Source organism: Oncorhynchus masou, chromosome 32 (genome assembly GCF_036934945.1).
Source record: "Oncorhynchus masou masou isolate Uvic2021 chromosome 32, UVic_Omas_1.1, whole genome shotgun sequence".
Taxonomy (NCBI): Eukaryota; Metazoa; Chordata; class Actinopteri; order Salmoniformes; family Salmonidae; genus Oncorhynchus; species Oncorhynchus masou.
The window spans coordinates 63,328,544-63,472,722 of record NC_088243.1 but is presented as its reverse complement, the minus strand read 5'-3'; the positions used below and the strand labels follow the sequence as shown (position 1 = coordinate 63,472,722).

The window sequence follows — 144,179 nt, the reverse complement described above, 5'->3', positions numbered from 1 at the left end:
CATTGAAATCAATGGCATTAGAGTCATTGGTGATGCCTTTCCCATTTACACTGAACAAAAATATAAATGCAACATGTAAACTGTTAGTCCCATGTTTCATGAGCTGAAATAAAATGTAACAGACATTTTCCATATGCGTAAAAATGTTATTTCTCTCAAATGTTGTACACAAATGTGTTTACACCCATGTTTGTGAGAATGACTCCTTTGCCAAGACAATCCATCCACCTGACAAGTGTGGCAAATCAAGGAGCTGATTAAATAGAATGATCATTACACAAGTGCACCTTGTGCTGGGGACAATAAAAGGCCATTCTAAAATGTGCCGTTTTGTCACACAACACAATGCAACAGATGTGTCAGGGATTTCCTCCTCTTCTTCTGAAGAGGAGAGGCGAAAAAGATCAGAGGACCAATATGCGGCGTGGTAAGTGTCCATGGTTCTTTTTAATACGTAAAGGTACACATGAACAACTGACTACAAAAACAAGAAATGTGAAAAACCCCAAACAGTCCTATCTGGTACAGACACAGAGACAGGAACAATCACCCACAAACACACAGTGAAACCCAGGCTACCTAAGTATGATTCTCAATCAGAGACAACTAATGACACCTGCCTCTGATTGAGAACCATACTAGGCCGAAACATAGAAATACCCAAATCATAGAAAAACAAACATAGACTGCCCACCCCAACTCACGCCCTGACCATACTAAGTAAAGACAAAACAAAGGAAATAAAGGTCAGAACGTGACAAGATGTCTCAAGTTTTGAGGGAGCGTGCAATTGGTATGCTGCCTGCAGGAATGTCCACCAGAGCTGTTGCCAGAGAATTTATGTTCATTTCTCTACCAAAAGCCGCCTCCAACGTCGTTTTAGGCAGTTTGGCAGTTTGTTCAACCGGCCTCACAACCAGAGACCCTGTGTACTGTATGGAGTCGTGTGAGCGAGCGGTTTTCTCATGTCAACGTTGTGAACATTGTGCCCCATGGTGACAGTGGGGTTATGGTATGGGCAGGCATGGACAATGAACACAAATTCATTTTAGCGATGGTAATTTAAATGCACAGGGATACAGTGACGAGATCCTGAGGCCCATTATCGGGCCATTCATCCACCACTATTACCTCATGCTTCCGCATGATAATGCACGGCCCCATGTCGCAAGGATCTGAACACAATTTCAGGAAGCTGAAAATGTCCTTGTTCTTCCATGGCCTGCATATTCACCAGACATGTCAGCCATTGAGCATGTTTGGGATGTTCTGGATTGACTTGTACGAGAGAGTGTTCCAGTTCCCGACAAAATCCAGCAACTTCGCACAACAATTATATTTAAAAAAAAATCTCAGTCTAACAAAAAAAAATATAACTTGACTTTAAAATGAAATCATGTATCAAGCATCTTATCAACCCTCAAACTCATACTAAGAAAACACCTACAAATTGAGCATTAGTAATTCAACTTTTTATGAGGTTAGTTCATACATGAATCTGTATGTAATTTAATTTCCAGCTAGTCATTTGTTTTTGCACCATTGTCAGAAAATTCTTCATGACTGCAAATCTGTTTGATCCGAATAGTATCCATATTGGAAATGATTTGCTCTGATCTACTAACACAGAACATGAGTTCCCTTGGAAACCATATTATGAAATGTCCAACATTCTGACAAGGAGTACAACATGACATCACAGCAAAGCCCAAGCATGATTGGAGGGCAATTTGACTGAATTCTGGAATATGACATACATCATGACATCATAGCATAACCAGTGTTGAGGAGCAGGAATGTGAGCAACTAACGGTAAATTAAAACGATAGCACTTCCAAAACTACGTCAAACATTCTATATCTATCATGAAAGCATATTCTGTGACAGTCAACTCCATTATAATGGAGATCGGAGGTGACCAATGTGGTTAAATGGTGTTCAAGGTCATATAGGAAAATTGTGGACTATCAGTTAGCTCCAACACACACACCATTGTACAGCATAGTACAGCCCCCTGCCTCCAAAACCCTATCTCCTAGCTCATGCTCCCATTCACAATTCCTCTCTCACCTGGGTCTCCTCTCATTGTTTCTGGGTCACACTGGAAAACATCTAGCCACAGAGTTATTCTTTCCCCTTAACCTTGCCACAACCAATTTATCCCCCTCATTCATAGAGTCATTATAGGATTTGATGATCCTCTGTGTGTGGTGTCCGCAGATGCAGATGTAGGATCTTAATTTAAGCCGTATTGTCGCAGCAAAATAATTCTGCTGCAACAGGATTTAACATTTTTGTCCATAATGCTGCTTGTGAGGTGCTTAAGCTGGTTAAAATGTAGGGTTGAAAAATGTATGGAAAGTTCCCAGAATTTTGCCACCCTAGCTGTATGAAAAGTGAAATATTGTTAATATATCTGTTTGTTAGTGCGGGTTTTCAGTTAGTTTTTGTAAATCATGAAGCTCATCGGCATTTCATGCGGTGCAGAAAAATTCTCAGCAACCAAAGACTGATCAAGTTAAGATCCCACAAATCTGTATGCATAGGCTGACATTGAAGAGACTTTCTCCATTATCGCCTTTTTTATTTGGTCATGCACCAGTGTTGTTAATGATGGGGAAAGGAAATAGCATGGCTAGTAATGTGAAATAATGCTCTGGGAGAAGTAAGTCATTAAGATGAACTGTGTGAAGTCACCCAATAGAGTTTCGCTGCCTGTGGACATTGCTAAACACACATGTGATTGCATGACTGTATGTCCTTACAGTAAAGGGAGGCATGTGGTCTTAACACATTATTTCTAGGTCCTTTTTAAACCCTTGGCAACTAGGCTTGTGCCAACTAATGGATTCTGTGCTGTGGTATCACCATACTTTGCAACGATTTGAACAACATTAACAGCATAATAAAACCTTAGCTGAATTCAGCTACATTAGCCATATCAGCTAATTGAATTGTCACTTTCACATACGAAAGTCTTGCCCATCGGTGATAAATCACCAAGGTGATACAAATAAATCACTGATTACAGATGGCCAACATCCCTTTGCGTTGTTTTACGATACAAGCACAAATTCACAAGACAATGTTCCCTCGATCCAAATTGTTTTCTTTTGAACCGAATGGCAGTAAACGGAAAGCTTTGGGGGATTTTGATAAACAAGCCACTTCTTTCTGGAGTGTTAACAAAGCATGGGGGACTGAAGGTCGGATGTTTATTAGAAGTGCAAGTGGAGTGTGCAATTGCCTCCTTGTCTCAAGGAGAAAGAGGGTGCTGCTAAGTCTAATGTTTCTCAACGGGCTCCATTGTTTCGCCCTCAAAACTCATCAATCATTCTAGCGTCAATACAGAGGAGCATCATGGCCAGACAATGCATTCCCCCTCGTGTTCAGTCATGGACAGAGAGAGTGGAGCTGCGATGTAGGGTGGAGCACATAGCACTTCTGCTCATCACTCATCAAGTCGTTCCTCTGAGTGTGTTTCCAAAACAAAGTAAGTACATGGTTAATACACAATAGCTTAACTTAAGTTACTGATTCTTACCAACTATGGCCCCCTTTGTGTTATGTACACACACTGGATTGATAAACCAACTCAAAGGAATTGTGAAAAAATCTCTTAGAGTTATTGCTTCACATAGCATTTCTTCACACAGGAACTAACATTGTGCTCTTGAGAGAGAGGAAGGAAGAGCTAAAAAATGACACAACTCGATGCCTGATTATTTAAGTGGTTGATATACTCAACCATTTAGGTTGCTGAGTCCAAGACATTATAAAGACAGGTAATGACTAGTACTGTAGGCTGAGGATATAGCGTAACTTGCCGCAGACTAGACTGACCACCTCAATTAAAATGATTTGGCAATCATAAATGGGATCAGAAGTCTTTGGATTTTAAGCTCTTTTTGTCAAATCTGCTGATTGTATGAACCAGCCTCAGGTAGCCTAGTGGTTGGAGCATTGGGCCAGTAACAGAAAGTTTGCTAGATTGAATCCCTAAGCTGACAAGATAAAAGAAATTGGTCGTTCTGCCCCTGAATAAGGCAGTTGTAAATAAGAATTTGTTGTAAATAAGAATTTGTTCTTAACTGACTTGCCTAGTTAAATAAAGGTCAAATAAAACTAAAACTCATAGCAATCTTTGATTAATATGTCCTGCATCAACAGCTGAGCTGGAGAAGTTGAGTCAAATTCAGAGCTGCTACAACACGTTGGTGTGGTGTGTTTCATGGAAACTGAGGATATAGAGGCTCTACAATTTCTGGAAATATTGGCCAACGATGACAGCATAGCAATGAAAATAACATTAATAATAAACATATAAAATAACATTGACATTAGATGTAGAAATGCATGTTGTTACCAAGACCATTTCTGCAGTTTATGTACCATTCACAGAGCTAATTTCAGACCGCAAGTTAAATTAAAGTAATCAATCTGGAATAGAGAGGCTCTAGCTTTTGTTTTCATGCTGTGGTCTCATTGTTTTTTATTCAAATAGTTCATGATGACTCATGAGGCCAATTGTAAAACTTGGATGGGCCACAACCCACAGGTTAGGGAATAAAGGGTTGCTTTAGTGTCTGACCAACTGTCTCACTTACCCGCTGAAGAGGTAGTCAAATATACAGTACCAATCAAAAGGTTGGACACACAGATGACCTGGCCTCCACAATCACTCGACCTCAACCCAATTGAGATGATTTGGGATGAGTTGGATCGCAGAGTGAAGGAAAAGCAACCAACAAGTGTTCAGCATATGTGGGAGCTCCTTCAAAACTGTTGGAAAAGCATTCCAGGTGAGGCTGGTTGAGAGAATGACAAGAGTGTGCAAAGCTGTCATCAAGGCAAAGGGTGGCTACTTTGAATAATCTCAAACATAAAATATATTTGATTCGTTTAACACTTTTTTTGTTACTGCATAATTCCATATGTGTTATTTCATAGTTTTGATGTCTTCACTATTATTCTAAAATATAGAAAATAGTACAAATAAAGAAAAACCCTTGAATGAGTCGGGGTGTCCAAACTTTTGACTGCTACTGTTCGTTCTGTACTGCCGTGTCCCAATACTCTTAAACCACTTCCTATTTCAAAGGAATGGATCGCTTTCTGCCATCCTACTTTAATTGAAGTTCCCTACAGATCAGTGGTCAGTCATGATAAAAGTAATCAAGGAAAGAAGTCTATATGACTAGAGACACAGAATATGACCAAAATAAAGTCTTAGCATAAAGCTGGGTATAAAGGAAGATGGTAAACTTGAGGGAGAGTTCAGAAGAATAAGGCCATGATCCTCCACAGGCAAGGAAAGCAGTGTATTCCCAATGCAGGTACGTTTTGAATAAAATATGGTGGAGTAAATTAGGTTTGTGGCAGGCCAGCTCCAACGCTGCAGTGGAACATTAATTAGAATCCCTTGATAGGTGTAAAATGTTAATGGTTTGACTGATCACATTTTCATGGAGCACAACAGGTGAGGCTTGCTCTCAGTGATAGGCTCATTCAACCGGCATGAACCACATGGAAAGCACAAACTGAAGCAGACAAGCGAGTTAGGGGCTGGCAGTTTCGAACTCGAAAAGAAAACCGAATAAAACTAACAACAACAACCAAAGCCTGTATTGATCAAAATAATCATACCAGTATGCTGAAAATCAATATAGCAGTCTTACATATATAGTTACGTACACAATTACATACACACTAAATGTAATATGGAATAAAATGGAATGGACAAAATGGCAATCTGTTGTCAAGCAGATGAATGACATGAGGCTCCTCATGAAGGTCTAGGAGAGCAGAACAACAGCAAGAAACAGAGGGATAGAAACAGAGGGATAGAAACAGAGGGATAGAAACAGAGGGATAGAAACAGAGAGATATAAACAGAGGGATAGAAACAGAGGGATATAAACGGAGGAATAGAAACAGGGGGATAGAAACAGAGGGATAGAAACAGAGATATATAAACAGAGGGATAGAAACAGAGGGATAGAAACAGAGGGATAGAAACAGAGGGATAGAAACAGAGGGATAGAAACAGGGGGATAGAAACAGGGGGATAGAAACAGGGGGATAGAAACAGAGGGATAGAAACAGGGGGATAGAAACAGGGGGATAGAAACAGAGGGATAGAAACAGAGTGATAGAAACAGGGGGATAGAAATAGGGGGATAGAAACAGGGGGATAGAAACAGAGGGATAGAAACAGAGGGATATAAACAGAGGGATAGAAACAGGGGGATAGAAACAGAGGGATAGAAACAGAGGGATAGAAACAGAGGGATAGAACCAGGGGGATAGAAACAGAGGGATAGAAACAGAGGGATAGAAACAGAGGGATAGAAACAGAGGGATAGAAACAGGGGGATAGAAACAGAGGGATAGAAACAGATTGATATAAACAGGGGGATAGAAACAGGGGGATGGAAACAGAGGGATAGAAACAGGGGGATAGAAACAGGGGGATAGAAACAGAGGGATAGAAACAGGGGGATAGAAACAGGGGGACAGAAACAGAGGGATAGAAACAGAGATATATAAACAGAGGGATAGAAACAGAGGGATATAAACGGAGGGATAGAAACAGAGGGATAGAAACAGAGGGATAGAAACAGGGGGATAGAAACAGAGGGATAGAAACAGAGGGATAGAAACAGAGGGAGAGAAACAGGGGGATAGAAACAGAGGGATAGAAACAGAGGGATAGAAACAGAGGGATATAAACAGGGGGATAGAAACAGGGGGATAGAAACAGAGGGATAGCAACAGGGGGATAGAAACAGAGGGACAGAAACAGAGGGATAGAAACAGAGATATATAAACAGAGGGATAGAAACAGAGGGATAGAAACAGAGGGATATAAACGGAGGAATAGAAACAGGGGGATAGAAAACAGAGGGATAGAAACAGGGGGATAGAAACAGAGATAGAAACAGGGGGATAGAAACAGAGGGATAGAAACAGAGGGATAGGAACAGGGGGATAGAAACAGGGGGATAGAAACAGAGGGATAGAAACAGAGGGATAGAAACAGGGGGATAGAAACAGAGGGATAGAAACAGAGGGATAGAAACAGAGGGATAGAAACAGGGGGATAGAAACAGAGGGATAGAAACAGAGGGATAGAAACAGAGGGAGAGAAACAGGGGGATAGAAACAGAGGGATAGAAACAGAGGGATAGAAACAGAGGGATATAAACAGGGGGATAGAAACAGGGGGATAGAAACAGAGGGATAGCAACAGGGGGATAGAAACAGAGGGACAGAAACAGAGGGATAGAAACAGAGATATATAAACAGAGGGACAGAAACAGAGGGATAGAAACAGAGGGATATAAACGGAGGAATAGAAACAGGGGGATAGAAAACAGAGGGATAGAAACAGAGATATAGAAACAGAGGGATAGAAACAGAGGGATAGAAACAGAGGGATAGAAACAGGGGGATAGAAACAGAGATAGAAACAGGGGGATAGAAACAGAGGGATAGAAACAGAGGGATAGAAACAGGGGGATAGAAACAGGGGGATAGAAACAGAGGGATATAAACAGAGGGATAGAAACAGAGGGATAGAAACAGGGGATAGAAACAGGGGGATAGAAACAGGGGGATAGAAACAGAGGGATAGAAACAGAGATATATAAACAGAGTGATATAAACAGAGGGATAGAAACAGGGGGATGGAAACAGAGGGATAGAAACAGTGGGATAGAAACAGAGGGATAGAAACAGGGGGATAGAAACAGGGGGATAGAAACAGAGGGATAGAAACAGATAGATATAAACAGAGGGATAGAAACAGAGGGATAGAAACAGGGGGATAGAAACAGGGGGATAGAAACAGGGGGATAGAAACAGAGGGATAGAAACATAGATATATAAACAGAGTGATATAAACAGAGGGATAGAAACAGGGGGATGGAAACAGAGGGATAGAAACAGGGGGATAGAAACAGGGGGATAAAAACAGAGATATAGAAACAGGGATAGAAACAGAGGGATAGAAACAGAGGGATAGAAACAGGGGGATAGAAATAGGGGGATAGAAACAGGGGGATAGAATCAGGGGATAGAAACAGAGGGATAGAAACAGGGGGATCGAAACAGAGGGATAGAAACAGAGAGAAAGAAAAAAGTGTCCTTTGAAACTCGTTAAGAGCATTCAGGTTGCCGAAGACATCATCACCTACTCCTTATTTGATTTGAGGAGAAGGGTGAGATTGTGTTATGTTCTCTAATGAGAGGAGATGCGACCTGAAGCCCCGGAGAGAGGGTGCCTGTCTGCCACTTCAACTTGGTGACATTTTGTGCCCGCTCACGGTCAAACTGTAGAGAGAGCAAGGACAAGGTTGAGGATGATGTGCACTCGGCAGAGAGTCTGGCAGGGCTACGGTGGAGTGGGTCTATGTGGCATTCTTTTCAATGCTTCCTTAGTGTTTAGATCACAGTGACAGGACTAATGAGGTCAGTGTCATCAGGTCAGTGTCATCACTGTGCATACACTACGGAAGACATTGCATGGAGTATTCTGAATGTTTAAGTCTATGGCCAGAATATTTGTTTAGCATGATTAAATTGTAATTATTTCAAGTCTATCAGCAGGTAATCAGTGACCTATTTGCTAAACGCTCAGGTTATAATGCAAGGTAATTTCCTGTCTTGGCAGTAGTCATAAACAAAAGACTAAATCAAATAATAATATTAGGTTTCTTTAATGTAGCCTACACACGCCTATAAATGGCTTACATGCTGTAGATAACGGTACACTAACCAGCTGGTATGCATTAGCTTGTAATAATAACCATAGAAATAGCCATTACAGCTATTATTTCCATTCAATACATGTTTCCCTAAAAAGGAAAGAGAGATCAGCCTTTCTCAAGAATGCATCCAATGACCTTGTGCATATCTATCCATCTTGCTCTCTCTTTATATACAGTACCAGTCAAAAGTTTGGACACACCTACTCATTCAAGGGTTTTTCTTTTTTTGTACTATTTTCAACATTGTAGAATAAGACATCAAAACTATGAAATAACACATATGGAGTCATGTAGTAACCCAAACAAGTGTTAAACACATTAATTTTATATTTGGGATTCTTCAAAGTAGCCACCTTGCCTTGATGACAGCTATGTACGCTCATTTTGTTATTTAATGGCGTTGATGTCTTCACTATTATTCTATAGTGTAGAAAATAGTAAAAGGAACTTTTGACTGGTACTATATATTTATTTATTTATATATTCTTCTTCTTTTTTTTTACAATAAACAATAAAAAACTTAACATTTACATACATTTCCACAAACATTAATGACATCATACATGCTCACACCCACATGTTCCCACCATATCTACCCCCGTATCCACCCCCGATACTTGCAAGGCTCTGCCCCATATGACTTCAAATTATGTTGTTGTTTCTGTCTGTAGACAAATTGTTTTACATATTTAAATAACAAGGCATTGATTCTTCCCTCCTCTTAACGACGGAGTTTCATTTGACTTTCAGTATTTAAGTAATAGTTTCTCTAATGTAAGTGAAGAAAATAATATTGCCCAGTCCATTGGGTATCTTACTAAGTCTTGAAATATTCACCAGGTCTTGAAATATGCAGATAGATTGATTAAAAGTAAACTTACATTAGAAAACTTTTGACAGACAGCTTTCTAATTCTGCCCATAACGTTTGGACTTCATAGCACTCTCAGAAGGCATTAACTAGTGAGTCATTGCTAGTTTTACACTTAAGACATGACTCTGCTGTTGTCCTGTAGAATTTATGAATTTTGTCTCTCGTATGATAAATGATGTACATGATCTTTTTCTGACTCAAATAGAATTCCCTCAACATTGCTGTGACGTCCAAAATCTTTCGAAATGTCCAAAATGGCTTTTTAATTCTGTCAGTGCTCTCCTCACAGACAGCCTTTAGTCCAGGTTCTGTGGTGACTCCCTCCTCTGGATGATGTCATACACGGAGTGCCAATGCCCCCGCCGAAGAGCTGTGTACGTGTCATCCAACTCATCTGGGTCCGCATAGATATGTTCAACGTTTTCATAGTTGGGGGAGCTCTCCCTCCTACTGACATCTAGATGAGCGCCATCATTATTGACAGTTTGGATGTTCATTCTAATATCATGCCCTCCCATGTTTCTCCTTTTCAGTGTGCTAAAGGTAAAGACCAGAAGAGCTGCGACAGTCAGGAGAACCACCACCACCAGAACAACAATTAACCCAGACACTGGTCCTTTAGTGACGGTGAGTGTAGCTTTCAGGGAGGGTAACTCCTCCTGACCAATCAGTGCACAGGAGTAGCTACCTGCATCCTCACTGCTGACTGTGTGGATTGTTATGTAACCTTTTTCACCATTTGGGCTGGTTATGCGTTGTCCATCTTTGTACAAGATGAAGCCCCCAAAGCCTTGTGGAAGACCACACTGGGTATGACACCAGATCGACACAGAGGCTCCTTGGTCCACGACGTCAGGATATACATGCACATATAAGTCTGTGACAGACAGGGAGACCGCTGGCGAATTGAAGTATGTCCCTTGTGTTTTGAACAGGAACCTGTACTTGGACGAGTCGCTCTTTCTCAAATCTGTGATTCTCAGGGTGCAGTCACTACCGTTGCCACGATATTCCACACGACCCACATACTCCGGGTGCCAAGTCAGATCTTCAGGCTCCATTCTGAGATCTGTACTATTCACCCAAAGTGTCTCTGAGATATTGAGACCTCTGGGGAATGTGTAAGTGCAAGGTAGGTCTACATATGACCCAGGGAAGCCACAGATTGTCTTGGAGATGTAACTCACATCCAAACAGTTTCTTTGTAGACACACTGCAGGAGCACGGAGATCCTCATAGCCCTTTATAGCACAGGAGTAGCTGCCTGTATACCTACTATTGATTGAGTTGAGGGACAGGCTGAAGGTGTTGGTGTATAGAACTATTTTAGCGTTCTTGTACCAGATGTAGGTGGGGTCATCACTCAGAGTGCAGTTAGTGGTACAGGTCAGTTTCACCCCCTGTCCATTTGTCACAGAATCGTTCTTTATCTGCAGATTTGTGACAATCAACTTGATTCCAGGAACACTATTTATCCATCCAGAGGACTCTGTCTTAAATCTAAAGTGATAGACACCCTCATCACTCTTTCTAATATCTCTTATTTCAAGGAAAGATCTGCCACCAAACGTCAAACGACCTTTATATTCTGGGTCTGTGGAGAGGTCGTCAGGTATAGTCTTGTCCCTCCATTTCCACATCTGTTTTTTTTTAAACCAGTAGAGGTTTTGGTATTCCCTTTTGGTATTTGTTGGATGGAGGCATCTTACTTTCACAGTTTGTCCCTGTAATGCACAGATAGTCAACTCTGCACAGGTGAAATTCACCACGTTCACAGACAGAAGACCTGGTATGAAGAGAAACAGTCCAAAAAGCGTTCTTCCTGTCAGTGTCATGGGGATCTCTGTGGTTACCTATAGTGTAGAGGCAATAACATCATAGATATAGTGAATCAAGTATTTGATGAAGATTTTAGCATGAAATGTTTGCCTCATATTACTCAATATTTGTTCTAACCCAAACTGCTCTAGAGCCCAAAAACTACTTTGACGTCAATGTCAACAAACTTTTCCAGAAGTTGAAAAGCTAGATTTTTGACAAATGAGAGCAGAAGTCTTGGGGTTTTAAGCTGTGTGAATTGAGAGAAATGTAATTAGTGAAGTAAATAATCACAAAGATACTTACACTTTGGAAAAGATGCTCAACTGATACCTTCAACATTTCTGGCAGCACAGTTGAACGAAATATAACTGTGAAGATGTTTCTTAATAAACGGAGGCAGGACATGTTGCTGATACACATCTCACACACTTCCTTCCCTTTAAGACACATTGGTGGTGTGATGACCATATAAGGCAAAGAACAGACTCTGACTAACTTTATATGGGATACCTGACACTGTTGGCTAAGATAAATGTAGCTGAAACATTTCAAATCACTTCTGTTACAGCTCTATGTTACAGCTCTATGTTATGTTACACCATTAACATCTCTATTGGTTAGGTAAATGATTTCCCCCCCTTTTATCCCCTGAGAATTACAATCTAATATTTCATATATTTCACAATCAGGAAGAGGTTGCTTAAACTAACAACAAACTAACAAATGAGAGTGATAAGGGGATGTGGGGGAGATGAATTCGTACAAGTAGATTACACAACTTGACTTTGACCAATAAAGCTCCACCAACATGGTAGCACGTCCAAAAGACAAATGTTGTACTACAGAAAAGTTACGGCTCTGACGATTTTATACCAATGCAATTTGACAGGATTTGATACAGCAGCCTCATCCAGCAACCTTGACAAATAAAGTGATACAGTATTGACAGCATCTCAAACAGTAAGCAGTGATGAGGGAAAACAAGTGATAAAGGTTCAGGCGTTTGAATGTTAATATGAGAAAAGCCAAATACCATGCATCTGCACAATAGTGATAAGGAAGCACTTTTGATTTCTCCAAACAAAACAATGTTTGTATGAGATAGCCTCTCCATCCGTCTTCTATCCCAGAGGTAGCTGTTTATACTCTGATGAATATACATCATATTACCTGAGACAAGGAGATGAGAAAACCCATTAAAGGGCTCATGTCATGGGAAATGATGGAGCCTGGAAATAGAGGGACAGGTTTGAAATGGCTCAATCTCAGGCAATTATTTCTTTGCAGATTGCACCGCATGCATATCGTATGAGATCAAATGCTGGTGACCATGTTTTGTTTGTGTAGATGGATATTTGAATTGCTGAACAGATCCAGCCACTCTGAGGGCGGTCCATTCCCCAGGCTGAGTGAAAACCACAATACTAAAGCACGGAGATCCAATTTTACAGTAGACTCATCTCTCTTCAAGCTAATCAATTCTGTACATCTAACGATACAATTCTAGGCTTGCACAATTCCTCAGTTTTACTAGATAGCTTCAGAATGTGAGCTCTTAGTTCGCTTGTGAGTTATTGCTTTTACAAATAGGCCAATATAACTTGCCTCCTTTATACTGTCTATGAACTGGGAACTCCATGATGTATTCTACATTGATATTCCATAATGTGAGCACTCATAAATACTTTGCTGGGCAATGTCAAGTCAGGTTTGCAGCATCTCTTCAGTGGCCCTTGAAGGCTGTGAAAGCTGTTCGCTGCCACGGGCAACTCCACACTAATTTCCCCACCCTAAGCACTTGCTAGGTTCCTAGAATAGATAATGAAGTTTTCTTCTTCTTTTTCGAAAGAGAGAAATTAAATCACATCACTGGTTAACAGTTGGGGCTGATTCATCACATTAAAACAGAGATTATTCTGATGAATTCAGTTCGCTTTTCTTTCTTGTCTTTCATCAGGCGATGGTAATTCAATCCCTTTCTTCAATCAGCTCATCTAAGGAATAACCAAGATCATTTGCTAGCCATCTTCTCTAGCCATCTTGTCTCTATGCACTCGGAGGTCTACACAAAAGACCACTGACGACCCCAGTATAGCTCATATGAGTCTTTCTGTGGAATATTGCACGTTGAATAGTGCAGTGCCTCTTTCTCTGCTTAATCATTCCTTATGTGCACATATGTTTTGTAAATGGATTATAATAGGTTTTCAGAACAGAATGTGAATTCTTGTGTGCATGACAATAGAGATATGTGCATAACGCCTTCTTTGTTGCTCAATTATTCTTCTAAATTGTGTGTATGTAGGCTATTAGGAAACAGATGGGACATCCACGCCTTGGAATTAGCATAAGAAATTCCCTATCAGAACCTCTGGCACAAAAACTTTAGGGAAGCACAGTCAAACAGGCAGGACTTAAACCGAACCATCAGAAATGTAATACAGGAGTTTAGTAGCGTTCAAGGGTTATTATGTTTGTTGCAATCTTTCTGTGGTTTTATGTATGATTAAATCTGCAGCAAGTACTCGTTGATATAAAGGCCCAGTGCAGTCAAAAACGTGATTCTCAAGTGTTTTATATATATTATTTGGACACTATGAGCTTGGAATAATACTGTGAAATTGTGAAAATTATGATAATGCACTTTTATTGTAAGAGCTGTTTGAAATTACAGCCTGAAATTGCAGTTTTGGCTTGTCTGGTGACATCACCAGGTGATAAATGAGTTGACGATCTAGAAGAAAAAGAAACGCACACCTATTAAGACGAGGTGCTGGCTAGCGGAGTAGAAACTTGAAAATAAAAATAAAAGAGAGCCGCACACTCTTGGAGCTCATGCAAAAATTTAATACCAACGTTTCGACAGCCAAGCTGTCTTCATCAGGGTATAATCACAAACACTGCGGGATGACTCGTTTATATAGTGTCAAAGGACACAGGTGTCTGTAATCATGGCCAGGAGTGGCCTAATATCATTGGTTAATAATCAAATATTAAAATGTCATACAATGAACAGCATACAAACAAATGGATAGCATACGATCATAGATTAATTTGACTATACAAGTTTACACACAATTACAATGGCAAAGTCACAATAATCACAAGAATGGCTTCAGATCAAAGTCTACGTTGAGACCGAAGGGCGCAAGGGTCTTTAAATTAAAGATCCAGGCAGCCTCTCGTTTTAACAATAAATTATCAAGGTCACCCCCTCTCCTAGGGAGGGTGACATGTTATAAATGAGTTGACCCCTGTAGGTTTAAGCCCTTAGATTACAATATTTACTAAAGCTAACATGTATCCTTATTTTAAGATGGTCATAAAATGTATAATTTTATCTTTATTTTTACTATTTTCTAGAACATTGTAGAATAATAGTGAAGACATCAAAACTATGAATCATGTAGTAACCAAAAACGTGTTAAACAAATCACAATATATTTTTTATTTGAGATTCTTCAAAGTAGCCACCCTTTGCCTGGATGACAGCTTGGCATTCTCTCAACCAGCTTCATGAGGTAGTCATCTGGAATGCATTCCAATTAACAGGTGTGCCTTGATAAAAGTACATTTGTGAAATGTCTTTCCTTCTTAATGCATTTGAGCCAATCAGTTGTGTTGTGACAAGGTGGTATACAGAAGAATGCCCTATTTGGTAAAATACCAAGTCCATAATATGGAAAGAACAAGAAGAAATAAGCAAAGAGAAACGGCAGTCCGTTATCACTTTAAGACATGAAGGTCAGTGAATGCGGAACATTTCAAGAACTTTGAAAGATTCTTCAAGTGCAATCGCAAAAACCATCAAGCGCTATGATAAAACTGGATATAATGAGGACCGCCACAGAAAAGGAAGACTCAGATTTACCTTTGCTGAAGAGAAAAGTTCATTAGAGTTACCAGCCTCAGAAATTGCAGCCCTAATAAATGCTTCACAGAGTTCAAGTAACAGACACATCTCAACATCAACTGTTCAGAGATGTGAATCAGGCCTTCATGGTCGAATTGCTACAAAGAAACCACTACAAAAGGACACAAATGAAAAGAAGAAACTTTGATTTGGCCAAGAAACATAAGCAATAGACATTAGACCGGTGGAAATCCGGCCTTTGGTCTGATGAGTCCAAATTTGAGATGTTTGGTTCCAATTGCCATGTCTTTGTGAGACACATAGTAGGCGAACGGATGATCTCTGCATTTGTGGTTCCCACCGTGAAGCAAGGAGAAGCTGTGATGGTGTGGGGGTGCTTGACACTGTCTGTGACACTGTCTGTGATTTATTTAGAATTCAAGGCACACTTAACTAGTATGACTACCACAGCATTCTGCAGCAATACGCCATACCATCTGGTTTGGGCTTAGTGGGACTATGATTTGTTTTTCAACTTCACAATAACCCAACACACCTCCAGGCTGTGTAAGGGCTATTTGACCAAGAAGGAGAGTGGTGGAGTGTTGCATCAGATGACCTGGACTCCACAATAACCCAACCTCAACCCAATTGAGATGGTTTGGGATGAGTTGGACTGCAGAGTAAAGGAAAAGCCGCTAACAAGTGCTCAGCATATAACTTTTAATTTAACCTATATTTAACAAGGCAAGTCAGTGAAGAACACTTTTTGCCTGTCCTGTCTGGTCCAGCGACGGTGGGTTTGTGCCCATAGGTGATGTTGTTGCTGGTGATGTCTGGTGATGACCTGCCTTACAACAGGCCTACAAGCCCTCAGTCCATCCTCTCTCAGTATATTGCGGACAGTCTGAACACTGATGGAGGGATTGTGCATTCCTGGTGTAACTCGGGCAGTTGTTGTTGCCATCCTGTACCTGTCCTGCGGTTGTGATGTTCGGATGTACCGATCCTGTGCAGGTGTTGTTATACGTGGTCTGCCACTCCGAGGACAATCAACTGTCCGTCCTGTCTCCCTGTAGCGCTGTCTTAGGCATCTCACAGTACGGATATTGCAATTTATTGCCCTGGCCACATCTGCAGTCCTCATGCCTCCTTGCAACATGCCTAAGGCACGTTCACGCAGATGAGCAGGGACCCTGGGCATCTTACTTTTGGTGTTTTTCAGAGTCAGTTGTGTCAGTAGTGTCCCAAGTTTTCATAACTGTGACCTTAATTGCCTACCGTCTGTAAGCTGTTAGTGTCTTAACGACCGTTCTACAGGTACGTGTTCATTAATTGTCAATAGTTCATTGAACAAGCATGGGAAACAATGTTTAAACCCCTTACAATGAAGATCTGTGAAGTTATTTGGATTTTTACAAATGATCTTTGAAAGACAGGGTCCTGAAAAAGGGACATTTCTTTATTTGCTGACTTTATATATCATTTTTTATTGACCTGCTATAGCCCATAGGATAACACATTCATAAATGACAAAACAGACCGTCCAAAAATGTATTGTAAGGAATAAGTTACTGGGTTACCATCAGAAGACTCCCCTGAAGCCTGTGTGCATTGTAGAGCAGAACGACCAACTACATGTTCACGAGAGTCTCCCCTTTTGGTGACATATGAGGGTGTAGCTCCCACGGTTCGGTCTGGACAGTCAGTTTTGTGAGAAGATCTCTTCGAAAAGAGGTAGCCCATGACAGAATTCAGACAACTGCCGAAAAGCTTGCAGATGTCATAGAGCCAAACAACCAAGGCTGTCGTGTACGTGAGAGTCTCATCTTTGGATGGTGGTGACTTTTTAGTTTGTAGCTACCACGGTTTGGGTTTTACAGCCGATTCCGTGACCATGTTCTTGTCCGGTTCATCTCATGTGTAGAAAAAGGTCGCTTTCACAAGCCCCATGTTATGAAATAGATGCAAAATTTATATCGGTGGAAAGAGGGAATCAGGGAGATGACCAAGAACCCAATGCTCACTCTAACAGAGCTCCAGAGTTCATCTCTGGAGATGGGAGAACCTTCCAGAAGGACAACTATCTCTGCAGCACTCCACAATCAGGCCTTTATGGTAGAGTGGCCAGACGGAAGCCACTCTTCAATAAAAGGCACATGACAGCTCACTTGGAGTTTGCCAAAAGGCACCTAAAGGACTCTCAGACCACGAGAAACAAGATTCTCTGGTCTGGTGAAACCAATATTGAACTCTTTGGCCTGAATGCCAAGTGTCACGTCTGGAAGAAACCAGGCACCATCCCTACGGTGAAGCATGATGGTAGCAGCATCATGCTGCTGGGACTGGGAGACTAGTCAGGATCAAGGCAAAGATGAATGAAGCAAAGTACAGATAGATCCTTGATGAAAACCTGCTCCAGTGCGCTCAGGTCGTCAGACATGGGGTGAAGGTTTACCTTCCAACAGGACAACGACCCTAAGCACACAGCCAAGACAATGCAGGAGTGGCTTCGGGATGAGTCTCTGAATGTCTTTGAGTGGCCTAGCAAGAGCCCGGACTTGATCCCAATTGAATTTCTCTGGAGAGATTTGAAAATAGCCGTGCAGAAATGCTCCCCATCCAACCTGACAGATCTTGAGAGGTTCTGCAGAGAAGAATGGGAGAAACTCCCCATATACAGGTGTGCCAAGCTTATAGCGTCATACCCAAGAAGAGTCAAGGCTGTAATTGCTGTCAAACGTGCTTCAACAAAGTACTGAGTAAAGGGTCGGAATACTCATGTAAATATGATATTTCTGTTTTTTATTTTTTACAAATTTGCAGAAACTTCTAAAAACCTGTTTTTGCTTCGTTATTATGGGGTATTGTGTGTAGATTTATGAGGGGGGATGACAAGTTAATCCATTTTAGAATAAGGCTGTAATGTAAAATAATTTGGAAAAAGTCAAGGGGTCTGAATACTTTCCAAATGCACCGTATATAAAACACAGGAAATCATGTTTTGACTGCACTGGGCCTTTACAAATCTAGCTAGACAAGGAATATCTGGCATTGGAACCCTTTTCATGTAGAAGGCAGCCGAATTAATCTAGCCTATGAGTAATGTTGCCTATTAGTCAGATACAGTACATTGTAAAGCAATGGATTTCATGGAAAGGTCATTATCGATTAAGAGGTGGTAGGCAAGGAATTAAACTAGATGACATGAGCAATATAAATATTAATGTAATACTTTTATTTTTCTTTGTTCTTAGTTATAATGCCTCAATTCATTTCTCAAGTTCACCTTCTGGTTTGAAATGGCTTTGACTAAAAATAATTTAATAGCGCTGATAAGAATCAAGGATCAATCTGCTATAAGAGTCAAATCATTAGTGGCTCAATCTGAAATTAGGAAATCAAGCTGAAATGTTTCTTTCTTTGCTCCTATTTCTCTAACCATCCTGGGCACCAACAGAGAGCTTTAGCCTTCTCTCTGGTCCCAGTCTCCAGACGCACAAACGGGTCAATGATCTATTAAGGTAGACTCGCCTTGGATATGATCAGGTAATTTAGGTGTCTGTGTGATCAAGCAGTGCCTCACTAATGTAAAATGTACACACCCTCTGTGATACACCATCTCCTGTCTTCTAGTCAAGGCCATGGTAGACACACAATAGGTCATTTTGTTATTCCTAATGATAACAAATAGCTTAGTGGGTTGCAACATGCTGCCTGTGAGGGTAACTGGTGTGTGTGGCTACAGAGCTCTATTGTTATATAATCTAACAAATGTAAACACGTGGCATTGGCACTTGGATTGGAACTGGTGCATTGGTCAGAAGATGTGAAAATATAGCTCTCTGGCCACGCACACCAGTGGAGAGTTTGGCATCGAAATAAAGATGCATGAGGAGAAGAGTACCCCATAACTACTATACAATATGGTGTAGGATCTTTGATGTTATGGGGCTATTTTGCTTTCACTGGTGCTGGGGCCCTTGTTAAGTCAACAGCATCTTGAACTTTACCCAGTACAGGGAAATATTTGACAAAAACCTGGTTGCCTCTGCCAGGAGGCTGAAACTTTTCCACAACTGGATCTTCCAGCAAGATAATAACCCCAAGCACGCATCAAAATCCTCAAAGAAATGGTAAATTGGCCACAAAATCAACATTTTGCATTGTCCAGCTCAGTCTTCGGACTTGAAACCCATTGAAAACCTGTGGTTTGAATTGAAGAGGGCCGTCCAAAGCGCAGATGAAGGATATCAAGGATCTGGAATGATTCTGTGTGGAGGAATGGTATTAGATCTGTCCCAATGTGTTCTCCAACTCGTGAAACATTTTTTTTAATACTAGCAAGGTGAGGTGTTGAAAGGTATTGAAAACAGAGGTGTTAATAATTTGGACCTCTACCCTTTTGAATTGTTTTATGCATTCTTGTTGCAAAAAAAGTATATTACCTTTTATCAGAGCTAACCGTTTGCCATGCTGGAACCAATGTTAAATTAAAGAACAATCAAAGTTGTTTTATTTTGTGACATCATGAAAGACCAATATAACTGTAACTCTGGAAATGTACATTCCTCAGTTTTTCGCGTTGCCTCGGAATGTTGTATAATGTATATGATTAAATATGAAAGTATTTGCGAGAAGATGTAATGTGATGTTCGCCTTCTAAACGAGGTAATTGTTTCCCTATGAAGTCTGAAACGAGTCAGTGGCCACGCCCAGTGAGCACAGACAATATACCCAAACCTCATGGAACGCCCCTTTACACAGAGTTAATAAAAGGGCACTCCTGTGAGTGTTTATGTAGTTCTGTATGATTATTTTGTTAGTTAGGAAATAAATAATTAAGACAATGTGTATATCGCTGATTCAGAATTTATGTCAGGGTTTGTGCACATTTCCAAGAGTTTGCAACATTCAAAATATGACTGATGAGGTAATAATACATTAATAAGTGACTGTAATCAATAAGATATGAAAATATCTGAAGAGAGTTCAATTCGGGAAATAATAACTCTTTAAACATTTTCCTGTGGTGTCCCGACTTCCTAGGTCATTACTATTCTGTGATTTGTTGAATAATTACACATAGATAATTGATTTCACACTTAATGAACAGCAAATGTTACGACAACAGTGTCTATGGCTCTGTTACTTGTTTTACAAGTGGACATCGCAGTCTTTCCCATGAGAATTCATTCAATCCGGCTGTATAGTTCCATATGGTAGGACTGAAATTTGGTCCTGAGTGCAGAGCTTGTTTTCTTTCTACCATCCCTTAGTTGCTGTGAAAGATGATCCCAGATCTTTTTGACATGGTTGAGTATCATGCCTCCATGCCCTCGGTCCTGGCCGGGTTCTTCTGCCATAAGAGATCTCAATGACTAGTGAGATGACACAGCTGGATATTACCATATTTTATTTTCACTTTCCCTTCATGCGACACATGAGACTTCCCGGGTCTTCTCTCACACTGTGCCACTCCAGCTCTTCCAATTGGAGGTGTGTTCGGCGGTCATCCGAGCAAAGCCGATTGCTCCTGGTGAGGAATATAAACCCATCAGTATTTTAATGGAGTGCCAGAGAGACAGATGTGCCACTCGCTCCAAACTGTTGCCTACATGATTTATTTGGTCTCCAGCAGAACTGAACCCAGGTAAGCATAGCCACAGTAAGCAGTTTGGGGGTGGGAGTGCTGCCCAGACGGGGAGGTGGGTACTGAACCCAGGTAAGCATAGCCACAGTAAGCAGTTTGGGGGTGGGAGTGCTGCCCAGACGGGGAGGTGGGTACTGAACCCAGGTAAGCATAGCCACAGTAAGCAGTTTGGGGGTGGGAGTGCTGCCCAGACGGGGAGGTGGGTACTGAACCCAGGTAAGCATAGCCACAGTAAGCAGTTTGGGGGTGGGAGTGCTGCCCAGATGGGGAGGTGGGTACTTAACCCAGGTAAGCATAGCCACAGTAAGCAGTTTGGGGGTGGGGCTGGTGTGCCCCCAGGAAGGGGAAAAAAAAACTAAAAATGCCTGCACTGATGACACCTATATCGTCTGCTAATACAGTAAAGGCCCAGTGCACTACTTTGTAAAAAAATCTATTTAAAAAAATAACAAATAAATGTTTTTATTTCAAATTTTTTATTACAATTTTTCAGGCGGTGCTACCACACCCTCAGCACCCCTACTTCCCGCGGCTATGCAGGTAAGTAACTCTTCTTGGTGCGTGGTGAGGAAGCCATCGTCATAGAAACAGTCTCTGGTGCTGTAGGTCTGGAGGGAAACAAAATGGGGGGTCCTTATGGCATGGGCAATGTTGGAGTGTGAAAATGAGTAGGAGGGTGAGACAGAATAGAGATGGAGACGATGTTTCTATAATGTAAGGACATTTCTCATAGGATTATTTAAGGCCTAACGTTGTAGGGTTACAGGAACATTTTCTTAACATTGTCACGATAAAAATGCGATCACAATAGTCATGTTTTTTGGGATACACAATGTTCTGAAACCTCAAAATTCCTTCTCGTTACACCAAAGGTGCTACTTCTCTTGTGCGTTGGAGAATGAATGGTCAATTACAATGTAGGGTCGATGTCTTATTGACTGGATTTGTGTAGCCCCATCTAATGGTCCTATACCTCTCCTCCCCATAAAGCTGAAATATTGAGATACATGTACTTACTGTTACTTAATTCTTTACATGTGGACATGTGAATTCCCTCTTTTTGATAGAATCAATTTATCTCATTGCTTAAACATTCATTTAAGTAGTCAATATATGGACTAACATGGGCCCATTTGGTCCCATAGCATACCATGATGCATCTAATTTACAATATCTTCAGTTAGAATTGAATTCAGTGCATTAGGTGGGGAAAGTAGACAGATAACGCCCAGTGTAGTTTGAACTGCATTTAGCACAGAAGCACCTCTAGCAATTTAATTAATGAGGGGGAGAAACACATTTCACCAAACAAAGGGAATAAACACGAAATTGCTCCTCATTCTCTCCTATTTGTGCAGTATAAAGCCGAACTGTTGCTTAAGTTGGCGCCCATAAGAGGAATCTGTACGAGGCATCTGCTGTTCCTCCTGTCTCTGCAATGTGTAAAGCCTGTGCTTCCACACTGTTTGTGTGTGTGTGTGTGATCAGGATTGTAATATGGACTACTAGTGGAGATGGGGGCTTTTAAAATGTATGTGTGGGACGATGAAGGTTAGGTGAAGAAAGCTGTCAGGCTTTCATGTCTCCTGTGTTACCGGCGTGTTGGATATCAATGTTTTCCAGCTGAAGAAATAGGGAAATAAAAATGGACTCTGTGGGAATGTTTTACGTTTCCAAGGGTTGGTTTTGTGTGCCAGTGAGATTTATTCACAGTGAAATACCCTATATGTTCTGTTGGCATGTCTAGGAGATTGACGGTCTTGTTTTGGTTTTAATTTCTCAACAGCAGTGATCTTAAAAATAGGATTTGTTTTGAATAATCAATGACAACAGGATAAAACATGATGATCATCGAAAGAAAGGAGCTACAGGTGCTTCTACTGTATATCACATAATGCAAAAATACATGGATTTCATTTCATTCTCCAGTCCATTCTCTATGCCATTTTATTCTCTAGGCTGCTATATTTTGGATGTTCGAGACACTCTGCACTGTTGTGAGTAAACATGTCCAAAACAGCTAACAGCCAAGATATTGTATTGATTTTGACCTTGCTTGTGTAATTTTGATTTTGATTTTGAACTTGCTTGCTTTGATCTCTCTCTCTCTTTCTCTCTCGCTCATGAACAGTGGTCATCATAACAACTGAACATAGTTCACCTGCTGTAGGGCTGAGTTCCCCCCAGAAAAATTCCCCTCGACTTCAAACCAATGAACTTGATATCATCAGCTACCCCTAGGTAGAGATTATCATCATAGAATTTTGTTTCGCCCTTGATTTTCTTCCACATCTTAATGGCTCTCCTTGTGACTTTCTGTCATGACTTTAAGCATTATCCCGAAAGCCAACCGCATACAATAAATTACATTAATTGATCTCATACAGTGCATTCGGAAAGTATTCAGACCCCTTCACTTTTTCCACATTTTGTTACATTACAGCCTTATTCTAAAATTGATTAAATTGTTTTTCCCCCCTCATTGAGGTACACACAATACCCAATAATGACAAAGCAAAAACAGATTTTTAGATTTTATTGCAAATGTATAAAAAATGTCAAATTAAATATCATATTTACATCAGTATTCAGACCCTTTACTCAGTACTTTGATGAAGCACCTTTGGCAGCAATTATGCCTAGAGTTTTCTTGGGTATGACGCTACAAGCTTGGCACACCCTGTATTTGTGGAGTTTCTCCCATTCTTCTCTACAGATCCTCTCAAGCACTGTCAGGTTGGATGGGGAGAATTGCTACACAGCTATTTTCAGGTCTCTCCAGAGATGTTCGATCAGGTTCAAGTCCGGGCTCTGGCTGGGCCATTCAAGGACATTCAGCGACTTGTCTCGAATCCACTCCTGCATTGTCTTTGGCTGTGTGCTTAGGGTCGTTGTCCTGTTGGAAGGTGAACCTTCGCCCCAGTCTCGTCCTGAGCGCTCTGGAGCAAGTTTTCATCAAAAATCTCTCTGTACTTTGCTCCGTTCATCTTTCTCTCGATCCTGGCTAGTCTACCAATGATAGCTGCTGAAAACATCCACACAGCATGATGCTGCCACCACCATGCTTCACCTAGGGATGATGCCAGGTTTCCTCCAGACGTGACACTTGGCATTCAGGCCAAAGAGTTCAATATTGGTTTAATCAGAACAGAGAATCTCAGTGGGCTGTCATGTGCTTTTAACTGAGGAGTGGCTTTAACTGAGGAGTGGCTTCTCTTTACCATAAAGGGCTGATTGGTGGAGTACTGCAGAGTCCTTCCTTCTGGAAGGACAACCATCAGAGGAAGAAATGCAGAGGAACTCTGGAACTCTGTCAGAGTGACCATCAGGTTCTTGGTCACCTCCCTGACCAAGGCCCTTCTCCCCAGATTGCTCAGTTCTTGGTGATTTCAAACTTCTTACATTTAAGAATGATGGAGGCCACTGTGTTCTTGGGGACCTTCAATGCTGCAGAAATGTTTTGGTCCCCTTCCCCAGATCTTTGCCTTGACACAATCCTGTTTCTGAGCTCTACGGACAATTCCTTCGACCTCATGGCTTGGTTTTTGCTCTGTCATGCACTGTCAGCTGTGGGACCTTATATAGACAGGTGTGTGCCTTTTCAAATCAAGTCCAATCAATTGAATTTACCACAGTTGGACTCTACAATTGGACTCTACAAATCAAGTTGTAGAAACATCTCCAGGATGATAAATGGAAACAGGATGCATCTGAGCTCAATTTTGAGTCTCATAGCAAAGGGTCTGAATACTTGTGTTAATAAGGTATTTCCGATTTTTAATTTGAATACATTTGCAAAAATGTCTGAAAACCTGTTTTCACTTTGTCATTATCAATATTGTGTGTAGATTGAGCAGGGGGAAAAATGTTTTAATCCATTTTAGAATAATGCTGTAATGTAACAAAATGTGTTAAAAGTCTAGGGGTCTGAATACTTTCCGATAAGAGGCTCTATCAAATTCTTATTTATAATTGAATTACGTGAAATGCTTGACACTTCTGAGTGTGGGTGGGTACCGTGTGTCAAATGTTAACAGTGTTTACCTCTCTAGAGCCAGGCCAAGTTACTGTGTTAATCAAAGCCAGAGGCAGATACAAGTACGCAATCCAATTTAAAGCAAATGCTTGAGGAGAAACCATGAAGGGAAACATATTGAAATATATTCCTGTATTTCATTGAGGTACGCTACTATGGGCGGGTAATAGGAGTCCCAGGGTATGTCTCACTGGCTTATATTATCAAATCATATGGCATTTTATTTGTCACATGCGCTGAATACAACAGGTATTACCATGAAATGCTTACTTACAAGCCCTTAATTAACCAACATCGCAGTTCAAGAAATAGAGATAAGAAAATATGTTCTAAATAAAACAAAGTAAAATATGAAATACAAAGTAACACAATAAGATTACAACAATAGGTACTCACACGCACCAACGGACATAGAAACAATATTCGACCCCACCATGGTGAACAAAGGGCACAAATATACCATTACAATCAGTGGGAATAGGGGCCAAATGTGCGCAATGAAAGTTCCAGTGGGATCAGGACACAATGCAGCTGCCGAAGTTGCGGCGGCATCGGACGGACCAGTAGCAGTGGCATAAGACGGACTGATTGTGGCGGCGTCAGACGGGCCAGTAGCAGTGGCATAAGACGGACTGATTGTGGCGGTGTCGGACGGGCCAGTAGCAGTGGCATAAGACGGACTGATTGTGGCGGCATCGGACGGGCCAGTAGCAGTGGCATAAGACGGACTGATTGTGGCGGCGTCAGACGGGCCAGTAGCAGTGGCATAAGACGGACGGATTGCGGCGGCGTCAGACGGACCAGTAGCAGTGGCATAAGACAGACTGATTGTGGCGGCGTCAGACGGGCCAGTAGCAGTGGCATAAGACGGACGGATTGCGGCGGCGTCAGACGGACCAGTAGCAGTGGCATAAGACAGACTGATTGTGGCGGCGTCAGACGGACCAGTAGCAGTGGCATAAGACGGACTGATTGCGGCGGCGTCAGACGGACCAGTAGCAGTGGCATAAGACAGACTGATTGTGGCGGCGTCAGACGGACCAGTAGCAGTGGCATAAGACAGACTGATTGTGGCGGCGTCGGACAGGCCAGTAGCAGTGGCATAAGACGGACTGATTGTGGCGGCGTCAGACGGACCAGTAGCAGTGGCATAAGACGGACTGATTGTGGCGGCGGCGGACGGGCGAGTAGCAGTGGCATATGACGGACTGATTGTGGCGGCGTCAGACGGGCCAGTAGCAGTGGCATAAGACAGACTGATTGTGGCGGCGTCGGACGGGCCAGTAGCAGTGGCATAAGACGGACTAATTGTGGCGGCGTCGGACGGGCCAGTAGCAGTGGCATAAGACGGACTGATTGTGGCGGCGTCGGACGGACCAGTAGCAGTGGCATAAGACGGACTGATTGTGGCGGCGTCGGACGGACCAGTAGCAGTGGCATAAGACGGACTGATTGTGGCGGCTTCAGACGGGCCAGTTGTGGCTGCTGAAGTTGCGTCATTAGACGGACCCATTGTGGCAACATCGGACGACCCAGTTGCAGCTGCCGAAGTTGCGGCGGCGCCGGACGGACCAGTCACAGTGTCGTCACAGTGTCACGTTGGTGAATTGCTTATCAAAACTATTAATTAACTTTTTAGTCATTTAGCAGACTGTACTGTACAAACTTTAATTTCAATCTGCTTCGTAACTTAAATCCGATGTAACTCTTTTTTTACCAAATTTCTACCAGCATGTCACGTGTGCAACCAGAGGGAAAATAAACTCTAGACAACCTTTACTCCACACAGAGAGACATATACAAAGCTCTCCCTCACCCTCCATTTGCAAATCTGACCATAATTCAACCCTACTGATTCCTGCTTACAAGCAAAAACTAAAGCAGGAAGTACCAGTGACTCGGTCAATACGGAAGTGGTCAGATGATGTCCTACTACACTGGCTCTGACGCTCGTCGGATGTGGCAGGGCTTGCAAACTATTACAGACTACAAAGTAAAACACAGCCGCGAGCTACTCAGTGACGCGAGCCTACCAGATGAGCTAAATGCCTTTTATGCTCGCTTCGAGGCAAGCAACACTGAAGCATGCATCAGAGCACCAGCTGTTCCGGATCATGCTATCCGTAGCCAATGTGAGCAAGACCTTTAAATAGGTAAACTTTCACAGGGCCTCAGGGCCAGACGGATTACCAGGGCATGTCCTTAGAGTATGCGCGGACCAACTGGCAAGTATCTTTACTGACATTTTCAACCTCTCCCTGATTGAGTCTGTAATACTTACATTTTTCAAGCAGACCCCCATAGTCCCTGTTCCCAAGAATGCGAAGGTAACCTGCCCAAAATGTCTAGTGCCCCGTAGCACTCACTTCGGTAGCCATAAAATGCTTTGAAAGGCTGGTCATGGCTCACATCAACACCATCATCCTGGAAACCCTAGACCCACTCCAATTCGCATACCGCCCGAACAGATCCACAGGTGACGCAATCTCAATCGCACTCCACACTGCCCTTTCCCACCTGGACAGAAGGAACACCTATGTGAGAATGCTGTTCATTGACTAGAGATCAGCATTCAACACCGTAGTGCCCAAAAAGCTCATCACGAAGCTAACGACCCTGAGACTAAACACTTCCCTTTGTAACTGGATCGTGGACTTCCTGACGGGCCGCCCCCAGGTGGTAAGGGTAGGCAACAACTCATCTGCCAAGTTGATCCTCAACACGGGGGCTCCTCAGTGGTGTTTGCTTAGTCCACTCCTATACTCCCTGTTCACTCACAACTGTGTTGCCAAGCACGACTCCAACACCATTGCGTTTGCTAACGACACAACAGTGGTAGGCCTGATCATCAATAACGATGAGACAGCCTATTGTCACGGATCCCTCCGAAACTGTGTCATTACACATCCCAGAAATGTTCCTTATGCACAAAAAGCGTATTTCTCTCTCATGCTGAGCACAAATGTGTTTACATCCCTGTCAGTGACCATTTCTCCTTTGGCAAGAAAATCCATCCACTTGACAGGTGTGACATATCAAGAAGCTGATTAAACAGCATGATCATTACAAAGGTGCACCTTGTGCTGGGGAAAATAAAAGGTAATTCTAAAATTAGCAGTTTTGTCACACAACACAATGACACAGATGTTTTGAGGGAGCAAGCAATTGGCATACTGACTACAGGAATGTTCACCAGACCTGTTGCCAGAAAATGTAATGTTCATTTCTCTACCATAAGTTGCCTCCAATGTTGTTTTAGAGACTTTGTCAGTACGTCCAAACCACAGGTTTGGCATCGTGTGGGTGTTGTGAACAGAGTGCCCCATGGTGGCGGTGGGGTTATGGTATAGACAGGCGTAAGATATGGACAACGAACACAATTGCATTTTATCAATGGCATTTTGAATGCACATAGATACCGTGACGAGATCCTGAGGCCCATTGTTGTGACATTCATCCGCCGCCATTACCTCATGTTTCAGCATGATATTGCACGGCCCCATGTCGCAAGGATCTGTACACAATTCCTGGAAGCTGAAAATGTCCCAGTTCTTCCATGGCCTGCATACTCACCAGACATGTCACCCATTGAGCATGTTTGGGATGCTCTGGATGGACGTGTACGACAGCGTGTTTCAGTTCCTGCCAATATCTTGCAACTTCACACAGCCATCGAAGAAGAGTGGGAAATCATTCCACAGGCCACAATAAACAGCCTGATCAACTCTATGTGAAGGAGATGTGTCACGCTGCATGAGGCAAATGGTGGTCACACCAGATACTGACTGGTTTTCTGATCCATGTCTCTACATTTCTTTTAAGGTATCTATGACCAGCAGATGCATATCTGTTTTCTCAGTCATGTGAAATCCATAGATTAGGGCCAAATGAATTAATTTGAATTTTACTGATTTCCTTATATGAACTATAACTCAGTACAATTGTTGAAATTGTTGCATGTTGCATTTATATTTTTTGTTCAGTATATGTGAATGTTTGACACATTTGAAGGAGGGAGACACCATAGGGCAAATGTTAACAGAGGTTCCCTCTCTCTACAGACGGGATCCGGTACTAGGTTTAAATCAATGTGAGAGGCTGATACAATATGCAATTCATTTCATAGTAACAGAAGGGGGGACATGGAAAGCGAAGCATATTGAAATGCATTTCTGTTTACTGTATTTAATTAGACAGGGCTCCCACATCGCAAGAGAGGAGTGCTGTTTTGATTAACAGTCTGATGAAATAATAAAATGGCATCCACCTTCATAGTATGACACATTTCATTTATACTCCACTATGCCACTATGCCACTGTAACAACTTACAGCTTTGTACACTGTATAGTCAGCTGAGAACTATTATGATATTGTTGGCATAGAGCCTAAAAATCTGTCAGATGCTGGTGAGGACAATCAGTTAACCGTTCATACGGTTGATTTTCCTGTTTCACAGTCTCTGATAGTCGGACACTATCCAAGTGAACTATCCAATTAAATCATGAATGTGATGATACAGTGTTGTGTTGCCAATAGTCTAGTTGATGGATCAATGGGTTCCAATACATTCATTCTGACAGGATGCTGGCAAAAAAACCTGTGGAAGCTTTGAATGGTTTATTTTATACGCTCTAAAAGGCAATGACTCACTGTTTTTAGTTAAATGGTTTATATATTATAATCTCAATTGGTGCATATCACATGTCAAACAGTATGTTTTTGTGTCTAATATAACAGAGGAATGCCCAGGCATTGGTGTGTTACTGTAAATGCAATACTTCTAAGGCCGACAGACGTAGCTGCCTGCAAGGAGACATGCACTACATCTGTTTTATGGATTAGAATTTCCCTAACTATGTAGGCATGTATCTAGAAGCAGAGTGAATGTTGCAAACATCATTAGTGAGTCTGTTTTAATCCTTATCAGTTGTCACCGAACATATATGTGTTGTTTTGAGTGTGAAATGACATCCATTCCAATCATTCACGTTGATGTGTAGTAGCTAATCTTCTAGGAATGTTCTGCAGAATGGAGAAACTCATAGTTCTGTTAGTTTGAATCAAGCCTGAAGCAAAAAGGGGAACCTTTTACGATTAAAGCAACCTTTTGCATGATTAATGTCCTTCGAAGTTACAATGAATCAATTTAGATTCACTAGAGCCAGAAAACTGGATAAGACTCTTTAAAAACTGTGTGCCCATATCTGATGTCTAGGAGACTCGAGCCCAGATCAGCATTATCACAAACAACACTGTAGGCCTCATGCAAGTTCTGAATAAATCTGGAAACTCTGCCTTCTAGTGCCTTTTCAGCGAGCCCGAATTCCTTTCACCCTCAACATCTCAAAACATATCTCTCCATGGTCGCGGATGCAAGCATAATTCAAAGCACTTTTCTATTTCTAAGGCTTTTGTATGATTGAGCTTGGTGTAGACTTGCTGTGTTACACCTTGAATTGGTACACAATTCAAGTTAGAGAACAACATGTGACAAGAGTCATATGGTACAATCCTAAAGTGTTGCACACAGTGCAATGGCAAACTGCAAACTATTTTTGGAATAATTGTCATGTCCTGTCGATTTAAAATGTTATGGTTACTTTGGGCACTGTCTGGGTGCTATTAGAAGTAGTAAATTTTAGGGTTACGTTGGGCACTGTCTGTGTGCTATTAGAAGTAGTAAATGTTAGGGTTACTTTGGGGCACTGTCTGGGTGCTATTAGAAGTAGTAAATGTTATGGTTACTTTGGGCACTGTCTGGGTGCTATTAGAAGTAGTAAATGTTAGGGTTACTTTGGGCACTGTCTGGGTGCTATTAGAAGTAGTAAATGTTAGGGTTACTTTGGGCACTGTCTGGGTGCTATTAGAAGTAGTAAATGTTAGGGTTACTTTGGGCACTGTCTGGGTGCTATTAGAAGTAGTAAATGTTAGGGTTACTTTGGGCACTGTCTGGGTGCTATTAGAAGTAGTAAATGTTAGGGTTACTTTGGGCACTGTCTGGGTGCTATTAGAAGTAGTAAATGTTAGGGTTACTTTGGGCACTGTCTGGGTGCTATTAGAAGGAGTACATTTTATGGTTACTTTGGGCACTGTCTGGGTGCTACTAGTAGTAGTAAATGTTAGGGTTACTTTGGGCACTGTCTGGGTGCTATTAGAAGTAGTAAATGTTAGGGTTACTTTGGGCACTGTCTGGGTGCTATTAGAAGTAGTAAATGTTATGGTTACTTTGGGCACTGTCTGGGTGCTATTAGAAGTAGTAAATGTTAGGGTTACTTTGGGCACTGTCAGGGTGCTATTAGAAGTAGTAAATGTTATGGTTACTTTGGGCACTGTCAGGGTGCTATTAGAAGTAGTAAATGTTAGGGTTACTTTGGGCACTGTCTGGGTGCTATTAGAAGTAGTAAATGTTAGGGTTACTTTGGGCACTGTCTGGGTGCTATTAGAAGTAGTAAATGTTATGGTTACTTTGGGCACTGTCTGGGTGCTATTAGAAGTAGTAAATGTTAGGGTTACTTTGGGCACTGTCTGGGTGCTATTAGAAGTAGTAAATGTTAGGGTTACTTTGGGCACTGTCTGGGTGCTATTAGAAGTAGTAAATGTTAGGGTTACTTTGGGCACTGTCTGGGTGCTATTAGAAGTAGTAAATGTTAGGGTTACTTTGGGCACTGTCTGGGTGCTATTAGAAGTAGTAAATGTTAGGGTTACTTTGGGCACTGTCTGGGTGCTATTAGAAGTAGTAAATGTTAGGGTTACTTTGGGCACTGTCTGGGTGCTATTAGAAGGAGTACATTTTATGGTTACTTTGGGCACTGTCTGGGTGCTACTAGTAGTAGTAAATGTTAGGGTTACTTTGGGCACTGTCTGGGTGCTATTAGAAGTAGTAAATGTTAGGGTTACTTTGGGCACTGTCTGGGTGCTATTAGAAGTAGTAAATGTTATGGTTACTTTGGGCACTGTCTGGGTGCTATTAGAAGTAGTAAATGTTAGGGTTACTTTGGGCACTGTCAGGGTGCTATTAGAAGTAGTAAATGTTATGGTTACTTTGGGCACTGTCAGGGTGCTATTAGAAGTAGTAAATGTTAGGGTTACTTTGGGCACTGTCTGGGTGCTATTAGAAGTAGTAAATGTTAGGGTTACTTTGGGCACTGTCTGGGTGCTATTAGAAGTAGTAAATGTTATGGTTACTTTGGGCACTGTCTGGGTGCTATTAGAAGTAGTAAATTTTAGGGTTACTTTGGGCACTGTCTGGGTGCTATTAGAAGTAGTAAATGTTAGGGTTACTTTGGGCACTGTCTGGGTGCTATTAGAAGTAGTAAATGTTAGGGTTACTTTGGGCACTGTCTGGGTGCTATTAGAAGTAGTAAATGTTAGGGTTACTTTGGGCACTGTCTGGGTGCTATTAGAAGTAGTAAATGTTAGGGTTACTTTGGGCACTGTCTGGGTGCTATTAGAAGTAGTAAATTTTAGGGTTACTTTGGGCACTGTCTGGGTGCTATTAGAAGTAGTAAATGTTCTGTTTACTTTGGGCACTGTCTGGGTGCTATTAGAAGTAGTAAATGTTAGGGTTACTTTGGGCACTGTCTGGGTGCTATTAGAAGTAGTAAATGTTAGGGTTACTTTGGGCACTGTCTGGGTGCTATTAGAAGTAGTAAATGTTAGGGTTACTTTGGGCACTGTCTGGGTGCTATTAGAAGTAGTACATTTTATGGTTACTTTGGGCACTGTCTGGGTGCTACTAGTAGTAGTAAATGTTAGGGTTACTTTGGGCACTGTCTGGGTGCTATTAGAAGTAGTAAATGTTAGGGTTACTTTGGGCACTGTCTGGGTGCTATTAGAAGTAGTACATTTTATGGTTACTTTGGGCACTGTCTGGGTGCTACTAGTAGTAGTAAATGTTAGGGTTACTTTGGGCACTGTCTGGGTGCTATTAGAAGTAGTAAATGTTAGGGTTACTTTGGGCACTGTCTGGGTGCTATTAGAAGTAGTAAATGTTATGGTTACTTTGGGCACTGTCTGGGTGCTATTAGAAGTAGTAAATGTTAGGGTTACTTTGGGGCACTGTCTGGGTGCTATTAGAAGTAGTAAATGTTATGGTTACTTTGGGCACTGTCTGGGTGCTATTAGAAGTAGTAAATGTTATGGTTACTTTGGGCACTGTCTGGGTGCTATTAGAAGTAGTAAATGTTATGGTTACTTTGGGCACTGTCTGGGTGCTATTAGAAGTAGTAAATGTTATGGTTACTTTGGGCACTGTCTGTGTGCTATTAGAAGTAGTAAATGTTATGGTTACTTTGTGCACTGTCTGGGTGCTATTAGAAGTAGTAAATGTTAGGGTTACTTTGGGCACTGTCTGGGTGCTATTAGAAGTAGTAAATGTTAGGGTTACTTTGGGCACTGTCAGGGTGCTATTAGAAGTAGTAAATGTTAGGGTTACTTTGGGCACTGTCTGGGTGCTACTAGTAGTAGTAAATGTTAGGGTTACTTTGGGCACTGTCAGGGTGCTATTAGAAGTAGTACATTTTATGGTTACTTTGGGCACTGTCTGGGTGCTACTAGTAGTAGTAAATGTTAGGGTTACTTTGGGCACTGTCTGGGTGCTATTAGAAGTAGTAAATGTTAGGGTTACTTTGGGCACTGTCAGGGTGCTATTAGAAGTAGTAAATGTTAGGGTTACTTTGGGCACTGTCTGGGTGCTATTAGAAGTAGTAAATGTTAGGGTTACTTTGGGCACTGTCAGGGTGCTATTAGAAGTAGTAAATGTTAGGGTTACTTTGGGCACTGTCTGGGTGCTATTAGAAGTAGTAAATGTTAGGGTTACTTTGGGCACTGTCAGGGTGCTATTAGAAGTAGTAAATGTTATGGTTACTTTGGGCACTGTCTGGGTGCTATTAGAAGTAGTAAATTTTAGGGTTACTTTGGGCACTGTCTGGGTGCTATTAGAAGTAGTAAATGTTGGGGTTACTTTGGGCACTGTCTGGGTGCTATTAGAAGTAGTAAATGTTAGGGTTACTTTGGGCACTGTCTGGGTGCTATTAGAAGTAGTAAATGTTAGGGTTACTTTGGGCACTGTCTGGGTGCTATTAGAAGTAGTAAATGTTAGGGTTACTTTGGGCACTGTCTGGGTGCTATTAGAAGTAGTAAATGTTAGGGTTACTTTGGGCACTGTCTGGGTGCTATTAGAAGTAGTAAATGTTAGGGTTACTTTGGGCACTGTCTGGGTGCTATTAGAAGTAGTAAATGTTCTGTTTACTTTGGGCACTGTCTGGGTGCTATTAGAAGTAGTAAATGTTCTGTTTACTTTGGGCACTGTCAGGGTGCTATTAGAAGTAGTAAATGTTAGGGTTACTTTGGGCACTGTCTGGGTGCTATTAGAAGTAGTAAATGTTAGGGTTACTTTGGGCACTGTCTGGGTGCTATTAGAAGTAGTAAATGTTAGGGTTACTTTGGGCACTGTCTGGGTGCTATTAGAAGTAGTAAATTTTAGGGTTACTTTGGGCACTGTCTGGGTGCTATTAGAAGTAGTAAATGTTCTGTTTACTTTGGGCACTGTCTGGGTGCTATTAGAAGTAGTAAATGTTAGGGTTACTTTGGGCACTGTCTGGGTGCTATTAGAAGTAGTAAATGTTAGGGTTACTTTGGGCACTGTCTGGGTGCTATTAGAAGTAGTAAATGTTAGGGTTACTTTGGGCACTGTCTGGGTGCTATTAGAAGTAGTACATTTTAGGGTTACTTTGGGCACTGTCTGGGTGCTATTAGAAGTAGTAAATGTTCTGTTTACTTTGGGCACTGTCTGGGTGCTATTAGAAGTAGTAAATGTTCTGGTTACTTTGGGCACTGTCTGGGTGCTATTAGAAATAGTAAATGTTCTGGTTACTTTGGGCACTGTCTGGGTGCTATTAGAAGTAGTAAATGTTAGGGTTACTTTGGGCACTGTCTGGGTGCTAGTAGATGTAGTAAATGTTCTGTTTACTTTGGGCACTGTCTGGGTGCTATTAGAAGTAGTAAATGTTAGGGTTACTTTGGGCACTGTCTGGGTGCTAGTAGATGTAGTAAATGTTCTGTTTACTTTGGGCACTGTCTGGGTGCTATTAGAAGTAGTAAATGTTAGGGTTACTTTGGGCACTGTCTGGGTGCTATTAGAAGTAGTAAATGTTGCCCAAGTTCACATCATTAGCTAGTTCCAGTATTTTCTTTGGAAACATTCAGAGATGTTATATTGGGGAGCAATAGGCAGTGAGAAGTTGTATTTATTTTTATTTCACCTTTATTTAACCAGGTTGGCTAGTTGAGAACAAGATCTCATTTACAACTGCAACCTGGCCAAGATAAAGCACAGCAGATTGACACATACGACAAAACAGAGTTACACATGGAATAACCAAATATACAGCCAATAATAGTAGAAAGAAATATAGAAAAAAATTATATAAACAGTGTGTACAAATGAGGTAAGATAAGGGAGGTAAGGCAATAAATAGGCCATGGTGGCGAAGTAATTACAATATTGCAATTAGACACTGGAATGGTAGATGTGCAGAAGATTAATGTGCAAGTAGAGATACTGGGGTGCAAAGGAGCAAGATAAATAAGTAAATACAGTATGGTGATGAGGTAGTTGGATGGGATGTTTACAGATGGGCTATGTACAGGTGCAATGATCTGTGAGCTGCTCTGACAGCTGGTGCTTAAAGCTAGTGAGGGAGATATGAGTCTCCAGCTTCAGTGATTTTTGCAGTTCGTTCCAGTCATTGGCAGCAGAGAACAGAGCAGAGAGCAGAGAATATAGGAAGATGTTCAATTCTGTGGTCTCCTCTTGTCATCGGCATAACTTCACAGACATGGTCCTTCACATCACTCCTCTTGACAAAAAAGCTACAACCCTGCCAACTGCTTTTCTCTAGCTTGTCCTAGACTTGTGGAAGTAAAAAGAAGGAAAGGAGGGCTGAGAGAGGGATGAAGCACATTGTTCCTGCTGTCAGAGGACCAAGGACAAGGGCAGCAAACAAACCTTGACAGATTGGCAGCCATGCATTTAAAGTGCTCATTTAGGTGCGATACTCTCTCTGCCTGCTTTAAGGTGTCAGCAACTGGAGAAAGCGTGTTTTTGATGAGTTTCATTACTGTCTGTCTACGGAGGAAAGTTTTAAGGAGTTGTAATTCCTTCATTATAAAAGTGATGTGACCATTATGTGAGTAATTGATGATGGCTGAAGAATATATTTGCTTAGAATTCCAACTACTTCAATACATTTGAACAGTACACATAATACATTAAATAAGATAATGGATGGAGTTCTGGTTGGAATATTTGAAGTGGAGCTAACTTTATATTGCTTAGCTTTTGCACATTCGTTTGGAGCATCTATAATGAACAGAAATATAAACGGAACATGCAACATTTTTTTTTTTTACTGAGTTACAGTTCATATGAGGAAAACAGTCAATTCAAATAAATGCATTAGGCCCTAATCTATGGGTTTCACATGACTGAGAATAGAGGTATACATCTGTTGGTCACAGATACCCTTTAAAAAAATTGCCTCAGGATCTCATCACAGTATTTCTGTGTATTCAAAAAGCCATCGATAAATGCAATTGTGTTCGTTGTCAGTAGCTTATGCCTGCCCATAGCATAACCCCACCGCCACCATGGGGTACTCTGTTCACAATGTTGACATTAGCAAATGGCTCGCCCACATGATGCCATACACGTGGTCTGCGGTTGTGTGGTTGGTTGGACGTACTGCCAAATTCCCTAAAACAACATTGGAGGCGGTTTATGAACATGAAATTGTCCTGTAACAGCTCTGCTGGACATTCCTGCAGTCAGCTTGCCAATTGCATACTCCCTCAAAACTTGAGACATCTGTGGCATTGTGTCGCCTGACAAAACTGCACATTTTAGAGCCTTTTATTGTCCCCGGCACAAGGTGCACCTGTGTAATGATCATGCTATTTTATCAGCTTCTTGATATGCCACACCTGTCAGATGGATGGATTATCTTGGCAAAGGAGGAATGCTCACTAACAGGGATGTAAACAAATTTGTGCATAAAATTTGAAATAAATAAGCTTTTTAGAGAAATGAACATTTCTGGGATCTTTCATTTCAGCTTATGAAACATGGGACCAACACTTTACATGTTGCATTTATATTTTTGTTCAGTCTAAATACTTTATATTTGGAGCATATAAAAACTACTTAGATGCTCCAAGCGAACATGCAAAAGCTAAGCGGTATGAGGTTAGCTCCGCATCAAATATTCCATCCAGAACTCCATCCAGGCAAGAAACTCAAGTGCCTGCACTGTTTATGCAGCTCATCCATTGTGGGTCCTGTGCCAGATAGCTTCTGGGTGTCACTTTGCAGATTCAGCTCATGGTGGAACTGTCAGTTTATGTTACGTCTGGAGTTGATGCTGGGCCCCTCAATAAAGCAGCGCTTTATCGGAACAGAACTAAGCTTCTGGCAACTGAATTTGGGGCTTTGTACCACAGCTCTGTCTCACGAGAGGGAGAGAGAGAGAGAGAGAGAGAGAGAGAGAGGGAGAGAGAGAGAGAGAGAGAGAGAGAGAGGGAACGATCGAGACAGAGAGAGGTAGGGGTTCCTTGCTTAATTGCCATGTGTGTTTGGGGCTCACAGCTCTCCAAGAAGTGACTGTTATCTCAATCATTTGTGCCCCAAAAAGCTGTGGGGAAATTGCAATATTGGATTTTTCTGCATCTTCAACGGTCGCAAAATGTTATTCCTTGCGATGCTTTTGGGTCAACTAAACAAACAGATTATTCAAGACAAATTATTCACAGTGTATAGGTTTACAATCCCACTCAACCAATTCTCCATATATCAATTTCAGCAAGTCCTCAAATTCACCATAAGCATAATAAACATATCTCCAAACATTCTGTGTTTTTTGTTGTCATTTAAAAATAGCGAGAAACAGTCACTTTTCTCTAACTCTTTCTGAAGGACCCACATTGGATTTGGAATGGGCTTTAAAGCACACACCTAATTAAGCCAATCATTTGAAAGGTTGTTTAATGTGATATAGTGTTGCTCATATGTTAGCCTTTAACCATCTCTGCAGGACCCCTCGTTGGCAAGAAAAACACCTGGGGTTTCCTGTCAGAAAACATTGTTTCACACTAATTGGCTCAAGTGATCGGGTACTGTTAGTTGATATTATTGGATAGGTGCAATGATCACAACCTATTAGATGCGATAAGAATTAGCAGGCATGAGAGAGGACAATGAGCCAATCACATGCAGTATATTAGGCTTTGATGGGGCTTTTATTAAGACGCCTCTAAATAGTCATCTCCACTCCTTCAGACGTTCTGTCAGAATTGAAGAACAAAATAAGAAGAACAAGAGGACTTAGACTTTATTATCATTTCATGCACAAGAAAAACTATATCTGCAGTCATATTAATTCATTGTTCACATCTAGGAAATATATACAGTAATATTGATTGAGATTTTGGGAGGACTTGAAATTAGAGACAATCCATCAAAAACTGAATGTGAGCAAAAGCGGATGCTCCTAGAACTGGCAAGTACAAAATGCAATTTATATGTGAAATCAACGTAGTTTCTTCATGGCCTTTCGAGTGTGAGGTACTGTATACAAGGGAATTTCTTCCCCATTCCAATTCACTTTCATCTTTCTCCAAGAGAAAGGGTTTATACCGTATTCTTTGTTGAGAAGGACCTAGTGCTCCTAGTGCTTTGAAATTCTCCACTAATAAGACATGTCATTTTTGCCGTAATCATGTGAGTTAAGTGTGCTCCAAGCTGTGTACCACTAATAAGACATGTCATTTTTGCCGTAATCATGTGAGTTAAGTGTGCTCCAAGCTGTGTACCACTAATAAGACATGTCATTTTTGCCGTAATCATGTGAGTTAAGTGTGCTCCAAGCTGTGTACCACTAATAAGACATGTCATTTTTGCCGTAATCATGTGAGTTAAGTGTGCTCCAAGCTGTGTAATAGTGACTCCTAAGTGAACTTCTTTATTTGTGTGTTGTCCATAGCAGTCCAAACTCTGGAATTCAAATGTTGATTTTAAACAATCTGCTTGATTGGATCCCTCATGCGAGGATAATTAAAGATGATCATGATCTTGACAATAGATAAGTATAAACTAAACTGTTTATTGTGCAACAACTGCACTTTTCCCCCCCAATTTAACAGAGAACTTGGAATAGCTTGATCATACAGGGCACAACGGAATGTAGGACCCTCACATTACAAAACCAGCTTCTAAATAACATGACCATCTTCCAGAATGCTGGTTGGATATCTGCAAATTGAAGTAAATGTGCGAGCATGACTAGGAATGACTATAAGCTTATCACCAAGCCATTACATTATGTTCATTTTAACGTTGATAAAAATGCTAGTAAAGAATTCATGCTGGAAAAGCTAATGGTTTCTGACAATAACTAGACACCTTGACTTATTCTACAATACACAAACTGAATGTAGATCATATTATTCCAGCCATAATCATTCTTAATCATCTTAAAATCCTTCTCTTCAGCATATTGCAGAGTTCATTTCACTCAAGAATGGCTTCTCGTCTGGTTGAGTGAGTGTTGCTCCTCTAAGCCCATCCGTGTATGGCGGTGTTAGCTGCGGAGGACTCCTATGGATTTAGAAAGGTCAGTAGCTTTGGGTCTCTCTCTCTCTCTCTCTCTCTCTCTCTCTCTCTCTCTCTCTCTCTCTCTCAGGCCCCAACTATTGTGATGATAAGAGGAAACCTGCGTGTGGTAGAAAAATAAGTTTTGTAGAAGAAAAAACAAACGTAGGGCTCTGGTAAATAGCTGCTGGCTCAGAAAACCTATGAAAAGCTACCTTGCTACTGTAGGCACCAAGCAACAGACTCAGTATCACCGTTACAGAGACTCTGGCAGTTTATAGGTATATAGGGTACAAGTTCATAGATACCAGTGCTTAATTTGTGCCGCTACAGCCAGAATGGGTTCCAGCACCTCTCGATGTGGGACCGTTCATTTTCTGGAAACTATATGCATGGCTCCACTACAGCCATTTTCATCGATGGGGCTGTAGTGGAGCAGGTTGAGAGCTTTAAGATCCTTGGTGTCCACATCAACAACAAACTAGAATGGTCCAAACACACCAAGACAGTTGTGAAGAGGGCACTACAATGCCTATTCCCCCTCAGGAAACTAAAAAGATTTGGCATGGGTCCTGAGATCCTCAAAAGGTTCGACAGCTGCAACATCGAGAGCATCCTGACTGGTTGCATCACTGCCTGGTACGGCAATTGCTCGGCCTCCGACCGCAAGGCACTACAGAGAGTAATGCGTACGGCCCAGTACATCACTGTTTCTAAACTGCCTGCCATCCAGGACCTCTACACCAGGCGGTGTCAGAGGAAGGCCGTAAAAATTGTCAAAGACTCCAGCCACCCTAGTCATAGACTGTTCTCTCTGCTACCGCATGGCAAGCGGTACCGGAGTGCCAAGTCTAGGACAAAAAGGCTTCTCAACAGTTTTTTACCCCCAAGCCATAAGACTCCTGAACAGGTAATCAAATGGCTACCCGGACTATTTGCGTTATTTGACTATTCCCCCCAACCCCTCTTTTACGCTGCTGCTACTCTCTGTTTATTATATATGAATAGTCACTTTAACTATACATTCATGCACATACTACCTCAATTGGGCCGACCAACCAGTGCTCCCGCACATTGGCTACCGCACATTGGCTAACCGGGCAATCTGCATTGTGTCCCGCCACCCGTTAACCCCTCTTTTACGCTACTGCTACTCTCTGTTCATCATATATGCATAGTCACTTTAACCATATCTACATGCACATACTACCTCAATCAGACTGACTAACCAGTGTCTGTATGTAGCCTTGCTACTGTATATAGCCTGTCTTTTTACTGTTGTTTTATTTCTTTACTTACCTATTGTTCACCTAATACCTTTTTTGCACTATTGGTTAGAGCCTGTAAGTAAGCATTTCACTGTAAGGTCTACGACACCCTGTTGTATTCGGCGCACGTGACAAATAAACTTTGATTTGATTTGCAAGGCTAACATTGATCCTGGTGTCTTTGAAAAGTGCTACAGATTCCCTGCGAGCAACAAAATAGAACTTGAGGTTGTACTCAGTGAGCAATGTAGAGTGTAACAACTTATCAGTCAACCATATTGTGTAGCATGTTAATATTTACACTAGACTTCAAAATAACAGCTGCGTCTGCATGGTTTATGAATGTATGTATGTATGCATTACAGTGTGTGTAATAAAATACATTGCTTTTACAATTTGCATCAAGATCTGGCTCCTGAAAGCATGAAAAGTAAACTATCTGGACACTTCCCCTATCTTTGTGAATGGCAGCATGCAGAGTTGCACACATATATGTGGCATTGCAACATCTCAGTTCCAACAACTGCATCTTCTTTTTCTGTGAAAAATACTTCTAACGAATCATGTTACCGGTCCATAATGCCCAGTTCCTCAGTGAACACTTTCTGTTTTTGTTTGCTTGTTTTCCCCTTCATAAATGTCCTTCGTCAGGCTAGGTGTCTGATTCCCTACCCTCTCCTGATCCCCCAGGGAAGCCAACATATGTGCATCTGCCTGACTGAAACACCATTACGGACATGCTCTGAAAATCACTGAATGCGTTACTGTGAAATTCTTTCAGGAACAAATTGTTCTATTGCAAGAAACTAATGGGGACGCTGCAAAATCCGAAGCGATAAGTGACAGACGTTCTCTCCTGACATACAGAGAACCACTCCTTTTAATTCAAAGAGAAAAGTTGACAGGAAGTTGGTTGAGGTTTAACAAGCCACCAAACTTACAACAGGCTTTCATGTCCCATTCGTCAACTCAACCCCATTTGCTTGTCGACTACTAATGATCCTTTCGTGTCATACCTCATTCTTGCCCTCTTTCTTTGGTCATGAGCCAGCGGTTTATATATTACACGTCGGCTTCAAAAGATGGCGTCGACGCAACGCTATTCAAAACCCATTTTCCTTTGTCACAGGACTCACAGCAGACTGAGCTTCTGCAGTGTGATGATTAGATTTCCCCCCATGCTTGGGCTGCTCTGCACCGTCTACTCAGCGTGTGTGTGTGCGCGTGAGTGTGTGTGTTTAAAAAAAATTTAACCTTTATTTAACTAGGCAAGTCAGTTAAGAACAAATTCTTATTTACAATGACGGCCTACCAGTGCGTGTGTGTGTGTAGTCAGATCAATGCTCATGGAGACAGAGTTCCGATCCCCTTGTGCTAAAGACTGATGTTGACTGGCTGATTTGCCTTGCATGCTGAGTGAGTGTCTTGCACCGCTAATCCGTGTGCTGGAGTCCCAGCTGAACAGGCAGATATTGACCAGAGACTTTCTCCATGCCACATTCTCTCTCTCTCTCTCTCTCTCTCAATCTTTTGCACACAGAATGAGTCCAACCTTGCTTTAATTCATTGTTATGGACGAAATAATACCACATTGTTGTCCTTACGCATGGTAAACACAAGGTAGTTAACTGGGTGTTAATTTAATGACATTGGGAGTTAATCGTGCATTGTCTCTTGGAGCTGAGAATTTTCTACCCTAAAACTTATTTATATATTTATATTTATATTATATATATATAAATAAATAAAATAAAAAGCATTATGTTCTCCCTGACTTTATTTACACAATGTGTAGTAAAGCATTATGTTCTCCCTGACTTCATTTACACAATGTGTAGTAAAGCATTATGTTCTCCCTGACTTTATTTACACAATGTGTAGTAAAGCATTATGTTCTCCCTGACTTTATTTACACAATGTGTAGTAAAGCATTATGTTCTCCCTGACTTTATTTACACAATGTGTAGTAAAGCATTATGTTCTCCCTGACTTTATTTACACAATGTGTAGTAAAGCATTATGTTCTCCCTGACTTTATTTACACAATGTGTAGTAAAGGATTATGTTCTCCCTGACTTTATTTACACATATATTTATTTATATATATATATATATATATATATATATATATATATATATATATATATATATATATATATATATTTGACACCCCTTTTCTCCCCAATCTTGTGTCATTGCTGCAACTGCCCAACAGGCTTGAAAAAGGCAAAGGTGGAGTCATGCGTCCTCCAAAACATGACCCACCAAAGTGTGCTCCTTAACACCCGCCCCCTTAACCCGGAAGACAGCTGCAACAATGTGTCGAGGAAACAACTTTCAACTGACAACCGAAGTCAGCCTGCAGGCGCCCGGTCCCCCACAAGGACTCGCTAGAGGGCTGATAAAGTCCCCCGCGGCAAAACCCTCCCCTAACCCAGACGACACTGGGACAATTGTGCGCCGCCCTATGGGACTCCCCTTCACGGCCACTTGTGACACAGCCTGGGATCAAACCCGGGTCTGCAGTGACGCCTCAAGCACTGTAGTGCAGTGCCTCAGACCACTGCGCCACTCGTGAGGCACCAACAGATGCAATTTTCAAGGAATTACAATATGTTTTAGGCCTACATAGGAGGTTCATATTAATGGATGAGTAGTCACACCAGTTCCGGTAACCTTAATTAAATAACTTGCAAAGACTTACCCCCTACAAAATTCTAAGTACTAGTTGGGAATAATTCATTAAGCTGAGCCATTGTGTTGGCAACAAAGTCATTTATACTTTGTCTCAGCTGTACATGGTGGCATAAAAGAGGGAAGCTGAATGGAAAATGTATCTCTCAAAAGTAAAAGATTCCTGTATATGAAAACTGAGCAATTGCGGAAATATTATTCTCAGGATGTAGACTGTAGGTTTGAAACTGTGGCACTTGGTACTGAACCAAACTCGGTCAGCGACAGGACAGAAGGGTATACTGATTAGCTTCAAATTCATTGATTTGAACAGTGTAATATTGAATATGATGTGGAAACACTACGGAATGTTTACATCAACTGGTGTGTGACACAACGTCATCCGACATTAGCGCCAACCTTTTGATGCACGGATGCACAGGTGGTCAATACATACCCATCCAGACGGTTGATTGCATCTTTCATAGTAGCCTAATTAAACTTGAAAGCCATGACAGTCTAATGAGATACATTTTGACAGCAACTAATAAAGAAAAAACCTTGACCACAAAGCTATAAAATTATGAGAAAGTGAAAATACAAAAAGGTGAAAATATAAGGTCCTCTATGAAGACCAAGGTGAAATATATGACCTGGCAAGGTATTATTTTTATACTGTATAAAGACAGCAGTAAATTATTCAAGCCCTTGCTTCAGTGTTGACATTTGTGCTAATGGCAGCCGAGACTGATCTGGCCTTGTTAAAGTACTCATGGCAGCTGGCAGGCTTCAGGACTGACGCTCATTACCCCCAGTAGCAGTCTGATGACTGGGACCAAGTGGAATCACCCACTATAGACTCAATACATCAAATGGCTCTATCAGAGGCCCTGATCTAAGGGCCCAAGAGCGCCAATCGAGGAGAAATGATGGGCCTATGTGTGTCATCGCAATAATGGGCTTTTAAGGACACACACTCCATTTGCTCATTGTTAGATCACCTCTTTATTTACATAAGAAATGTTGAAGTGTTTTAAAAAGCATTATGTTCTCCCTGATTTTATTTACATAGTGTGTAGTAAAGCATTATGTTCTCCCTGACTTTATTTACACAATGTGTAGTAAAGCATTATGTTCTCCCTGACTTTATTTACACAGTGTGTAGTAAAGCATTATGTTCTCCCTGACTTTATTTACACAGTGTGTAGTAAAGGAGTATGTTCTCCCTGACTTTATTTACACAATGTGTAGTAAAGGATTATGTTCTCCCTGACTTTATTTACACAATGTGTAGTAAAGCATTATGTTCTCCCTGACTTTATTTACACAGTGTGTAGTAAAGCAATGTGTTCCCCCTGACTTTATTTACACAGTGTGTAGTAAAGCATTATGTTCTCCCTGACTTTATTTACACAGTGTGTAGTAAAGCAATGTGTTCCCCCTGACTTTATTTACACAGTGTGTAGTAAAGCATTATGTTCTCCCTGACTTTATTTACACAGTGTGTAGTAAAGCAATGTGTTCCCCCTGACTTTATTTACACATTGTGTAGTAAAGCAAATTGGACTATGATCATCGAAGGGAAGTTAGGAGAATATTTCCGAACACAGGTGTACATGGAATCAGAACAATATGCTCTTCAGATAGAGAGACATGTTATTTAACTGTACTGGAGGAGTTATCCTGGATGAGTATCTCATATGCATTACAATAGTTTGACATTTGTGACACTTGTACCCTCGTGACAGTTGATATCGGCTACAATACCACTCATGCCTCTTTACAATGTGGTGAAAGTGTGAGTATACTAGAATTTGACATGAGACATACTGAAAGCTTACACTAGCATTGGTGTCATTGTTCTCAGAGCCGTCAAAATTGTGACTGTATGAAAGCTGACAACTTGATGAATGCTGTTAAACAAAGACTACACAAACCTATAATTACTGGGTCTCCCAAATATATATTTTTAAAAAATGGAAACAGATTTGCAGATTTGAGTAGAAAACAAAGATGGAGAAGTCAGGATCCCGGCAAGGACACTTCAATGTCAGACATGGTGTAGTAGTCCGTCTCCCTGCATTGAGAATCTTAATGCTACAGCCCTTTCCTGTTTCAGCATGACAATGCCCCTGTGCACAAAGTGAGGTCCATGCAGAAATTGTTTGTCGAGATCAGTGTGGAAGAACTTGACTGGCCTGCACAGAGCCCTGACCTCAACCCCATCGAACACCTTTGGGATTAATTGGAACGTCGGCTGCGATCCAAGCCTAATCTCATCAGTGCCCAACATCACTAACACTCTTGTGGCTGAATGGAAGCAAGTCCCCGCAGCAATGTTCCAACATCTAGTGGAAAGCCTTCTCAGAAGAGTGGAGGCTGTCATAGCAGCAAAAGGGGGCCATACTTTATCTCAATGATCTAAGATATATCAAATACAGCTTCCCAATAATAGCATAACAGCAATGACTACAATACTGGAAATCTGACTATATCTAATTAATTTGGATACACTTTGAAATGCTCCCTCGTTCTATAAGCTTTTTACTTACAGTTTTTCTCAGTCGCTTTGGTGCATTTCTTAGATCAAAAGTGCAATTCTTGATACTACTTGTACAAATTCCAAATAATCTAGTCCCTTGTGCACATCCTTTGAACAGTCCCTTGTGCATCATTCTTAATCCTTTGAACAAATTGCAATTGATAATGTACAAGTGTCAGTTTTTTTCCACATTATCTATTGCTCATGTCATCAAAATATAGTAGATGGTTCTCTGTTGAATAGTCTTACCCCTCAAAACATCGAATATCATCGGTCACAGAGCTACTGTGGATTTGCCAGGCCAACGGGGAGGAAATATCACCATGTGTGCTTCTATTTCGGAGCATGGTGTCCTAACCCATATCCCCCTTATAGGGCCATACAACACCCAGCATCTACTCAACTTTTTAGAGACTCTCTACAGGGCTCTCATCCCTGATGATGAGAGGGGTGTGTTTAGAGAGGATTTCCCAAAGTATGTGGTAATTTGTGATAATGTGAGTTTCCATCGATCAAACATCATAAGGCAATGGTTTGTGACCCACCCGAGGATGCTCGTAGAATTCCTCCCACCTTATTCACCATTCCTTAACCCAATTGAGGAGTTCTTTTCAGCATGGAGGTGTAAGGTGTATGATCGTCAGCCACACACACAGATGACCCTGCTGGCTGCAATGGATGCAGCATGTGAGGACATCACAGTAGATGCCTGCAGAGGATGGATAAGGCATTCCAAAAGATTCTTTCCACGTTGCATTGGAAGGGAAAATATCCGGTGTGATGTGGATGAGAATATGTGGGCCGACAGACAGGTGCCTTAGGGGTGGTTTCCTGTTTCTTTCTAATTTAGTTTTTTTTTCTTTGTGCCCCTTGGGTTGTCCAGTCTCTTTCAATCAATAACCCACATACAGTAATATGTAAATAGTACTGTTGAAATTGATATATGCCATAGAAGTGCAGCCTTGTGCATTTTCAATACAGTAACCATCATCCAAACTGTAGCCTAAGTTTACATCAGGTAATACTGTCGAAGTACACAGTTACATTGACAACATGCCTAAACATTTTGACGACCTTGTTCGTGAACAATGACTCAATGACTTATCATCCTGATGACACTGACATGATCATTGGCATGAATATTTACTTTTGAGAGATGTGACTGACTAGCTTTAGAAACATATCTATTGTATATTGCAGTTTGTACAAATTGTTCTGAGAAATGCACTTATTATTTTGCACATGTTAGGGATGATGTGAAAAATGCACCAAAGCGACTGAGAAAAACTGTAATATGTGACTGATAATAAATGAATGTATATTCAATGGCATGATTAACTAGGGAGATCTATGAAGTGCCATGGAGGCACAGAGGCCCCCAGTACAGAATCTAGATGTTATTTCAGCAGAGCTTGACAGTAGCTTAGTAGGGACACAAACCTTCCCACACCTCACTGGCAGTGCAGAAACAGTACATGTTATTAGTCTCTCTAGAGTCTAGAGTCTAGACAGACGGGTTGCCTCCCACAATGTATTAACGTTCGGCTTACAAGTCTCTATGGATACAACGTCAGTTTGGCATAGAGGAAAGGGCGGAGTTGGGACATCCAGCTTTAAGTCACTGCCTTATCTACTTGTTGCCCGAGTCTAAACATCCCCTAAGCACAAAATAGTAGCAAGCAAGATGGAGCAACTTCGAATCAAAGCAGTTACAGTGACATTTAGATTTCAATTGATGTACAGTGCCTTGCGAAAGTATTCGGCCCCCTTGAACTTTGCAACCTTTTGACACATTTCAGGCTTCAAACATAAAGATATAAAACTGTATTTTTTTGTGAAGAATGAACAACAAGTGGGACACAATCGTGAAGTGGAACGACATTTATTGGATATTTCAAACTTTTTTAACAAATCAAAAACTGAAAAATTGGGCGTGCAAAATTATTCAGCCCCTTTACTTTCAGTGCAGCAAACTCTCTCCAGAAGTTCAGTGAGGATCTCTGAATGATCCAATGTTGACCTAAATGACTAATGATGATAAATACAATCCACCTGTGTGTAATCAAGTCTCTGTATAAATGCACCTGCACTGTGATAGTCTCAGAGGTCCGTTAAAAGCGCAGAGAGCATCATGAAGAACAAGGAACACACCAGGCAGGTCCGAGATACTGTTGTGAAGAAGTTTAAAGCCGGATTTGGATACAAAAAGATTTCCCAAGCTTTAAACATCCCAAGGAGCACTGTGCAAGCGATAATATTGAAATGGAAGGAGTATCAGACCACTGCAAATCTACCAAGACCTGGCCGTCCCTCTAAACTTTCAGCTCATACAAGGAGAAAACTGATCAGAGATGCAGCCAAGAGGCCCATGATCACTCTGGATGAACTGCAGAGATCTACAGCTGAGGTGGGAGACTCTGTCCATAGGACAACAATCAGTCGTATATTGCACAAATCTGGCCTTTATGGAAGAGTGGCAAGAAGAAAGCCATTTCTTAAAGATATCCATAAAAAGTGTTGTTTAAAGTTTGCCACAAGCCACCTGGGAGACACACCAAACATGTGGAAGAAGGTGCTCTGGTCAGATGAAACCAAAATTGAACTTTTGGCAACAATGCAAAACGTTATGTTTGGCGTAAAAGCAACACAGCTCATCACCCTGACCACATCATCCCCACTGTCAAACATGGTGGTGGCAGCATCATGGTTTGGGCCTGCTTTTCTTCAGCAGGGACAGGGAAGATGGTTAAAATTGATGGGAAGATGGATGGAGCCAAATACAGGACCATTCTGGAAGAAAACCTGATGGAGTCTGCAAAAGACCTGAGACTGGGACGGAGATTTGTCTTCCAACAAGACAATGATCCAAAACATAAAGCAAAATCTACAATGGAATGGTTCAAAAATAAACAAATCCAGGTGTTAGAATGGCCAAGTCAAAGTCCAGACCTGAATCCAATCGAGAATCTGTGGAAAGAACTGAAAACTGCTGTTCACAAATGCTCTCCATCCAGCTGTTTTGTCAAGGAGGAATGGGAAAAAATTTCAGTCTCTCGATGTGAAAAACTGATAGAGACATACCCCAAGCGACTTATAGCTGTAATCGCAGCAAAAGGTGGTGCTACAAAGTATTAACTTAAGGGGGCTGAATCATTTTTCACGCCCAATTTTTCAGCTTTTGATTTGTTAAAAAAGTTTCATGTTCATGATTGTGTCCCACTTGTTGTTGATTCTTCACAAAAAAATTACAGTTTTATATCTTTATGTTTGAAGCCTGAAATGTGGCATTTGGTCGCAAAGTTCAAGGGGGCCGAATACTTTCGCAAGGGGGGGTGTTTCATGGTATTGTTTGTTATTATCTTTATCAAAGATGTATTGAAATAACCATGCTGCAGTTTGGTCCTCCTCTCCTTCACCGGAAAAACTTAACAGTGGCCTCAAGCGAAGAAATGTGCTGTTGTGTTAGAAATGCCAGGACCAATTTCTTGTCCCAATCTGTTCCAGCACAGAACAGACTGCAGTCTTGTGTTGCTGGTCATCCACTTTTATTTAACTATAATATGAAAGGCAATACCTATATCACTGAAAATCTGTATATTTTCTGATGTTTTGGATTGACAAACTGTTGATTTATTTATTTTGGGATCCCACTGCAGTGCAGTGCAGAACAAACCCTAACAGTTTAAGCGTTGGCTAATTCTGTCTCCCATTGAGGGGATTGAGTGGGATTCTATGCTAACACTAAATGCAATCATTAATCTGGGAATCCCCTCACAGCACTCTCAGGGATGAAGCAGTGAACTAAACCCATCAAAACACCATATTCATAAGGGTGGCTATGGATTAAAACGTTATGTGTTGCTCTCATAACCTGCCGTCTCAGAGGAGACAACACCCAGTTCAGTAAGGCTATCTTCATTGCTTCGAGACTGAAAGAAAGACGAGAGGGAATCGGTGCAAGATTGGATTGCCTTTAATATCCTAGGAACGTGTCCTGAAATTCCCCTTGTGTCACTTTAATTCTGTTTGTCATCTTCCTTCAGCCCTGTGGGACCCAGGCAGACTCCTTGAGACAGAGTAGAGAGTTTGATAGTCGATAAAAGAAGTGATTGGATAGTATCTCACCTGATGAAACCTAGAATGGGTCAGAATGTGGCATTATGGCTTTTTTATTTGTTTTGGGTGAAAATAAATAAGGTGCAGTCTATATCACAATCAGTTGTCTACACTTCAAGACTACAGCACAGGGCAGTTTCTAGGCATAAACGACTTAAGCGGCTGCTTAGAAAGTCAGACAGGCTTTTTGTCAGGAAGTCAGTGGTGGTCTCAACTTACTGCCTGCTAGGATAGTAGAATATACAACAGCAATTTCGAAATGTGGTTGTGCATCAGTAGTTTTCCTCTTATGTCAGTCACTGACAGTCAGTCAATTAGCCTATGTCAGTTAACATTTTATAGATAGCTGGCTAGAATCACTTACAGTACCCAGCAATCTAAACCTTGTAGTAATCATGGGCAAATTACTGACCGGTCACACAAGGCACGTGCCCACAGGCTCTGACCTGCAGGAAATCCCCCCCCCCTCCACCGCCAAGAGGGGGGCCATTAAAATGTTTTGCACGTGAGGTGGGGGAGGAGGAACAAAATCTTCCTTAGGGACCCCAAACTGCCAGAAACTGCCCTGCTACAGTAGCTGGACTATCCACATTACAAAAAGGATCCATACGCTTCCTTGGCTAGTTATTCCCCATGTCATATAAATCCCTGGAAATACAACCTTAGTGCACAGTGACGGGCTCAATGTGACATTAGCTTTTCAGTGTAAATGGATAAACCACTGTGGGAAAACATATGACATTGCTAAGGCTGTTAGCATTGTAACCACACTGTAAAGGAGCTTGGGCCAGATGTATGATCCAGACTGGCACCCAGAAAGTGATTATATCTTAATCTATTTCCTGTGTGATGTAGTAAGGTCAGAGAGGTGTGGAGCCTAAGACCTGTAGCTCATTGCCTCCATCCTCATCTGGCGCAAGCGCCAAATCTCATTTTAGCCAATTAATTATTGATAGTGCTTCATCCCGCAAACGCTAAAGAGCAACTGACCTGTAAGAGTCAAATGGGCGCTTCCACCCCAGCATGGCTCAAAAATATTTTGGGTGTCTCAGATTGTTCTGGCAATTCGCACATACAAACTTAATTGGGAGGAATGATATTTGAATTGCTTTATACATTTGTATCACAAACCATTTGAGAAAATCATGATGAAAGTGACCATTTTAAGCCGTTTTCGACCTACAGATGTAACATCCTAATTTGATCACTTTTGTTGCTGAGAATTTTCTTGCACAGCAGGAAATGCAGATGAGCTTCGTGATTTACATAAATTCACTGAAAACCCACACTAACACACAGTTATAAAACATTATTGCACTATTCATGTAGGCTACTGTTGAACTGCTTATAGCCTAACTATCGATTCTGCAACACTATGTACTAAACGTTCAAATCCTGTTGTAGGATTATTTTACTGTCACAATATAAGTCAAATTAAGATCCAATATGGGTATACTTGACTCCTGTCATGGGGCGGCAGGTAGCCTGGCAGGGAGGAGCATTGGGTCAGTAACCGAAAGGTTGCTGGATCAAATCCTAGAGCTGAGGAGGTAAAAATCGGTAATTCTGCCCCTGAGCATGGCAGTTAACCCACACGTTTCAGTTGAATGATTTCAGTTGTACAACTGACTAGGTATCCCCCCTTTAAGACACTATGGTCTGTGAACCATACATGGTACAGACAACATCTTGGTGTGATTATACTGCTAACGGCGTGCTCTAAAATGTGAAGTATGTCTAGACTCTGAAATACTATTTTCCATATACATTTATTCAACAGAAAACATTATTATTTGCATAAAAGTACCCTTTTTGATTTTGCTTATTTTTAGACATTGCTTGGAACAATATACAACACTCTTCAAACACATACAATTTGCAGAACGGACTCTGCTACTTTTGAAGAATTTATCAATTTTATACATATAAATAGGTTTTATAAGTTACTAACCAATCATAGCCCTCCTGTATGATGGCACATTCAGCAAATCACCAGTAGAGGGAATTCCCTTTGAATCCATTTTCCCATTCACTGTGTTGGTGGCGCTCACAAAATGTATCATAACTTTAAATGTAGCAAAGTGTACACTCTGGAAATGTGATGTTCTTGTAGAGTATATTGTTTAAAACAATACGTCTCAAAATGAACAAAATCAAAAATGGTACTTTTGAGATATGAAATGTTTTAAGGTTGAATAAATACAATTGTTGTCGAGGCCGTTGAAAGAACTGGACCAAGGTGCAGCGTGGTGAGCGTACATATTATTTTATTTAGAAAAGACGCCGAACAAAACAATAAACACTACAATACAAACCGTGAGGTTAAAGGCTATGTGCCATAAACAAAGTCAACTTTCCACAAAGACAGGTGGGAAAAGGGCTACCTAAGTATGGTTCTCAATCAGAGACAACGATAGACAGCTGTCCCTGATTGAGAACCCTACCCGGCCAAAACATAGAAATACAAATAATAGAACATAGAATACACACCCCAAATCACACACTGACCAAACCAAATAGAAATATAAAAAGGATCTCTAAGGTCCGGGCGTGACAATTGTATTTCAGAATATACAGTACCAGTCAACAGTTTGGACACACCAACTCATTGTGAAGACATCATAACTATGAAATAACACATATGGAATCATGTAGTAACCAAGAAAGTCTTAAATAAATCAAAACATATTTTATTTTCGAGATTCTTCAAAGTAGCCACCCTTTGCCTTGATGACGGCTTTACACACACTTGGCATTCTCTCAACCAGCTTCATGAGGTAGTCACCTGGAATGCATTTCAATTAATGGGTGTGCCTTCTTAAAAGTTCATTGTGGTATTTCTTTCCTTCTTAATGCGTTTGAGCCAATCAGTTGTGTTGTGACAAGGTAGGGATGGTATACAGAAGATAGCCCTATTTGGGTAAAAGACCAAGTCCATATTATGGCAAGAACAGCTCAAATAAACAAAGAGAAACAACTTTAAGACACGAAGGTCAGCCAATCCGGAATAATCTTAAAGTGCAGTCACAAAAACCATCAAGAGCTAAAAATGAAACTGGCTCTCATGAGGACCGCCACAGGAAAGGAAGACCCAGAGTTACCTCTGCTGCAGAGGATAAGTTCATTAGAGTTACCAGCCTAAGAAATTAAAGTCCAAATAAACACTTCACAAAGTTCAAGTAACAGACACATCTCAACATCAACTGTTCAGAGGAGACTGTGCGAATCAGGCCTTCATGCTGAGAAGAACAGACTTGCTTGGGCTAAGAAATATGAGCAATGGACTGGTAGAAATTGGTCCTTTGGTCTGATGAGTCCAAATGTGAGATTTTTGGTTCCAACCGTCTTGTCTTTGTGAGACATCGAGTAGGTGAACGGATGATCTCTGCATGTGCAGTTCCCACCGTGAAGCATGGAGGAGCAGGTGTGATGGTGTGGGGGTGCTTTGTTGGTGACACTGTCTGTAATTTATTTAGAATTCAAGGCACACTTAACCAGCATGGCTACCACAGCATTCTGCAGCGATACGCCATCCAATTTGTTTTGCATTTAGAGGGACAATCATTTGTTATTATACAGGACAATGACCCAACACACCTTCAGGCTGTGTTAGGGCTATTTGACCAAAAAGGAGAGTGATGGAGGGCTGCATCAGATGACCTGGCCTCTACAATCATCCGACCTCAACCCAATTGAGATGATTAGGGATGAGCTGGACTGCAGAATGAAGGAAAAGCAGCCAACAGTTACTCAACATATGTGGGAACTCCTTTAAGACTGTTGGAAAAGCATTCCAGGTGAAGCTGGTTGAGAGAATGCCAAAAGTGTGCAAAGCTGTTATCAAGGCGAAGGGTGGCAACTTTGAAGAATCTCAAATATTAAATGTATTTTGATTTATATATTTTGAACACTTTTTTGGTTACTACAAAATTCCATGTGTGTTATTTCATTGTTTAGATGTCTTCACTATTATTCTACAATGTAGAAAATAGTGAATATAAAGGAAAACCCTTGAATGAGTAGGTGTGTCCAGACTTTTGACTGGTACTGTTGATATAATTCATTTTTTAGAGCATAATATTAGGAAGCATGTATAGGTTTAAAATGGCCACTTTCATCGTGATTTTCCAAAAAATGGTGTGTGTTAATTAAAGCACAAGTGTAAAAAGCATATCAAACAATATTCCTCACAATTAAGTTTCTATGTGAGAATTGCCAGAACAATCTGAGATACCAAAGATATTTTTGGGCCATACTGGCATGAATGTCTTCCTAGCAAATGGGAAACATTCCTCCATGTGCAATGTTGGAAGAATGCAGTGAAGCGATGATATTATTATATTGGTGTAAACAGAACATTTACCGGTATGTCATGTTGTACTTTGATAATTAAAAAAAAGTTTGAAGACATTGTCTGTGTTCCACACACACACCACACTGTTTATCCTCGAGCAGCACGGCCTGTGCTATTTTCCATGTCACGTGAAATCCGTTCTGAGGAATGGAGATAAATGTTTTTGGCGCTGTCAGGAAGAACACATGTTGCTGCCTTCCCAGGTCTACGACAGCATTTTTATAAGCAACCTAATTATCAACACTGTGATTTTCGGAACATACCAATTACAGTATCTCATGGTTTAGCTCAGTCAGTGTTTACCACAGCACGACCAAACTTGTGAAGAATAAACCACACATTGGCCTACTGTGGCTATAATGCACTTGGAGGACTAACATACGTCAGAGGGAAACAACAACAGCTACATAAACATAGAAAAATCTGAACATCTGAAAAAGATTTACGTAAATGTATGTAATAAGGGTTTCAAAAGATTTCCATGACACAACCTCAAGGTATGGTGTTATAATGGTAGTATTTTACATAATATCCAGAGCCATTTTCCCCTGAAAAAGTATGTGAATAGACACATTAGCAGAGTGAACTGTGGAGCTCCATGCTTGTGGAAGTCGATGGCCACGGCTAAACGATGTGTCCCATTGATTAATATCAGGTTCCCGCAGGGGGAAGGAAATCGCTGTGGCACGCTGGTAGAGTTGTAAGAGTGCTGAGCTAGGACCAAGTTACCCGTTCTTTCTGTCTCTCCTGCTCCGTCTCCTACTACACACACACATGCTCCCAGTGGTGTGAAGTACTTAAGTAAAAATACTTTAAAGTACTACTTAAGTAGTTTTTTATATTACATATATTTAAAACCAAATACTTTTAGACTTTTACTCAAGTAGTATTTTACTGGGTGACTTTCACTTTTACTTGAGTAATTTTCTATTGAGGTTTCTTTACTTTTACTAAAGTATGACAATTGGGTACTTTTTCCACCACTGCTTGCTCCCTCTCTTCCTAATCAATCCATATTATTTAGAATTATTTCTACCGCTTTTCTATCCTACCTCTTCTCTCATCTTGCTCTGTAATGCTGGTCACTGCATGGCCAAGTGGCAGCTTAGTTCTGTACTGAGGACTTTGTACCGATGAGAAGTCAAGAAGTCCCAGGTGATCGTATTGAACACGTGTTGTGCCCTGGGAGTGATCTCTTAAATTGAGTCTACATGCAATGTTCAAAGAACGTTTTGAGAGCGACCAAGCTGATTGCATTTCAGTTGCACGTGTCATGATTAATGACCATAGTCAGTATACACTGACATGCTCCTCTTGGATCATATCTGAAGACTGGGGAGACACCAGAAACATTGGAGTGTGATATGAGATTACAGATTCATTTCAACCTTACTTGAGGAGAGGCTGGAGATAATTCTAAGACTGTGTGTTGTCTATAGTGCACCCACTTGCCTTTTCCCTTTCGCCCTCACGTTGTGCTGATCAAGCATGCACCAGACACACCGGAGGGGAAAGACTGACAGATGGACACACATCTTCCTCTTCACACTCCAGTCAACACGAGTGTGTGAGAGCAAAAGGAGCATTCAATCACTGAAAGGGTGGAAAGTTCATTCATCTTTTGAGTGTTGCTTTCTTCCTGCAAATGAAGACATAGTGAATACACTGTGTTTACCAAACACGAGGAACACCTTCCTAATATTGAGTTGCTGCACCCCCCCCCCCTTTTGCCCTCAGAACAGCCTCAATTTGTCAGGGCATGGACTCAACAAGTTGATGAAAGCATTCCACAGGGATGCTGGCCCACAGTTGTGTCAAGTTGGCTGGATGTCCTTTGGGTGATGGACCATTCTTGATACACAAGGGAAACTATTGTGTGAAAAACCCTGCAGCGTTGCAGTTATTGACACAAACCGGTGCACCTGGCACCTCCTACAATACCCCATTCAAAGGCACTTACATTTTTTGTCTTGCCCATTCACCTTCTGCATGGCACAGATCTCAATTGCCTCAAGGCTTAAAAATCATTTTTTAACCTGTCTCCTCCCCTTCATCTACACTGATTGAAGTGGATTTAACAATTGATTTCAATAAGGGATCAAAGCTTTCACCTGGTCAGTCTGTCATGGAAAGAGCAGGTGTTCATAATGTTTTGTACACTCGGTGTAGAAACACAACATATGGCTGATTCAGATGGGAAAGGTGGCCTTCCTTGTAGCTGGAAGATGTGTAAACGTAGCTTTTCAACAGCTGCCTGGTAGGAAGTGAGAACTGTAGGTGGCATCTTTAAAGTATGTGTGACTGATAGGCTAATTGTTACTGTCAGCAATTGGAACAATCCCACTTGCTACTTTTGCAAGCCAGAGGGAGAATGACTTCTTCCTACATTTTAATAATTAATAATAACTAATTCTATATGCTAATGATAAATACTTCAACGTAGTTGTGGCTATAATTAATGTGGAATCTTGAAATGGAACTTCGATATCCTGAGAAAAATGGCATTTAATTCTCATTATACGGGTTTGACCTTTTCAAACTGGGTTTTGCTGTACTTTCAGTAATTTCCGACAGCCAGGCCTATTCCCATGGCGACAAATGCCACTCTCCTTTCAAAAAGTATTATTACACAGAGGAGCACAATGGGTAGGTACAAGGCAGTGACATTTCAGTTTGTTTCCCTCTCAGCAGTCGCCCGAGAGAACCCACGAGCACTGTTGGATCTGTTCTAATATTTTAAAATGACCCACACCAGCACTACCTCTCTAGACCCCACTGCAAGGGCAAAGTGTGTTTCTTTTTGATGTTTACATGACAGTGACAGCTCTGTTTCACTTGAATGAAACATATTAATTAAAGCACAGATGAATTTGTCCTGTTACAAAATGATCTCAGAATGCAAGTATCCCAAATGAGGTCAAGGCATTGCATAATTATTTCTCCACTGTTTTACATTAGCCTATTATGAATTTGAAATAGCTAAACGGTGCTCATGGTAAGAGAATACATTCTCCATGATGTAACCCTTTTAAAAAGTCTGGAAAATGGGTTCGCCTAAGGAGTATATATCATTTTCAGCAGTCCAACAGAAGATGGGTTTAGTTATTATCTTGACTCTGCACTGCAATTAGTAGATGCAGGGAACCAATAACTCATGAAGTGTACGTGTATTGTCGAAGCTGGGGAAGAAAGGCAGTAGAAAGAGACATTCTACTTCCATCACTCTATCCTATCATTAAACAATTGCCTGGTAATAACAGTATTAATTAGGCTACCACAAATTATCTTTATTTTTCTTTTGTTTAATGCCTAATACCCTCATTCAAACTTGTTAAGCCTATCTGTTGTTTCAGTAAGAACTAAGTCTGCATGTGTGCATGTAAATACCTTAAGCACAGCAATTACTGACTGCGCAGTATGTTCTGAGCCGTACTGTATGGAGTGTCACTGATGAAAATAAGCAAGGATGGTTTAACAATTACAAAACACTTCAACTACAGCCTCATCACTTCTTTGTGTTTCCAACGACAGATGACAAGCACCCTGTCAGCAAGTCGACTGTCGTGTAGCGTAGACTGAATCTTTAACCTCCCAAGGGAGTTTCCATTGTCCATGACATGATCTTATCAATTCATATGACTTAGTTTACTGTTACTTTTGTTACGACAAGGATTATGCAACATTTCTGGTCGCTTATTAAGTTCATTCAAATAAGCCTCGTGGTAAACTGTGATTCATTCCGTCATTCCCTTTTTCCAATAAAAGAACTCTGTTAGAAATGTCAAATCACAGCCAATGCATCCTAACCCACAAAAGCATCCCTTTGATCAGCAATTGAACTGACAAGATACTGTCACATCCTGTAAAGCTTATACAGACCTCTTGTGCATTCTCAACAACAAGGCCCCCCAAAAGCAGGACTTCCTCATCAAGAAAAATAACAAACCTTGTACATGTCACACATTTACTTAAATCCGGGCAGCGGCCTTAGCCAAGGAGTCAGCCCAGCGTCTGTAAAGACAGCGCTAACACCATTCAAAACATCTGCTTGTGTCAGCACTTTACTAGGTTTTTCATGTCAATACAATGTGATACAGCCCAGTAGCTTTTCTACTGAAGAGCGGTTTCTCTGTGGTGAGCTTTATGATACTCCATTTATTGTGTTACAGGAAGAAGGATACCCCACTGCTGTGCATCTCTCCAAGCCAGGCTGTTCAGGGAGCTCCATGCATCTGTGCCTGTGTGTGCAGACACATTGCCTCGCAGGAACAGTCACATTTGTACTGTAGCTTTTCATCACCTTGATGTGCCATCATTAGTTGTATTCTGATGCCAGCTGGTTTTGTTTGCACTGTAGACTATGTGAATGTTACAGCCGTTTGAATAGGCTAGACCTGTCTGGTTCACTATTCTCACTTATTTTCCCTTTCTCCTTCCTCAGCCTGGGAGACTCCAGGATCAATAATGGCTTATCAATGGAGAACTAGGACCCCAGGGAAAAGCTGCCTAGAAGGAAAATCGATTTAGCCCATTCCCACCCACCCCTGCTTCACACTCAAGAGCCGACTAATGCACACACTGTTAGTGCACAGAGGTGAATAGCTTCTTGGGACAAATTAATCAGACCCCTATCAAGAAGATAAAACAGGTGGTATTTTGTTTGTGTCTTACAAGGTCATGTATTTGATGTTATTAGGAGAACGGCTCATCATGTGTGGGGTCAAACAGCTCAGTGTTCCAATTGTATCATACACACTGACATTAGATTTATTTGCTGAACAATCATCCCAAATACTAACATTTAAGACCAAGTCTAATTAAAAATCAGGGAGGAAGCAATTACTCAGCTTTTACCAGAAGATGTTCGCATGTGCAATGCAATACTGTTGCAAACAATGCAAATATATAGCGTTTTTTCTTGGACAAAAGTTATTTAATGCCAAGCCTAAGCAGCGTTGAGCCAATGTCCCCACAAACATACATGAAATGAACGACAAGCTGGACTGGTGCAGCACAGCACTGAACATCATAACCTTGAAAGACCTTCGCTGGCAGAGAGTACTGATGAGACTATCCTCTCTATAAATGTGGAGCTCCCCCTGTTGAACAAATTTGGGAAAAGCAGCAAATGGCGTGAAAGTGCCATTGGCCATTCAAGGGATGTTGCCAGGGTGGTGTACAGGGGGGTCTATTGGGAAGTTTAGAACAAGGTTATTTATTTATTCAATGTTTACTTTACTAGGGAATTTTAAGTTATAGGGAAATAGGGAAATATGAAAATACTCTTTGGATAGGTGTCAAACTCATTCCAAGGAGGGCAGAGTGTCTGCAGGCCGTCGCTCCTCCCTTGTACTTGATTGCTGAACTAAGGTCACTGATGAGGAAGTGAGGAACTCTTCACCTGGTTGTCTAGGTCTTAATTGAAAGGAAAAAACAAAAACCAGCAGACACTAGACTATCTACTAACCCTAACCTTTACCCCTAATCTAATCCTAACCTTAGCAAGCAGTTGCTTATGAACAGATGGTCAGACTATCTGAACAATCCAAATAAAGTGTGACCGAAACTATTTTATGTACGAAACCTCGCAAGACATCAGCAACAAAATTATTTTGTTTCCTTATTGACAGGGACACAAGTAGGCCTATGGTAAGCTTTGACACTGCATGAAGAAGCATTCAGAGACAAGACTGCAGAATAGGCCTACAGTCTATGTTGGTTTGATTCGAAGAAGAAGTGGGCTATGTTGATAAGACTGCTAGCCTACTCAAATGAAACAGGTCTTCTCAAATGAAACAGGTCTTCTCAAATGAAACATGACTACCAATGGCGATGGGCCCTGGGGGAGTGGTGCCAGGAAAACAAAATGAAGGAGCTGATTGTGAACTTCAGGAGACAACAGAGAGAGCACGTCCCCATCCACAGAGCCGCAGTGGAAAGGTGAAAAGCTTAACGTTTGTCTGCACCACTGACAATCTGAAACAGTCCACCCACACAGACAGTGCCGTGAAGTAGGTGTAACAGCGCCTCTTCAACATCAGGAGGCTGAAGAAATTTGGCTTGTCCCCTAAGACCCTCACAAACTTTTACAGATGTACTATTGAAAGCATCCTGTCTGGCTGTATCACCGCCTGGTACAGAAACTGCACTGTCTGCAACCGTGGACACACTGCCTGCTGCCTGCCCTCCAGAAGGCGAGGTCAGTACAGGTGCATCAAAGTTGGGACAGAGAGAATTTAAAACAGCTTTGATCTCCAGGCCATCAGACTTAAATAGTCACCATTAGTCGGCCTCAGCCCAGTACCCTGCCCTGAACTTTAGTCACTGTCACTAGCCGGGTACCACCCAGTTACTCTACCATGCACCTCAGAGGCTGCTGCCCTATGTGCATCATCAAGGAAAACTGGTCACTTTAATAATGTTTACATACTGTTTACCCAGGTATATACTGTATTCTAGTCAAGGCATATCCTATTTAACTATTGCTGTACATATACTATTCCTCAGATAAATTACATATTCTATCCATTTACTGTCCGGATTGTCTATACATCCCATAGCCACTATATTTATACACACAAAAGTATGTGGACACCCCTTCAAATTAGTGGATTTGGCTATTTCAGACACACACCTCACTGACAGGTGTATAAAACCAAGCACACAGCCATGCATACTCCATAGACAAACATTGGCAGTAGAATGGTCTTACTTAAGAGCTCAGTGACTTTCAACGTGGCACCGTCACAGGATGCCACCTTCCCAACAAGTCAGTTTGTCAACTTTCTGCCCTGCTAGAGCACTCAACAGTAAGTGCTGTTATTTTGAAGTGAAAACATCTAGGAGCAACAACGACTCAGTCAAAAAGTGGTAGGCCATACAAGAACAGGACCGCCGAGTGCAGGCAGAAACCTCAGAGATCAATTGGTAAACTCTGATTTACCACCACCAAGATATCCCTGCACAATGTGTATTTGCACCCCTACTTGATGGAAACTACAAATGTAATGGCTGTGCTCAATGCAATGGCACTTATAAATGTAGATCCTTCAAACACCCCCAAACAGGGAAACAGATCCCAATCAAAGGTGTTATCATGTTCTCCACTAAGGCTGTTATTTATCTTATAACTTGTCCTTGTGGTAGAAACGATGTGGGTAAAACAAAGCGCAAATTAAAAGTATGTATCTCGGAGGATCCTAGCACCATTAGGTGCAAAAACTCGACTTACCAAGTTCCACTTTTTGGAAGAAAACCACTCGATTTCGTCTCTGCATTATATTGGCATCGAACATGTCACCCTCCCTAGGAGAGGGGGTGACCTCGACAATTTATTGTTGAATCGAGAGGCCGCCTGGATCTTTAATTTAAAGACCCTTGCTCCCTTCGGTCTCAACGTAGACTTTGATCTGAAGCCATTCTTGTGATGATTGTGATTTTGCTATTCATTGTAAATGTTTGTAGGCTTATGTATCCAAATTGTATCTATGATCGTACACTATCCATTTACGTTTTATGTACGCTATTTTAATATATGAGAATTAACCAATGATATCAGGCCACACCCGGCCATGATTACAGACACCTGTGTGTCTTTTGACACTATATAAATGAGTCATCCCGCAGTGTTTGTCATTATACCCTGAAGACAGCTTGTCTGTTGAAATGTTGGACATGAATATTTTTGCATCTGAGCTCCTAGAGTGTGCGGCTTTCTTTTATTTTTTAAAAGTGTTCCAATCCCCTCGCCAGCACCTCGCCTAAATAGGTGTGTGTTTCTTTCGCCTGTAGAGCTGCCCAAGTCAACAGTAAGTGCTGTTATTGTGAAGTGGAAACTTCGAGGAGCAACAACAGCTCAGCCACGAAGTGGTAGACATACAAGAACGGGACCGCAGAGCCCTGAAGCTCGTAAAAATAATAATAATAAATAAAAACATTTTTTTTAAGAATAATAAAAATCGCCTGGCCTCGGTTGCAACACTCACTACCGAGTTCCAAACTGCCTCTGGAAGAAACATCAGCACAATAAGTGTTTGTTGGGAGCTTCATGAAATGGGTTTCCATGGCAGAGCAGCCGCACACAAGCCTAAGATCAGCATGTGCAATGCCAAGCATCATCTGGAGTGGTGTAAAGCTCAACGCCATTGGACTCTGGAGAAGTGGAAACGCGTTCTCTGGAGTGATGAATCACACTTCAGTATCTGGCTGTCCGACGGACGAATCTGGGTTTGGCGGATGCCAGGAGAACGCTACCTGACCCAATGCATAACGCCAACGGTAAAGTTTGGTGTGGGTGGAATAATAGTCTGGGGCCGTTTTTTTTTTGTTCCAGTAAAGGGAAATCTTAACGCTACAGCATACAATGACATTCTAGACGATTCTGTGCTTCCAACTTTGTGGCAACAGTTTGGAGAAGGCCCTTTCCTGTTTCAGCATGACAATGCCCCCATGCACAAAGTGAAGTCCATACAGAAATGGTTTGTTGAGATCGGTGTGGAAGAACTTGACTGGCCTGCACAGAGCCCTGACCTCAACCCAATCGAACACCTTTGGGATGAATTGGAACGCCGATTGCGAGCCGGGCCTAATCACCCAACATCAGTGCCCAACCTCACTAATGCTCGTGGCTGAATGGAAGCAAGCCCCAGCAGCTACTTTCCAACATCTAGTGGAAAGCCTTCCCAGAAGAGTGTTATTGCAACAGAGGGACCAACTCCATATTAATGCCAATGATGTTGGAATGAGGTATCCGACAAGCAGGTGTCCACATACGTTATATTTCTCTCCATATTTATACCTGACTGAGTATTGTTATGCCCGGGAGGCTGTCCATGTTACGATAAAAATGCAAGCACTGCTTCTTCTTTTTTGAGATTTGGTTGGCAGATCGCATCCAACCACCCCATTAGACTACCAATAATGGGGGGAAAAATAGAATTGGGCTGCCTGTGTAGATGCAGTAGCCTACCTGGGGTGCGTCCAATTTGATTGAACGTTTGCTATGTTGCATAATGCTTTGTACTGAACGACATGTTTTCTCAAAGCATTCTTCAAGTTCTTGAACAGACTTTGAGGTACATTTGACCCATTTGGTGGGTGTGGCAGGGTGATCTCTGATGTCACCTACTAAGGAAATTACCTCTATAACAGAATTTTTGGAAGTTAAACGCAACTACAAAACAGTATTTACAAAAAGTAATCTAGTCATGTTTTTTTGTTTACAAGCATGATAGCCGTACTTTTAGTTCATGGTTGACGCAGCTTGTTGGCCATTAGCCAATCGGCGTTTCTCAACGAGTTCCAAGCACTTGAATGCATCCAACTGGTATTTACGACAATTGGTAATTACCACCTTCCCACTTGTTTATGAATGCAGCATCAAAGGGCAGCATGCATTTTGAACCAACAACCCAAGCCCCCTCCCGCATTTAATTGAAAGTTCCACTACGTTTTTTTTCGTACTGAACCGCCATTAGGGCCCTGCCTGGGCCTACATGCAGGTCATGTTCCCCTGCTGCCCAGGCAACAACTGGATAGGTATTTTACGTATCAGCTAACCACATCATATGACATAGCAATCTATCAGTCGAAAGACGATGGCGTCACACACAAGCATTGGTTGATACATGTAGTGACTACAGACGTTATTGACGTGAAACTACTTTTATTTTGAAAATATATTTCTAGTCTACTACTGCTGGAAACTCCGCCCACTTCAACGACTGTTCGTTCCTGGTTTGCCTTTGCGCTGATTTCTCTACTCACAGCGATCTACTTTTTGGTGATTTAGTCATGTCTTTGGAGGTGGAATCAGCCGAGTAAGTATTATAGCTATTCATATTTGCACAACTGTAAATGGCTGAATGTTTTGTTTATTTATTATGGTTCACGTGGCAGCTCTAAACTCAGTTGAGGCCTACCTCAACCCGCAAGCAGCTTGTATCCAGTAAACGTTAGCTACATAAGCTAACATAATTTGCCTGCTAGCTAGCTATGTTTCATTGTTTTTGTACCCACCAGTGATCTTTTTAATGTAGCTATATAGTCTTAGCTAACTAATACTAACGTTAGCCTGTCAGAACGCCTAAATTAGCTAACTGGCTTGCAAGCGAACACGATTAGATAGAGCTTGTCTTGCGTCAAAATATGACATGCCTTGATGGAGTGTACCATGATTTTGCAGCGTGATTCGTCTGATAATGCAGTACCTGAAAGAGAACAATCTGCACCGGACATTGACCACCCTACAGGAAGAGACCACGGTGTCTTTGAACACTGTGGACAGTATCGAGAGTTTCGTGGCAGACATCAACAGTGGCCATTGGGACACTGTGCTGCAAGCTATTCAGTCCCTCAAGCTCCCTGACAAGACTTTGATAGACTTGTATGAACAGGTAAAAAGTTGTGTTGTATTTGGAATTCTAATGCACCAGAACGTTATTTTCTAGCTAGCTCTGCTGCTATGTCATTGTTTTTTTGTAAAGTGCGTTTGTGTGCCCTCCTAGGTGGTGTTGGAGCTCATTGAGTTGAGAGAGTTGGGAGCAGCCAGGTCTTTGTTAAGGCAAACAGACCCCATGATCATGCTGAAGCAGACGCAACCAGAGAGGTACATTCACCTGGAGAACCTGCTGGCTCGCTCCTACTTTGACCCCAGAGAGGTGAGTTCACTCCGTGTATAGGGGAGATATAACTCCGTATGAATTATTTCCAGGTTGTCTGGTTATGTCTGTGCCTCTGTTGTATGCCTGAACATCTTTAATTGAACACCAAAAATAACCTTCACCCGTGTTTTCCTGAAATATAGCATTAATAAATGTCCTATAGTGTTTTGACTTCGTCAGTTGTCTATTTGTTCTGTTGCCACTCAGAAATGACTGGTTTGTTTTGTTATGGGTTCTTCAGAGGTCTTGTGTTTGTGTCATTGCTCAGTGTCTGTGTGCTCTCCTCCCTCTGTGTCCTCCAGGCCTACCCAGATGGCAGCAGTAAGGAGAAACGACGGGTGGCCATCGCCCAGGCCCTGGCCGGGGAGGTCAGCGTGGTGCCCCCCTCCCGTCTCATGGCCTTGCTGGGACAGGTGAGTGACATGTTCCTATACACCTGGAATATATGGTCTTTTCATGTTAATTCAGCACATAGTCTGATATACGACCAGGATACTATTATGCAGATCAGTATTTTAACCACCATCTCCGTCTCTCAGTCCCTAAAATGGCAACAGCACCAGGGTCTCCTGCCCCCAGGTATGACCATTGACCTGTTCAGGGGCAAGGCAGCCGTGAAGGACGTGGAGGAGGAGCGCTTCCCCACACAGCTCACAAGACACATCAAGGTACTGTATGCCCAGCTATGGTATTGCCAGTGTTTATTAGTAAGGATGGTTTTGATGCTTGCCCATGGCCTTGTCTTTTTTTCAACAGATTATTGTATCTCAATGGTACTGGCTTGGTTATGTAACATTTTAATTAAATTATGCATAAAAACACAATGCATGAAAACAAGAACAAGGAGTTCTGCTTGGGTGTCATCATAATGCAGTGTTATTCTTACTAGTTTGGGCAGAAGTCCCACGTGGAGTGTTCCCGCTTCTCCCCTGATGGTCAGTACTTAGTCACAGGATCAGTAGATGGTTTTATCGAGGTCTGGAACTTCACCACTGGCAAAATCAGAAAGGTGCGTGTGTGATCTTACACCAATTGATACTCTGATTTGGGAAATACACTTGATTTCAATTCATGAAGTTTTCAAAATACCCTTTTACTGCCTTGGTAGAGTTTTAATAAGATGACCTTATCAAATGTGTGTGTGTGATAGGATCTCAAGTACCAGGCGCAGGATAACTTCATGATGATGGACGATGCAGTGCTGTGTATGTGCTTCAGCAGGGATACAGAGATGCTGGCCACAGGGGCCCAGGACGGCAAAATAAAGGTCTCTACTGGCACTATAGGAATGTCACTTTCCCCTCAACTTTTTAATGTTCAAACTCTTGCATTGGGTTGAGTGGATACTCACACTACCTTCGCTACCTCGTTTCTCCTCTGACAGGTGTGGAAGATCCAGAGTGGTCAGTGCTTGCGGCGCTTTGAGCGTGCCCACAGTAAAGGTGTCACGTGCCTCAGTTTCTGCAAGGACAGCAGCCAGCTGCTCAGTGCTTCCTTCGACCAGACCATCAGGTGACCTGCACACATGAAGCCCTCTTTCTCTCATGGTTTCTCTTTGTTTTTCCTGCCTATAGAACAGTGGTCACCAAGGAACCATAACTTATGTTTTTGTGTTCCACAGGGTTCACGGATTGAAGTCGGGCAAGTCGCTGAAAGAGTTCCGAGGACACTCCTCATTTGTTAATGAAGCAACATTCACACCTGACGGCCACCATATCATCAGCGCTTCCTCTGACGGCACTGTGAAGGTATGAACCCCCACTCTGCAAAAGGCTGCTAGAAGCCAACAGTCCCATAATAAGTAAAAAGGGTATTTGCATCAGATACTGTATTTTGACTTGTCACCACCCCTTACAAGATTGTCCAATTCATGGTATGTCCTGTGTACCTGCATTTCCAGCAGAATATATGTTGATGGATTTTGATTAACACTTGTGTGATTCTCCTGTCAGGTGTGGAACATGAAGACCACAGAATGCACTAACACCTTCAAGTCCCTGGGCACCTCGGCCGGCACCGACATCACAGTCAACAACGTCATCCTTCTGCCCAAGAACCCAGAGCACTTTGTGGTGTGCAATCGCTCCAACACTGTTGTCATCATGAACATGCAGGGCCAGGTCAGGACTTAACTTGACCACTTACGGTCACTTTTCATAAAAAAAATGTATATGAAGTATTTATTTTGAATATTTAAAAAATTATATTGGTATGACCTTATTCCCCTTTTGTCCTCCAGATTGTGAGAAGTTTCAGCTCTGGTAAGAGGGAGGGAGGAGACTTTGTCTGCTGTACACTGTCTCCACGTGGCGAGTGGATATACTGTGTAGGAGAGGACTTTGTGCTCTACTGCTTCAGCACAGTCACCGGCAAGCTGGAGAGAACCCTAACAGTATGTTTATTCCAAATCATGTGAATTAAAAACAATCAACCCCAAGCCTGGTTAAAACTCATTTCTCAATGATAAAAATAGGAGTTGTCAATGTAGTCAGGATTATGCACGTAAATCAAAATTTCTGTTCGCCAATCCTGGCACAATTTACATTGAACCATAGCCTAAAGCAGGAGTCGGCAACAGGCAGCCCAGAGATCTTTGGGGGGCACCCCCAAAGGCTTTTTGGAGGGACGGGTTCAATATGCAGTGTACCAATTATATTTCTGTTCCGGCCTCCGATCATCTAGTTGCCTACCCCCTGTCCTAAAGTTTGTATTAGACTTTTGTCTCATCATGAACTCTCGTCTCCCCCATCCCAGGTCCATGAGAAGGATGTGATTGGCATCGCCCACCACCCCCATCAGAACCTAATCTCCACGTACAGTGAGGACGGCCTACTCAAGCTCTGGAAACCCTGAGCGTATATCTTAACCCCACAAGCCCCCTTCATCAGCATGCCAGCTGCTTTTCCCATGGGATGCTGCAGTGTTTCCTCTACCATCACTTTAGGTGGGCCAGGTAGTGACTCCCATCTAGCTCTTTTTGTTCAGACTAAAATGTTTTTGGCCCCAATTTATTCAAATTGGCAGTATGTGTTGCTGTTTCGGGGCACCTGTGCCACACCTCAAAGTGTAGCTAGGGGAAACACTGGGGTAATGGGAGTGCAGGCATGGGCTTTAAACATACCTTTTTTTAATACAAACTTTTCTTTATGTAAATATTTTTTATAGGATTTTTTCTTCCAATAACATCTGGTTGGGTATTTTGCCTCATTTGTCAGTCAGGTCAACAATTGCTTGTGTTACTGCACAGCAAGAAATGGAAAGGGCTTTCATTTGTCACTGGTGAATGACTCATGTTGATTTTTGTATCCCTGATCTGATATACCTTTTCATGTGTTGCTGTGTGTTTCTAGATGTGAAATGCATGTGTTATTGCTATTACATATGGATTGTCATGTACTATTTCTTGTCTGTCCCATTAAAGATATTTGATCAGGTATGTGGTTTCTTTGTTTCCTGACAAGCAGAGGCTGTGAACTTACTTTTGGTACGTATTTTGAACAGTTGTTAAACCCAATACAAAATGACCAATACAACTCTTAATTTACATGCAATCAAACATTTTTAATGATTATCAATATAACTTCTAAACATAACATGATTCATGTCCTCAGATGGAATGTTTACTGCATGATTGCAATCTGTGCAGGGCCGGTTCTAGATGTAAGCGGTCGCTTAAGGCCCGTGTTCGCCAGGGGGCCTCAGTCGGAGTCTCAACTTACTATTGAGAGTAAGAATAGAATTCGCCAGGTGAAATTTAGTTGTGCATCAATTATCTTATGTTAGTCACTCAATTAGCCAGGTCTGCTAATGATGATTAAATTGGTAGTTAGTCTTAGTAATCATGGCCAAATACCAGCAGGGTACATCTCCAGGGGCCCCATTGATTTTGTTATTCATTCTCACTCATATCAAGTCATTATAAAATGTGTAGAAATGCAGAAAATGTGTATAAAACTGCAAAAGGCTCTCTCCACCACATGGCAAAATGGGTATATTTAGAAATTATTTTGTAAAACTGCATTTTTCTCTGCCCTATGGCAGTGAGTAGAATTGCTAGACACCGTCTGTTACTACAATCATCCTGGAAATTCTAAACTTTACAAGGCATGTCACTACTCCCATAGTTTCGCATAGCCAACCACACGCACTGGAATAAAGTAGGCTTATGCAATTGAAGGAAAATGGTTGCTTACTGAAACTCCCAAAGGCATCCAGATGTTATATAATTGAAACAATAGTTTACCCACGTGTGATCAACTGTTTCATGCTGCTTTGAGACAAGCGTGGGGTCTTGATAAATCAATGTCCGACTCTTCTTTTCACTGAATCTCCGTTTGCTATTGGTTAGGCTACAATCAGGCTGTAGAAATGTAATCTTGTCTAGATGGCTCATTTATCAACACCGAACAGAACATTTTGCCAGCATGTTACGTAATTTAACAAGTGGGTTATTTTGCTCTTCACTTGCAGTCGTTTAGTAGCCTAGGCCCACTCCCACTCAAAAGCCTGTGACTAGTCTTGTCATATTGCTTGAATCTCCATCTGTATATTTGTTTAGATCTCTGGCTGGGTATAACAGTATAACTTTAAACCGTCCCCTCGCCCATACCCGGGCTCGTGGAGGTGGTATAGTTCATCTGTTACTGATCAGAAACATTTAGCATGCAATAATGTAGCCTAAATTAAGTGTAGGCCTATTATTTTTGCTCGATCGCCGGCAACTTCAAAATCCTGCGGAGTTTGTGAAGTATGAACACGAGACTTAATGCTGCTGACAATTTGGATTGATATTATTTTCTATGGGTATCATGACGAAGATACTGTCAATGTAAGACCCTAGGCCAGCTCCCTAACAAGGCAAGAGGGTCGAAAATAGATCAAACGTGGATCAAAATAGCACGGGCTTGCCTTGGGTGGGCTCGGTTTCAAAATATCACGTTTTATATCTCGCATGTCGTGCTGGGAAAATATTTGTTTTTTATATTTCATTATATTCTTAGCGCACTATAACATAGGGCAAAATGTGTGTTGACAGACCAGTAACAAACTCAAACTATGCCATTCTATTCGTTTGAAAATACATTTGACTAGTTTTATAGCCTAAATTGTTTCTTCGGACCCGCCTAAAACAAATGTATAATACATTTCTTTGTGATAGTGTATAGTCAATTGATTTATTAAAATAGACATCCACCCACATTGGCCCACTCCTACACTTGCCAGTGTGTGCACGGGAGATATAAAAGGCTCATCCTGGCAAGAACGTGGTTAAAATGGGATTGGGCTCTAAAAAAAAGACATTCTGGGCTCTACACACTGTAAAGTCAGTAAAGGGTATTACTGTGATTATTTTCAATTAAAAATGGTCAAAGAGAAACAAAAATAGATTCTTAACAAAGAGCAATTTCTCAAGAAAGTATTTTGCTTGGACTGTCTGGGAGTGAACTCGTTTGACTATTCACTAAAATCTCGGTTTATGATTGTAATTCAACTGCCATGGTTTGCTTAGGCTAGATGCAGGTAGCCTATAGCACCAGCTCGACCCTAGCCTACATCTAATTTCAGTAGCTTGTTTGGTTCAAATTTACAGACTAATTTATTCAACATAAATGGTAAACGCTTGTGTTACCCAATCGCCTACTGGAATAGGCTACTGAAGGGGTCGTCAATTCAATCACTGAATCACATAATATAGATATGAACTGAATCTGTTTATCAACAACAGCCAGTGTGTTTTTTAAAACCTGTAGCCTAATCTGATTGACTGTTACCGTCAATCTAATGCATTTTATCTGATCGTCAATTGCGATAGAGCTGTGACCATGATCACAATTAATAACTTCCAATTTAATTAACTAAACATTGCCCTCAATAATACCATAATAACACAAAACTGTAACAACAATAAACTGAAGTTAAATTCTATTTATTAAATCCGTTTGACGGCTCCAGGTAGGTACACAAGTTTCGGTATTGATTTGCAATGACTCCAGTGATGTTGTAATTTCCACAAATGTATTGTTTCATATTAATATAGAACTGCTGTTTCCGACCAAACGAACATGTAATTAATGTTGTTGCATTGTACTGTAAATAATGATAAACTATAATTGAACTGGTTCAATTAGGAAGAAAAATAAATTATAATAGGAATCTGAATGGGGTGACAAAATTCTACCAAACCTATAGGAACCAATCTGATTACTTTTGATTCCCAATAGGGAAAAAAAGTAGTCCAATAGGGGACAGGGGACACAAAACCCTGTAGGATTCGATTGGGGGGAAAAAATCGCTAATCCTATAGGATTTTTTGACTAGGGCATTGTTGTTCCATAATATTGTCATGGAAAATATGAATGTTGTTTCCAACTACCAAACAGCAACTGCGCCGTAAATCCGTTTGCATATTGAACGTTTAGATTGCCAAAAGGCCAGTCTCTGACAAGGGGTGGAATATGAACTAAAAAGACTGGTACCCAGATTAGCGATCTGCAGCTACTCTTCTCGTTTCTGACTGTTCCGTACATATGCATTCCAAATTACGTTTACTATTACTACGATCAATTTCGTCACAAAGGTAACACAGTGATTGAATGCGCATCACCCTGGCGCTTCAAAACTGTCGGGACATAGTTCCGGGACGTAGCGCTTTTGGTTTTTGCATGTTACAGTTATGGCCTACACCATGAAGTAAAAATATGGATAACGACACTTTTGTGGATCCCATTCTTCCACGAGAGGGTCCTGCAAAAGTCGCAAAGTTGATCAGAGTGAATGAAGGGAACAGTCAGGAAAAGAAAAAGTCTTCGAAGTCAAAAAACACCTCTCCGGATAACCCTAAACTGAAGAAGACATCCAAATCATCTAAACCGAAAACAGAGCTTGATGAAGAGGAGTCGAGTCCAAAGGCAAAGGGTATCGTGAAGTGCACCAAGGCGGTAGTCATCGATATCGGTACAGGATACCTGAAAACAGGGTTTGCTGGGGCAGATGCGCCCTCCTGCGTAATTCCCAGTGTTGTGGGTTTGGCGCGCAAAGGCCCCTTGGATTACAAGAACAGCTATGTGGGGAGGGAAATTCTAGGAACACTAGACATATCCCACGTCAGCCCGGTGCATAACGGCATAGTAACAGAATGGGATGCAATGGAGAGACTGTGGGAATACTCGTTCAAAACGCTGGGTATCCCAAGCGAGGAGCACGCCGTGCTTTTGTGTGACCCTCCTCTTAGTCCGACCACCAACAGAGAAAAACTCGCCGAAATCATGTTCGAGAGCTTCAGCACTCCAGCAATGTTTATTGAAAACCAGTCCGTTTTATCCATGTATTCATATGGCAGAACTAGCGGACTGGTTTTGGAATGCGGGCATGGATGCTCTTACGCAGTTCCCATTGATGACGGCCACTACATGCCAAGTTACACCTGTCGTGCAGAATATGCAGGACGAAGCCTTGACCTTTACTTGCAGAAGTTACTGCAGGAGTCTGGAAAAGGGTTTTCTTTTGACAAATTGGGCCTAATGGATGACATCAAGGCAAAATGTTGCTATGTAGCTCCTGATATAGACATTGAATTAAGAGTTTGTGACATGGTGCAATACAAGCTTCCAGATGGGAATTATATCTCATTGGGAAATGAGCGCTATCTTTGTCCAGAGGTACTATTCCAACCAAATCTGATTGGATCCCTTGAGCCAGGACTTCCTATTATGGTCATGAACTGTATCAATAAATGTGACATCAGATTGAAGAGTGACATGCTACAGAATATCCTAATATGTGGCGGCTCCACAATGTTCAGTGGTCTTCCTGAACGGCTGCAGAGCGAACTCAACCAGATAGCACCATGTGGTGGGACTACCATTGTGGCATCCCAGGAGCGTCAAAACACTGTGTGGCTTGGAGGTTCAATTCTTGCCTCCCTGTCCTCTTTCCAGTCACTTTGGATTCGGAGGAAAGACTATGAGGAGAAAGGGCCCTTTGTCATTTATCGAAAATGTTTCTGAAAGCTACTTATCAATGTGCCTTTAAGGTTGGCAAATGAAACAGTAAATGAACTAAATTGAACTATGAACTGACTGCCGTTTCCATATCTCTGACAGTATTAATAATTCCATATCCATTACCGACATTATATTGTGAGAACATTTGACAGCTCTGTTGATTATGCTTTAGTCATACAAGAGTTACAAGAATACCCAGTATACATCTTTATTAACAGGTTACGTGATAAGATCGCTTTACAGTTAAAAGAAGAAACAAGAAGAAAACAGTGATGACAAAAAGCTACTTCAAAATACTCAGCTTCCACTTGACACCATTTCTCATCTTTGGGGGTGGGGGAGTCTCTGAATCTGCAAAGAGGAAACGTGTTTACTATATTAATAAACTAAAAAGGGAATACGAACATTTGATTTTAGCACCTAATATTACTAAACAAATGAGTAAATTGTGTATGTTCAATAGTAATAAATATGATAATACTAGTAAAATGGACCTTGGGTTGATGAGGGTCTTGGCTGTTGAAATGAAGCCATGATGCTGTTGGCTGTGGAGTTAGGACCGGTAATCTGGAGAACAAAATGAAAACACAGGTTAAATGAACTCCTAAGAACAAGACTGTGTGTGTGTGTGTGTCTCTCTCACCGGAGCCTGAGTCTGCTGAAGACCCTCCTGCCACACCTCAGGAAGGGCCACCTCAATCATTTGGAGAGCCTCCCCATAGGCCTGTTGCAGCCTCCCCGCCTGTCCGTCAAACTGGAACAGCATTAGGCCCTTCAGCAGGCTGTGCACCTCCTCTGCAGGGGCAGAGCATAACACTGTCAATCACACAGGACCTGCCCACATTACTCTACCTATCAACAAGAACGTGCGTCTCCTACCTCTCATCTTGTCCACAGAGTGGATGATCTCTGCCAGGGCGTGCAGCAGAGCCATGTCCTCTAGGGGGGTCCCTTCCTTCAGACTCAGCTTCTTGCGCTCAGCCTTCCGCCGATTCTTAGACGACCTCCTAAGAGACAGAGGTTAGTTCCTATCTCATACTGAGACTAACGACATCTTACTACCAAGTCCCAACCCCACATCCACCCCCACTAGGTATTTCATGTAATTCATACAGATGTGTAAAGAGCTGACTCACGAGGAGATGCGGGAGTTACTATGTGAGTACTTGGAGCTGGCACGGCTGCCGGACATCACACTACTGGCCTCTGAGTAGAGCTCTGCCTCTGGACAGTCTGGGACATCCTCATCTTGAATGAGAGAGGGAGACAGAACAAGGGAGAGAAAGAGAGGGAGGCATGTCAGTATAACATGGACAAGCCCATTCTCAAAGCCCCTTAAGCTATTACAAAAATTATATTTGTGTAAGTAATGCTAGTTTACCCAGTAACTCCAGCCTGGCCTTTTCCTTAAGCTCCCGTACAACGGCCAGACGGGTTTTGTGACGAATGAACATCGCCCTCTGAGCTTCCAGGTAGGAGGTCTGAGAACTACATGCTTAAGAAAACAGTGTTCATAAAACCAATGTATATACATTTGGTGCCATAAAGATCACAAATAACGAATATATTGCACACTGAAACATCATTAGCACTATCATGAAGAGCATTTCAATTCATCAATGAAAAATTGGGGTTTTACCTTCCAAGAGAGCTGGTTTGAGGTTTGTTTCAATTATGTCTTGTCTGTTGTACAAATACACCTAGAACAGACAAAAGACAATGTCATTTCGTCTTGGGAGGAGTTTGTAGAGCATGTTGTACGATGGAGGCCATCTTGTTAACTCACCAGTCGAAGTGCTTCTTCCCAGACTGCACCTGTGATCAGAGCCGAGATGGCCTCCTCACAGTCCTTAGCATACTGCTCCAACAATATGGCTGCCTCCGTATATCTTCTGAGATCTATCAGCTTCTCTGAAACAATAGGGGGAAATATGAAACCAAATGAGCAACACGTTTTGAATCGACAACACAACTTTAAGACTTCATGTGGTGGCGCTGAGTGCCAGGACGTCGGTAGGACAGTACCTGCCAGGTCCCTAGCCAGCAGTGCCAACTGGTCGGGTGGAAGGGGGATCTGCTCTGCCACACAGAGGGCGTTCCTCCAGCTGGCACTGCCCACGAAGGCCTGGAGGGCGCGGACCCCCTCGCCACAGCGCCACAGCAACAACCCTGCCTGCTCCGCCTGCTGCTGCTCCACCAGGTACTCAGCATAGGCACAGCTCAAGGCCTGGACAGAGGTCAGGGGTTAGAGGTCAGGGTTGGGAGGTCAGAGACATATCAGTAGCACACAGTGTGGCTACTTATTTAGTAATCTGTGAGAACGCATTACCTTGTACTGAGGGCTGTCTGTTGGATAGAGCCCCAGGGCTTCACTATACAGCCTCTGGTCCTTCACCAGATTTAGGGCCTCGGTGAAGTGCTCCTCACCTGGTACAAAAACAACAACAAAAAACACACCCAGTCTAGGTCATTCATTTCAATTACGTAATTGTCCCCTTAATGAAATGTTGAGGGCTATTGCATGACACACTCACCACACTTGCTGAGGTGGTGCAGGGCCTTCCTGTATCTCTTCAGGTGTTTGTCGATGGTGTAGCGCTGGTAGTTGGGCTCTAGAGTCTTCAGCATATTCAGGAAGGGAAGGTACTCTTTGGGGTCCTTGAGTGTTTGGGAGGGCAACAGATATTTCATCTTTAATACCAATGAAAATAAATTAAAGTAGCGGCCTTTTCTCCATTTGCAGTGAATGTCCCTCAAAGTTTCTGCAGCAAATGGCTTCATCCAGGTAACTATTAAGTACGGTTTACCTGCAGTACCATTCTGTCACTGACCTTTTGGGACTTCTCAGCTACCATGAGGACCAAGTCAAAGTCATAGGTGCCCAGAGAGTGTTCATACAGCTCGTTGACATTGACTAGGAACAACAGGTACTTCAGAGCCTCCTCTGCACTCACCGCGTTGGCTGCACCGGGTGGGTTCACTACAAATACACACAAATACATGGATTTTCAGATATCTTGTTAACAATTTCATATTGCTCTTGCTGATCTGCTTGTGACCGTTTTACCTCGAAGCTCGTGGACTTTCTGCAGGGCAACCTCCAACTCAGGAACAGTCTTCTTCACATGTGACGTCAAGATAGACAGGCAGTACCTGTGGGTGATAATGACAATATTACACTCAAAATGAAGCGTAAAGGAAACACGATTTGAGTACAATGCTAGTTAAAATGTTCTGTAAATAGAGACTATACAAATCAAATTGTATTGGTTTTCACTGACAAAAAGAATAACCTGTATCAAGAGCGCACTCACTTGTGTTGGTCCATAGATTCCATGGTGCAGCGTAGCGCATCACAAACAATGTCAACCTTTTTCCCACAAGCCCCAGGCGCTGACTGGCCTGTAGCGTTCGATGGGTATGGGTACATTGTCGTAGTGGTATCTTCCTCTCTGTAAAATCAAAAAAGAAAACTTCCACATTAAAATGTCCTATACATTACAAAATGGCCGTTGTTTGTTATTGTTGTAAAATAAAAATGGTTATTACTTGAGCTCTGTGAGGAAAAGGTTGATGTGGTTGATAGAGTCTAGCTGTCTCAGGAAGGTCTCCACGCTCTCTAAAAACACCTGCCAGAGAAGAACATCATATAGAAGTAAACTTGCAGTCACGCGATGATACGGAAAGCATACAAGTTACTAGGCTACAGACAAAATAAATGATAATAAACTTCACAGGGTGGTGAAAGTGCAAGGCGATGAGCTTGATGCACCTCTCCATTAAATACTGAGGGTCTTAATTTGGTGGCAGGATGATCGATGCTTGACTGCCATTTGACAAATAAAAATATTCTCTCTCTTATCAATAATAACCTCATGTAGACGAGCCTACCCGCACTGTATCTGCGAACTGTTGGCTAGAGTAGACACATTTGAGATTTAACACAACCGTTTTTGTGACATCTACTTTGTATGTGCCATTCCACACCAGAAGGTCAGACAGGTTCAGGTGAAGGAGAAGTGAATGGGTGGCTTACTAACCTTGGGGTTGTGGTCGTAAATCAGGTTGAGGTTGATCCGGAGCTTCCTCATGCACTCAAAGGCCTCTCGGAACTTCTGACTGTCCAGACACTTTCTGAGCTGAGCCAATACCAGTGCTCGATGGTGGATGGTCTCCAGGTTACCGCGAGGCATCTGCAGACACGCACGTGTCATACTCACCATCAACATGACCAGGGATGCAGTGCCAAACAATATGGGTAAAATGCAATGAGGTAAAATAATCTGAGATAGCAATCTGCTTTTATGACAGACAGAACAGTTCAGACCTGCAGGATGAGCCTGGTGTCCTGGGGGACCACAGTGACGATTCTGGAGCCCCTTTCCACCCTGCGGAGAGTCTCGTCATTCTGGTCATTCTGACCGCCGTCTGCAGCCAAGGCCACCTGCAGCCCTTTGACAGTGAGTGTGCTGAGTCGGAGGCAGCGGCATGTGTGCGAGTGTGTGGTGAGTAGCAGGAAGTCATCGTAGACCACGAAGGAGGAGACGTTGGAGGCCACCTGTGGAAGAAGAACAGAGGGAGGCAGTGACACAACCAGATTGGTCAATAAAGCTGACTGTTTCTAATTAATATGACCTGGCTTTGCATTACATGCGGCTGCCAAGCAGCTACATTTAAGTAATATGTGTGTTTACATCAATCATAATGGTAACTCTGCCTTTGTGCTGAATCACCAAGGTAAAACAACAGACATACCTCTGTGTCGTCAACAAACAGGTGAGATCGGTCTGTAAGCCCCAGCAGATGCTCCTGTTGACATTACAAGAAATCCCCTAGATTTGAGACCAGGAGGTAGGTACTTTTGGCACAATCAATATTATCAAATCAACAAATAATAGTAACAAATAATAGACCGCAGTATTCAGTTGGACTATAACCTTACCTTTTCTATAGTACAGAGGGCCGTCTGCACACAGGGATCTGGGAAGTTGATGCTGTAGCCTGTCGCGTCCTGCCAGCCCACCACACTAGGCTTCAAGGAGTCTGGGGACATACACAAGGCTGCTCATGCTGGAGGCATATAAGACATCTCATGATAGCTGGCTCAATTCCACAAGCAAGTCTACAAACAATATTCTCATAGCCAGGAAGTAGTTGTCACTTGCCCCAGAGGAACTTCCTGATCTGGCCGTCCTCCAGCTGCAGGGCCACTGTGCCCGTATTGGAGCTGTGACACATGCTGATAACGTGACCTTCAACCTCCACACGTGACCTGGGGATACAAACAATTAGGGGAACCTTCTGGCAGTATGTAAAAAGCAGTGTTGTCATGATTTATTGTTCTTTCTTACTTGATCTCCAGGGTTGACTGGGGGCTCTGGGCCGCCGAGGGTCCCAGGATAAGCAGCGTGGACTGGGACGGCCCCTCTACACTGCCCCCCACCCCCAGGAACACTTCCCCCCTCAGCCACAGCAGGAGACGCAGAGCCAGGGGCAGCTCCTGATCCAACAAAACTCTGCACACAATACAGCCACAATGTTAGGGCGCAATACAACTTTAGCGTGAGGGTCATAAATGAAAAAGCTTTGGAATGACTTTCCAGATTGTACCTGTAGGTAGTCTTTAACTGAGGAGCGTGTGTGATCGATCGGAATCCTCCCACTCTGGCAGTAGGGTCACTCTGGTCCCCAGTACCTGAACAGACAACAGAATTAAACACAAAAGTAGCTGGGATTTATGTACCCAGTACCTGTCTTAACAATTAATTAACAGCACAGTGTGAGTGGGAAAAGAGATGAAAAGGAAGAGGAAAGAGGTCAGAGAGATATACACTGAGTGTACAAAACATTAAGAACACCTGCTCTTTCCATGACAGACTGACCAGGTGAAAGCTATGATCCCTTATTGATGTCACCTGTTAAATCCACTTCAAATCCGTGTAGATAAAGGGGAGGAGACAGGTTAAAGAACAATTTATTTGCCTTGAGACAAGAATTGTGTATGTGTGCCATTCAGAGGGTGAATGGGCAAGACAAAAGATTTAAGTGACTTTGAACGGGATATGGTAGTAGGTTCCAGGCGCACCGCTTTGTGTCAAGAACTGCAATGCTGCTGGGTTTTTCATGCGCAACAGTTTCCCGTGTGTATCAAGAGCTGTCCACCACTCAAAGGACATCCAGCCAACTAGACACAACTGTGGGAAGAATTGGAGTCAACATTGGCCAGCTTCCCTACGCTTTTGACACCTTGTAGAGTCCATGCCCCGGTGAACCGAGGCTGTTCTGAGGGAAAAGGTGTGGGGTGGGCAACTCAATATTATGAAGGTGTTCCTAATGTTTGGTATACTCAGTGTATGCATCAAGAGAGTAGGGGTGAAGAGAGAGAAGAGTGATGGCTGATCAATTAGAAAGGAGAGGGCAGATGCTCAAAGCGTCTGGTGGCCCACCTTGACCATAGACTAGGATGTGTCCGTCGGCGGTGAGTGCTGCCAGCTCATTGGTTCTCTGGGGCTGGCGGTGGAATGTCACCAGGTTGACAGGGGCAGGCAGCTGGAGCTCGTAGGCACACATGGGTGGGGGCACCACACACTGACGAAATGTTGACACTAGGACCTTGTCTACAAAGAGAAACAGTCACAAACACTATACTTTGAAACACTTGATTAAGATTAGTGAAAGCAGGCCTCCCGGGTGGCGCAGTGGTTAAGGGCGCTGTACTGCAGCGCCAGCTGTGCCATCAGAGACTCTGGGTTCGCGCCCAGGCTCTGTCGTAACCGGCTGCGACCGGGAGGTCCATGGGGCGACGCACAATTGGCCTAGCGTAGTCCGGGTTAGGGAGGGCTTGGTCGGTAGGGATGTCGGTAGGGATGTCCTTGTCTCATCGCGCACCAGCGACTCCTGTGGCTGGACGGGCGCAGTGCGCGCTAACCAAGGTTGCCAGGTACACGGTGTTTCCTCCAGCACATTGGTGCGGCTGACTTCCGGGTTGGATGTGCGTTGTGTTAAGAAGCAGTGCAGCTGGTTGGGTTGTGTATCGGAGGACGCATGACTTTCAACCTTTGTCTCTCCCGAGCCCGTACGGGAGTTGTAGCGATGAGACAAGATAGTAGCTACTGCAACAATTGGATACCACGAAATTGGGGAGAAAAAGGGGTAAAAATATATATTTTTTTAAAGATTAGTGAAAGCCTATCCGCTCACTTATAAATTAGTGATCACCTCCATGAATGCAGACGGATAGGATGCATTTCGAAGATATTGGAAGAAGGTCCCTATCTGACTCACCTCCATCGATCACAGCCACGTTAGCGTTGTCCTGCCCGTCCTCCCCGTGGCTGCGGTCAGTGCTCCAGCCCCAGTCGTAGGTCAGGCTAGTCCAGCCTCGGGTCACCAGGTGCAGCCCCAGGGGCCTCTCAGGATCCCAGCTCACGTCGGCTGGCGCCCTCTGGGGGTCGCTGCCAAAGTATAGGCTCTGCTTCAGGTACCAGTGGTAGTTACCTACTGTCCACAGCTGAACTGGGGGAGGGATAGGGAGTGAGGCAGATAGGGAGTGAGGCGGATAGGGAGTGAGGCGGATAGGGAGTGAGGCGGATAGGGAGTGAGGCGGATAGGGATTGAGGCGGATAGGGAGTGAGGCGGATAGGGAGTGAGGCGGATAGGGAGTGAGGCGGATAGGGAGTGAGGCAGGGGTAAATAAAATATATATATATGTTGGATGTCACTCCAGATCAGTTAAAGGGATACTTCAGGATTTTGGCAATGAGGCCCCTTATCTACTTCCCCAGAGTCAGATGAACTTATGGATACCATTTGTACATCTCTGTGTCCGGTATGAAGTAAGTTGCTAACTAGCGCAATCGTTAACTAGCATTAGCGCAATGACTGGAAGTCTATGGGTATCTGTTAGCATGCTAGTAGGTACCCATAGACTTTCAGCCATTGCGCTATTACACGACTTAGCATTGGCTCTCAAAACTACCTCAAACTTCCTTCATACTGGACACAGAGACATTTGGTATTTAATTTGGATACCCATTAGCTATGTTGCAAAAGCAGCAGCTAATCTTCCTGGGGTCCACACAAAACATAATGACATGAAAATAGTATCTACGAGTTCACCTGACTCTGGGTAAGTAGATACATGGCCTCATCACCAAAATCCCAAAGTATTCTTTTATATTTAAAAGAAATCTGCTTGATAAAAAGGCAACACATTGACTGAAAGATATTGATTAACCCATATTATAAATGTATGAAATAATGCTGGGAGTAATGGGTAGAGATCTTACTGTATGTGTTGACTTGGCCCCCCTCTTCTCGTGTCATGTCCTCTAGCCACACAGCCAACACAGTAGAGTCGCTGTTCCACAGCAGTGCCTTCACCTGAAACAGTCACACAGATCTCAGATCAGCTTCCCTCCCCAAATCCTAACCTGAACCATTGGGAGCAAAATGCTAGACTGATCCTATATCAGTGTGTTGAGTAGAGCTGGGACGATAAACCAAAATTCATCGACACTGACCACTTATTGCAGGCACTGCTGATATCGTTCATTACCACAGGTATCGAGTATCACAGTATGAGTCATAATACCCATAAAACCTAGTGGTCAAACAGGGAAATGGTTCCAATAATTTCTCCCCCATAAATGTTTCCCCTTAGCCCTTATTTTAAGTGTTTCTAAAATCCCCTGTGTTCCGTGTAGGGTTTACCCTAGCGTGATGTTTTCATAACCACGTAAATCTCTCTCGGACAAGGTGACTTTTATCAATATATTTTGCCTGTATTTACCCCCCAAAAATGAAATGCTAATTAGCTGCTAATGTGACCATCATAAAGAACTACAAACACCATGATCTGGACGAGGCTGCCGAATTGAGGCAAAGGTAGGAATCTTTGGATTAACTATCTAACGTTAGCTACATATAGTAATGAATAAATTGGCTACATTTCTTAAAAATTGACAATTCTATGAACTGTCTTCTGCAAGTTTTAAATTGACACTAGACCTGTTTGTAAAGGTCTCACATGGAGATGACCTGCAGGAGCTTACAGATTTTGTAGTTTTGCAAGTTGTCTTACTTTGAGGCTAAATAGCATTTTAAAATCTGAGAGTAAATCGAGCCGAATATATTGAGAAAAGTCACCTTGTCCGAGAGAGATGTACATGGTTATCAAAACATCACACCAGGGTCAGCCGACACGAAACACAGCCCTTACTTTAAGCGTTTCTAAAATCCCCTATGGGAAAAATGAATGGTGGAAAAACTATTTGTCCACTAGGTTTTATGCGTATTTTGACACCACCACTGTGGGGGTCTATACTAGCGAAATGTGAAGTTTGAAATGAAATAAGTTTGCTAATATGGTTAGTTGTTAAATGGGACAATTGAAAGCTACAACATTCAAAGCAGTAGCAGTAGTTTTAAGGGTAATATAAAAACAAAAAAACTGTGGAGACCATTTATGTTATAAACCTATCGTTCTATTTATCATTATTGCATCAATTCAGGAAATGTATCGCAATATGGATTTTTGTCCTTATCGACCAGTTTTCGTGTAGAGTATTTGAGTGACCGACCTTGACCTGTTCTTTTCCAAAGGGCAGGGTGAAGTCCCCGTGTAGGAGCCCATTCTTCTCCATAAACACCACACTGTGCTTGTTAGGATGACGCTGTGTGGCTGCTATCAAACTACCTGATGGTCTGAAAGAAGGCATTGGTTCCATAAGGTTCCCATGCAAACCATGTTGTGGTATGCATTGTATTTAAGTTCCCTAAACCATAGTACAACAAGGTGGTCAAAGATGTTGAATGATTCTCCACAGAGATCTTACTTCCAACACAGTGACTGCTCCAGACCGTTGACGGTTTCACTTGTTGACTGCAAGACACACTCTCTGTTCCACACTCTGACCTTTCTGGCACCTGAAACATCACACATATGCAATGCATGTGAAACCAACACAATCTACAGTATTTATCTTTTTACAGTAATTGTTTCACTTCACACAGAGTTTGTGAAAAACACTGATTCACACCAGTCTGGGGGCAAACAGAGCTCACAGCGAAGAGCTGGCCATCTCCTCTCCACGTCACCCTTGGCCTGCGGTCGTCCCAGGACATGGCTGGCTGCACCTCCTGTCACAGAGAGGGGCGAGACAGTGAGACCTTCATTAAAGTGTTCAACTGCTCTTAGGATGAAAGGTGAATCATATTCCTTACTATGGTCTTCTTCTGGGCAGCGTGCTTGCCCTCTGAGCCATGGAACTGGGTCTCTTTCTTCCCCCAGCCCACTGTAATAAACTTCCCTAAAACACATAAAAAGTATGTCAGTCAACCAAAGGCATAGAGTACATACACAGGAATATTTACATTAGGATCCCATCTTCCAATTTAGGTGCTCTTAGCACCCCCCAACTCTGAAACTCCCTCTCTCTCCATGTCAGAACCTCACAATCCATATGTAACCGATGTCAAATGGCTAGCTAGTTGGCGGGGTGCGCACTAATAGCTTTTCAAATCGGTGACGTCACTCGCTCTGAGACCTTGAAGTAGTTGTTCCCCTTGCTCTGCAGGGACCGCGGCTTTTGTGGAGCGATGGGTAACGATGCTTTGTGTGTGTCAGTTGTTGATGTGTGCAGAGGGTCCCTGGTTCAAGCCCAGGTAGGGACGGAAGCTATAGTGTTACACATACACATATTCAAGTCCACACTAAAGACACACCTCTTCACACAGGCTTACCCGGCTTTTATCCTCCGTCTAGTTCACTTCCCTGTTTAGTCTGTCATCATCTCTAGTGCTCTCCCTGGTTAGTCTGTCATGTCTAGTGCTCTCCCCTGTTTAGTCTGTCATCATCATGTCTAGTGCTCTCCCCTGTTTAGTCTGTCTTCATGTCTAGCGCTCTCCCCTGGTTAGTCTGTGTTCATGTCTAGCGCTCTCCCCTGGTTAGTCTGTCTTCATGTCTAGTGCTCTCCCCTGGTTAGTCTGTCTTCATGTTTGGTGTTCTCCATGGTTAGTCCGTCATCATGTTTGGTGTTCTCCATGGTTAGCCTGTCATCATGTTTGGTGTTCTCCATGGTTAGTCTGTCATCATGTTTGGTGTTCTCCATGGTTAGTCTGTCATCATGTTTGGTGTTCTCCATGGTTAGTCTGTCATCATGTTTGGTGTTCTCCATGGTTAGTCTGTCATCATGTTTGGTGTTCTCCATGGTTAGTCTGTCATCATGTTTGGTGTTCTCCATGGTTAGTCTGTCATCATGTTTGGTGTTCTCCATGGTTAGTCTGTCATCATGTTTGGTGTTCTCCATGGTTAGTCTGTCATCATGTTTGGTGTTCTCCATGGTTAGTCTGTCATCATGTTTGGTGTTCTCCATGGTTAGTCTGTCATCATGTTTGGTGTTCTCCATGGTTAGTCTGTCATCATGTTTGGTGTTCTCCATGGTTAGTCTGTCATCATGTTTGGTGTTCTCCATGGTTAGTCTGTCATCATGTTTGGTGTTCTCCATGGTTAGTCTGTCATCATGTTTGGTGTTCTCCATGGTTAGTCTGTCATCATGTGTGGTGTACTTTTATAGGTTTTTATCCTGCTGATTATCTTGTGTATGTAAAGAAACTTTGGGTCTCTTGAAAAAAAAAAAAACTGTCCTACCCTCTCCAAAGTCATCCTGGTGGATCCCAACCTCTATGATGGGTTCAAAGGTTTTGGTCATCATGATAATGGTGTCCTGACCTGAAAAGTATCAAGAAAAGGAAGGAAAGAACATTACTTCTGATGGCTCATGATAGACCCCATGAACAATAGACCATACGTGAATGTGGTTGATATACTGACCAGTGGTGAGAGTGACCAGCTCCTGGTCCGGGCTCCAGCTCATGGCTGTTAGACCACTGTTCACACTGCCCACACACTCCAACTAAAATGGACACACACACACACACACGAAAACAAAGGCAGTACAAACCTGCTATGAGTAACAGTGTTCATCTTTTGTAATTTCAATAAACAGGGTTATTTCTACAGTGTTGATACCTGGTTAGTGCTGAGGTTGTAGAGGATGACATCACCAGTGGCTGTAGCAACACACACAGACTCCTGGTCTGGTAAGTCCTGGATACCAACAACTGTCCCACTGCCATCCTCTGGAAGGTAGCGCTCAGCTGTCAACGACACCTCATTCATCACCTGAACATGATGGGGAGATTAATAGTTTAATACAGTGTGTTCGTGATGGGCTGGTACAAAAACCATTACCCGGTGGGACTCCCGGACCATGATTGAAGAACACTGCTATGTGTAAAGTACCTGACCAGCTCGTGGGTCCAACTCGGTGACGGAGTATTCTGAAGCGATGAGCACCGTACGGGTGTCTGTCCGAACAGAGAAACATTGCGGCGTGCCCGGGCCCTGCAGCTCCGAGCAACGAAGGCTCTTCAGCAACCTCAAGTTCCGCATCACACCCTTTAGCTACCTACCTCACAGTAAGCAGATGCCAACAAGGCGTATTGGTTAGCATCTGTACTAGCAAGCTAGCCGATATGGTAAGGTAACGTTAACTAGCTGTGCGAGGAGAGACAAGTCATGTTATTCAATAGAATATTTCTAATTGTATCATCAATAAAAGCTGCATGATGTGACACACAAGTAACCTACCTTTGCGTAGCTTCAATAATATTTACAAACGCTGCTGCAGCTGCGATTTCAATTTGTTCACCTTTCAACCCTGACGTAAAATGCTGAAATGAATAGACCCTTATTGCAACGTCTCCCTCTTCCTGTACGGGGGGGAAATGGCATGACTTTGACGACTGACTCCGAAAATAGGCTAAAGTGGTGCAGGCAGTGCAGTGTGAGAATATATACATATATATATATATATATATTCAAAGGCAGTATATAGCGGCTTTCGACTCTGCTGCTCGAGTATGCTTTTGCTGCACAGTCGATAGCGCGCTGGATTTTGGACTAGAATGTTGAGGGTTCGAGACCTGCTCCCTGCGGTTTCATTACAATATATACAGTGGCGATTTTAGCATGTAAATCTTGGTGGGGGGAAAAAAAGTGGGATGCATGCCAGGAAAGCCCCTACACAAACACGAAACAATACATGAATTGCACTACAACGGTGGCAAACGATGCCCACAAACTGTTAGGGCCTACATAAAGCTGTCCCAACACCTTATCAATGCTACACCTGGCATTCAGCGGAGCCTTGTTTGGCAGCGAAACAGTTTTCAGCCTCATTTACTGCCTTTAAAAAAAACATCTGATATGACATACTTGCTTAAACATATGTGGTTTCTACTGACAATTTTGATCTACAAATTCTGGCATAAGGGAACGACAAGCAGATAAGAGGCAATCCGTATTTTTGATTAAAACATTAATGAGCAAGCAACTACGGAATAGTCAATATAACTAGTTGTTCAGCACTTTGAAATGTACAGCGACAGAATTCAGAACATGGGCCGTTCTCGGTGAACTCCCTGTACCAGCCAGAACCATAGGATAAATAAATGGGGCATATAAACAGAAAATGAAACATCTTACAATATGCGATGATTACTTTTCTCTGAAACAGGTTATATGCCATTTGTGCACCACCGAGTGAGAACAGTAGGTGAAATTAAGAGGTGAAAATAGACCAAATGATTAGTGTGAGGCACATTGAATGCCGTTTGGGTCTTTGCATGTCAAAAAAGATACACGCCATAACACTATTTGACGCATTAAACAAGCTTTTAATTTGACACGTCAAATATTACATTTATATTATAGAAGGTTGTGTGTGCCGAATTTGCATGTGCAAACCAAGCACCACAACTACTAACGTTATGTGTTTACAATACCGCGTTGTTGAAAATAGACCAAATGATTAGGGTGAGGCACATGGGCTACTAACAGCTTACTCCATCCACAACATACACTTTGCCACTGTGTATATATATATATATATATACACACATATTATTATTTTGATTTTTTTTTTTTACTTTGCGAGAAGCAAATAATTTTGCATTCATTGCACTGACTCATCTGTGAAATGGATGAATATGTGTGTTCGATATGTTACATATGACTCTCCTAAATGGGCGCAAATTGTATTGTTTTTCATGGCAGCAACCGATGTTTAGCTGTGAATGTTTTTACCTTGCATGGGAAAAGTGAACCACACTTGAATTTAATGTACACAAGTGCGTCGACGCGAATGCCTTCAGTATCCTATGTTATTATCAAAAACCTCCGACCGTGTTCAAGACTGAGAACTCATGAGAAACGAGCTCCGACTGAGAAAAGCTGTTTTGAACAGTCAACCTACTCCGAATTCCAAGTCCGAAACTCGTGCGGCGTTCCTGTACAAGTCGGAACTAAGAAACTCGGAAATGTCCGACATGCTGACTGGTTGTAGTTATAGGTCGCGTTCAGAAAGTGGGATTTCCTAGTTCCGACTATAATATGAACGCGGCATCGGGCAACTTTCCAGAGCTCGAACTTTTCGACCTGAAGATCACTCGTGTCATGATTTGACCTCGTTTTTTCCCGAGTTCCCAGTTGTCTTCAAAGCACCAATATTTAGACAACTGGAGAGAGACGTTTTGTTGCCAGTGAAATTTCCGCTGCCAGTAAACAGCGCCGACGTGCAAGCCTAAGGTATGTAAGCTTGTACACACCTCTGTTCCTATACTGTCAAAATGTTTCGGAAGGGAACGAACTTTACTAGCTTATGTTTTAAGTCGAAAATAAGCTAACTCAAGCAAGCATCAACTGCAAGTAATACATTGTGTAATGTATTGAAAATAGCTTTGCGCGCGCCACCGCCCTATTCCAAGAAGCTGTAGGTCCTTGGAACTAATTTTGTTGCCGACTTTCCTTTTTCGGGATCCAGTGAGCATTCTATGGCATGTTATTACTTGGAGAAGGAGTTTAAAACGAGTAGGTACATATTTCATTTACTGTAGTTTTTACATGTGACTGTGACATTATGGTATAAAGACGGCCATATGTTCGAAATTTCAAGATGGTTTTCAAATGTGGTCATATTTCAAGTGTGTGTGTGTGTAAAGATTTTGAAGTGTCTTTTTCTACAATTTATGACCTCAGTGCTTTCAAGACAACTGGGAACTCGGGGGAAAAAACGAGGTAAAATCATGTTACTTATCTTCAGGTCAGAGCTCTTGAAAGATGCCTGTGTTTCCAATTTAGATGACAGACTTTTCAGAATGAGCTCGTTTTTTAAAATTATTACCTAGTTCCCAGTTGTCTTGAACACAAGTGATGCTGCAGTCTAACATGTTGACCACACTGTTGCAAATTCAATGTACACATGCATGTTATTCAATCATTGCACCCACACTGCTCGTGAGCATCTGTGTGGCCAGGTGCTAAAATATCAATAGTTTTTTTAGGAGGATATATCCACCTGCCATCTCCTCATTGGTTTTTAGAAGCATATGCCCAGGTGGGTGATTGAAAGATGAACGAAGGTCCACACTCCGGTGGGTTGTAGTAATGTTGGTTGCCAACCGCCATATAATATTCTTCTTTAGACTTTAGTCAAAAGAAGGAAAAATGAGCTTGAAGGAAGGAGGAGAGAAAACGATAAACCAACGGTTTCTCTGTATATCTGTGGATTTATTGTTGGAATAGAGGACCTTAAGCATTTCAGGTAAAATAACAACCCAATGTTTATATACTAGGACAAATTAGCTAGCAATAGCAAGCTAGCTAGCTAAATTGGCATAAATGTTTAATGCTTTTTGACCTGTCCCCAAATTAATATAATTGGTTCAGAGTTTGTTTTGATATTTCAACCTGCGTGTCCTGATCACTTCCGGTGTGGGTGAACAAAAACAACTTGCCATAGTAGAAAACTAAAAAGTTTAATACACAATGAGTAACGATAACTTGGTTGTACACACGAAGTGCCAGTACCGAGTCGATGTGCAGGGGTACGAGGTAATTGAGGTAGATATGTAACTAGGAATAAAGTGACAGATGATAAACAATACCAGCAGTTTATGCTATGAGTAAAAAAAGTTAGTCCGGGTAGCTATTTAACTATTTATCAGTCTTATGTCTAGGGGGTAGAAGCTGTTCAGGGTCCTGTTGGTTCCAGACTTGTTGCATCGGTACTGCTTGCTGTGCGGGAGCAGAGATAAGTCTATGACTTGAGTGGCTGGAGTCTTTGACCATTTTTAGGGCCTTCCTCTGACACCACCTTGTATAGAGATCCTGAATGTCAGGGATCTCGGCCCCAGTGACGTACTGGGCCATGCACACTACCCTCTGTAGCGTCTTGTGGTCGGATGCCAAGCAGTTGCCATACCAATTGGTGATGCATCCAGTCAAGATGGTCTCAATAGTGCAGCTGTAGAACTTTTTGAGGGCATTGCCGTGCCCTCTTCACGACTGTTGGCTTGTGTGGACCATGGTAGATCCTTAGTGATGTAGACAATGAGGAACTTGAAGATCTCGACCCGCTCCACTACAGCCCTGTCAATGTTAATAATAATTATTATTATTACACCTTTATTTCAACAAAGACCAGACTGAGACCAAGGTCTCTTTTACAGCTGGTCCCTGCATATACATGTTTACACATACCGTTTAGATACAATGATTAAGAAACTACACAAGACAAACAAACGATCACAGAATACAGCAGCAGATTGTTACATTTACACATTGAATGGAGCGTGCACAGCCCTCCATTTCCTGTTGTCTACGATCAGCTGCTTTGTTTTGCTGACGGTGAGGGAGATGATGATGTCCTGGTCTCTGCCCTCCACCCTATAGGCTGTCTCATCATCGTCAGTGATCATCGCTTGCACTTTCGTGTCGTCTACAAACTTAGCAATGGTGTTGGAGTCGTGCGCGATCACTCAGTCATGGGTGAACAGGGAGTACAGGAGGGGCCTAAGCACACACCCCTGAGGGGCCCCTGTGTTAAAGGTCAACGTGGTGGATGTGTTGTTGCCTACCCTCACCACCTGGGGGCAGTCCATCAGGAAGTCCAGGATCCAGTTGCAGAGAGATGTGTTCAGTCCCAGGGTCCTTAGCCTAGTAATGAGCTTGGAGGACACAATGGTGTTGAACTCTGAGCTGTAGTCAATGAAAAACATTCTCACATAGGTGTTCCTCATATCCAGGTGGGAAAGGGAATTGTGAAGTGCATTGGAGATTGCGTCATCTGTGGATCCGTTGGGGCGGTATTCGAATTGGAGTGGGTCCAGGGTGTCTGCGATGATGGTGTTGATATGAGCCTTTCAAGGCATTTCATGGCTACATATGTGAGTGCTACGGGGTGATAGTCATTTAGACAGGTTACCTTGGCGTTCTTGGGCACAGGGAATATAGTGGTCTACTTGAAACATATATAGGTATTAGACTGGGTCAGGGAAAGGGTGAAGTTTCAGTGTAGACACTTGCCAGCTGTTCAGCGCATGCCCCGAGTATGCGGCCTGGTAATCCATCTGGCACTGCGGCTTTGTGAATATTACTTACATCGGCTATGGAGAGCTTGATCACACAGTCATCGGGAACAGCTGGTGCCGTCATGCATGGTTCAGTGTTGCTTGCCTTGAAGGCTATCAGCTTTGCTACTTTGATACAAATCGCCGAAGACTTCGTTTTGTACAGTGCCCCTCGTCACCACAAATTACTTCAATGATGGCAGTCTCCGTCTAAAATATGTAGCGAACGACTGTTACGCACGCCTCTATGAAGAGGGAACGCAACACCCTGCTACAACTCAACTCTCCGTGAAGTGAAAGAGGTATGGACTGTAGGCATGAGTAAGGATGACAACAGGCAGAATGTGGTACCCGTTTACAAGGACTTTATTCCTTTACACGGTAATATGGGGAAAAGGGGCTGGACAGAAGCAAAGAAAGTAAATCTCAAAGCCCCCTCTCCTATCTTACCTGCCTAACCAATACTTACCTAATTTAGCACCACCTGGTGCCCTAACCAAAATACAGGGGGTGGTCCGCCCAGGTCTTACCTATTGTGCCTAGACAGTGAATATACTACGGGTATATGTATGCCCGCGGGCCTCTTGCCTAAGCACTCCCTAGGTGCCTTCCCCTTCCCCCCTGGGAACAAATGAAACAGGAGAACAAATAATTTCTCAAACAAACTAAGAAACAAAGCACATCAAATAAGCTCTATCTGAGCAACAAACTCACTGAACATACCAACTGCTACCAACAACTAACATAGTAAATTATCCACAGCCATCAGCCTCCTCTCTCAGCAATGATTCTCTATCACATTCAATCTCTCTGCAATGACCTCCCAGTAATGAACCTCCTGAACAGAACACTGGCTTTTATATAGCTTCAGAATGAATGTGTAACTGGAGACAGCTGTGTCTTGACAAGGGGGCGGGGGTCAGCTCTCCAATTAGCCATGGAGTCGACCAATCAGCTGCTTGAGGGATTTCAGGAAGCCATTTCCTGAAATAAACACATGTAAATACACAAACTGGGGAACGTAACAACGACAGAGCAGTGGAAGAATTTAGTGCAAGTCGTTAGATGACTTGACAGACAGAATAGCAACACCAATAGAGCTACAACACCCCTCATTCTGAAATGACACCTTTTCAGAAATGATATAGTCTAGTATGCTCAGTCCACTTTATATTCACACAACCAATGACCAGTGCATGAGTATTTATTATGGTGTGTGTGATACCCAGGCCCTGTCCAGACACAACCTTGAGCCCCTTCTCTCAGACACTTGTGGATATCTGAGAGGCATTGATAGGTGGTGACATCTAACAGACTTGGTATACTTTTTGCCATATTGCTTACATCTGTCCAATCCTCTCAGATCTCCATAAGTGCCGAGGATGTATGAGCTAGTGGTTGTTTCTGGACAGACCCCACAACCCTGTGGGTTTGTGGAGGACGTTCAGCACATCACTTGAAGCATTGGTTGGATGTTTCATTCCATTGCTGGACACACCCTATCAGGCCAATCACCCTAACCAGGTAGTTCTTGTTCTTCCTCAGAATATGGTTGTGAAAAGTTGGAGATCTGCTGTAAACAGTGAAAGGATATTTACTTGTCTACTATTCACACACTTGCTTCGTTCCAGATAATTAAATGTGGAACCGTTGACTGACTTTGGCTAGGGCCATATCTCTAGTTGAGCAATATACAGTGGGGCAAAAAAGTATTTAGTCAGCCACCAATTGTGCAAGTTCTCCCACTTAAAATGATGAGAGGCCTGTAATTTATCATAGGTACACTTCAACTATGACAGACAAAATTAGAAAAAACAAACAGTAAATCACATTGTAGGATTTTTAATGAATTTATTTGCAAATTATGGTGGAAAACAAGTATTTGGTCAATAACAAAAGTTTATCTCAATACTTTGTTATATACCCTTTGTTGGCAATGACAGAGGTCAAAGGATTTCTCGAAGTCTTCACAAGGTTTTCACACACTGTTGCTGTTATTTTGGCCCATTCCTCCATGCAGATGTCCTCTAGAGCAGTGATGTTTTGGGGCTGTTGCTGGGCAACACAGACTTTCAACACCCTCCAAAGATTTTCTATGGGGTTGAGATCTGGAGACTGGCTAGGCCACTTCAGGACCTTGAAATGCTTCTTACGAAGCCACTCCTTCGTTGCCCGGGCAGTGTGTTTGGGATCATTGTCATGCTGAAAGACCCAGCCACGTTTCATCTTCAATGCCCTTGCTGATGGAAGGAGGTTTTCACTCAAAATCTCACGATACATGGCCCCATTCATTCTTTCCTTTACACGGATCAGTCGTCCTGGTCCCTTTGCAGAAAAACAGCCCCAAAGCATGATGTTTCTACCCCCATGCTTCACAGTAGGTATGGTGTTCTTTGGATGCAACTTAGCATTCTTTGTCCTCCAAACACGACATGTTGAGTTTTTGCCAAAAAGTTATATTTTGGTTTCATCTGACCATATGACATTCTCCCAGTCTTCTTCTGGATCATTAAGCAGGGGGACACGTCTGGCACTGCAGGATTTGAGTCCCTGGCGGCGTAGTGTGTTACTGATGGTAGGCTTTGTTACTTTGGTCCCAGCTCTCTGGAGGTTAATCACTCGGTCCCCCCGTGTGGTTCTGGGATTTTTGCTCACCGTTCTTGTGATCATTTTGACCCCACGGGGTGAGATCTTGCATGGAGCCCCAGATCGAGGGAGATGATCAGTGGTCTTGTATGTTTTCCATTTCCTAATAATGGCTCCCACAGTTGATTTCTTCAAACCAAGCAGCTTACCTATTGCAGATTCAGTCTTCCTAGCCTGGTGCAGGTCTACAATTTTTTTTTCTGGTGTCCTTTGACAGCTCTTTGGTCTTGGCCATAGTGGAGTTTGGAGTGTGACTGTTTGAGGTTGTGGACAGGTGTCTTTTATACTGATAACAAGTTCGAACAGGTGCCATTAATACAAGTAACGAGTGGAGGACAGAGGAGCCTCTTAAAGAAGAAGTTACAGGTCTGTGAGAGCCAGAAATCTTGCTTGTTTGTATGTGACCAAACACCTATTTTCCACCATTTTCCACGTCTGTCATAGTTGAAGTGTACCTATGATGAAAATTACAGGCCTCTCATCTTTTTAAGTGGGAGAACTTGCACAATTGGTGGCTGACTAAATACTTTTTTGCCCCACTGTATATACTGTTTTATTGGCTGTATGCCATCATTGAATGAGATTACCAATGGTTAACCCGGGAGCTATGATATCAGTTATTTAACTATTTACACTAACAGAGGTTCATTAATAAGCCAATAAACACTCATCATTGTGGCTAGTTTATAATTTTCAATCTAATTTTATAATCTTAGAAGTAGAAATTGAGAAATATAATTTATATATGAATGATTGGCTACTAATAGATTAATAGAATGGGTGTTTGAAGGGTGACCATCAATTTTGAAGGGGCAGGAAGTGTTGGCTGTTTTTTTGTTTTCTCGTACTAGATGGCTGTTTTAACTCAGAAAATGAATTATCTACACGAACACTGGTCCGTGTACCTTTTTGCCCATTTATTTATTTGTATTTATTTAACCTTTTATTTAACCAGTTAGGCAAGTTGAGAACAAGTTCTCATTTACAATTGCGACCTGGCCAAGATAAAGCAAAGCAGTTTGACACATAAAACAACACAGAGTTACACATGGAGTAAAACAAACATGCAGTCAATAATACAGTAGAAACGTAAGTCTATATACAATGTGAGCAAATGAGGTGAGATAAGGGAGGTAAAGGCAAAAAAGGCCATGATGGCAAAGTCAATACAATATAGCAAGTAAAACACTGGAATGGTAGATTTGCAGTGGAAGAATGTGTAAAGTAGAGAGAGAAATAATGGGGTGCAAAGGAGCTAAATAAATAAATACAGTAGGGGGAGAGGTAGTTGTTTGGGCTAAATTATAGATGGGCTATGTACAGGTGCAGTAATATGTGAGCTGCTCTGACAGCTGGTGCTTTAAGCTAGTGAGGGAGATAAGTGTTTCCAGTTTCAGAGATTTTTGTAGTTCGTTCCAGTCATTGGCAGCAGAGAACTGGAAGGAGAGGCGGCCAAAGGAAGAATTGGTTTTGGGGGTGACCAGAGAGATATACCTGCTGGAGCGTGTGCTACAGGTGGGTGCTGCTATGGTGACCAGCGAGCTGAGATAAGGGGGGACTTTACCTAGCAGGGTCTTGTAGATGACCTGGAGCCAGTGGGTTTGGCGACGAGTAAGAAGCGAGGGCCAGCCAACGAGAGCGTACGGGTCGCAGTGGTGGGTAGTATATGGGGCTTTGGTGACAAAACGGATGGCACTGTGATGGACTGCATCCAATTTATTGAGTAGGGTATTGGAGGCTATTTTGTAAATGACATCGTCGAGGATCGGTAGGATGGTCAGTTTTACAAGGGTATGTTTGGCAGCATGAGTGAAGGATGCTTTGTTGCGAAATAGGAAGCCGATTCTAGATTTAACTTTGGTTTGGAGATGTTTGATGTGAGTCTGGAAGGAGAGTTTACAGTCTAACCAGACACCTAGGTATTTGTAGTTGTCCACATATTCTAAGTCAGAACCGTCCAGGGTAGTGATGTTGGATGGGCCGGCAGGTGCAGGCAGCGATCGGTTGAAGAGCATGCATTTAGTTTTACTTGTATTTAAGAGCAATTGGAGGCCACGGAAGGAGAGTTGTATGGCATTGAAGCTCGTCTGGAGGGTTGTTAACACAGTGTCCAAAGACGGGCCAAAAGTATACAGAATGGTGTCGTCTGCGTAGAGGTGGATCAGAGACTCACCAGCAGCAAAGCGACATCATTGATGTATACAGAGAAGAGTCGGTCCAAGATTTGAACCCTGAGGCACCCCAATAGAGACTGCCAGAGGCCCGGACAACAGGCCCTCCGATTTGACACACTGAACTCTATCAGAGAAGCAGTTGGTGAACCAGGCGAGGCAATCATTTGAGAAACCAAGGCTATCGAGTCTGCCGATGAGGATGTGGTGATTGACAGAGTCGAAATCCTTGGCCAGATCAATGAATACGGCTGCACAGTGTTGTTTCTTATCGATGGCGGTTAAGATACCGTTTAGGACCTTGAGCATGGCTGAGGTGCACCCATGACCAGCTCTGAAACCAGATTGCATAGCGGAGAAGGTATGGTGGGTTGCGAAATGGTCAGTAATCTGTTTGTTGACTTGGCTTTCGAAGACCTTAGAAAGGCAGGGTAGGATAGATATAGGTCTGAAGCAGTTTGGATCAAGAGTGTCCCCCCTTTGAAGAGGGGGACGACTGCAGCTGCTTTCCAATCTTTGGGAATCTCAGACGACACGAGAGGTTGAACAGGCTAGTAATAGGGGTTGCAACAATTTCGGCAGATAATTTTAGAAAGAAAGGGTCCAGATTGTCTAGCCTGGCTGATATGTAGGGGTCCAGATTTTGCAGCTCTTTCAGAACATCAGCTGACTGGATTTGGGAGAAGGAGAAATGGGGAGGCTTGGGCAAGTTGCTGTGGGGGGTGCAGGGCTGTTGACCGGGGTAGGGGTATTCAGGTGGAAAGCATGGCCAGTCGTAGAAAAATGCTTATTAAAATTCTCAATTATAGTGGATGTATTGGTGGTGACAGTGTTTCCCATCCTCAGTGCAGTGGGCAGCTGGGAGGAGGTGTTCTTATTCTCCATGGACTTTACAGTGTTCCAGAACCTTTTTGAGTTTGTGTTGCAGGAAGCAAATTTCTGCTTGAAAAAGCTAGCCTTGGCTTTTCTAACTGCCTGTGTATATTGGTTTTGAGCTTCCCTGAAAATGATTAATATTTCTTATTAGATGATAAGATAAAAAAAACGAGTAAAGGGTCCTTCCTCCTTTATTTGATTTGAATAGGAAATCAAACAAGACAAACTATTTTATTGTCTAAAGAAAATATAAAATTATGAGAAATTGAAAAATTATTTGATTATTCAAATGTTGTTGTCTTTTTAATTATCGGTTTTGGTTTGACGTCCGATGTTTGGCCAATTAATAGTTGTGACTTCCTGACAACACAGAATGGGTTTCTTTATGTTTTTAAAACAAATTTCTTACACCAATGATTTGATGATTGACAGTCGGTCATGTGACCAGTCCTAAATCCAAATTGGCCTTGTGGAAGTGACTGTCTCACTGACCCAACTTTTAAAACTTTAACGGCTAACCTGTATCCTACATCACCTGTAGCCCACATAATTGTGGATAAGATTTCAGGCAAACTTCGGAACAATCTTTCTTTTGAAAGTTATTACAGCATTGCGTGATGGGCAATGGTGTTCTACACTGCCTTTTTGTGTACCACAGTTATTTATATATTTTTTTTAATCGAACGTGTTAAGAACCCAACATTTTTTAAATCAACCAGGTTGTCACCGAAATAATTATAAATATTGTTGTTAAATTCCACACTCCTCAAAAGGCTCATTGCTCCCCGTCCTCTGTCATCTCAGGGAGAGGAATTAGTTGGGCAACTGGCCGGATATATGTCCGGTTCTTCACCTGGATCTCCACTGATCTAACACGACCATCGGTCCCAGGCATGGTCTTAGTTATACGGCCCACCGGCCAGGAGGCTTGAGGCAGCTGAGGGTCCACCATCATTACTACTTGGCCAGTTTCCAGGCTGGCCATTTCTCTCCGCCATTTCCCTCTGTGCTGTAGACTTGGTAGGTAATCCCGAATTAATCGGGCCCAAAAATGGTCAGCTAAGATTTGGCTGTGTTGCCACCGGCGTCTGCCTACGAGGTTGGTATCAGCATACATGGCTTGAGGAAGTGACGCATCTCGGCGTCCCATCAAGAGCATATTCGGTGTAACCGGATCGGGGTCAGCGACGTCTGCAGAGAGATATCCCAAGGGTTTGGAATTCAGAATCCCTTCCACCTCTATCAGGACGGTCCTCAAGACAGTTTCAGTGACAATTTGGTCCCCTAGTACGACTCGTAAGGCCGTCTTTACAGATTTGATCTCTCGCTCCCATGTTCCTCCAAAATGAGGAGCGCCTGGAGGGTTAAATTTGAATGAGATTTGTTGGTCCATCAGCTGATCCTGGAGGCTGGGTTCCATGGCTTGGAAGGCTTCCTCCAACCTGGCTTCTCCTGCCTTTAAGTTCGTACCTCTGTCAGCCAGGATCTCGTAAGGTTTCCCCCGTCGGGAGATAAACCGCCGTAGGGCCATGAGGAAGGCTTCAGTTTCCAAACTCTCCAGTAGGTCCAGGTGGACACATCTGGTTGTCAAACACTTGAATAGAATGCCCCAGCGCTTTTCCACATGACGACCTAACTTGATCATCAAGGGGCCAAAGCAATCTACTCCTGTTGACCAGAAGGGTGGTTTAAGGAGGCGCAAGCGAGCAGGGGGTAAATCTGCCATTTTGGGCACCGTAGCTCCGGTCCGCCATCTCTGACATTCTACGCAGGCGTATTGGTGCTTACGAATGGCTCCTCATCCTCCAATTATCCAGTACTTCCGCCTCATCTCCCCATAGACCCTCTCTGGCCCTGGGTGGAGAAGCCTCTCATCATAACTCTTGATCAGGAGCCTGGTAAGAGGGTGTCTGGAGTCAAGGATGGGTGGAGAGCATCTGGGTCCAAAACCTCTGCTTGGCGCAGCCTCCTTCCGACTCTGATCACTCCAAGGATTGGATCATATTCTGGGGCAAGAGAGAGAAGACGGCTGTCCTTAGCCACTTCCCTACCGGCTTTCAGAGCTTTTAACTCCTCAGGGAAGCTAACCGCTTGTGCTTGCTGGAGGAGTAGCATCTCTGCCACGAGGGAGGTGGGTATAGAAGCCACCCCATCTGAGGTCTGGTTTGTGGCGGTGATCAGATCCGGCAGTGTTTGGGATTGTGTCAGGTCAGGGAGAGCCGTTGTTGGTTCCGTAGAAATGCTGTAGCATTGGGCGGACCTCCTTAACTCATGAGCTTCAGTTGGTTGCGAAGGGGCCGTACGCCTGGGGGCTGTCGGCCACTCGTTCTCTGGTTGGGACAAGAATGGTGGTCCCAAGCTCCAGTGATGGGGTTGAGCCAGTTCCTGAAGGGTTTTACCTCTAGTAATGTCATCAGTAGGATTGTTTATGCTATCAACATACCTCCAGTCCTGGACTTCTGTTAGGTCTTGGATTTCCGCAATGCGAGTTCCGACGAACACCTTATACCTGCAGGACTCAGACTTGAGCCAGGTCAATACAGTGGTCGAATCACTCCAGTAGATGACCCTTTGGATTGACAAGGTGAGCTCGGCTCGCAAGGTAGAGGCCAACTGGGCTCCGGAAAGGGCAGCACTGAGTTCCAGCCTAGGCATTGACAACTGCTTCTTGGGTGCGACCCTGGACCTGGCCATGACAAAGGAGACATGGGTGTGGCCTGCCTTATCCTCCACTCTAAGATAGGAAACCGCCCCATACGATCGCTCCGAAGCGTCACAGAACACATGCATGATCCCGGTTGGTCAGCACAGGATGGTACATAACATCTTGGCATTTGGACATCAGAGAGCTCCGTTAACTCCGTTTCCCAACAGATCCATCGTTCCACTAGGTCAGCCGGGTGGATTGGTTCATCCCAGTCCCTCTTGGTCTGCCACAAGTCCTGGACTAAGACTTTGGCCCATGTTGTGTATGGCAGGATATACCCAAGGGCATCGTATTGACTGGCCAGGGTCCGATAGATGGTGCGCAGTGTGGGGGTTTCGGTACTCGGGGATGAGCGGTGCTTATACCCCAGGGTATCCGGTATGCAGCTCCACCTCAGTCCTAGAGTGGGCTCTTCTGGGTTAGCACCCGACTGCGTTAGCCATAGTTCCCTGCTACTGGACCTAGCTTGTGGCGGGAGGTGCTGGATAACCTTCGCTCTGTTACTAGCCCACTGTCGGACCTCAAATCCCCCTTTGGACAGGAGATTCCGTACTTTATCAAGGAGTGCTTTCGCTTCAGCCGTGGATGGGATGCTCTGTAAGCAGTTATCCACATAGAAGGCATTTTCCACTGAATCCAATACTTCTGGGTCACTGTCTGGATGCTCCCGTGCATGTCTCTGCAGAGAGTATATGGCACAGCAAGGACTGCAGGTGGTGCCAAATGGGAGTACCTGCCATTCATAGATTGTGGGCTCTGCATCTCGTTCCATATCTCGCCATATGAACCGGAGCAGTGTGGTGTCGGAAGGCAGTAAACGAATCTGATGAATCATGGCTTTGATGTCTCCACTGATGGCTGTAGAGTGCTGCCGGAACCGGAGAAGGACACCGAGCAAGGAAGGACCTAACTCCATGGCCCTTTTCTACAATAGTAACCTTGTGTTTTTTCTTTTACTGCCAATACTGTTTTCTATGCTTGTTTTCACTTAATACTTTGGGATACAGGTGCACTTGTAGTCAGAAAGGCCTTGTTTCCCCATGTAGGCAACAGTAGGCCTACACAATTTTCTTCATAACCCATTTCATATTTTGCATATTCATATTTTTCATTAATGCAATTAATTAAAGTCTCTTTTTTGGTGTACATTACACCATTTCTTTCATAATGCATTTTATACAAGACTGTTGAATTTTATTATGGTTGACAGATTGGAGACAAAATGCCCAACTTTATTTATGTTATTGTGTGTTATTGATGAATGTATTTGATTGGGGAATGCATACATTTTTATGATGGAAAATTATAATACACACCATAATACATGCACACTTACACACACTTTGTTTTACTCATGTTATAGCCTACTCTTGACTTTTGTATGAATCATTTTTAAATAAAATATGTGTCTAGTTGTCATGTATTCATTGTAGTTTACATGTTTCAGTAATGAATAACATGGTTAATGGTCCTTAGCTTTGGTATATTTGGCATGTTTAAACATATTCTGTATTTCCACCAAAGAAAGCTGTAATTAATCAACACAATACTATAAATGATGGACAGTACCTGTTATAAAACATAAATTGCTCTCCGTAAATAAATGGTGAGAAATGCTCAGTCTGTAGCCATTCGGCTATGGGTTTCACAGTCCTATAATAATGATACAAGTTATATCACTTTAAAAATAGTTTATTTACAACCTATGGTGTATAAGATGTTGGGAATAGTGGCATAGGACAGTCTGAAATTAAACGCCCTAACCCTAGGCTGTGTTCAATGTCGGCAGCATTTTCCAGTGAGAAATGCTCAGTCTGAAGCCATTTGGCTATGGGTTTCACAGCCTAATGATAATCCAAGTTAAATCACCTCAAACATGGTTTATTTACAACCTCTGGGGTATGACATGTTGAGCAAAGTGGTATAGGAGAGTTTGACATATAACCCCTAACTTGAGTTCAGTCTTCACCAATGAGAACCAAGAGGGGCCTAGCTTTGTCCTTCATGACAGGGAAAGGCCTCGATTCTAGGCTGTAGAAAATCCATACATCTCATTAGATCAGAACAGGATGGATCAACAGTGACTCATTTTACTGGTTTGCATCCTTAAAGAAAATGGTTGTTTTGCTGCATAACACACTTCCATTATTTGTCTACCCATATGATGTGGATCATTGTCAGGTTATTAGATGTATAAACTTTAACAAAATAACACCATGATTATAATAACACTTTGAACAGGTAGTTTTGTAAATGTATAAAATGTGTGTGTTTCAGGTACACACTGGTAAGTTAACTTGTGTAAATTAGACAGTCACAGAGGATTTTCTTCTGAATAACTGATCGGGGCATTGCACATTCAGGCAACTTTGATGTAAGGCTTGATCACACCTGTAGTGACGACTTCTATCCGTCACGCCCATTGTTGCTTATCCATTGTTCACTAGATATATCAATGTAATTACAGAATGCTTCCCACTACTATATCACATAACTAGACGTGAGCTGGACTTGATCCCAACGCTGCCACCAGTGTAGCGAAAGAAAGTGAAAGCTGCGACGGACTCTGACCAGGGTTCATGCGTGGCAAAGTGAGCTCTAATGGCTGTTGCCTTAAAAGTTGAGTAGGCCTCTGGGCAGAGGCTGTAGGCCTACAATGCTGGCAGTTGCCTTGTTACAGTAGCCTAAGTATAAACCTGATTGACACAACTGTAATAATCATCATGAAATGGCCTTGGAAGTGCCATAAGTGTAAGCCAACATAATTCATTATTTTACATGAAGCTGTTTAACTGCATTGATATGACTTACTTGATCATAGTCCAGACTCGTTATAGTTGCAAATATCTTGCAGTGGCACCAGGGGAATTTAAACCACCAATATTTTTTTGCAGGTTTTCTGTTTCCCAACATTTATTGATGAATTGATTTCCCATCATGAAAATGGATCCCCATTCCCCAATTAAATACCTTTTTTTTGTGTTATCGATGCCACAAAACTTAACAGACAAATCCAACTTTTTACACCATTGGCAACCCTCATGAAATCTGACATAGCACTAGTATGACCATTTCAAAAATGTTGTAGAGTGATGCAAGGAAGAACATGGCAAAAAGATTAGACACACTTTTCTAAGCCAGTCATATTAGTTTACAAATGGAGATGATGAAAATAAAATATTACCCATTGAACAGCTTTAGATGTGTTCATGCTGACCCCATTGTCAAAGCCTCACTATCATGTCAAGTCTCCAAGTGGAGCAGAGTGACCTCTCCATTGTAGGCTACCATTGTATGCTTTGTTTTAGTTGAGCTTTTTTTCAACTCCCTCTTGGTCTCTCAGTGTGATGGAGGGAGAGGACCCAGAAGGAAATCCCAGCACTGCCTCGTCTCACTCACTTCCTCCCCAAGCAGAGGCGGTAAGCCCAGCGGATGAGGATGATTGTATCACAACAGGGAGGAACTCTGAAGAGACCACTACACACACAAACAGCATGGGCCAGCTGAGTCAGGATCACCAGAGTGAAGGTGTCCCAGCTAAGACTGCTGCCACAGACAACAACCAGTCTGCCACCACCATGGACAACCAAGCCCAGCAACAACCCACGGAAAGCCCGTCTATCACTAAACTATGTGGGTATCTCCTTAAACAAGGAGGTCCCCTGAAGTCGTGGAAGTGGCGCTGGTTCACGTACGAGGAGAAGAAGAGCCAGTTGTTTTACTACAGGACGGCGCAGGATGTGACCTCTTTGGGGAGGATTGAGCTGTGCAGAGCCACGTTCGGTTACCCCCTCCACGGAGAGCAGGGCACCTTTCACATCCAGACCCCTGAACGGACCTTCGTCCTCAAGGTAATGTTTATTTAATCTATACTATATCAGGGGTGGTCATCTGAATCTCGAGGTTGGCCGTTCTGCCTGTTTTCTTTTCATCCTGGTAGTTACTTGATTATCAAACAGTGGTGCTCCTGTATCTGAATAACGTGATTAAAAATAACAAACATTTTAGAAGTTATGCATTACAGATATTCCGACTTGGGCACACATGTACAGTAGGCTAACTATATATTCTGTCTGTTTCAGGCAGATAACCAGGAGGCCATGATGTACTGGCTACAACAGCTGCAGCTGAAGAGATGGCAACACCGAGACCAGCTGACAGGAGAATCTACACGTCACTGCACTGACCACCAGAGACCAGAGGGACAGGGGGAACTACCCGCCAGCTGCCCAGGTACAGAAAGACGGGAGGTAGTAGAATGAAGTGGCCCCAGACACTGATCAAGATTATGTCTGGCATGACAATGATCGACAGAGAAGTTTGTTAATGTCAAAACAGATCTGGCAACCAGGCTAAGAATAACAGCTCAATACCATCATATACCATGTGTGGTTTTATGCTTAGTGAAGCGTTAAAATATGTGAGAGAAATGTAATACTTCACGTTAGTGTGAAAGTGGAACCATCGGACACATAGCAGTTAGCAGTGACTGGAATGTCAATGACCCAGGCTGTATCATATCCGGCCGTGATTGAGTCCACTAGGGCGGCGCACAACTAACCCAGCATCGTCCGGGTTTGGCCCTCATTGTAAATAAGAATTTGTTCTTGACTGACTTGCCTAGTTAAATAAAGGTTACATTTTTTTATTATTATTATGTAACCAGATGGATCGTGTTATCTGAGCAAATATTTTGTTTAAAGTTGATATCATACTAAATTGTACTATGAATACCTTCGGAGATGGGTGTCATATTTTATCAAAGGGGTTTGTCTCAAGTTATTCCACTCCCAATTGACACATGCTAGTTTAGAGGTCATTTCTAATATGTACAAGATCCTACACACAGATACAGAACACCCTATGACACTGTTTGATTACAATTGGCAGACTAGAGGTGAAAAACAAAAAAACTAGGTGTAATGAACACGATGGGAGACAGAGCTGGTTTCAAGTGCAGGGCGCAGCAGGTGTTTATTTGTAAAGGACCATAGGACGAGGCAGGTAGCTGGTCCAGGGACAGGCAGAAGGTCATACACAGGGGTTCCAAAAAGGCAACAGTACAGGCAGAGAAAAGGCTAGTAACGTCGTCCGGGAGATCAGGCAATAGGTTGATAACAGGAAATCCGGAACAGGCAAAAGGCATCAGTTTTTGCCTTCCTCACGATCATACACAGGAGGATTAAATTACGGGAAAAACAGAGCTCCAAATAGAAGTGTGTCACAAAACAAACAATCTCACAATGATGGGGTGCAAGGAACTGAACTAAATAGTGTGTGATAATAGCATACAGGTGTCTAAATAGGTGATCAGAATACAGCTGATTGGGATCTGAAGAGTGAGCTGCGTTCAGTGGATCTACGTGTTTGAGAGTGAGTTGGAAGCAGACATTACTAGGCAACAAATTAAGTTAGTTGAATTGAACGTTATCATTTTTAACTAACAGCTCACAATGTCCAAACAACAACACATTTATTTAGAGTGAAAACAGATGTCAATGCACTGGAGTGTGATGTCAATATTTACCACACTTGTCCCTTGGCTCCATAGTCACTTCATGAATCATCAGCAGTCGACTTTGTCAGCCTCTCCCTGGCTGGTAAGTGGCCTCACTAGGGATTTCCAAATTCTCCCTCTGAGACCTAGCTTCCTGAAAACCTTTTACTCTGGCAGCACACCCACTTCCTTTCAGTGATTCAGCAAATCTACTGTGGGCATCAAGTGTAGCCAGCCAATCAGAGACTTAAACAGAACTTTGTGTAAGTTATTCATCTTAAACTCTCAAATAGGCTTTCATACAAACATTCTGTCAGAAATTCTAGTTTACATACAAAAATGTTAGTAACGTCACTTTAATTTGATTGTATTCTTGTCAGAAAAGAACAAGAATTATTGTAACTGATAATTTTTACACTCAAGGGTTACACTAAGGACACTGTATTCAGGTAATTGAAACACTCTGAACTTTCCCGATAGAAATACTATGAGTCGAGCTGACTCTGCTGATATGATTCCCTATTCTACATGACAGACGGTCATAACTGTTCCAAACGATACATTTCTATAGGAACGTTCTGTAATGTTGCAGCCTGCGGAACAGGCCCTAGTGTCGTTAAACAGAATGCATGATTGGAGCCATTCCAATGTTTTAAAATGCATGGAGGATTAACAGACTTCTTCCATGTTCCTCCAGCAGGCCAGTCAGCTGATGTCTGGGAAACAACTGGCCTATTTGGTCTCTAGTGTTTTAGAACAGAGATCTATGTTTACAAATAATAAGGAAGCTGTCTTTGTGGCTCATTTCCATCATGTAAAATACAGTATTTCCACGAGTTAAGTCAGGCATTTCTATATAAATATATATATTCAGTATGTGCACTACTTAGATACATTGGCAAATGACTGGCCCTGGCAGATAACTTTTTTTCTGTTGCAATAGTTTCTAGATGAAATGTCATTCTTTGCCAACATTCGTGTCTCTACTCTGTAAACCTGTATTGCTGTCGTAAAGGTGCAGTATCTGACTAACAAATGGAGGGTTGACTTCCCTTTTGCAGGTAGCCTAGCAGTTAAGAGCGTTGGGCCAGTAACCAAAAGGTCGCTGGTTTGAATCTCTGAGCCGACCTAGGTGAAAAATCTGTCTGTGCCCTCGAGCAAGGCAATTATTGTTCATGTACGTCGTTCTGGATAAGGGCGTCTGCTAAATGACGTAAAATGTAGATAGACTGGGGAGGGGAACGCAAGAACAATCTAAATCCCTCGGGTAGCTATTCATGGACTTTTAGGGTCATGGCATTTTCATGAAACAGATGAAAGGTTATTTTCACCTACACAGGCCTTTATCATTGCAAATAACGAATTGATCCTTCTAGTATTGAATGATATATTATTATATGCCCCATGGGGTGCGTGCCTGGCCAAGGTTGAGATTGGTAGGTGGGGTTCAGGACAGACAGGAAACAACTTTGATCAGATGTGCTTAGATCTTTCTCTGTGCCGTCTGCAAATTGCAGACAAATGCTCGCTCTAGCTGCGTTGCCGCTTTCATCTCTGAAGACTTGATACCAGTAAACCACTTATCTACTGTTCACATTGTAACTGATCATTTCTGCACTCGAGGGTTACACTGAGGACACTGTATTCGGGTAATTGAAATCAATCAAATGTATTTATAATGCCCTTCTTACATCAGCTGATATCTCAAAGTGCTGTACAGAAACCCAGCCTAAAACCCCAAACAGCAAGCAATACAGGTGTAGAAGCACAGTGGCTAGGAAAAACTCCCTCGAAAGGCCAGAACCTAGGAAGAAACCTAGAGGAACCAGGCCAGTCCTCTTCTGGCTGTGCCGGGTGGAGATTATAACAGAACATGGCCAAGATGTTCAAATGGTCATAGATAATCACAGTGGTTGTCGAGGGTGCAACAGGTCAGCACCTCAGGAGCAAATGTCAGCTGACTTTTCATAGTTGATCATTCAGAGTATCTCTACCACTCCTGCTGTCTCTAGAGAGTTGAAAACAGCAGGTCTGGGACAGGTAGCATTTCCGGTGAACAGGTCAGGGTTCCATAGCCGCAGGAAGAACAGTTGAAACTGGAGCAGCAGCACAGCCAGATGGACTGGGGACAGCAAGGAGTCATCAGGCCAGGCAGTCCTGAGGAATGGTCATAGGGCTCAGGTCCTCAGAGAGAGCATACTTCAATTCACACAGGACACCGGATAAGACAGGAGAAATACTCCAGATATAACAGACTGACCCTAGCCCCCCGACACACAAACTACTGCAGCATAAATACCAGAGGCTGAGACAGGAGGGGTCGGGAGACACTGTGGCCCTGTCGACAATACCCCCGGACAGGGTCAATCAGGCAGGATATATAACACCACCAACTTTGCCAAAGCACAGCCCCCACACCACTAGAGGGAAATCTTCAACCACCAACTTACCATCCTGAGACAAGGCCAAGTATAGCCCACAAAGATGGGGGGGGGGGGGGGGCAAACACGGACAGGAAGATCATGTCAGTGACTCAGTCTGTGTGTCAGTGACCGAGTCTGCGTCTCTCACATGAATAGGCAGACCATTCCATAGAAATGGAGCTCTATAGGTGAAAGCCCTGCCTCCAGCTGTTTGCTTAGAAATTCAAGTGACAGTAAGGAGGCCTGCGTCTTGTGACCATAGCGTACGTGTAGGTATGTACGGTAGGACCAAATTGGAAAGATAGGTAGGAGCAAGCCCATGTAATGCTTTGTAGGTTAGCAGTAATACCTCAAAATAAGCCCTTGCCTTAACAGGAAGCCAGTGTAGAGAGGCTAGCATTGGAGTAATATGATCAAATTTTTTTGGTTCTAGTCAAGATTCTAGCAACCGTGTTTAGCACTAACTGAAGTTTATTTAGTGCTTTATCCGGGTAGCCGGAAAGTAGAGCATTACAGTAGTCTAACCTACAAGTGGAAAAAGCATGGATTAATTTTGATGCATCGTTTTTGGACAGAAGGTTTCTGATTTTTGCAATGTTACATAGATGGAAAAAAGCTGTCCTTGAAACAGTCATATGTTCATCAAAAGAGAGATCAAGGTCCAGAGTAACGCCGAGGTCCTTCACAGTTTTATTTGAGACAACTGTACAACCAAGATTAATTGTCAGATTCAACAAAATATCTCTTTGTTTCTTGGGACCTAGAACAAGCATCTCTGTTTTGTCCGAGTTTAAAAGTAGAACATTTGCCGCCATCCACGTCCTTATGTCTGAAACACAGGCTTACAGGGAGGGCAATTTTGGGGCTTCACTGTGTTTCATTGAAATGTACAGCTGTGTATCATCCGCATAGCAGTGAAAGTTAACATTATGTTTCCAAATGACATCACCAAGAGGTAAAATATATAGTGAAAACAGTAGTGGTCCTAAAATGGAGCCTTGAGGAACACCGAAATGTACAGTTGATGCTGTAACCAAGGCTCCTAGTTCAGCAGTTGGATTTTATCCACTTGGTATTGATTTGACATGGTAGCAGCTACAGTATTACTCAACATTATTACTCCGTAACTACGCCACACTTTCTTAACTAGTCAATAAAACAAACACCACCTCTTTTACAATAGTATTTCAACAGTAGAATATGAAGTGTTCGAAGAAGTCTAACCAGGGCCAAATTCAGTAGGCAAAAGTTTTAGAATGTTGCAGATAGAAATGTCATGAATAGAGCTGAGAGACATGTTTGTTCTATGTAAAATATTTATATCTTAGAGTTCCACAATGTTTGCCTACTGAACGTGTCGCAGGTGATCCCAATGTGCCCTGCTCTTTGACCCCTGGGTACTCTATGTAATGGATGTTTAAGCTACAGCTCCACTGACAGCTGCAGGAGGTGATTCTGCATGGCCCAGACAGAGAGAGGGCGAGATCGAGAGAGAGAGGAAGTGCCCGTCTGACACACTGCTGAACTAGGAGCCTTGGTTACAGCACCGCATGGCTACACTACACATACTACAGGCTATTCTGGTCCAATAAATCAACACATCCGTATGATATTTTGAAGCTTAAACTGCTTGTATAAGTGAGAAATCCAACTGTTCAAGTCGTAGCTGTCTTGAATATGCATCAATGAACAATGTAAAAGTGACATTTATTGATAGTTCCCTGTTTTGACTTTGCCCAACGCCATTGAGTTTGCTCCTGTTGTAGACACAATCTTTCCTACCAACTGGTTTGTGAACTTTGAGGTATTTCATGCTTGTCCTGACATGCCCAGAACGTTTCACGACGGAACAGAACAGTATGCTTTGACCGTGGTACTCCTTTGAATATTCCCACGGTCGCCATTTGAAGTTGTATCTAGCGTGCACAACTTGGTTGCCCAAAAGATATCAGGACTTCTGTCAGTTAATAAAAATATATGAATCTTTTAGACTTTTCAATGGGTCTCACCCCATGGTGTCATAACTTTCAGTTCATAGCAGTACAGTAAGAGCAAACAACTTCATCTCAAGACCAAGTGGCCGGATAGTCATGGTCTTTATTCTCTGTATTACAGCCCATAATATCACTCATTGTCTTCAGCCAGAAGGTTCCTGCTTGTTACATGAGTAGCTGTGTCCTTTGTGTGCCCTGGCTCCAGAGGGCGTGATCCACTGACATTGTTCTTTCCTGTTACTTCCTGTAACGTAGATGACTTCCTGCCCACCATGAAGACCCCGCCAGGCCTCTTGGGTGAGGAGGCTGCCAATCTGCCCGCACCGCAACAACGGGCCCCCCTAAGCAACTTCTCCCTCAAACATCCTCTGATAGAGATTCAGTAGGTGAATTTATTTATGAATTATTTTTTTCACCTATCTTTACCATTCATTAGGCATTGAGGCATATGACTGGACCTGTACAACAGATGGTATGGGATACTAGGGCTGGGAATTGCCAGGTACCTTCATGATACAATATTATCATGATACTTAGGCGCCGATACGATATGTATTGCGATTCTCAAGATTCTATCTGTATTGCAATTCGATACTGTGATTTTATTACGATTCAATGTTCCAAACATATTGCTCACTCTGCTGCAGAGGGACGAGAGAGAGCCATGAGAAAACAATCAGTCATGCAAATAAAAGTGCTGAAAAAAAAAACAACCTATGAAGGTTTTGGTGCAGGTACAGCCAACTAGCGCAAAAGTAACATTGATATTGTCAAAACGATATGATGTTGTAGCTTCAAAAATATTATCCCAATATGTAACTGTGTAGATTTTTTTTTCTCCATCACTTTGGGATACGTTGTAGTAGTTGACGATTGACTTGATATTCATCAAAGTTTTTGATCGTAGCCACAAACAGCTCTGTCTATGTGACTACAGGTGTTTGTTCTCTGCCAATCGAACATGTAAGGATTGACTTCATAGTGAAAGTGACTTTGAGATTAATGTTTTTTTTGGAGGACTTGTACCTTAATCGCTTCATAATAAAGGGATTGTTCTAGTAGTAGGTTTACACTAAGGCTGACACTTGGGGGTGGAGATGTTGGCGTGCATGCTTATGTGTGTGTGTGTGTGTGTGTGTTCTCACACATGCGTGCTGCTCCTACAGGAACTCGGTGCACAGTCTTTTTTACAAGTGGTCCTCCCAGGAACTGAGTCGGAGTGTGTTCCATTTGGAAGCGCCTCCTCCCTGGACCCCCTACCAGACAGCCCAGGACAGGCTTTGTATGTCCCACACACACCCTAGCCTCTGGAGATGTTCTCTAATTCACTGGCATCCTTCTGCCCTCTGTCGGCAGCTGATTGAAATCATACAGAAGGATCAGGTTTTCTCATTGTCTAATGGCATAATGTCATCATTGCTCGAGTAACATTGTCATTTTTTTTCTCGTCTAAACAAAGAAACATTTTATTTCACAAGTTAGTGATCTCACAGTCCATAATAACCACAGAGCCATAGCTAACCTCCATGCCCTCCTACAGACCCTAGGACTCCCGTTGACCCCCCAACTCCTACCACCCCGCTGCTGTTGGCGGACCCTGCGGGTGAGCGCTCCCCAGGGGAGGGCAGGTCGTTCACATGCCCGTCCCCGAGGATCAGGAGGAAGACTAGGGGCAGCTCTGCCACCATGCCCGCTGCGCTACGGGAAGCTGCTTCAGACAAGACTACCCGCCTTCAGCAGGAGAAACACATGCTGGCTGAGGAGGTCAAGGCCCAGAAGGTTAGAGCTAAGATGAAAGCTGTGCCAGATCTAATAAACCTCCAATATCTTAAAAAGCCATGCTTGATTTCCACCCTGCCATTATCCACTCTCTGACGTCTAGAATATGGCGTATTGATTGGTTTGATATGCCTACAAATATCTTGAAATTCAATGTATTCCTTCTCATTTGAATCTGTGCCAGACTAGATGGACTAACCTCACTATTCACCTCCCATCCTGCCCCTGGCTCTACCCTATCCTCTTCCTCCTCCCCTTCCCCCATCCAGAAGCTGGTGTGGCTTCTCCACAAGGCCCTTGAGGCGGCTCAGCTGGAGAAGCGGACCTGCACGGAGTTCCTGGCTGCCGAGTGTGAGCAGGAGCGTCTGGAGCTGTTGAGGCACCGCGAGCGCCAAGCCGCTGACCTGCAGGGTCGTCTGGAGGAACTGAAGGTCGAGGCGGAGGGTCTGAGGGCGAGCTTGGCCCAAAGGGACGCCCACGTGGCCGAGCTGAAGGAAAACGTCACCCTGATGATGGCGAAGAACAACTCCAAACAGGAGGTGAAACCCATTTTTGGGGTCTGGTCTCGTATTCACAAAGAGTCTCATAGAAGGAGTGCTGATACAGGATCAGTTTAGCCTTATCGAGCATAATGATTATGTGGACAGTGGGGACCTGATCCTGGATCAGCACTCCTACTCTGAGATGCCTTTTGAATATGGGCCCGAGTTCTATTTGGCTCCAAGTGTATACACTTCATGATATGATAATGTATGGCATCACTGCCTAATAAGATCATATTTTCTGATGTTATCCCAGGTGATCCTGAAGCTGTCAGAACAGGTGGCGGCCTGCATGACCGACCCAAGACGCACCATGTCCACCACTAATGGCCTGGAGGCCCTGACCTTCCACCAGCTGCAGGAGGACACTGAGAACCTCAAGGTTGGTTTGTGGTTGGTAGGTAGTAGCTCAGTCCAACACCAGAGATGGAATCAAGACTGAAGCCCAGCCTCGACACCAAGAACAGGAGCCTAATTTATAAATGTTGCATACTCACAAAATATGCCCCAAAACATGCGCGTGACATTTTTTTACGTAAAAGTTGGCATTTATAAAAACTGAACTTGATGTGAGAATGTGCTTATCCACCCACAAACTTTAGACCATGTCTACGCACAGTTTCCAGTGGTTGAAGTATTGCATTGCAAGAAGGCAAAGTAGCCTATTAGCCTTGTGCAAATGGGGAATATATATACTGAATGTACAAAACATGTCTTTCCGTGACATAGACTGACCAGGAGAATTCAGGTGAAAGCTATGATCCCTTATTGATGTCACTTGTTAAATCCGCTTCAGTGTAGATGACAGGGGGGAGACCGGTTAAAGAAGGATTTTTAAGCCTTGAGACAATTGAGGCCACATGGATTGTGTATATGTACCAATCCGAGGGTGAATGGGCAAGACAAAATATTTATGGGCCTAACCAGGTATGGTCGTAGGTGTCTGGCCCACCAGTTTGTGTTAAGAACTGCAACGCTGCTGGGTTTTTCATGCGCAACAGTTTCCCGTGTGTATCAAGAATGGCCCACCACCCAAAGGACATCCAGCCAACATGACACAACTCTGGGAAGTATTGGAGTCAACATGGTGACTTATTTATAACAACAACAACAAACCGGTAGCTAAATATAATAACTACATGCAATTATCTTTGCATTCTAAAATAATTAGAAAGCTATTTCTATGCATAATACATACCTCTTTTCTGACTGATGGTTTCATACGCGCGAAATAGCCTATAGGCCCACAAGTTAGGATAGCCTAGACAGTATTTAATTTATAAACATAATATATATATCACAACCATTGCAACTTTTCTGGCCATGAGTTCATATTCCCGAAGTATCCATTTAACGAATTACCATGCGCATCTCTCATTTAATTTGGCCTATTAGAGAGGCTATTATAATTTCAAGTTTTTGCTCTGCATCCAAAAGGGAGCGTGGTTTATAACATACAGGTGAACAGACAGTTGATATTTTGCATTGAAGTGTATCACTACCACTGGTACAGCCTACTGTAGTTTAGATTTTTTTTTTCAGAATGGACAATGTTTCAGTTTTTTTGCACATTTAGGTTCAGGACAAAGTAAATGCAAAACTACTATTGAATTCAAACTATATGTTTACAGGTCCACAACAATTTGCAATTGTTTTTGTGTTTCAGAAACGGTCAAATGTCAACGCAAAAGAAAACGACATTCTGCCAACACCTCCAAAGACATTTGATATTTCCTTTAGATATAACGTGTTGGTCTAATTCCAATACTTCCAAAGTATACAGCAAATAAGGGTGTTATTGTCACTCTAAAAGGTGAATGACAGGAGTTATAATGCGCGAACAGGTTTACGACAGTTCTGATTTATAACCAGAGACATGCATATGCCGTGCTCCCACGTTTAGAAATCTCAATTTTCGTACGTGGCAGTCTTCAAAAAAGATCACACGCAGATATTTAGTGTCAAATTTACGCAACAGTTATAATTGGTGTGCCAGAACATTTGAGTCTTTTGGAATAGAATCTCTATTCTCTGGTCCAAAAAAATGTAGTTGTAGTACAAATATGAATCATATTTCTTTGCTTATTTAAATGGCCTTCACCCTGTCCTTCCTCTCACTATTAATAATTCTCACACAGGATGACATTGAGGCCTACAAGATCCAGAACAAGTTCCTGAACTCTGAGATTTACCAGCTGACCAAGCTATGGCGCAACAGTTCAGAGCAGGAGAAAAGCCTTATGGTAAAGGTGGGTCTGCCTTGTGAATATGGGCGCTACTCAGTGCCAAATACATCTGCATGTGCTGTTGAAGTGGGTTGTGGTTAAGTGAAACACTGAAGGCCACTACAGTTGATTGAATTGGGACCTCTGTCTCGGTCTTAGGGTGTGCTTATTTTGTGTTGCAGTGTGCCTACCTGGAGGCCCGTAACTGTCAGATAGAGAGTCGTTACCTGGGTGTACTGAGGAAGCTGCAGGAGAGCAAAGCTCTAGAACCGGGCCAGCGGGAGGCTGTGAGGAACCTCATAGAGGACGCACTGAAAGGAGACCTGAACGACGTCCTCAAACTCAACCCTGTCAGGTAACGGGCCCTGGCTCAATACTCTGAACTGGCTTCCTTTCCTTGTCTTTTTGTCTTCTCTGCTTCACTACACTGATAGATGACAGTACCAACCTTTTTATTTATTTGTATTCTTTATTCATACAGGCGTTCCTTTAAAGATTTACAACAGTCTCTTAAGGGGGACACCTTGTTACAAGAACACATTAAATCACCAATGCAGTCCCACAATGAACAAAAATGAGATTACTATGAGATTACAATGAAGGCTTAAATCATCTAAAAACAGTGAATGAACACTAATCTCCATTCCTCAGGGAGCACGATGAGTACGGCTTCAAGATCATCCCGGACTATGAGGTGGAGGACATGAAGCTGCTGGCCAAGATCCAGGCCCTGGAGATCCGCTCCCACAACCTGCTGAGGCAGGAGGCCGGGGTCAAACCCTTGTTGGACCGCTGGGCTCAGTACCTGGGTGGCCGCCCGGCCGATGACCTCTGCCCCTCCCCGGAGCTCAAATCCCTGCTGCGGTGTGGCGTGCCACGGGAGTACCGCCCACGGGTGTGGCGCTGGGTGGTAAGGGCACGCACACGCTCTCTGAGGGAGCGCCACCCGGATCGCTATGAGCAGGTGGGTGCTAGTGGATCAGGCTAGTTCACTTCCTTACAATGCATCTCTCAATTTCAGAATCTTTCTCCATCTGCCCGTCAGTCTCTCCATCCATCTATCTACATGAAATCCATCCATTACTGTTTCAGCTGTGCCAGAAGAGCCTTACGTCACCCCACCAAGCCTCCAGACAGATCCAGTTGGACCTACACCGCACACTCACCACCAATCAGCGCTTTTCCTCGCCCTCCAGCCCCACTCTGCAGCAGCTCCAACGAATTCTGCTAGCTTTCTCCTGGCAAAATCCCACCATCGGTTACTGCCAGGGCCTCAACAGGTACTTAAGACTCCCTATATCAGTCAGCAGTGTGCTCAATAAATCTTACATCTAGAGAAATACTGCCACCTAATGTACAAAGCTGTAAACTGATATAAAGTGCAGACTCCAAAATCATGTAAAATCAAATTTTATTTGTCACATGTGCCCGAATACAACAGGTGTAGACCTTTCAGTGAAATGCTTACTTAAATTATTTGTTAAGGACTTTTAAGAAGTTAAGTAAAAAAATTGAAAATAAAAGTAACAAATAATTAAACCACAGCAGTAAAATAACAGTAGCGAGGCTATATACAGGGGATACCGGTTAGTCAAGGTAATTGAGGTAATATGTACATGTAGGTCGAGTTAAAGTGACTATGCGTACATAAATGGAGAATAGTAGCAGCGTTAAGGGGGGGGGGGGGTGAAAACAGTCTGGGTAGCCCTTTAATTAGCTGTTCAGGAGTCTTATGGCTTGGGGGTAGAAGCTACTAAAAGCCTTTTGGACCTAGACTTGGCGCTCCGGTACTGCTTGCCGTGCAGTGGCAGAGAGAACAGTCTGACTAGGGTGGCTGGAGTCTTTGACAATTTTTAGGACCTTCCTCTGACACCACCTGGTATAGAGGTCCGGGAAGCTTGGCTCCAGTGATGTAGTGGGCCGTTCGCACTACCCTCTGTAGTTCCTTTGCGGTCGGAGGCCGAGCAGTTGCCATACCAGGCAGTGATGCAACCAGTCAGGATGCTACGAACTCAATCAACACAATCTTCTCAATTTAGGGAAGCCTGATTTTATAACAATTTATAACAATATAACATAATTTATAATTATTTATAAAAAAAAATGTTTGTGAAAATCTATGATTAGTCTAAAAACGTGCATTTTCCTAGATCTGGCTATTCAGACTAGGCTGTAGATATACCATACAAGCTTTCAGACTTCAAAACAATCTTGACAGAATATCCGAGGGCAATTATGATATTGGCCTGTCACTCCCCTTTCAGGCTGGCAGCCATAGCTCTCCTGGTGCTGGAGAGTGAGGAGGATGCCTTCTGGTGTCTAGTAGCTGTGGTGGAGACCATTATGCCTCAGGACTACTACACCAAAACACTCATAGCCTCGCAGGTAATGATCTGGCTCGAAGGAGCAAAATATGTGATTTTAAACAACTGTATAGATGTGTAAAATAATTGTCTATAGTTCTCTGTAATACAAATATGGGAAGTGGTGCTTTTAGTGGGATTTAATCAGTTTTAGTTCTGCATCTGTTCCATAACATGGAACTGAAACTTTTAAATTGCGCATACATTTCATGAACAACGTAATGAATTCAACAACATTGCTCATGTCATGCCAATATCTGCTGATGTGACTCAATATGACATGGTGTATGGGTGGATGTTGCAGGTGGACCAGCGTGTGCTGAAGGACTTCATGGCGGAGAAAATGCCCCGACTGACAGCCCACTTCGAGGAGCATAGTGTGGACGTGTCCCTCATCACCTTCAGCTGGTTCCTGGTGGTGTTCGTTGAGAGCCTGCCCAGCGACATCCTCCTGCGGGTGTGGGACGCCTTCCTCTACGAGGGCACCAAGGTACCACGCTTAAGTGAGACTAGCGCCTGGGCCGAAAGGAAATTCTAGCTCATGGTTATTCAAATGTGGGTTCTGTCTGCAGTATGACTGGTTGTTAACTGATTGACAAAATGATATTGATTGTCCAGAATGTACCCACCTGGTGTTACATGTTTTGTTGTTGCGGCAGTTCTAATGTAAACGTACATGCATGGTTTTGATCCAGGTGATATTTCGGTATGCCCTGGCTCTGTTCAAGTACAAAGAGGAGGACATCTTGAACATCCATGACAACGTGGAGATCTACCAATACCTGCGCTTCTTCACCAAGACCATCTCTGACGGCAGGTGAGAGGTCATTAAAGATCATCCAAGTTCAAACTATGGAGGCTGTGTTCTGAAAAAGCCACTATATTAGATGTTTCTCTAGTGGGATAGGAACCACTATAGTAGAGGTCTTAAACTCCTGGAGGGCTGGCGTGTATGTTTTTGTTACAGCCCAGTACACCTGATTCACCACATTTAGCTTGTCCTTTTGTATCATGTTTTTTTGTTGTATTATTTGTATGGTTTGTGCTTTTTGCCCTGTACCTACTGAGCCCATTATTTTTCTGCTGCTCTGTTTAGGCAGAGTGTTGCTGGCAGAGCAGACGGAATAGCTATTTGCTGTAGGCCGAGATGGATGCTCTCACCATATAAGTCAGATAGCTCAGTTGTCTCAGCTATGGGCTCAACACATGGGAGAAAACGAGGCTATACAGCCAGAGGAGTGCATTGAGGGCAGTATTCACAGCAGTCTCATATCTCCAAAAAAGAGCAGATATGATTATCTCTGTCCAATGCATGCAAGTAAAACGTGTGAGAGGGTGAAGTCTGGTGTTAGGGCCATTCAGCTTATGGAGTATTTTGTGTCTACGCTGCTTACATAGAGTTCAATTCTGTGGTTTCTTTGTATGGAAATAAGCAGGCTGAGTAATCTTGGGCTTGTGTCTGTCTCCTGCCTCACTTTACTCTGTTCCAACAGGAAACTGACCAACATAGCCTTCGGCGACATGAACCCGTTCCCCATGAAGCTGTTGAAGAACCGGCGTGTGCTGCATCTGGAGCGCCTGCAGGGGGAGCTCAGAGAGCTGGAGGCCCAGCAGAGGGAGTTTGTCACAGAGAGTGCAGAGCGTAAGGACAAGGACCTGGACACTATACTTGTCAGCGAGGACGATGAGGACCTGTAGAGATTCTGGACAGAGGGATGGATTCTGTGGAACTAATGGCTCTAATGGTTTTGGAGTTCTAGACTATATAGCCATCTGATTAAGAATGGCCCTGCCGGTACAGATATGACCCACCCAAAGCTTTGGTCCAAGACCTATTTTTTACTGTATGTTATGGTCAAGAACACTACCTGACCAACCTCATTCTCTCTAGATCATATAATAGTGTACATGCACTGCCATAGGAATTAATGCAAAATACACAATGTACACATTTGCGCACTTAATTTAACTACAGTATGTATTTCAATGAGCATATGTCACAGATTTTTATTTGACATGTTTCACTCGTTTGCCAAAAGGCACACTCCAGATTTTGGGTTGCAGCATATTTTGTCCAAATGCAGGATACTTGTGTGTTACTGTTTTGCATTTAGTTTACTTTTCCTGTCATTTGTGTATCATAACAAGATGTCGACTTTATGTATAATGTACAACTACGACAGTCAATGACAAGTTTACTTTCTCCAATTTATTACCTTGGGAAAAAAAATGAATATACATAAGAAATATAAAAAACAAAACATTGCCCAATGTTAAACAACCTTACTGCAGACATTTCTAAAAGCTACTGTTACACCAGTTAAACTGATGTTGCCTATCCAGAACAGTATCTCTCATTCCTGTGTGACAAGAATAGACGTGCAGTTTGTTTCCAAGAACGAAGAAGTCGACTAACATCTCGAAAAACAGTGGCTTTGTTGCTGAGTAAAGCTATTGTTCTATCTGTTAAGTCACGTGGAGCTAATGCCGTATTATTCACACCCTACAAAGATGGCCCGCCCCCTGAGGAGCGAGGGGAAAAACAGACGGAAAACATGCACGTCATCTATGGTCCAACATTTTGAGTATAGGTACTGGCTCTTACAATACTGGCTCTTACAATACTGGCTCTTCCTTCTCGGTAATAGGGTATTCTGTCCGCGCTAATAGAAGCTGACAAATCAGGCCTTGCGTCTCAGCTAATCGCAGAGCAGTTTGCTTTACTGTCGTGTAAAAAATAAATAAACCAGAACACCGTCTGTGTGGTTCAGTGTCTGATTTTTCCCGTTGTGCATCAACTGGTAACGTTAAGAGTTTGGCAAACAGAACGGTGTGGGTTATGACTGGTTGTGTTCAATGTACAAATCGGACAAGGCTAAGTGAAACAGTCCCTCGGTCAAAGTCTTCATCTTCTATGATGGACACATAGTCGTATGAAAAGGTTTGGGCACCCCTCTGAGGCTGCATAATAATTTACTCTTATCACAGAAAATAATCAGTGGCATGCCATTCATTTTCTGGGGTAATGTCCAGACAAAGATTTTTAGTGTAGCAATATTAAGTTATGAAATTAAATCAGATGTGAAAAATAGGCTATGCAAAAATGTGGGCACCCTTGTCATTCTGTTGATTTGAATACCTGTAACTACTTAGCACTGATTAATTGGAACACACAATTGGTTTGGTGAGCTCATTAAGCCTTGAACTTCATAGACAAGTGCATCCAATCATGAGAAAAGGTATTTAAGGTGGCCAATTGCAAGTTGTTCTCTTTGACTCTCCTCTGAAGAGTGGCAACATGGGGGCCTCAAAACAACTCTCAAATGACCTAAAAACAAAGATTTTTCAACATTATGGTTGAGGAAGGCTACAAAAAGCTATTGCAGAGATTTAAGCTGTTAGTGTCCACTGTGAGGAACATAGTGAGGAAATGGAAGACCACAGGCACAGTTCTTGTTAAGGCCAGAAGTGGCAGGCCAAGTAAAATATCGGAGAGGCAATGGCAAAGGATGGTGAGAACGGTCAAAAACAGCCCACAGACCACCTCCAAATACCTACAACATCATCTTGCTGCAGATGGTGTCACTGCATCGTTCAACAATTCAGCGCACTTTGCACAAGGAGAAGCTGTATGGGAGAGTGATGCGGAAGAAGCCTTTTCTACACACGCCACAAACAGAGTCGCGTGAGGCATGCAAACGCACATTTGGACAAGCCAGCTTCATTTTGGAATAAGTTGCTGTGGACTGATGAAACAAAGATTGAGTTATTTGGTCATAACAAGGGACGTTGTGCATGGCGGCAAAAGAACATAGCGTTCCAAGAAAAACACTTGCTACCCACAGTAAAATATGGAGGTTCCATCATGCTGTGGGCCTGTGTGGCCAGTGCCGGTACTGGGAATCTTGTTAAAGTTGAGGGTCGCATGGATTCCACTCAATATCAGCAGATTCTTGGGAATAATGTTGAAAAATCAGTGACAGAGTTGAAGTTACGCCGGGGCTGGATATTTCAAGACAACGACCCAAAACACTGCTCAAAATCTACACAGGCATTTATGCAGAGGAACAAGTTCAATGTTCTGGAATGGCCATCCCAGACCTGAATATCATTGAGAATCTGTGGGATGATTTGAAGCGGAGTGTCCATGCTCGGCAACCATCAAACCTAACTGGAGATGTTTTGTAAGGAGGAATGGTCCAAAATACCTTCATCCAGAATCCAGACACTCAGAGGCTATGGGAAGCGTCTAGAGGCTGTTACTTTAGCAAAAGGAGGCTCTATTAAATATTGATATGATATGTCTATTGGGGTGCCCAAATTTATGCACCGGTCTAATTTTGTTTATATGCATATTGCACATTTTCTGTTAATCCAATAAACCTCATTTTACTACTGAAATATTACTGTATCCATCAGTTATTTGATAGATCAAAATGAAACTACTGACCCAAACACCCCATTATTTATAAATGGAAATCATGGAAATTGTCAGGGGTACCCAAACTCTTTCATACGAATGTACTCATGAATGACATGTCGTTTTCAGAGAAATGCTGTTTAGTTATCAGTCTGTCCTGTGCCTTAAGTGGATTCCTTGATTGCACTGGGCAGGTTCTCTCACTTGGGGAATGTTCCATCCTCTGAAACATTTTAAAAAACATCTCTACATTGTACTGACTGACAGCTAGTCATTCAACTATAAATATTTTACAGATACTTTAAATTGATCAGTGTTTAAATGAATACCATCTTAGTGCAATTCTTAACATGCTTTGCGCAATGGGGTTCTGCGGCAATGTTAATTCGGCTTGACCATTTTTTTTCTAAATACATGCTCTTTAATATTTCATAGGTACATCAGTGTACGGTCTAGTAGTGTATTCCCGGAGAAAAGCGCACCAACAGACTTGTTTTCCTGTTTTGAAACATTAACAATGGTGTTGTGAAGGATGGCTGGTGCTTGTCATTCTCTCACACGAGAAGCTGAAAATGAAAAGGTTATCATGTGAACAGTCACAGCCATCTCTCCCTTCAACATATCCGCCAGGGTCACGTCACAATATCAGAATACTATTCAGTCTTATCAACACAAACTCTCGATACAAAATAACTGCATAAATCATGTGCAATTCATACCATTCTGAAACCCTTCACAAATGCTCTTTTTGTTTTTCTCACCTAGATAAATAAAAGAAAAAAGGGGGGGGTCAAAGTTGTTCTTCAGTCGCTCCAATGGATTCAGTACTCTGGGTATCAAATACAAATCTACTGCAGAGAGAAGAGGGGACTTAAGGCTTACAGCACTTCTACCACCCCACCCCCAAGTTAAACTGAGGAGTCCCGTCATTAACCAATAAGATGGGGGGGCACAGCCTATGGAACCGGTTAAGGCAAAGTGAGAGTGTGTCCACCCCCCCCCCCCCCACCACCCACCCAACATCAGATGATCGCTCTCTGCCAGGAACCTTCGTCTTTAAAAGCTGTAGTGCAAGTAGGAAGACATTTTTATAGCGGTAAATACTACATGGTGTTGCGTTATTGCTCGAGGACTGCAAAGTCTGAGTTCACTTCCTACTGAGACTTCAGTGGAAGAGGACTCGTTACAACTCACCTGATTAGGTCAAATGTACATTGTCCATCAATCCCAACAATGACTGACTGGTTTGATAGAGGAACCAAGTGAGTCAAACTAGGGGACAATTGGTTGAGTAAGAAAAGCAACAGCCTTTGCAGCCCTCTGGATATTTCTCTGTAAATGTCATGCCCAGTTCATAATGAACTCTTAGTCCCTACCCCTAAACTTCATGGTCCCTTGTAGATCTAAGTGCCCAGGTGTAGTGGGGGGGGGGGTAGACTTGCAAATCGCAGTAACTTTGTCTCTGTGTCCCTCCAAACCATGGGAACTACAAGTTGTCTTCCTCCTGCTGTAACACAGTTGTATGATCACATCCTCTGTTTCTGCACATCCCAAAAATCACACTGCAAGATGCAAAAAGAATCCCCTACACTCACTGGTAAAAAAATACATCTTTCAAAACAAAATAACACTCTTCCATGATGCAGATTGAATTCAAATGCAAACGTGAGTCTAACGTACTTAAGTTTCAGTGGTTGATTAAAAACACATCTAAGTGCTATCATTGCATGATGAATAAGTATCACGCTGATCGAGAAGTCCAACCAAAAGGCAAACTTGTTATGCAAAACGTTGACAACCCAGTGATTCAATACATTTTAGTACTGTGTTTGACTAGATGGCAATTCTTTGTCTTATAAAAAAGGATATCACTACGAAAAATGCATCAGCCTTTTAAAATATGCAGCGCTTCAATATAAAGTGCTTCATTACATTGTTATATATTTTTTTACAGTTTCTTATTAAAATATTGTATCCCTGGAGTGAAACCATAGTAAACATGTTACACATTGGTAAAAATAAACATTTTGGAATGTCTTTAAAAAAAAGTCCCTTTAGGTGATTTTGGTCAAGCTGAACTTGTTCCTGGAGCCTGGAAAGCAAAGTTATTCAAGTCTTATTACTCCATTCACAGCATCACATGCAGTCATTGAAAAAAGTACTTCCATGGTAAAATAATGAATGGGTGGGAAAAGGGCTAGATTTTTAAAAAAGCTTGGAAATGTATGGATGAGAAAATGGTATGGAAAACAAAATGGAAGCCATGCAGTGGAGTGGTGATGTTAAGATCCATCTTGTGACCTGAAAGCTGAGGGACACTCAGAGGAGGGCTGAGGGATATGCCTGTATATCCTTGGGCCAAAGCTGACTTGCTTGCGGTTATCAACAATGATTGTACATTATGACTAATACACATAGCTTATTATTTTCAAACTACTGAGGGAGATACTTCTACCTCTTAACTACAAAATTACAAGAATAACTTTACCCATAATGCTCTGAGTATCTAGGAGATAAGAAAAGGCCAAATCTACAAGTAAACAGATAGTTGCCAACTTCAGTAGCGCCTAACGGTGCTTTAAATAATTCCAGCAGTAAATGGAAATCCAGCAGCACCGTACAATAGACAGGCAAAAAAAAGTCCTATATCCATCTTCCCATTGGTCCCTTTTTAGCAATGCATCAGCAGTCTGGCGTTGTTGTTTCTCACTGCTGTTTACTTTAGGGGGGGGGGGGGTGGACTGTTCATGGCATACTGTTTCTTTGTGTTCATCCCCCCACCATCTTTCTAAGCTGACAGAAGAGCTACCAGACATGCCCCTATTTACCAAAAAGCACCATGGTGTAAAGGCACAAAAAAAACAACTAATTTACACTTCAGGTTAAAGATGGCCAGGAGATGACAGGCAAGCAAAACAAAAAACAGTAAAAAAAAAAAAAAGAGGGATGGAATAGTTTGAGAAGAGTTATTAGAGATGAGGGTGAGCAAGATGCTGTTGTGGTAAGTTCGTTAGCATGCTTTAGCTAGCATGCGAAGACAACGATCTAGATGGCGACGGCGTCTGTGCCTTTGGTTGTGGCTGAGGCACGACGACGGGGGAGGGTTTCTGGAGCAGCATGGCGAAGAGCACGAGTGTGGAGGTGGGCAGGTAGACGCAGAAGAAGAGGACCACGTCCTCGGTCAGGCAGAGGATCAAGGAGACCATGGTACACTGCTCCCCCAGGGCCCAGTCCACCAGCACCCCTACCAGGAGGTAGTACACATGGAACTCCTGCAGCTCCTCCCACTCTCCCCCGCCTCCGTCCAAGCCCCAGCCCACCTCAGTGTCACCGCCCTCTCCACTGTCACTCACCATGGGCTTCATCTCCGGCCCCTCCACCGACACCGCTTCAGTGGGGCGGCTCCGCCCTCGCTCCACCACCCGTTCCAACTTCCTGCTGTTTTCCACGAACTCCTGCAGGAAGAGATGGAAAGGAGTGTCATACCATGTGCTGAAACGCACCAGTGTCGGTTAATATACACTTAATATATCATGTGAATGGTCCCGTCTGGCTCAGTTGGTAGAGCATGGCACCTGCAACTCCAGGGTTGTGGGTTCGATTCCCATTGGGTACCAGTATGAAAGAAAAAATATAAAACTGTATGCACTCACTATTGTAAGTCTGCTAAAATGAAAACAATGTAAATGAATGCATTACCTTCATCATTAAACCACAGAATCCTTAGCTTAAGTGTAGAAAAACAAAAACCTAGACTGAACAAAATTTAAACGGAACATGTAATGTTGGTCATATATTTCATGAGCTGAAATAAAAGATTCCAGAAATGTTCCATATGTACAAAAATGGTATTTCTCTTCAATTATGTGTACAAATCTGTTTACAACCCTGTTAGTGAGCATTTCTCCTATGCCAAGATAATCCATCCACCTGACAGATGTGGCTTATCAAGAAGCTGATTAAAGAGCATAATCATTACACAGGTGCACCTTGTGCTGGGGACAATAAAGGGCCACTAAAATGTGCAGCTTTGTCACAACACAATGACACAGATGTCTCAAGTTGAGGGAGCGTGATATGCCACACCTGTCAGGTGGATGGATTACCTTGGCAAAGGAGAAATGCTCACTAACAGGGATGTAAACGAATTAGTGCACAAACTTTGAGCTAAATAAGCTTTTTGTGCATATGGAACATTTCAGGGATCTTTTATTTCAGCTCATGAAACATGGGACCAACACTTTACATGTTGCGTTTATATTTTTGTCCAGTATAGATACACATATAATTTCCCATTTCAACAAAATCCCACCAGTATACCATATCTTCACGTAGATTACCATCAGGGCTTTGTCCATGTAGAACTCCTTGCCCGGTGTACCGTCGTTGTATTTGGTGTCAATGGCGAAGCAGAGGAAGAGTACGTCCACCACGATCTCGAAGATGGACAGGAAGCAGTGGGCCACCAGGAAGGCAAAGAGGCAGACAATGATGAGAGGGAGGACCCACTCTGCGTAGTCCCGCTTGTAGTTCAGCAGCAGTACGCCGGCGAACGCTGTGGAAGTTACGATCAGGATCTGACCACGCACACACACAAACACACACTCAGGGTCAAAGGGTCAAAGTTTTACTCCTCAAATTCAGGCAATTGAACAGTCAACACCACAAGAGGTTGGTGGCTCCTTAATTGGGGAGGACGGGCCCGTGTTAATGGCAGGAATGGAATTAGTGTAATGGTATCAAATACATGGTTTCCAGGTGTTTGATGCCATTCCGTTTACTCTGTTCTGGCCATTATTATGAGCCATTCTCCCCTCAGCAGCCTCTTGTGAGTCCACGCAATCAGGCCCACACTCAATGTAACGGCTGCCCTTAACCACAGATCCAGGAACAGATTACCCTACCGCCATCCTAACCTTAATCATCAAGGGGTTGAAAAGTAGATCTGATCCTGTAACAGTGAATAGGGACTACTCTGAAGCCCTCAAGTATCCCAGCTGCCCCCCTCACCTTGCCCAGGAAGAGAACAAAGTCTCCCACGGCGTTGATGGCGGCCACCCTCAGAGCGTTCTCTACCAGAATCACAAAGGCGTCGCGCGCCGACGTACAGAAACTGGTGCTGTTGATGGCTGTCGCCGCGTACGCATTCTAAAGACAGAGAGAGAGGAGAGACTGTAGTCACTAAACAGACCAGCAGGACACAAACCAACTTACACCTGTTATCTATCCTTTATTTATATAAAACAAATATCCAATTAGGGGGAAGGAAAGCACTCCTACCTGATTCAAATAGTTGAGGCACTTCTCCAAACACCACAGACAGCAGATACAGGTCTTCAACATGCAGCGAGCAAATGCATTTTCCTGTGTGAGAGAGAGATGGGGAAAGGTATCAGATGCACTATTCAAAAATAGATACAATAGTTTTCAAAAGTGTTCCATACAGAGCTCCAGAACATAGTGTTCTCACATCTCTATGCTAAACCAAAAGATAGTGGAAACTGAAAGCAGCAGGCAGTCAGATTGCTGTCGGCCTTCCCAACTGAACTGTAGTCCTACAGTTCAGGGCATTAGTCAGGTGAAGTTACCTCCACTCTCAGAACTCTGGAGAGCTAATGCCAATTTATCCCTTCAATTCATTATGCTGCAAGGTGTCTCTCCATAGATCAAGTCAAGCAGCAACACTTGGGACGTGACAACAAACAGTAGGTTAAGGACAACAGACACTAACTCACATTACCCTCCAAGGAGAATAAAGAAACATACCTGTAAAGAAAATGACATAATAATATAGTAACATGGTTTACCAGATGTTTATCCAAAATGAGTTAGTTCAAATATATAGTCATTATATGTCCCATTTATTAACCAAACCAACACCTCTAATGTTACCAGCACTGTGTCAAACTCAAACAGCCATCTGAACATACATCCTCTCTCCTCTTAAAACTGTCCTAAACAGAGCAACAGAAGATGGCAGGTGTCATGTCACAACAATGTTGGCATTGACAGCAATGTAAGATCTACTGGCGACAAGTGAACAAGCTAGCCTTGATTAGCTTGTACAGCACATCACTGTATGTACCATGCAGTATTTTATTATTCGCCATACAATGAATGTCAGAGAGAGAGAAGTTAGTCAACAGGGTGCTTTACCTTGCCCTTGAGCTGGTTGTGGACGTACATGAGCATTAGGCGTGGGATCTTGACCAGGGTGATAATGAAGGATCCCTTGGCCACCGTGCCCAGGTGGTACCTCATCAGTCTCAGCACTGACGACAGGATGGGGGTGACTGGCAGCCTGGTCTTGTCCCTGAGACAGAGGAAAGGATAGAGGGGAATAGAATGGAGGCCAAATAAATGAAGAGACCGAGAAGTTTAAATTGACATTCTTGTTCTTCTCTCTGGAATTCCCATAAATTCCTCGACTTTTGTTTTAGCAGAACACACTTCTGTGACAGACAATAAAATTGAATGTTATTACTAATCTTATAGCCGATATCCTTTAGAATAAACATTTCAAATCAAATTGTATGTCACATGCGCCGAATACAACAGGTGTAGAACTTAGTGAAATGCTTTACTTAAAAGCCCTTTACCAACAATGCTTTAAGAAGTTAAGAAAAAATAAGTGTTAAGTAAAAAAATAGAAAATAAAAGGTAACAAATAATTAAACAGCAACAGTAAAACCAGTACAGAGTCAATGTGGGGGGGCACCAGTTAGTCGAGGTAATATGTACATGTAGGTAGAGTTGGTACATAAACAAATCATGAAAATATAATTTCAGAGTCAGACCTTGTGTAGTAGTACGTGACCACAGCCCCAGCGACAGTCATCTGCTGGCAGGCCAGGATGAACTCACTGATCCAGATGAGGCCCACAGCGTGGTACCACGTCATGTACTGCAGAGGCCCAGTCAGACGGAACTCTGTCAGACCTGTTTCCTCGTTCTGGACCGGGTTCCCTGAGGTGGACATCTCAGTCTCAGTCTAGTGGTCGGGACTAGTTTGGACAAGTTCCTGAATAAGGCCAATACAGTAAACTGAACTAAACCGTACTAGTGCGGTGTCCTGTTGTGTTGGAATTCATCACTTACCATTTGTAAAGATTCTCTCTCTCACTCACTTTTGCTTCCAGTGCCAGGCCCCAGTACATCCAGAAGAGGAGAACCATTGCCCCACTCCCTCCTCCCTCCCTCTCTACCCCTCTCCCACTCCCTCCCTCACCGGTGGTCCCGAGAAAGATCAACACCAGGCCCCAGTACATCCAGAAGAGGAGAACCATTGCCCCGATCCATCCTCCACCCTCCCTCCCTCCCTCTCTACCCCTCTTCCTCTCCCTACCTCACCGGTGGTCCCGAGAAAGAGCAACACCAGGCCCCAGTACATCCAGAAGAGGAGAACCCTTGCCCCGCTCCCTCCTCCACCCTCCCTCCCTCTCGCACTCCCTCCCTCACCGGTGGTCCCGAGAAAGAGCAACACCAGGCCCCAGTACATCCAGAAGAGGAGAACCCTTGCCCCGCTCCCTCCTCCACCCTCCCTCCCTCTCCCACTCCCTCCCTCCCTCACCGGTGGTCCCGAGAAAGAGCAGCACCAGCCCCCAGTACATCCAGAAGAGGAGCAGGGCCAGGAAGGTGCAGAAGGGCTGCAGGGTGAGCAACGGCAGGTGGATGAACACCTTGCCGGCCACGTGGAACAGGGCGATGGTCAGGGCCACTCGTTTCCTCATGAACAGCATCAGCAGGAGAAGGATCACCTGGGGGGATCACACAGAAAGAGAGAGAAGGGTATAGGAAGAGAGGGATGAGAGAGAGCGAGAGAAATTGGGATCAATAAGGAGGGAGAGGGATATAAATGAGTGAAGAAGAGAACAACAGGTCAAGAGAAGGTGGAAGGGACATAGGAAGACAAGGGGTAATAGAGAATGATGAAACAAATGGAAGATGGCCAACAGGAGTGGGAGAGAGTGAGAGGAAGGTTAAAAAGAGAAGGGGGGGGGTAAAAAAGTAGGGAGGTGCCAGGAGTCAAGAGATTTCAAAGCAGCGCCAGGCATTCAATTTGAAATGTCACACACACTCCACCCACAATTTACAAGGCTTGGTTGCCCAGTCTCCCTTTCATTCCAAACACTAACTGTACTCACTGTGAATACGGTGGCAGCGATGGCATACACCAGAAGCACCTGGGCATTGTCCCTTGTCATCTCTGCTTCCTCCTTAGCATCTTTCGTCTCCGTAGTCTCTGCAGTCTCTTTAGAAAAGGTCTTGTTGGCAGTTAACCGGTGGTCTATGTACAGCCACCACAGAATGCTTGTGCCCGCTACAGAAAAACGGAGACACTTTCTATGATAGATTGAACACCTGCAAAGAGGACTGTCCCAAAAATTATCATAGAATGACTGTTAGGTGCAAAACTATGGCACGGTTTTCAGTTGTTATTTTGATTGATAAAAGCACTGCACAGGAAGTAAGGCCAGGAGACAGGTAAATGAGCTCACCCAGGGAGCCCAGGACCACCATGGCAGTGAGGATCCAGACCAGCACAGCAGAGATGTAGCGGATGATCAGCATTAGGATCATGGAAAGCACTGTAGCACAACACAGATCTAGGATCAGCTAACCCTGCCCTCGGGCCTCAACCCTAACCTCAACCATTTGGAATCAAAACCAAAACTGACCACGAATCAGAACTCAAGAGAACCAGTTCACCATGTGAAGATAGAGGATCAGCTAACCATATTCAAACCCTTTCCTTCCCCACCTTGACACAGCAGAACCTTGTCTTACTCTAACCCACATGTACTCTGAGCATTAACTCCCAAATGTACAAGTTCATATGGCTCCCATGTTATGCCCTTTACCTGAAAGCTTCCTTCCTCTCATTCCAAAGAGTGCAGTCTCAGGGGGGACTCAAAGATGTGATGACTTTGCTGTATTTTCACCGAGCACTGTGTTTCTCCGCCGTTGATGTCTGACCTAAAGTAACTGCGTATGTACTGACACTACATACTGATATGGAGAAATCAGCAGAATGCACTAGAGCAGGACAGATGTTCCCTATGCAGGTCTATTCTTTACTGGCTCACATTAGGGAAGGCTCAGAGACTAGTGGGCCCCAGAAATACAATGAAGATTTCGTCATTCACTCTCACAAGACCAATCCCTCCCACTGAGTTCAGAGACTAAGGCCCTGTCCAGAAACAACCCATTAGCCTCTTCCCCTGGCTCTTCATGTAGATCTGAAACAATTGGATAGGCATGGTAGTAGTTCCACCTTGTTCCCCAATGGGTGCAAATTTGGCCATATTGCTTATTTCTATCCAGCATCCCCGAGATACTGCTGATAACAAGCATGAGATCATCACCTAGCGCCAGCAGACAGAGGCCCACGATGATCTCCTTGCTGGCAATCACGCCACCGATCAACCTGTGCAACACGCTGTTGTCACTCACAAACGTCACCACAGCCTCTGCAAACTTGGCATAGCAGGAGATGTCCACCGGTGTGCAGCGGTTGAACACCGGGAGAGATTTGCTGTGGGATGGAACGAAGTAGAGGTCAAACGTCAGTGATCACATGACCTGGGAGGTTCTCTAAAACATGACCGGTTTGAATACTTAAGAAAGGGGGGTACATATATTTTTTTTTTGAGGTAATATCTAATCTATATGACTGGTGAAGTAAAAGTCCTGAATGAAAATAAGCAATCTAAGCCTATTGAAATGCAGCCCTAATGTTAGGCCTTCCTACCTTGGTGGAACTGGAAGTTTGGGACATTTGTCAAACCTCTCTGGAAGGCTGGGGTATTTGTGACCGGCTAGTTCGTATGAACACAGCTCCGACCCTGAGTGAAATACAAAGATATTGAACACAGGAAAGTGAAACCATAAACATACCTAGGAACATAAGGACAATTGAATTTAAAATCAGTCTCCCCAGAAGTGATCAGTTATTGCTCAATATGTTGTCTAAACCAACATATGCTGATCTATATTTCATCCTTTTCCCTTCATGCAACTGAGTACGTTACACAATCTTGTTCTTAACTCTGTTACGCGTACTGCCACAGGAATTCAGAATCAGAACACAAGACCTCTGGAGAAGGCAAAGTTACATAACCCCAGCCCAGTCTATCATGGGGCATACATGGAGTGCGTGTGTCACAATAAGTATATACAGTGCTGACAGGAGACACGCAAGCCTGGCTGAAGGACGGGCTAGGATAGCACAAACAACAGTACCCATACAGCAAGGGGTGGCATTGGCCTTAATGGTGCCTTTGTTCATCTAGTTCGCTCTCCACATGTGCCAAGGTGCCTGGTGTGCCAGAGTGTGTGTTGAATGAAAGGACAGTATTAAGGGAAGATGGCACGCGGGATCACGGTCATGTCAGTGTTTGTAGAAAGGGTTTGTCGTTCCAAAGGATGGCAGTGATTCACTGTCAATGACGTGATGGATGGCTGCTGGAACGATGACCTAGTAGCCTTCTGTTTATGGGAGTGGGGGGGTGAGAAACAACTGCTCCTCATAGCACTCTTTTCTAACGGAACAATCTTTCTATTTTTTTTTTTTTAACGCCGCCGCTCATCTAAAAATTTGTGGTGATGAGTTGTTTTTTTTCTTCATGGATATGATGTGATGTGAGATTGTGATGAATAAAATGCAAGCGCTTCCTTTCAAAACAATTCACAACACGACCAATCGTCAAACAGATTTTCTAATCAATAACTTGTATGTGCTGGGGTCCACAGCATTATCAGTAGAGAGTTACTGAGAGGAATAGAGAATCCGTCAATGATTCAATATGCTGTCAGTGTTATGCTTTTGTGTGCTTTGATGGCAGAAAAGCATATAGCTGACAGCAGTGGCGACCTGTCATTCAGGGCGTAAAAAAATAAATAAATATATACACACACACACGTTCAAAAGTTTGGAGTCACTTAGAAATAACTTTGTTTTTGAAAGAAAAGCACATTGTCCATTAAAATATCAAATTCATCAGAAATACAGTGTAGACATGGTTAATGTTGTAAATGACTATTGTAGCTGGAAACAGCTGAATTTTTAAATGAAATATCAACATAGGCGTACAGAGGCCCATTATCAGCAACCATCACTCCTGCGTTCCAATGGCATGTTGTGTTAGCTAATCCAAGTTTATCATTTTAAAAGGCTAATTGATCATTAGAAAACCTGTTGGCAATTATGTTAGCACAGCTGAAAACTGTTGTCCTGATTAAATAAGCAATAAAACTGGTTTCTTTAGACGAGTTGAGTATCTGGAGCATCAGCATTTGTGGGTTCGATTACAGACTCAAAATGGCCAGAAACAAAGACCTTTCTTCTGAAATTCGTCAGTCTACTCTTGTTCTGAGAAATGAAGGCTATTCCAATGCGAGAAATTGCCAAAGAAGCTGAAGATCTCGTCCAACGCTGTGTACTACTCCCGTCACAGAACAGAGCAAACTGGCACTAAGCAAAATAGAAAGAGTGGGAGGCCCCCGTGCACAGCTGAGCAAGAAGACAAGTACATTAGAGTGTCTAGTTTGATAAACAGATGCCTCACAAGTTCTCAAAAATGGCAGCTTCATTAAATAGTACCCACAAAACACCAGTCTCAACGTCTACAGTGAAGAGGTGACTCCGGGATGCTGGCCTTCTAGGCAGAGTTCCTCTGTCCAATGTCTGTTCTTTTGCCCATCTTAATGTCTTTTATTTTTATTGGCCAGTCAGATATTACTTTTCTTTGCAACTGCCTAGAAGGCCAGCATCCTGGCAATCCTTTTTGTCCTAGACTTGGTACTCCAGTACCGCTTGCCATGCGGTAGTAGAGAAAACAGTCAGACAATTTTTACTGACTTCCTCAGACACAGCCTGATGTAGAGGTCCTGGATGGCAGGCAACTTAGCCCCAGTGATGTACTGGTGATGATGTACTACTACCCTCTGTAGTGCCTTGCGGTCGGAGGCCGAGCCATTGCTGTACCAGGCAGTGATGCAACCAGTCATGCTCTCGATGTTGCAGCTGTAGAACCTTTTGAGGAGATTTGACCCATGCCAATTTTCTTTTGTTTCCTGAGGGAGAATATGCTTTGTCTTGCCCTCTTCACGACCGTCTTGGTGTGTTTGGACCATTCTAGTTTGTTGATGATGTGGACACCAAGGAATTTGAAGCTCTCAACCTGCTCCACTACAGCCCCGTCGATGAGAATGGGGGAGTGCTCGGTCCTCCTTTTCCTGTAGTCCACAATCATCTCCTTAGTCTTGGTTACGTTAAGGGATAGGTTGTTATTCTGGCACCACCTGGCCAGGTCTCTGACCTCCTCCCTATAGGCTGTTTCGTCATTGTCGGTGATGAGGCCTACCACTGTTGTGTCGTCTGCAAACTTAATGATGGTCTTGGAGTCGTGCCTGGCCATGCAGTTGTGGGTGAACAGGGAGTACAGGAGGAGACTGAGCACGCACCCCTGGGGGGCTCCAGTGTTGAGGATCAGCGTGGTAGATGTGTTGCTACCTACCCTTAACACCTGGGTGTGGCCCGTCAGGAAGTCCAGGATCCAGTTGCAGAGGGAGGTGTTTAGTCCCAGGATCCTTAGCTTAGTGATGAGCTTGGAGGGTACTATGGTGTTGAACACTGAGCTGTAGTCAATGAATATTATTCTCACATAGGTGTTCCTTTTGTTCAGGTGGGAAAGGGCAGTGTGGAGTGCAATAGAGATTGCATCATCTGTGGATCTATTTGGGCGGTATGCAAATTGGAGTGGGTCTGGGATAATGTTTATACTGACTATGTCCGTCCTAGCTCGCTCATTAATGTCTTAATCAAAATTACTGATGGCCTCTTATACGCTTGTCATCCCCTTATGCCATAGTTTGTACATCTAAATTGTCAGTAGAAACCTCATTTGTTTAAGCAAGTCAGCCATATCAGCTATGTTTTTTTTAAAGGGAGTAAATGAAGCTGAATGAACTGTTTCACTGCCAGACAAGGCTCCGCTGATAGCAGGTGTAGCATTGGTAAGGTTTTGAAACAGATTTATGTAGGCCCTAACAGTTTGTGGGCACCGTTTGTCACGGCTATAGTGCATTTAATGTATTGTTTAGTGTTGTGTAGTGGATTTGCTGGTAGTGCATTACACATGATAATTTTTTTTCCCCACCAAGAATTACATGCTAAATTCACCACTGGCTGACAGTGTCCAGTCTGTTTCCCTAGGGGCCCTACTCACTCACCATTGTGCATGGCGAATCTCTTGAGGTCCTGGTACGTCTTCAGCTCTTCATCAGGACACAGGGACACACACAGGGCCATGGACTTGATCTTCCTCTGCACTATGTCAATGTTACATGGGTCCAGGAAGAACACATACCTGCAGACAAATCAGACAACAAAATATCTGTTCTTTATCAATAACACCTACATAAGGGATGGGTAACAAGGAATGTGAGAATTTTCAGCAATTTGTTTAACAGTTTATCAATAAAATCTGTTTCCCATCACAAATATGAGGAATGAGTCACGAGATGTGAAATTGTGGGAACATGTGATTCTGAGAGAGGAAAAAAATAGTCACAAAATGACCGGGAAAACCCAGAAGCCTACACCTCCCCTCAATGTCCTGTTCATTTTGGGGACAAAGCAAACCCACTGCCTCAACAATACCTTATCCACTGAGATATGATAGAATGTCACAAGATAGAGAGCCTTTGGCTGCTGCTCCTGGAACTGGTCCATGGGACTTGGCAGTGGAACGGAGAGTGGAAGGAACAAGGACATGTCAATAAGAGAATCCTTCACTGTGGTCCATCTGCTTGGTGCTTTTATACACTAGGGGGTGGGCACCTCGCCCACGCCCCCCCCTCTCTCTCTCTCACTCACACACACACACACACACACACACACACACACACACACACACACACACACACACACACGGGTCGTTTCATGTAATTTCAGCAAGTAATGACACCCACCATCTCAGATTGTTCTGAACTCGTTTCTGTAGTTAGAAACAGATCCGATTAGCATTCCTGTAACATTATTTTGTTGAAATATAATTTGACCTCAGAAATGGACTGCACCTAAATTTGACATTAATTTATAGGATTCATAGAACATTCAATAAATATAGTCCCTAACATCTAATTTGGACCAAAAGTGTCTTCTACTAACAATGATTAAGAATCCAAAGAAATTGTCAGAAGCCACCCACAGACCCCTCACACCAATCCCTCCCCAACAACCAGTATCAGTTCTCTATGTCTGACAACACAGGCGGTTGTGGCACCTTAATTGGGGAGGTCGGGCTCATAGTAATGGCTGGAATAGAATACATGGAACGGTATCCGACTCAAACACATGGTTTCCATGTGGTTGATACCATTCCATTCACTCCATTACAGACATTATTATGTGTCTGACATGTAGTATGAAGCTGCAGCTCTGAGTACTGATTCTTCATGCTATGTATTGTATTCTCAGTGAATTTGGTGATGTTTTTTTCTCCTGTTCAGAGAAATTAGTCACTGAAGTTGTTTGTTTTATGTCCCAACCGACATCCTGATATAACCAGGTTCTGACCACTAGATGGTGCCGTTCCTGCTATTAGGTCAACAAAGTTTGAAGTACCCCCACCTCTAAAATGTTAAAGGGATACTTCACCCATTTTACAAAACGACATTGTTTCCTTACCCTGTAAGCAGTATATGGACAAGATTTGAATTTCTGGTGATTCATAAGCTGGCACAGTGGTTTGCACTGCACACATGCTTGTTGAAAGGAAGATAGATATGAAAATCAAGTCACACTGGATTTATCAGAATATTTGAGGGCAGTTTGACTTTCTCTAAAGTCAGTTCTTCCTAACAGCTGAGGTTAGGATCAGACTTGGATAGACTGATCCTGGATCAACCAGCTGCCATGGCCAGAACAATACGTCAATGCGCTGTACTGTTTACATTTGGCCCCTGCCTTGTGAATGATGGAGGAGCTGCTTAACTGTACTAGCCAAATAAACCCTGACCAGCTATCCCTTAAGCTCGGACTTTGTTGTCACTGACTGTATTGTGTGACACCAGCCTATACCTTAAAAGGTTGCTGAGGGCAGGACTGAAAACAGCATTGAACATAACCTCAACTTGGCCTACATTGCTAGGATTACATTATCCACCCCAGCAATGCTATATGGCTTTTTCGCCCACAGAATTGCAAAAATAGACACTTTCGAACAAACAATGTCTGAGTACCACCAAGAAAGATCACAGCTGTGTTATTGTTATTTCCGCATTCAAAACAACTGGGAACTGGGCAATCTCCGACGTCCGACTTCAGTGCATTCAAGACAACTCAGAACTCGGAAAAAAACAAGTTCCAAAAGGGACAAATCCAACTTGTAATTCCAAGTCAGGAATTTAGGAACATTTTTCTAGAGCTCTGACTTTCTGACATTCCGGCCTGAAGGTCACACAAACGTCATGATTAGTCTTGAAAGCACCATAGGTCTAATGACATGAAGAGAAGATATACCAAGAGAGAGAAGGAAGTGAGGTGAAGAATAAGAGAGAGAGTGAGAGAGAGAGACAGAAACAGGATTGACAGCTGTGTAGTCCTTAATTGAATCCCGTGACAGCTGGCTTCTCAATTGAGTTCAGCATCAGGTGGTTGCGTTCGCACCGAGGCCTGTCAGTCAAGCCTCACACCCTCTCCACCAAACTCTTCTACACACTGCCGCTGGGGCCAGCATTAATCCAGTGGTCTCAGTCTACAGCGCCAGTCTGTCTGTCTGTCTGTCTGTCTGTGTCTGTATCAGTCACATCAATAGCCCAATCCTGGGAGGGGCCGTCAAGGTGCTTTAATGAAGCATATAATTGCTAGCTAATGTGATGATTATGGACCGGGGAAGCTAACCAGTGAGCCTGAAAAAGGTTCTCAAGGGCAGAAGCCATTTCATCTCAAAATAGTTCTGTCGATAAAACCTCCATCTATACATTTGCATGTGCCTGTCAATAAACATACAACCACAGCTTTGACACCCATGTCAGACTATTACCCAGGACTAGAAGCTTGGGGATTATTTCAGACTGGGCAGGCTAGTCACTGTGGGATCAATCAACACAATAGCCATGTACAACCAAGGGTCCAATATCCCTATAGCTATTCATTTAAATAGCCTTACCCGCAGGTGTGTCTTTACACAACACAACCCTACCACAAGCATCAACAGCACACTATAAGTGAAATCCGTTTACTCATTGTTGGTATAACTCTCTCTAGAATGGGACTGAAGACACCATTCAGGAGACATTAAAAGGGTGGGTGTTATGTGCAACACAGCCAGTTTGTGGTTGTTCAAAGGAAGAGTGAGAGAGACAAGGCAGTGTCTGCACCACCCAACAGACAGAGAGACAAGGCAGTGTCTGCACCACCCAACAGACAGAGAGACAAGGCAGTGTCTGCACCAGCCAAAAGACAGAGAGACAAGGCAGTGTCTGCACCACCCAACAGACAGAGAGACAAGGCAGTGTCTGCACCACCCAACAGACAGAGAGACAAGGCAGTGTCTGCACTCTGCACCACCCAACAGACAGAGAGACAAGGCAGTGTCTGCACTCTGCACCACCCAACAGACAGAGAGACAAGGCAGTGTCTGCACTCTGCACCACCCAACAGTGCAGAAACAAAGTAAACAATGATGTATGGAAAGAAAGAGAAGGGAGAAACCTACAGAGACCTAGAAAGAAAAATAAAGAAACATAAATAGTGAGCGAGAGAGAAAGGAGAGAGAAATACAAAAAGAGAGAAAAAGACTGCCAGCCAGTGACATCGGAGTCTTCTTCACAACAATTTGGGTGACAGGGTCCTCCTGGTGTGAGCCAGCACCCTCTCAAGAAACGTCTACCTCCGTTCACTTACATAGTCACTGACTGATACCAAGCTACTTTCTCTCCCTCTCCCCATTCCCTATGACTAGCTATATCTTGTGTCTGTAAACATTGGCAGCAGGGCAATGCATACCATTTATACACACATTAACACAATGGACGAATTCTATGTTCAATAGGAAGAAACTAGCATCATTATTTTAAACAATGAAAAATGACATGTTCCATTGTTTCATCAGCAGTCTGGCCAAACGGTAAGAGGAAAAACATCAAGCAGAGCGAATTCAAACCCATTAATATCTCTTGACTGACACTCTGGCAAAACCAAAAAGAAATGAATTACCCTGTGCTGATGACCCACAGGTCTGTACCACAGGAGGTATTCTAATTCCTAATTCTATGGTACCCCTAGCCAATCATTAAGCACACGGTCAATCCAAAGAGGGGAAAGTAATCAGCATGCAATGCAAATGAAGTGGCTGAAATACCAGTGTTCCCAGAGGGTGGTGCAGGCAGTAAGTACAGTTGACCGTGACAGAACGTCCTACTCCTGAGGCCTCTACATACTTATTCAAGGTTCTATTTATGCCAGTAGCGTCCAGATCACGGTTAAAATGACTGCAATTTGACATTTCTATTGAACCAATGAGCAACGGGGCAAAGTTATTTCTTAATATTTCTCAATTAGGGCTAATTCGCACTACCATTTGTGTTTGTAAACATAGGGTTGGGTTTTGGCAAATGTCACTGCCACTTCAAGATAGAAGTGTGTGAAGTGGGAGAGAAGTGTGTGAAGTGGGTAAGAAAGACTCACTTTTTGTCTGTCTGATCTAGTCCACTCAGCCGGACCCCTTCGATCTGCTCATTGCGTTGGCCGCAGGTGTTCCCGTAGCTGTCATACCCAAAGACCCGGCGGCCTGCGCCCCCCGTGGCGATGGTGAACCCACAGATACTCCCCTGAGAGAAGCATTACCAAGCATTAGCATCCAATGCAATATGTGCCTGTGTGAAAGTGGGGTATGGATTTGTATCAATATATTGTTGGCAGGTATTTAATGCAATGTACCATCCTGACTGTCTGCAAAGTTTAATGACCAGTGGTTTTTAAGTATTCAGATTCAAATCCCAGAAATTGAATAGTGTGTTCTCTCTCTCTCTCTCTCTCTCTCTCTCTCTCTCTCTCTATGGCCAAGTAGCCATCTACTAATTCCAGTTGCATGTTTGATTCCCACTTTTTCATTGCCTGGTCTGAGAGTTGAATATCTATTCAGATCAGTTTGTTAGTTTCATCTGAGCACACTTCAAGTTTAAACTTCAGGAGATGTTAATTGTCTGCATGCTTGGAGACAATTGGCTGAGCGAAGGTGGTAGGTGTGGTAACCTAACAGGTGCCACTAGTCAGGCAATCAATCAGCTGGGCATTTAAAAAAGTGTGTCATAGGAGGAGTTGAACGACTTTCATTGAGGTGAGCCTTGTATTTAAATGTGGTTTAACATACATTTATGGTATTACATTGTACTTCGTTTTCAATTGTAAAATGAATAGGCATATATATATATACTTACCATTCCAACACAGAATACAGTAAATAAAAGGAACCACGGCAAATCCGTGCAACTTCGATCCTCCAAGGGTTTCCATTCTCTCTTTGTCCTCTGGAAAAAAACATACCAACATCGTCGGTGCCACATTAGCAAATTGGATGCAGTCGATGTGTCTGTCAATTCAAATGTGAAACCGTAGGCTACACATGTTATTTCACACAAATGTACAATGGCACGCAATTTCATTGACATCTTATTTTCGTAGATAGACTGGCCGAATGTAGTGAAACATTACTTTGCGTTAAACAATCACATTTAACGATATTCTACTATTCTTCATTGTCAAGGCGCTGTTCAATTGCGTCAAATCTCGCACGTTGCGAGAGGTTTGTTTACAAAGCTAACGGTGCTCACGAGCTATTTATGGTATGCAAAGCTGCTTTCAAGCGGTCGCTTGACGTCGGTGGTAATGAACTAAACTATAAAACCATTGTCGCAAGTTATAGCTCGATATTTCTTCGGCTTCAATAATAGGATTACCACTACTCTTCCCCGATGAACATAGCCTAGGTTTATCTAATCTGACTACGGTGGTGAGAATTGTCATTGGATGCCAGCGGTCGCAACAATATAAGCAGTGCAATCGCCGTTGCATGCATGATGTTTAAGGTGCAATTAAATGAATGCAACATGGGGGTGGAGGAAACCGTTAGCTTACCTCTGTGCTACCGCAGCATCCCATTGCAGTCAGGGTTAGATGTGAGAAGGACTAAATGCTACAGCACAAAAACCCAAACTTGCAGGGAGTTAAGGGTATTATGTTTACCCTGCATGAATTGCAAAACACCGATTTGTAGATTAGAAAGGCGACACAAATGGTATATTCCATCCAAAATGCATACTAATATCTATCTCCTACCTCCAGGTATAAGGGATTAATAGTTTAGGATTTATCGCACCACACTTCCTGGTGGATTGTGCAGATGCAGCCGGAAAAGGAACGTAGCGTCAATTCATGCGACTGCGCATTTGGTACCCGACTATAACCGGAGGATGGCGGGACTTGTAAAAGCTTTATCTTTGTATCCTAATGTCCATTTACTCTAACTACACAATATGACGCACACGCCCATGATAAACTATAAGACGTTAAAAACTGGAGGAGTTGTGGGCCTAAGAAAACATAACCCTAATGCACGTCAATTTAAAAATGAATAGGCCAGCTAAAGGGGCATGAAATGTTCCAATTAATTTGTATTGTCAGCGCTCCCATTATCAAATTAACATAATGGATTGACCATTTCCATTCATCTAAATCCAAATTGTTCCTCACAGAGGTTAATGCAATTTTTTTTATCAGCCAATAAATTATGCTATATAGCCTAGGCTACTTGATCAATATTCTAGCAACTACCTATAATTTACTTGTTTTTGAAAGATTTGTTCGTAAACCAATTATCTTAATCAAATGTACACTGTATGACTAGCATACACCCCTTTTAAGCTGGGGGGGAAAGAAGCATAAATTACTTTTCACAATACCAAAATAAATATTAACGCTTTTCTCACTCTCATACGGTATCCAGGATTTTTCTGCACGCTGTATTCTGCCCCCAAATAAGGGTTGTCCACTGTTTTCCTGGGCCTTCCTTGCTGGGTACCTCTTGTCGAACTTCTCTGTTCCATCTTCTTTGCTGTGTGGGGCACAGCACTGGCAGGGAGATGCGTCTGAAGGCAGAAAGAGGGTCCTTTGTTGCATTGTTTTCTGTTGTACCAGGGAGAGAGTGCGCTGTGTGTGTGTTTGTGCGCGTGAATGTGTGTGTGATGTTTATTTTTAAGGCTGTAATGAGTGAGTGCATAATCAACCTTTGGCATGCCTTTTTAAAATATAGAGTTTGGAGCGATACAGTATGTGTCCAAAGTACTAAATTAGTAGTTTTTCTTGTCCTTTTCGATTATCAATCCCTGTTTTTACCATCAACTGTAGGGCTACAATTTAGACAACATTTCTAAACAAATTAAAATGTTCTCTGTATTTGTTTTGATGTAATTGTACATACCGACATGTACATGATTATAATGGATTAATGGGCAACATTTGATTGAGATCATTCCGTATGTGATTTCTCTTTGTACAATACAAATGTCTTGCCATTTTGGTTTCAGCCACTAGAGGGAAGTCACACCTTGTGTAAAAGAAGTTGGAGAAGTCGGCAGTAAAGTGGACCCAACAGCAAAAGATGAAACGGATGGAGTTGTCAAAGATTCAGGGCGTCTCAATAGTCTGAACTGGCTACCTCTACTCATCACCTTGACTACATTTGTTTGTACATTGATCTAAAAACCAGTCTCACAGCTCACTTAGATCACTCCAGTTGAAGGAAAGGAAGTAAAGAAAGCGGACATCTTTGAACAATTTAGCTGCATTAGTGTCTCACTTACGAGAAGATCTACATAGTACATGGTAGCAAAACTACAACAATTGTCCCCTTTTGCACTCCTATCTGTGAGCTACTATGATATGTCTAGGCATTCCATTAAAACAGCAAATCAGAGGTTTTGAGAAAGGCCTATGTATAAACCAGACTAAATAACAGTCTATCTTGTTTTAGGGAGTGGATCTCATGACTATCTGGATGACGAAATGTGACGTCACAGCATTTCAACTAAATGAGCCATCCTCACTTGTCATGCTTTTTTTGGACAATATCTCCTGAGTCGACCATTGCTTTTTGTTTGTCCCTATATGTGTGTGGTGGGCTCCAAATCTGTAGCTCGAACCTTTCACTTCCATTTGTTACCTAATATGTAGCATATCTTTTTGCAGTAGGGGGCAGTTTCTTGTTTTTGTTGGCCTAGTGTGTAATGAGGCAGTGTTTGGTGAGAGCCTCCCATTTGGTGGGTCATTCAGACCCTGTGTAATGAGTCTGATTCGCTACGCTCTGGTAGTTTTTAATAGACTCCATTGTTACCAGGGTACCCTCAGAAAAACAAGATGAAATTCACAATTTTCATTCATCTGCTTGCTCTGCCCTCAGCCTCAAATTGAAGTGTTTTACAATTTTCTTTGCAGGACCACCAGGACTACAAGTTAAACACAAAACAATTTGAAATATACAGTTGCATTTATTAGTTTTATTGATGAATGTCAAAAAGAATGTCTGCCAAAGAAACAACCTGATAAAAAAAGACTAAGAATTCTGTAAGTACAGCTTGTTTGCTCAGTGGGAAATTAAAATCAAACTAGACAGTGACAACTGAGGCGTTTGTGACAGCAACTGTGACCTTATTACAGTTTAGACACTGGGATTTCCTATGATCTATGTACTGTAGAATAACCCGTTACCTTCTAATGACACTTGTGTGGCTTGTGAGCATCTTAGAGCAAACAAGTTATGTGTTCGTGAGAGTCTTTTGATATGTCATATTAGTTTGTAGCACAAAACGTTATGACTTTACATACGTTTTTGTAAGGAGAACCGTTTTTGGGATCAGCCCAGTCTCAAACACTGCTCTCGCTCAGCTTCCGTTAATCACACACTCATTTATTTATTTATTTAACCTTTATATAAACTAGGCAAGTCAGTTGAGAACAAATTCTTATTTACAATGACGGCCTACCCCAGCCAAGCCTGGACGATGCTGTGCCAATTGTGCGCCGCCCTATGGGACTCCCAATCACGTCCGGATGTGATGCAGCCTGGATTCAAACCAGGTACTGTAGTGACGCCTCTTGCACTGAGATGCAGTTCCTTAGACTGCTGTGCCACTCGGGAGCCCCAAATGATTGGTACCAGTGGATGCAGAAGAAATAGACCAATCCAAAGGTACAACCCAGCAGTCTCAAACACACAATGTATTAAAGGGCTTAGAAGTCCAATACATGCCAGTGTTACTGTGGGACTCAATATTTAATAGACCAGGGTATTTCATTAAAGCAAGACGGTTTATAGTGTGACTATATCAGCAATGTTTTAATGGCACCATGGGTTAAGAGCATGTGTTAAATGTGCCTACAGTAGTAACCTAAGAGATGGTTGTATTAGATATCTGAGATTACAGTCTCGCTTACAGTTTATGGTTTGATGTATGTCCCAGTAAAAACTCCTGGCTCTAATCAAAAACCTATTTGGAAGATTAAGTCAGTTAATTTTTTTTATCACACATATGAAACCTATTAATGTAGTGTAGCATTTGAGAAAAGTCAAGTTCTTAATTTGCGTTACTGTCATGTTAACCCTGTAGTCCTCCCATTGTGGTGTTGGTCGACTCTTATTTCCTTTTCATCTGACGTCTCCATGTTGACGGCTCAGAATAAAACCTGGTGTTCCTCTGGGCTAGGGGGTATACTGTGGACACACTGCTGAGGTGTGCCGCACCTCCTCAGGTTACATAATACCTACTGTTAATTCCTCCTGGGGCCCGCACACTCAATGTGGAATGTGTCATGAGTCTGCATTGATAAGGGGGCCCTCTGTGTTTACAAGTTTCAGACAAAATGGCAACAGGTCTCTACAGAAAATGTTCTCTTGAATCACAATCTATGGTAATGTACACGAGAAGAATAAGGTTGAGTAATTTTGACTATCCACTGACTTGAATCTTACAATTTATATTCTTGATAGGAATTGCTCATATAGTGTGAATCTTTCACTATGAGCCTAAAACATATCCAAAATTAGATAAGGTCTATAAAGTTGCACGTTTCAACTTTTAATGTCACATGCACAAGTACAGTGAAATGCCTTTTGCAAACTCAAAACCCAACAATGAAATAATAACAATGTAATACAAGAAAAAAAACACGAGAAATGAGAAGAAATATGAACACAATAAGTAAGCAAGCATGCTATGTACAGGGTCAGTTCCAATACCATATTTACAATGTGCAGGGATACTGAAGCAATGGAGGTAAATATGTATAGGGGTAAGGTGACTAGGCATCAGGATACATTGTATGATAAACAGAGTAGCAGCAGCTTGCATGTGAGTGTAGAGTCAGTATAAATGTATGTGTGAGAGCAGTTGATAGAGTGAGTGTGTGTGTAAGGCCCTGTGATTGTGCAAAAATACAAAAGGTCAATAAAGATACAAGGTTAACTCAGTCCGTGTATTTATTTTGTTAGCTATGTATCAGTCTTATTGCTTTGGGATAGAAGCTGTTCAAGAGCCTAATGTATATATTTAAAGGCTTTTCTGATTAGATGTGTCTTTTCCATACTGTCTAAACATTTGCTGACTCATCACTTGCTATTACATAAGTTTAGTCACTTTGAGCTGGAACATCTGGGTGGGGGGCAATTGCAGCCAGGGTCAGATGACATCAGTTCACCTTTCACCTACTTTCACTAAGCAGGGGCCAAGTTACT

General features: G+C 42.7%; 6 protein-coding genes across 15 annotated transcripts; 3 read left to right on the top strand and 3 right to left on the bottom strand.

The window, feature by feature from the left end:
* Positions 1 to 9,226: 9,226 nt before the first annotated feature.
* Positions 9,227 to 11,895, bottom strand: LOC135526448 (uncharacterized). Its single transcript, XM_064954829.1, has 2 exons — positions 11,769 to 11,895; positions 9,227 to 11,497 (listed from the first exon to the last, which is right to left on the bottom strand). The coding sequence occupies exons 1-2, from the start codon at positions 11,883 to 11,885 to the stop codon at positions 9,941 to 9,943; spliced, it is 1,674 nt and encodes a 557-aa protein (XP_064810901.1). The 5' UTR covers positions 11,886 to 11,895; the 3' UTR covers positions 9,227 to 9,940.
* A 52,415-nt stretch (positions 11,896 to 64,310) lies between these two features.
* Positions 64,311 to 68,700, top strand: LOC135526447 (WD40 repeat-containing protein SMU1). 2 transcript variants are annotated; one of them, XM_064954828.1, is made up of 12 exons: positions 64,311 to 64,423; positions 64,789 to 64,999; positions 65,111 to 65,263; positions 65,569 to 65,679; positions 65,806 to 65,934; positions 66,156 to 66,275; positions 66,417 to 66,533; positions 66,651 to 66,778; positions 66,888 to 67,014; positions 67,219 to 67,386; positions 67,506 to 67,658; positions 68,021 to 68,700. In XM_064954828.1, exons 1-12 carry the CDS (start codon positions 64,398 to 64,400, stop codon positions 68,117 to 68,119), a joined length of 1,542 nt encoding a protein of 513 aa, XP_064810900.1. In that variant the 5' UTR covers positions 64,311 to 64,397; the 3' UTR covers positions 68,120 to 68,700. The 2 variants fall into 2 exon arrangements, with proteins under 2 accessions (XP_064810900.1, XP_064810899.1); XM_064954827.1 differs by having other exon boundaries at positions 65,569 to 65,934.
* Positions 68,701 to 71,964: 3,264 nt separating this feature from the next.
* Positions 71,965 to 73,382, top strand: LOC135527247 (actin, clone 302-like). The gene has a single exon (XM_064955849.1). It carries the CDS (start codon positions 71,965 to 71,967, stop codon positions 73,270 to 73,272), a length of 1,308 nt encoding a protein of 435 aa, XP_064811921.1. The 3' UTR covers positions 73,273 to 73,382.
* An 81-nt stretch (positions 73,383 to 73,463) lies between these two features.
* Positions 73,464 to 87,562, bottom strand: LOC135526443 (elongator complex protein 1-like). 4 transcript variants are annotated; one of them, XM_064954818.1, is made up of 34 exons: positions 87,419 to 87,562; positions 85,574 to 85,743; positions 85,301 to 85,453; positions 85,103 to 85,184; positions 84,920 to 85,000; positions 83,494 to 83,579; positions 83,310 to 83,409; positions 83,106 to 83,196; positions 82,851 to 82,974; positions 81,558 to 81,651; positions 80,554 to 80,784; positions 79,716 to 79,886; positions 78,880 to 78,964; positions 78,621 to 78,785; positions 78,435 to 78,541; positions 78,212 to 78,312; positions 78,025 to 78,078; positions 77,597 to 77,827; positions 77,310 to 77,462; positions 76,819 to 76,898; positions 76,584 to 76,721; positions 76,337 to 76,422; positions 76,101 to 76,249; positions 75,804 to 75,927; positions 75,599 to 75,696; positions 75,295 to 75,496; positions 75,056 to 75,180; positions 74,909 to 74,969; positions 74,651 to 74,764; positions 74,406 to 74,517; positions 74,149 to 74,276; positions 73,913 to 74,064; positions 73,764 to 73,836; positions 73,464 to 73,620 (listed from the first exon to the last, which is right to left on the bottom strand). In XM_064954818.1, exons 2-34 carry the CDS (start codon positions 85,721 to 85,723, stop codon positions 73,553 to 73,555), a joined length of 3,969 nt encoding a protein of 1,322 aa, XP_064810890.1. In that variant the 5' UTR covers positions 85,724 to 85,743; positions 87,419 to 87,562; the 3' UTR covers positions 73,464 to 73,552. The 4 variants fall into 4 exon arrangements, with proteins under 4 accessions (XP_064810890.1, XP_064810889.1, XP_064810887.1 ...); XM_064954817.1 differs by having other exon boundaries at positions 85,574 to 85,739; XM_064954815.1 differs by lacking the exon at positions 87,419 to 87,562 and adding an exon at positions 85,922 to 86,021 and having other exon boundaries at positions 85,574 to 85,739.
* Positions 87,563 to 87,701: 139 nt separating this feature from the next.
* On the top strand, positions 87,702 to 118,723 carry tbc1d2 (TBC1 domain family, member 2). Of its 5 annotated transcripts, XM_064954819.1 has the most exons (17): positions 87,702 to 87,919; positions 88,155 to 88,205; positions 102,485 to 102,992; positions 103,224 to 103,374; positions 109,311 to 109,437; positions 110,222 to 110,337; positions 110,596 to 110,834; positions 111,104 to 111,373; positions 111,633 to 111,758; positions 113,515 to 113,625; positions 113,784 to 113,956; positions 114,253 to 114,565; positions 114,694 to 114,881; positions 115,866 to 115,986; positions 116,269 to 116,454; positions 116,660 to 116,781; positions 117,458 to 118,723. In XM_064954819.1, exons 2-17 carry the CDS (start codon positions 88,165 to 88,167, stop codon positions 117,660 to 117,662), a joined length of 2,997 nt encoding a protein of 998 aa, XP_064810891.1. In that variant the 5' UTR covers positions 87,702 to 87,919; positions 88,155 to 88,164; the 3' UTR covers positions 117,663 to 118,723. The 5 variants fall into 5 exon arrangements, with proteins under 5 accessions (XP_064810891.1, XP_064810892.1, XP_064810895.1 ...); XM_064954820.1 differs by lacking the exon at positions 88,155 to 88,205; XM_064954821.1 differs by lacking the exon at positions 87,702 to 87,919 and having other exon boundaries at positions 88,155 to 88,201.
* A 2,676-nt stretch (positions 118,724 to 121,399) lies between these two features.
* On the bottom strand, positions 121,400 to 140,496 carry LOC135526446 (choline transporter-like protein 1). Of its 2 annotated transcripts, none has more exons than XM_064954825.1 (16): positions 140,380 to 140,496; positions 138,832 to 138,921; positions 138,080 to 138,222; positions 133,618 to 133,754; positions 130,136 to 130,229; positions 129,750 to 129,919; positions 128,883 to 128,972; positions 128,529 to 128,704; positions 127,955 to 128,141; positions 127,182 to 127,350; positions 126,541 to 126,697; positions 125,665 to 125,748; positions 125,395 to 125,532; positions 124,725 to 124,961; positions 123,738 to 123,839; positions 121,400 to 122,476 (listed from the first exon to the last, which is right to left on the bottom strand). In XM_064954825.1, the coding sequence occupies exons 1-16, from the start codon at positions 140,494 to 140,496 to the stop codon at positions 122,453 to 122,455; spliced, it is 2,115 nt and encodes a 704-aa protein (XP_064810897.1). In that variant the 3' UTR covers positions 121,400 to 122,452. The 2 variants fall into 2 exon arrangements, with proteins under 2 accessions (XP_064810897.1, XP_064810898.1); XM_064954826.1 differs by lacking the exon at positions 140,380 to 140,496 and adding an exon at positions 139,529 to 139,803.
* Positions 140,497 to 144,179: the final 3,683 nt, after the last annotated feature.

Bases quoted from the DNA above. Each gene is read 5' to 3' on its own strand.
- LOC135526447 (XM_064954827.1), top strand. From the start codon at position 64,398: ATGTCTTTGGAGGTGGAATCAGCCGA. The intron at 65,000-65,110 runs GTAAAAAGTTGT...GTGCCCTCCTAG, and splicing joins TGATAGACTTGTATGAACAG to GTGGTGTTGGAGCTCATTGA. The intron at 66,276-66,416 runs GTGCGTGTGTGA...TGTGTGTGATAG, and splicing joins CCACTGGCAAAATCAGAAAG to GATCTCAAGTACCAGGCGCA.
- LOC135527247 (XM_064955849.1), top strand. From the start codon at position 71,965: ATGGATAACGACACTTTTGTGGATCCCATTCTTCCACGAGAGGGTCCT.
- tbc1d2 (XM_064954819.1), top strand. From the start codon at position 88,165: ATGGCATGTTATTACTTGGAGAAGGAGTTTAAAACGAGTAG. The intron at 110,835-111,103 runs GTTAGAGCTAAG...TCCCCCATCCAG, and splicing joins AGGAGGTCAAGGCCCAGAAG to AAGCTGGTGTGGCTTCTCCA. The intron at 113,626-113,783 runs GTGGGTCTGCCT...TTTGTGTTGCAG, and splicing joins AGAAAAGCCTTATGGTAAAG to TGTGCCTACCTGGAGGCCCG.
- LOC135526448 (XM_064954829.1), bottom strand. From the start codon at position 11,885: ATGTGTATCAGCAACATGTCCTGCCTCCGTTTATTAAGAAACATCTTC. The intron at 11,498-11,768 runs GTAAGTATCTTT...TCTACACTATAG, and splicing joins TTGAGCATCTTTTCCAAAGT to GTAACCACAGAGATCCCCAT.
- LOC135526446 (XM_064954825.1), bottom strand. From the start codon at position 140,496: ATGGAACAGAGAAGTTCGACAAGAGGTACCCAGCAAGGAAGGCCCAGG. The intron at 129,920-130,135 runs GTAGGAAGGCCT...TCCATCCCACAG, and splicing joins AAACTTCCAGTTCCACCAAG to CAAATCTCTCCCGGTGTTCA. The intron at 127,351-127,954 runs GTGAGGGAGGGA...TGTCCACCTCAG, and splicing joins GCTCTTTCTCGGGACCACCG to GGAACCCGGTCCAGAACGAG.
- LOC135526443 (XM_064954818.1), bottom strand. From the start codon at position 85,723: ATGCGGAACTTGAGGTTGCTGAAGAGCCTTCGTTGCTCGGAGCTGCAG. The intron at 82,975-83,105 runs GTAAGATCTCTG...GCCTTCTTTCAG, and splicing joins GAGCAGTCACTGTGTTGGAA to ACCATCAGGTAGTTTGATAG. The intron at 75,497-75,598 runs GTAATGCGTTCT...ACCTCTGTCCAG, and splicing joins CAGACAGCCCTCAGTACAAG to GCCTTGAGCTGTGCCTATGC.